This window comes from Schistocerca gregaria, chromosome 11 (genome assembly GCF_023897955.1).
Source record: "Schistocerca gregaria isolate iqSchGreg1 chromosome 11, iqSchGreg1.2, whole genome shotgun sequence".
NCBI classification, from domain to species: Eukaryota; Metazoa; Arthropoda; class Insecta; order Orthoptera; family Acrididae; genus Schistocerca; species Schistocerca gregaria.
In genome coordinates, this window is record NC_064930.1 from 96,443,985 (window position 1) to 96,546,044 (window position 102,060).

At 41.3% G+C, this 102,060-nt stretch overlaps 1 protein-coding gene across 6 annotated transcripts; it reads left to right on the top strand.

Moving 5' to 3' along the window:
- Positions 1 to 40,696: 40,696 nt before the first annotated feature.
- LOC126294978 (uncharacterized) lies at positions 40,697 to 100,105 on the top strand. 6 transcript variants are annotated; one of them, XM_049987208.1, is made up of 6 exons: positions 40,697 to 41,630; positions 46,144 to 46,799; positions 60,915 to 61,203; positions 78,771 to 78,961; positions 88,839 to 89,050; positions 99,636 to 100,105. In XM_049987208.1, exons 2-6 carry the CDS (start codon positions 46,152 to 46,154, stop codon positions 99,778 to 99,780), a joined length of 1,485 nt encoding a protein of 494 aa, XP_049843165.1. In that variant the 5' UTR covers positions 40,697 to 41,630; positions 46,144 to 46,151; the 3' UTR covers positions 99,781 to 100,105. The 6 variants fall into 6 exon arrangements, with proteins under 6 accessions (XP_049843165.1, XP_049843169.1, XP_049843170.1 ...); XM_049987212.1 differs by having other exon boundaries at positions 40,761 to 41,997; XM_049987213.1 differs by having other exon boundaries at positions 40,977 to 41,184.
- The last annotated feature ends 1,955 nt before the right edge of the window (positions 100,106 to 102,060 follow it).

The window sequence follows — 102,060 nt, forward strand, 5'->3', positions numbered from 1 at the left end:
AGTAGGAACTGTGCAGCAGTTGTAGCAAGTAGTTGCTAGCGAGCAGTCCGGTGTATCGTGTTGGCTGGGCCAGTCATATGGATCGATGGCGGTTCTTGAGCGTTGTAGTATAAGGTACAAGCAGCCTCGCACATTTGTAGTATTGTTATATTAAGTCCCATGTAAATGTTTAAGAAAAATCTCTTACTAATAATCTTTCTCATAAAAAGTAACTTTTGACAATCATTCATTTCAATTTAAAGAATTTACTAATTTCTCCAGGCCTTGGTCATCCCGATTATTGAAAGGAAAAATCAGTTGTTTCTTTTTATACATATCGGCGAGCATTGCACTGAGCTGCGCCAGAAAAATTTCTTATAGGAGCAGATATATACGCGTTATCCGGCGACCTAATTGAGGTAAGATTTTAAAATTTATTCAGAATGAATTTTCAGGGCCATCACGCAGCACTGCTTACGTCCAAAATTAACCAGTTTAAATTCACAGTCAATTATTGAAAGGTTATAAGTGAGTCGCAATTTTTTATTGACAAATTAGGTACATTTTTTATTATTGATAGGTTACGCAATTTTCCTGTTGGTAGGTTATACTGAATGTGAACGACATAATTATATGTAACCGTAGGCTTCCGCGGCCGTTGTCAACGTCAATAAAATTCTTCTGGGTTAGAGACCGCCTTGTCATTTATAAAATTCCAACGTTTCGGCGTCTGTTGCAAGACGCCTTCCTCAGGGTGTGTTGCTAACTGCTGAATGCGCGCAGGTGCGGGTACATATATACTATGGAAGAGTGTTGTGATTGGATGTGAGGATGAGGAGGAAGGGTACTAGGAGTTCATTTTATTGGCGTTTGCATTGCGTCTTGTTATTGGCGGAAATAGGCGTTTTCCATTGGAGTGTCCTTTTACTGCCTGCCATTGGTGGAAATCGGCGAATAGGAGACTTAGCGGCGACTGCAGCGTAGCGTTGTTTACTAAATGCGTAGTATCGACTAGGCCGCGTCAGCGCTCTGTGTACCATCCTCCGCTGTGGCCTACTGCACGCCTGTTGCTTTGCGCGAGCTGTCCTTCCGCAAAGCTGTCACAGCCGGCAGCCAAGACGCTGGAAGTCTGTACCCGTCTTCTCTGTTCATATTATCGGGTCGCTTGGCTATTTCTATAGCCTCTCTAATCTTCCTCCTCAAACTAAACGGCTGTTTCGCCAGTACTCGGGCCTCTCGAAATTCGATGTTCATCCTGCACTGCTCATGATGTTCTGACACCGCTGATTTGCTATATTGTTTGAGGCGGATACATCTCTCATGTTCAGTTAGCCTCGTGCTTATTGGACGCCCAGTCTCACCTACATACACCAGTCCACATTCACACTCGATTTCATAATCTCCGGCGGCATGAAACTTGTCAATTGTATCTTTTGTCGAGCCCAGAATGTCTTTTATTTTGTTGTTGCTACGAAAAATCGGCTTAATACCTGCCCGACGGAGAATTTTGCCCAGACGTTCAGTAACCCCTTGTACATACGGTAGCACGGCGGTGTTCTGTGCTTCATTCTGTATTTCCCTGTTGCCCTTCTCCTTCGGCGCCATGGTTTTGCGTATCAGCCTCATGTCGTAGCCATTAGCTCCAAAAATGGTCCTGAGGTTCTGCAGTTCAGCTTGCAGGTTGTATTCATCGCTGATCCTGTAGGCTCTCTTAGTTAAAGTTCGCAGGGCCGAATTCTTTTGCATAGGATGGTGGTGGGAGGATGCATGCAGGTACCTGTCCGTGTTGGTGGGCTTCCTGTAAACTCTGTGTCCAAGCTTCCCGTCTGGCTTACGATAAACTTCTACGTCGAGAAAAGGCAATACCCCGTTCTTTTCAATGTGCATGGTAAAATGAATTTTGCTGTGCTGCTGGTTAAGATGTTCGTGGAAGTTCTGAAGCTCTTCTTCTCCGTGTGGCCAGATAACAAAGGTGTCATTCACGTATCGTAGCCAGCATTCCGGGCGTAATGGCGCGGACAGGAGTGCTGTTTCTTCGAATGCTTGCATAAAAATGTCTGCTGCAGCTGGCGAAAGAGGGGAACCCATAGCAACACCGTCCGTCTGCTCGTAAAAATCCCCTTTCCACCTAAAATAGGTGGTCGTCAAACAGTGGCGCACTAGCTCGCTGATGTCAGGTGCCATGCGTTCCTCTATGATGTTCATGGTGTCCGTCACGGGTACATTCGTGAACAAAGATTTCACGTCAAAACTGACCATCAAATCCGTATCAGAGACCCGCTTCTCTTTCAAAAGTGCTATAAAATGGGTGGAGTCCTTGACGTATGCATCTGTATGTCTCACTAAACGTCTAAACTTCGGAGCCAATTCTTTCGCTAATTTGTAGGTCAGCGAGTTGATACTACTTACTATCGGGCGTAAAGGGAAGACTTCTTTGTGGATCTTTGGTACCCCATATATTCTTGGTGCCTGTGGCACCTGTGGAATGAGTCTACGGGTCGTGTCAAAATTCATCCTGGTTTGCTTCAGCAGCGCTTGCGTCGATTTCACTATCTTGACCGTCGGATCCCCCTTAAGTTTATGGTAAATGGGTTCCTTCAAAAGATCCTCCATCGTAATCTACTGTGTCCAACACTATGGTGGCAATTCCCTTGTCCGCCTGTATTATCACAATCTGAGAGTTGTTCTTCAGCTCCTTGATGGCCTGACGTTCCTCTTTACTGATGTTTTGCTTCGGAGGCTTTGCGTGAGCCAAGACTCGTACTGTTTCTTGTCGGATCTTTAGATGGCGTACCGAGGCCTCCACTGATTCGATGATGTCTTCTTTCGGTACTAGTTTTGGTGCGATTGCATAGTTCATCCCTTTCGCCAAAACTTTTGTGGCTGCATCGCTCAAGGTGTGGCTGGAGAGGTTCACCACTGGCACAAGGTCGACAGGTTAACCTTCCAGCAATCTGCCAGATCAAGTGAATGTACCACCAGTCGCCAGGTGACGAAGTTCGACAAATTGCAACAGAAAACAAGAGATGAAGGACCAGTTTTGGATACGCGACGAACAGATTAAAACTGTGTGCCCGACCGAGACTCGAACTCGGGACCTTTGCCTTTCGCGAGCAAGTGCTCTACCAACTGAGCTACCGAAGCACAACTCACACCCGGTACTCACAGCTTTACTTCTGCCAGTACCTCGTCTCCTACCTTCCAAACTTTACAGAAGCTCTCCTGCGAACCTTGCAGAACTAGCACTCCTGAAAGAAAGGATATTGCGGAGACATGGCTTAGCCACAGCCTGGGGGTTGTTTTTCTGTGGGGAGATTACAACCGCTATGGTGAAGAAACTCAATCTGTCGAAGACCACCCACTCTTACACGGCACAGTACAGTTTAACCGCTGCAAGGAAACTTTTACTCCTTGTGTTTTTATGTTTGCAAGAGCATGCGAATAAATTCGGTCCTCGGGTTGCTGCCACTGTCAAAAGATTAGAAGATGAGTACGAAAACGTTGTCGTTACTTCAAATGTTCAAATGTGTGTGAAATCGTATGGGACTTAGCTGCTAAGCTCATCAATCTCTAAGCTTACACACTATTAGCCTAAATTATCCTAAGGACAAACACACACACCCATGCCCGTGGGAGGTCTCGAACCTCCGCCGGGACCAGCCGCTGTCGTTACTTGTTGCACGTCTTCGAAACTAGCAAAAGAGCTTCATGGAACATTCTTGGAAACAACATTGAAGCCATACGTCGCAGACAATAAATTTCTTCTGTTAGTGGGTTCTTGGAACGGCCAAACAGATTCAACATTGTATGGTGAGACATTTACGAATGAGCTAGGCGAGGCAGTGTGTACCATGAAGGTTATCCCACCAAAATGTACACCGCTGGTTCAACCGTGTGATGTATATTTCTACTGCCAAGTCAAAATTCTAATTAAAAGATTACAAAGTACCCCTGAACTGCTCCAACAACAGCGAGAAATATCATCAAGAGAAGATGCAATTAAAATACATTAAATCGTGCAGCACAATTCAGTGCTCTTGTGTTCACCCCTATGATCCAGTACGCTTGGTTTGCGTCCAAACTGATAGCGGACAAGCCGTCGTTTCAAAACCTGAGTGAAGTGTCCTTTCCAATGACACTAGTTTCAGCAAAATTTAACTGCTCAAACAATGCCTTCATAAAATGTGCCTGGTGTGAAACATATATATGTTTCACATGTTTCTATGATATCTACATCCATACTCCTCAAGCCACCTGACGGTGTGTGGCGGAGGATACCTTGAGTACCTCTATCGGTTCTCCCTTCTATTCCACTCTCGTATTGTTCGTGGAAAGAAAGATTGTCGGCATGCCTCCGTGTGGGCTCTAATCTCTCTGATTTTATCCTCATGGTCTTTTCGCGAGATATACAGGGTGTCTGAAAAGACTTTCCCTGATTACATAAATTGATAATTCAGGCTAGAAGTAAGATACAAATATGAAACTTTTGTCGAATTGTTTACAACAAATGACAAGGCTATATTTAATTATCGTTTGAGTCGGGCAAGAAGAATATCCGAAAATGCATTCGGTATATTACAAGAGAAATTTCGAATATTTAGAAGAATCCTTCAGGGAGATCGTAATAACGTTACAATGATTGTGACGGCTGCGTGTGTACTGTAAAACTTTATTCGAAAAATTGGAGGTTATAAGGTGCCCGAACAGTGGATGGATCAAAAGGAAACTGCTGAGGGATCCGGAAGATCATCAAATCTTCGAAACCTACCTCGAATTCGTGGAAGATCAACAGGTGCTGCATTTGCTGTACAAGAACAACTAAAAAAATTCCTGAATTCTCCACAAGGGACTGTGAAATGGCAAGAACATGTCGCCTTGGCGATATAACGATGACATAAACCAAACATGTGTTTATAAAATAAAAAGTAAGTAAATATCTTTTGGGTATTAAAACTTGTATAGTTTTTATCTTACCTATGGCTTGTAGATTTGTTGCAATTGTCTTCCAAACTCTGTCTTTGTACTCGATATTCCTGTAGTTTTCACTTCCCTGATCGTAAAGAACAGGAAACTTACGAACTTCTTCTATTAGTCTTTCCACATCCGTGTTTTGTACACAGAACAGTCTTGCGCAGTTTCACAGCTCACAAGACAACTCTACCGTCAGGCCGTGTCCCTCACGTGAAAAAGTAAACACGGCGAATCCCGCCGGGCCCGTTGACGTTCCCCTTGCACGGCCCGGTTAAGTGGGGCCCGCTACGCTGCATTTGTTTTGATGACGTATTTCGTTGTCCGTTGTCCGGGTGACGGCCGATACTCGGACGTGTCTCGGCACTGGACACGGACCGGGCATGTGTGTCCCGACCTTAAACCTGATGTAAACAAAAACAAACGCCATGATTGGTCAGAAGCCGTAGCACACGTACACAACGCCATGATTGGTCAGAAGCCGTAGCACACGTACACTGGCGTTGTTACACTGTTGTAAGTAGGTCCCACTTATATTAGAAATCTTATTACTAAGTTACGTTAGATGAAACTTTAAGATATTCAAATGTATTAACAGCCATCAAAGTTTTTCCTAACTAATCGCCCTTTAGCTACGTAGTTTTTATTTCAAAAATCGTGTACAGTCGCAGCCTCTGCAGCGTTGTGCTCTCATTGTCACGCTGTGTGAAAAGTGGCTGGGCTGCTTTCTGTTCCGTAGTGAGACACGCGCATGGAACACAGTTAAAAAGTGCCGAGAAATGTTTTCCGTAAATTTACGGATATAATTGGGTTTTGAAGTCTTCCCAGCGTCAGATGTACATAATGAATGTGTAGTGCAGTCGATAGCGTAATGGAATGTGAACCCTCTGCGGTTATTTGGTGCATTGGTGCATATCTCCCCAGTGTCATTTTTTTCTCCGTTTAATTTGAAATACCTACATCTCGTAATTATAAAACTTATCATAAACTTTTATGAATAATGCACGTCTGCTTTCTTGTAATTACGTATTGGACGCGAAATTCCTGTTTGCATTTCAAATACAAATCCTTAATCACCGACGCCGTATGAAATACTGTTAATAAAAATTGATAAATTAAGAAAGCATAACAATTTAATTTTTTTGACAAAAATAAAAACTAAATCCTCTTTGTTTTGACTATGTCCATCGTTTTACACCACACAGGTAGGTAAGTATCGTAGAAACATGAAAAACAATCATTTTTACAGCATCGAGCACATCATACAAATGCTGCATTTTTACATTTGCTACTGTACCATTACCATATGAACCCTACAGAACTGATCTGCAACCAACTGCAGGGTTTGACCCGAGAAGTAACAAGACAAACTGCCAGCTGTACTAGAACTAACGCACTCAGCTTCTTCACGTGTCACTGCCCAATGCTGGCCGTACACAGGGTGTTACAAAAAGGTACGGCCAAACTTTCAGGAAACATTCCTCACACACAAAGAAAGAAAATATGTTATGTGGACATGTGTCCGGAAACGCTTACTTTCCATGTTAGAGCTCATTTTATTACTTCTCTTCGAATCACATTAATCATGGAATCGAAACACACAGCAACAGAACGTACCAGCGTGACTTCAAACACTTAGTTACAGGAAATGTTCAAAATTTCCTCCTTCAGCGAGGATACGTGCATCCACCCTCTATCGCACGGAATCCGTGACGCGCTGATGCAGCCCTGGAGAATGGCGTATTGTATCACAGCTGTCCACAATACGAGCACTAAGAGTCTCTACATTTGGTACCGGGGTTGCGTAGACAAGAGCTTTCAAATGCCCCATAAATGGAAGTCGAGAGGGTTGAGGTCAGGAGAGTGTGGAGGCCATGGAATTGGTCCGCCTCTACCAATCTATCGGTCACCGAATCTGTTGTTGAGAAGCGTGCGAACACTTCAACTGAAATGTGCAGGAGCTCCATCGTGCATGAACCGCATGTTGTGTCGTACTTGTAAAGGAACATGTTCTAGCAGCACAGGTAGAGTATCCTGTATGAAATCATGATAACTGGCGGTGAATCGAGGAAGCACAGTACATACTGATGAAACTAAAATGAGCCCTAACATAAAAATTAAGCGTTTCCGGACACATGTCCACATAACATATTTTCTTTCTTTTTGTGTGAGGAATGTTTCCTGAAAGTTTGGCCGTACCCTCTTGTAACACCCTGTATATAGAACGGCTCATCATAAAAGAAGAAGAGAAAATGCTGCGCCTGGTTGGCTTCGTGGATTCTGTTGTTGATAGGCTCGTCATCAATGTAGCAGGTGACACTTCCAGAACTGAAATGTATTTCTCTGATTAGGATAAGGAAGGAGCTAAGAGATTACCAGACGACTGACTGTATATAATTCCTTCAGTGGCTTCAATACTTAACTATAAGGTGAAATCCTTCAATATTCTCTTACGCTACACACCGCTTGTGCAGAAAAAGTCAGGAATTTTCATCATTCTTGTTTTTAATTACAATAGTACGTTAGCTAAAAACAATAACATGTTGCGGTTTTCGTCTAGTCGTCTAAGGAGCATATTGTAGGAGATTTGCATGTGTATTATCTCAGTCTGCTTTAACATTAAATGACATTCGAAGCTGTATTGCTTCTCTGCTCGTCTCTTTTTACGCGTGAATTGCAAATGTCCACGCCACACCAGGCTAGCTGTACCAGCTGACCGGCCAGTGCTGTCCAAGTTAAATGCGCCGCTAAAGCTGTTGTCCCGTATTACCGCTAAGTCGCTGCCATCACAAGTGAAATGGAAATCCAATGAGGATCCAGCAAACGTGGGAGAATACATAGTGCAATGTTTACGTCAGGTTTATTCTATGATGAACGGATTATAGAACAGCTAATGCAACTTTGTGAAAAAGTCCAGTACAATGTGTCCCAAAGGACGCAAACGCAAACCGAAATCATTATATTTTACCGATAGCTGCTTCTGCTCCACGCAATTTTTGAAATGTGTATAATGCGTAACGTAAAAACTGTTAGTATGTTAACATATTTTTCGCTATCAACTCATTCGAGAACAAAGTGAGAGACTACATTTATAATGCATTGAACAAGCAAACAATCACCCTCCCAGTCATTTTAAAGCATTTTTCAATCCGTGCCATGAAAATGAGAGGGGTATACTTGTCGAAATTTCGGAGCTTTTGATGAATTTACCCAACTGCATTCCCACGAATAATTAGAGCATACATACGCTGTCGTTGTTGTTGAGGTCTTCAGTCCGGAGACTGGTTTGATGCAGCTCTCCATGCTATTCTATCCTGTGCAAGCTTCTTCATCTCCCAGTACTTACTGCAACCTACATCCTTCTGAAACCGTTTAGTGTATTCATCTCTTGGTCTCCCTCTACTATTTTTACCCTCCACACTGCCCTCCAATGCTAAATTTGTGATCCTTGTGAAGCCTCAGACATGTCCTACCAACCGGTCCCTTCTTCTTATCAAGTTGTGCCAGAAACTCCTCCCCAATTCTATTCAATACTGCTGCCTTCACTACTTCATCCCTCAGAGCTATGCATTCTTCTTCTACTGTATTTCTTTCCCCCATTCCTGTCAATTGTTCCCTTATGCTCTCCCTGAATCTCTGTACAACCTCTGGTTCTTTCAGTTTATCCAGGTCCCATCTCCTTAAATTCCCACCTTTTTGCAGTTTCTTCAGTTTTAATCTACAGTTCATAACCAATAGACTGTGGTCAGAGTCCACATCTGCCCCTGGAAATGTCTTATAATTTAAAACCTGGTTCCTAAATCTGTGTCTTACCATCATATAATCTATCTGATACCTTCTGGTACCACCAGGATTCTTCCATGTATACAACCATCTTTTAGGATCCTTGAGCCAAGTGTTAGCTATGATATGCTCTGTGCAAAATTCTACCAGACGGCTTTTTCTTTCATTTCTTACCCCCAATTCATACTCACCTACAATGTTTCCTTCTCTCCCTTTTCCTACTCTCGAGTTCATCACCCATGACTATCAAATTTTCGTCTCCCTTCACTACCTGAATAAATTCTTTTATCTCATTATACATTTCATCAATTTCTTCATCATCTGCAGAGCTAGTGGGCATATAAACTTGTACTATTGTAGTAGGCATGGGCTTCGTGTCTATCTTGGCCACAATAATGCGTTCACCATGCTGCTTGTAGTAGCTTACCCACACTCCTATTTTTTTATTCATTATTAAACCTACTCCTGCATTACCCCTATTTGATTTTGTATTTATAACCCTGTATTCACCTGCCACCGAACTTCACTAATTCTCACTATATCTAACTTTAACCTATCCATTTCCCCTTTTAAATTTTCTAACCTACCTGCACGATTAAAGGATCTGACATTCCACGCTCCGATCCGTAGAACGCCAGTGTTCTTTCTCCTGAGAACGACGTCCTCCTGAGTATTCCACACCCAGAGATCCGAATGGGGGACTATTTTACCTCCAGAATATTTTACCCAAGAGGACGCCATCATCATTTAACCATACAGTAAAGCTGCATGCCCTCGGGAAATATTACGGCTGTAGTTTCCCCTGGTTTCAGGCGTTCGCAGTACCAGCACAGCAAGGCCGTTTTGGTTAGTGTTACAACACCAGATCAGTCAATCATCCAGACTGTTGCACCTGCAACTACTGAAATGGCTGTTGGCCCTCTTCAGGAACCACACGTTTGTCTGGCCTCTCAGCAGAAACTCCTCCGTTGTGCTTGCACCTATGGTACGGCTATCTGTATCGCTGAGGCACGCAAGCTTCACCACCAACAGCAAGGTCCATGGTTAATGGGGGGGAGGACAACACACTGGGAAACGCTTAACTTCTCCTTGGGCAATGAAGTTGAACATTGTAGTTTACATACACTATAGGGTACAAATACCTAATCAGTAAAGGATAGGAATTTATCATATAGTAGTAGCAGTTGATATGTCAACAACTTCATTTTTTAAACCAGGGGTCCTTCAAATGGTTGAAATGGCTCTGAGCACTATGGGACTCAACATCTTAGGTCATAAGTCCCCTAGAACTTAGAACTACTTAATCCTAACTAACCTAAGGACATCACACACACCCATGCCCGAGGCAGGATTCGAACCTGCGACCGTAGCAGCCCCGCGGTTCCGGACTGCAGCGCCAGAACCGCACGGTTATCGCGGCTGGCAGGGGGTTCTTAAAACCAAGAAGTATTGTTACTTTACTTTGTTACAAACTCTACATCCTTATACCATCGTCACTTCTATCTGACTCTGTGTCCGAAACATCTGACTATAAATTTGGAATGATAAGTTCAACATGTATATCCATCTTCACCTCGCTTTCAAAGACTTCTTTCTGAAGCTTTTCCGTGTGCCCGACACAGTGTGCCCTCGCTGAAGGGGAATGTCTATTTCTTCATGCTCGAGCAATTCAGTGACTGTTATTTTGAATCTTTTTTTTCCCCCACGCATCTTTAAGCTCTGCCCAACTTAATTCTAATAGATTATAGACACAGCAATATGTGAGTAAATGCAAAACGTGTGATCACATCCACGTGCAAGGTCAAATTTGTATGTTCTGTTGCGTCACTTGCGCAATTAATAAGCTGCCTGTACGACTCAAAAAGGTGCGGCCAAACTTTCAGGAAACATTCCTCACACACAAATAAAGAAAAGATGTTATGTGGACATGTGTCCGGAAACGCTTAATTTCCATGTTAGAGCTCATTTTAGTTTCGTCAGTATGTATTGTACTTCCACGATTCACCGCCAGTTGGCCCAATTGAAGGAAGGGAATGTTCACTTCAGTGCTTGTGTTGACATGCGACTCATTGCTCTACAGTACTAGCATCAAGCACATCAGTACGTAGCATCGACAGGTTAGTGTTCATCACGAACGTGGTTTTGAAGTCTGTGCAATGTTTACAAATGCGAAGTTGGTAGATGCCCATTTGATGTATGGATTAGCACGGGGTAATAGCCATGGCGCGGTACGTTTGTATCGAAACAGATTTCCAGAACGAAGACCTAGAACGACGAGGAGACCTACAACGGACGAGGCAATTCTTCGTGCAGTTGACAATAACCCTAATGTCAGCGTCAGAGAAGATGCTGCTGTACAAGGTAATGTCGACCACGTCACTGTATGGAGAGTGCTACGGGAGAACCAGTTGTTTCCGTACCGTGTACAGCGTGTGCAGGTACTATCAGCAGCTGATTGGCCTCCACGGGTACACTTCTGCGAATGGTTCATCCAACAATGTGTCAATCCTCATGGTCTCTTTCCGGATGAGGCTTCATTCCAACGTGATTAAATTGTGAATTTTCACAATCGACATGTGTGGGCTGACGAGAATCCGCACGCAATTATACAATCACGTCATCAACAAAGATTTCTGTGAACGTTTGGGCAGGCATTGTTGGTGATGTCTCGATTGGGCCCCACGTTCTTCCACCTACGCTCATTGGAGAACTTTATCGTGATTTCATACAGGATACTCTACCTGTGCTGCTAGAACATGTGTCTTTACAAGTACAACACAACATGTGGTTCATGCACGATGGAGCTCCTGCACATTTCAGTCGAAGTGTTCGTACGCTTCTCAACAACAGATTCAGTGGCCGATGGATTGGTAGAGGCGGACCAATTCCATGGACTCCACGCACTCCTGACCTCAACCCTCTTGACTTTCATTTATGGGGGCATTTGAAAGCTCTTGTCTACGCAACCCCGGTACCAAATGTAGAGACTCTTCGTGCTCGTATTGTGGACTGCTGTGATACCATACGCCATTCTCCAGGGCTGCATCAGCGCATCAGGGATTCCGTGCGACGGAAGGTGGATGCACGTATCCTCGCTAACGGACGACATTTTGAACATTTCCTGTAACGAAGTGTTTGAAGTCACGCTGGTACGTTCTTTTGCTGTTTGTTTCCATTCCATGATTAATGTGATTCGAAGAGAAGTGATAAAATGAGCTCTAACATGGAAAGTAAGCGTTTCCGGACACATATCCACATAAAGTATTTTATTTCTTTGTGTGAGGAATGTTTCCTGAAAGTTTGGCCGTACCTTTTCGTAACACCCTGTATATACATTTTAAATTAGAGCACAATATCCACATTCCTGGTGTCTGTACTTAGTGTTTCCTCTGTACAAGCCGAATGATAACTGGCATAGTAACTACATTGAACAATGTTTGGCAAGAATTGCTCAGTGAACCACTTCTCGAAACTGTCAGCATTCATTTTCGACCGGTAGTCACTGCAATTTTTCTTACACCTAAATACAAGTTTACTCTTTCGAACAAAGCCAGAAGAAGAGCCAGCGTGCAGAATAATTAGCCGATAACCTTTTCCTATAAGAACTTTAAAAACACCATTGCCATCAATCATTTTCGAGTAGGTATTTGTGGAATGATTCCGATTCATCCATGTTTCATGAAGGTAGTAGATGGTTGAACTACGCGCTCTTGTATCATGCATGGTTATTAAGGACGTGGTTCGTACTGTACATATGTCGCTTTTTGAAATTAAAACCTCTTATCTTAACATACTTGGAACCAATACCTTTTAAAATTCTTTGCTTCGACGAAGAGCTACCTTTGGAACTGATTACTTACATAACTTATATACTTATATAAATTTCAAACATGTAGAGCTTTAAAATATCGTTGTCAATACCATTCATTTCTGGTTCAGGGCTCTTAAGCCTAGTTTACACGACGACATTGGGTTGCGCCACTCGTTGCGTGGAATGAGTTGCATGCAAGTGGTTTCATATATGACTGTACACACTTACCGAGCGGGGTGGCGCAGTGGTTAGCACACTGGACTCGCATTCGGGAGGACGACGGTTCAATCCCGTCTCCGGCCATCCTGATTTAGGTTTTCCATGATTTCCCTAAATCGTTTCAGGCAAATGCCGGGATGGTTCCTTTGAAAGGGCACGGCCGATTTCCTTCCCAATCCTTCCCTAACCCGAGCTTGCGCCCCGTCTCTAATGACCTAGTTGTCGACGGGACGTTAAACACTAACCACCACCACACGCTTCAATTCCGTCATTTTGTGGGTTCCCGAGTTGCGTCTGCAATGAAAGTTTTGGCAGCTGCACGTCGCTCGAGTCGTGATGGAGTTAAAGCTTGTTGCGTGGAATCGCTGCATAAGAAAAAAATAAGAAACGTGTTTCGATTCGGGACGGAATGAAGAAAAGACGTCAGCTCGGTTGCTCAGCACCCTTGCCTAAATAATTTGTAATGAAGGCCCAAGAAGTTCTTTTAATTATCTTAGAATGTCACCAGAACTGTTCAAGTTTCTTCTAAATAGAGTTAATTATGCGATAAGGAATAAAGGTACTGTAATGCATGAAGCATTGTCGCCAGAGTTGAAATTACATATCACATTGCGTGCATTACAATCAAGAACACTCGGCATGCTGTAAGATACAGTTTAAGTTGGTGATGAGCCTTTTTCATTAAAACCAACAATAATTAACATTAACAGTAATAATTATTAACGTTAACAGCAGTAATTATTTGAAGTAAGCCGCATTAAGAAGAGGGTGGTTTGCAAACTACTCTCTTGAAGACAGATCAGTACAGTGGCAATATTTCACAATTCTAAAGTATGTGAATGGGGGGCACTACAGCGACATTTTAAACAGATGAATAAAGAATGCAGCTTCTAGAACTTGTACAGCCTTCCTTCCTGTCAACAATATTGCTTAACAAAGAGTTGGCCACCTCGAACGATGGGATTTTACTCTTGTAGCAGAGAGCATTACCACTGCTACATTACTGGCCATTAAAATTGTTCTCCAGCAAGAAATGCAGATGATAAACGGGTAATCATTGGAAAAATATATTATACCAGAACGGACATGTGATTATATTTTCAGACAATTTGGGTGCATAGATCGTGAGAAATCAGTACCCAGAACAACCGCCTCTGGCAGTAATAACGGCCTTCATACGCCGGGGCATTGAGCCAAACAGAGCTCGGATTGCATGTACAGGTACAGCTGCCCATGCAGCTTCAACACGATACCACAGTTCATCAAGAGTAGTGGCTGGCATATTTTGACGAACCAGTTGCTTGGCCACCATTGACCAGACGTTTTCAATTGGTGAGAGATCTGGAGAATGTGAAGGCCAGGGCAGCAGTCGAACATTTTCTGTGTCCAGAAAGGCCTGTAAAGGACACGCAACAAGCGGTCGTGCGTTATCCTGCTGAAATGTATGGTTTCGCAGGGATCTAATGAAGGGTAGAGCCACGGGTCGTAACACATCTGAAATGTAACGTCCACCGTTCAAAGTGCCGTCAATGCGAACAAGAGGTGACCGAGAGGTGTAAACAATCGCACCCCATACAATCACGCCAGGTGATACGCCGGTATGAAGATGACGAATACACGCTTCCAATGTGTATTCACCACGATGTCGCCAAACACGGATGTGAACTTCATGATGCTGTAAACTGAACCTGAATTCATCCGAAAAAATGACGTTTTGCCATTCGTACACCCAGGATCGTCGTCGAGTACACCATTGCAGAGGCTCCTGTCTGTGATGAAGCGTCAAGGGTAACCGCAGCCATGGTCTCCGAGCTGACAGTCCATTTGTGCAGATCGTTGTTGTCTTGCAAACGTCCCCATCTGTTGACTCAGGGATCGAGACGTGGCTGCACGATCCGTTACAGCCATGTGGATAAGATGCCTGTCATCTCGACTGCTATTGATATAAGGCTGTTGGGATCCAGCACGGCGTTCCGTATTAACCTCCTGAACCCACCGATTCCATATCCTGCAAACAGTCATTGGATCTCGACTGACGCGAGCAGCAATGTCGCGATACGATAAACCGCAATGGCGATAGGCTACCATCCGACCTTTACCAAAGTCGCAAACGTGATGGTAAGCATTTCTCCTCCTTACACGAGACATCACTACAACGTTTCACCAGGCAACGCCGGTTAACTGCTGTTTGGTTGGAAACTTTCCTCGTGGCAGCACGTTGTAGGTGTCGCCATAGGCGCCAACTTTGTGAGAATGCTCTGAAAACTGATCATTTGCACATCACAGCATCTTCTTCCTGGCGGTTAAATTTCGCGTCAGTGGTACGTCATCTTGGTGGTGTAGCAAATTTAATGGCCAGTAGTGTATAATCACATTTGCGGACTATCAGCTCGGAGACCGTGGCTGCGGTTACCCTTGACGCTGCATCACAGACAGGAGCACCTGCGATGGTGTACTCGACGACGAACCTGGGTACACACATGGCAAAACATCATTTTTTCGGATGTATGCAGGTTCTGTTTACAGCATCATGATGGTCGCATCCGTGTTTGGCGACAACCCAGTGAACGCACATTGGAAGCGTGTATTCGCCATCGCCGTACTGGCGTATCACCTGGCGTGATGGTATGGGGTGCCGTCGGTTACACGTCCCGGTCACCTCATGTTCGCACTGACGGCACTTTGAACAGTGGACGTTACATTTCAGATGTATTACGACCCGTGGCTCTAACCTTCATTCGATCGCTGCGAAACCCTACATTTCAGCAGGATAATGCGCGACCGCATGTTGCGTGTCCTGTACGGGCCTTTCTGGATACAGAAAATGTTCGACTGCTGCCCTGGCCAGCACATTCTCCGATCTCTCACCAACTGAAAACGTCTGGTCAATGGTGGCCGAGCAACTGGCTCGTCACAATACGCCAGTCACTACTCTTGATGAACTGTTGCTGCATGGGCAGCTGAACCTGTACACGCCATCGGGGCTCTTTTTGACTCAGTGACCAGACGTATCAAGGCTGTTATTACGCCCAGAGGTGGTTGTTCTGGGTACTGATCTCTCACGATCTATGCACCCAAATTGCGTGAAAATGTAATCACATGTCAGTTCTAGTATAATATATTGGTCCAATGAATACCTGGTTATCATCTGCATTTCTTCTTGGTGTAGCAATTTTAATGGCCAGTAGTGTACTGCACCTCAGTGCAATGGTCTCAGTTTGTATATTGTGACAATAAGGGGAACATAAAGCCCCTTTAACACAAACCTATTTTCTGTGTCCATGAAGGGCTTGTTGCAAGAGTGAGTCGACTAATTAGTCAGTGGTGTATTATTCCCTGTCCGTCATACAGTGACTGTTCTTAACCAAGGCATATGGTAAATCTCTCACACTGTTGAAATCAGAAAGAATAGGGCATGTGTAATTCAGATTTTACAAAATGTTTATTTGCTTAACAAGGTAAATACACACATGGTATGGTCAAAAAGTAGCGGGAATTTTTATTATTCTTACAGGGTCTTTATTTATTCAACACGAACTTTGCCCCTTTCAAAGTAATCACTCTCAGATGTAACGCACTTGTGCCAACTCTTTCTCCAGTCTTGGAAGCTCTTCTGGAACTCGCATTTCGTTACGGTGTTGAGGTCCTTCAGCGATTCTTCATTGGTTGCAAAATGACGTCCTTTCATGTTCCTCATTAGGCTCGGGAATGGAAAGAAGTCTCAGGGGCCTATGTCCGGCGAATATAACGGCTGAGGCAACATAACGTTTTTTTTTTTTTTTTTTTTTTTTTTTTTTTTTTTTTTTTTTTTTACGAAGATGTCAGGAACAAGCAGTCAAGAGTGAACAGGGGCGTTATCGTGATGTTATTTCCACTAGTGATTTTGTCACAATTTTGGTCGTTTTCTTTGGATTGCTTCATGCGAACGATGCATAACGTCCTTATTGTTTATGTGACCATAACACGGAAACGTGCGGTGCAAAACCCCACTGTAATTGAAGAAAACAGTGAGAAGTACCTTCGTGTGTCATCAAACTAGTGGAAATTTTTTTCGGTCTTGGCTCTTCAGGCAGTTTCCATTGGGACAATTGGGCGTCAGCTTCGACGTCACATGCACACTATGTTCTGTCACCTGTTATAACCTACTTTAGATGTTTTGGAGCGTTGTTGTCTTCATTCAGCGATTCCTGAGGGATGTTTACACGATGTCGGTTTTGATCGAAATTCAACGATTGTGAAACAAGCTTTCCTGCTACACGTTTCATACCCAGAAGTCCGAAAACATTACTTAGCGTATGCCAAAGGATATGCCAACATCATCAGCAACCTCTCTGATGGTGATTTTCCAGAACCATTTTCTTCACTTCTTCCACGTTGCCGTCAGTGCTAGGGTGTCCAGACCGGCCGACATTATCAATGTCTTCTCAAACCTCTCTGAAACATTTATACCACTGGTAAACACTTGTCTTACACATATTAAATTCACTAAAAGTCACAATCCACGTTTTTCCAAAGTAAAAATTCTCTGAGCACTCTAAAACGCACATAATCTTTTCGACTGTCAACAGTAAACTAAATATTCAAAAAAGGTGAAAATGCAAACATACATCAGGAACGTGTGCACCTATAAGACAAAAAAGATTTGAAAATCAGATGTATAAAGCCCGCAAGTTAAAAGACTCCTGTTACTTTTTGATTGCACCTCGTACAAACGCATGTTTAGGGAGTGGCACACAGCATCTCTGTAGTGTATCCTTTGCGTCTAGTTTTCCTTTCAAATGCCACAAAGCATCCAAAACCATTTTGCTGCTAGTACAGAGTTGACGATTTCACTGCTGAAACAATTTTCATCAAAAACTTTCATCTGATTTCATTCTTATCTGCCCACAGTGGAGCCATTTTCTTTGTTCTGGTATTGTAAAGCCTAAATAGATTTTTTGTCATCAGATATATGTTCTCTCTGGTCTTACAGTAATTTGCAGGTAAGAATCTCATCCTCATTGTAACGTCGCTTCCTTTTGACGAAAAATGGAGAATATAAAAACAGTACCCCAAAACCCAAAAGTCCCAAAAATCAAGTTCCAAATTTCATAAATGAAAAACAGAAAAGTCCCTTTGGGAATAATGTTGCTTGAATAATAGCACGTAGATAGAAAAGAAATTCAGTACCAAGTAGCTTAGTATTTTGAAAACGATAGAATACCATTAGTTTCAAAATAAAATCATAGTAGATCGCGAAGTACAGTCATTAGAGATCACGGAGTAGGACGAACAATCTCAAAGAATACTCCTTATGATTACTCTGAGAATCGCGTGTAATACCTAAGAAAGGACCGTGCACTGTTACAGCGTTACGAGAGTTTGCCGGAGCAAAAGCCGTCGGCACACTGACCGTGCTGTCGAACGTTAACGTTGAGCGTGCCAAGTTCAACGTGCTGCTGAACGCTCGGGAACGATGCGACTCGTGTACACGGTACGTGGGCCCCAACGTGGTATACGCGATCGCGACGCACTCCAGCGGCAGTTGAGGGATGTTTCTAGTTCGTAAATCACACTGTTTACTCAAGAGGCGCGCGTAAAATTCACACATTACCTCTATTAAAACGCACATTTCCTCCATCGTCCACGAAAAGGAAAGTACCATGTCCAATCAATAAGGACACAGATTTATGGAAGTTCCGGTACAAATATGGAATACTTCTCCGCATAAGAATAACATTATTTCATCATTCCCACATTTTAGTAAAACCCCAAGGCCAGTCTTACTTGATCACTATTCCTACCCAGTAGCAGAATCTTTGCAACATGTGAATTACGAAGCGTAAAAGAAAAAGGAGCAAAATATCTTTATACAAGTAGCGCAAGCTGTCCTGTAGATTAAACCAATCGAACAAAGTCACCCCTCAAAAATTGGTGAATTTATATTTACATACATTAAAATATTATAGTATATACTTATATTAAACTAATAATAAAGTACCAGAACCCAATAAAAACGCGAATGTTGGGGAAAAACATTTGGAAGCGGCACGACGCTAGCCAACGCCCAATTATACTCTGCTGTAGCGTGCAGAGACGTTAGTCATTACCCTACAGCAATTACTTACTTAACATGTCTAATCATAGTATCTTAGCTCTTGCAGAAGGCCTTAATCGTAGATATGTTACTAATTGAAGTTTAATTTTAACAAATTGTACCAAAACAATACGTTTTGGGTAGATCTTCAGTGTGTTGCTGGCTTCAAATAGGCTACTCTTATAATACGCAAGTTACAATAATTCTTTTGCCACGAATATGATGTTTTTCATTATTTTATTGGAACGAATCACACAGTTAATAACAAGTTTTCCAGAGATTCTCAATTTGTTGGTGCTCAGAAAAGGCATATATACATGTTGTTGTTGTTGTTGTTGTGGTCTTCAGTCCTGAGACTGGTTTGATGCAGCTCTCCATGCTACTCTATCTAATGGAAGCTTCTTCATCTCCCAGTACCTACTGCAACCTACATCCTTCTGAATCTGCTTAGTGTAGTCATCTCTTGGTCTCCCTCTACGATTTTTACCCTCCACACTGCCCTCCAATACTAAATTGGTGATCCCTTGATGCCTCAGAACATGTCCTACCAACCGATCCCTTCTTCTGGTGAAGTTGTGCCACAAACTTCTCTTCTCCCCAATCCTATTCAACACTTCCTCATTAGTTATGTGATCTACCCATCTAATATTCAGCATTCTTTTGTAGCACCACATTTCGAAAGCTTCTATTCTCTTCTTGTCCAAACTATTTATCATCCATACATGGCTACACTCCATACAAATACTTTCAGAAATGACTTCCTGACACTTAAATCTATACTCGATGTTAACAAATTTCTCTTCTTCAGAAACGCTTTCCTTGCCATTGCCATATATACATATGGGCTTGAAATGAATGCCAATATGGCGCCTCACAACTCTGTACTGCAGGGAGACGGCGTGCGTGTGACGTAGGTGGCGTTATGCCACCTCATTGGTCAACGCTCAGACGCACTCTCAGAATATCTGACATGCCAGATATTGCTCTGCACTTTCGGAAAGACTCCCAAGCGTGCTGTTCCACGCTATGACGTCAGAAACTCGCCACGCTGAACGTTCGGATGCACGGTCCGTGTGCCGACAGCTTCAGCATGTGCTCGTATACGTGGGCGCAACCAGATTTTCTTTTTTGAACCTTAAAGATTTGCGATGTACTGCGACACACTGAACTTGTAAGAAGTAAATCGGTAACTTCAAATAGGTTATCACGTAGAATCCAGATAGTGAAAGATTCGAAATGGTCGTAAATTGAATATTTGCAATAAAAGACTGGACATTACCCAAAGTTAGAAACTATTAATGATGGACCGATAGAGCGACTGAACTTTGAAACCGAATTATGAGACAAGAATTAACTTTCGTAAAATCAGTTAATGGACTCTGGAACTTTCTTAATATCTTGAACCAAAGTATATGTAATTAATTCCACCCAGATAGGAAAAACTACTTCCTTACAGCAGTGTTAGGATATCGAAATAGTGCAATAAACCAGCATTCAGTGTTATTACTGCGTTAATAACTTCTTTCAATCAATTCAGTATTGTGTTCACAGTAAATAATTATCCTTGCGACGACATCGATTGTCCAAGGAATGCGGCGTGCATAAGTACTCTTTGCCGCATTAACAAATTATCGCTCTGTTACGAACTATTAGGCTCCAGTAAACTGGAAAACTTTAGTGGAGATATTGGTGTTGTGCATGTAATGAAGCTATGATTAATACCGGAATAGGAACTGATATATCCCTATGTGTGGCTGTGTTTAATTGCGCCGAGGAGCACATACACTACCTCCCATTAAATGTGCTACACCAAGAAGAAATGCAGTTCATAAATGGGTATTCATTGGACAAATATATTATACTAGAACTGATATGTGATTACATTTTCACGCAATTTGGGTGCATAGATCCTGAGAAATCAGTACGCAGAACAACCACCTATGGCCGTATTAACGGAGTTGATACGCCTTGGTCTTTGAGTCAAACAGAGCTCGGATGGCGTGTACAGGTACAGCTGACCATGCAGCTTCAACACGATACCACAGTTCATCAAGAGTAGTGACTGGCGTATTGTGAGCCAGTTGCTTGGCCATCATTGACCACACGTTTCCAATTGGTGAGAGATCTGGAGAATGTGCTGGCCAGGGCAGCAGTCGAACATTTTCTGTGTCCAGAAAGGCCTGTAAAGGACACGCAACAAGCGGTCGTGCATTATGCTGCTGAAATGTATGGTTTCGCAGGGATCGAATGAAGGGTAGAGCCATGGTTCATAACACATCTGAAATGTAAAGTCCACTGTTCAAAGTGCCGTCAGTGCGAACAAGAGGTGACCGAGACGAGTAACTAATGGCACCCTATACCATCACGCCGGCTGATATGCCAGTACAGCGATGATGAATACACGCTTCCAATGTGCGTTCACCCTGATGTCGCCATACACAAATGCGAACATCATGATGCTGCAAACAGAACCTGGATTCATCCGAAAAAATGACTTTTTGCCATTTGTGCACCCAGATTCGTCGTCGAGGACACCATCACAGGCGCTCCACATGTCAGCACGTTGTAGGTGCCGCCACCGGTGCCAACCTTGTGTGAATGCTCTGAAAAGCTAATCATTTGCATATCACAGCATCTTCTTCCTGTCAGTTAAATTTCACGTCTGTAGCACGTCATCTTCGTGGTGTAGCAATTTTAATGGCCAGTAATGCATTATTGCTGTGTCAGAGCCACAGATGGCAACACTCTTCAACACATTTGCTTTTGAAGCGAAACTAATTACTTCTAAAAAGTATTTATGTATTAGAAAGTCGAGTGAAGCGTAAAACTGCGAAACATTACGCTCCCTACAAAGTTTTTTGTGTCAAGGTAAGTACCTGTCACAATAAGGACAACAAAAGAGCTAGATCCATCTTATGCACAAAATATGTGTTTACGTTCCCTTGTTTTCAGCGGAGTAAGCTGCAGTTATACACATATTCGAATGTATTTGTTCATCGTTAGGTTATAGCTAATGTCACTCAATCAGAGAGATTCGGTTGTTTTTACATGAATCTCATGATCATTCATGTCTTTTGATAACTTATTAACGCTTGCAGCGCAAAAACGTAATAACTATTTCGCGAATTAACTAGAAAAATATTGAAACTTTAATTCTACGGCTGCTTTCTCGCCACTTGGGGCGCTACTGTCGCACCAACTGTCAGACAGTAACAGTTTACACAGTAGTGAGTGTCGCGGCTGTATATGTTAGACTGTGCCACCAATATTACGTCTCCCGCCGTTTTCTTACAACAAAACATACCAATAACGATGCATTTTCGAGATATCCTTGCTGTACTAATGCTTTGAAATAGCATGTGTTTATAGGACATAGGTTACAACATAAAACCCACCAACTATGGGCTTCAAATAATTAGGACGAAATCGAATATGGCGTCGCCCAAGTTCCGCTTTTGATGTAGACCTGATGGAGGCTCTTAGGAGCTGTAATGTGCAGAAGCCACACCCCCGAACCTCTGCTAAATGGAACTAAGTAGCGTTTCAAAGTGTAGCCTGTTTGAAAAGCATCACATGATATACTAACGGTTCCCAAAACTTTGACTATCATTAACGAAATTTTTGCCAGAAATAATTTCAAAGCGATCTTATAATTTAACTTCCGTCGTCTATTAAAGAGAAATTTGTTTTAAGGTAGATTTTGGGGAGGCACAGCTACAGAGACTTTAACTCGGAGCCACACCTGATCTGTATGCAAATTTCAGACAACATCATGCAAAACCATATGTTATTACAAAATTTTTCAAACAGTTATGTAAAGGGAAGCTGTATTCACATTGTGCATTTTTCCTGAATTCTATAATTTTTGTGATTTTGTTTCGAGTAATTGCTTCTGGAAGTGTGCTGTTTGTCAAAACAGATATTTCACTATGTCTTACTATTTGCACTGAGGAAACTGATAGTGAAATTCCTTTGAATTAGGGGAATGTGCAACAACATTTGTAATAGTACAGAAATTCGGAATTTAGCTGAAATAAATTAGGAACTTTTCTGAAACGCTATAGGATTGAGGAATTTTCTGTATCCTTGTTGTTTATAAATAATAAAGTGTGCATACAACTAATTTTATTAGAATTTTAATAATACTTTAATAGAACAAGAGCACTTTAAAAAGCTGTTGTTTGCATGTCGTTTTCCAAAGCTGTTTCACAGAGGAAGACTGCACTGTAGTTCCTTCTCTAGATTGTCGCACAGGTGAGAAAATAGATGAGTGTGGGATAGAAAAACAATTAAAATCGCTCAAAAGAGGAAAGGCCTCTGGACGTGATGGGATACCAGTTCGAGTTTACACAGAGTACGCAAATGAACTTGCCCCCCCTTCTTGCAGTGGTGTAACGTAGGTCTATAGAAGAGTGTAGCGTTCCATAAGATTGGAAAACAGCACAGGTCATCCCCGTCTTCAAGAAGGGACGTCGAACAGATGTGCAGAACTATAGACCTATATCTCTAACGTCGATCAGTTGTACAATTTTGGAACACGTATTATGTTCGAGTATAAGTACTTTTCTGGAGACTAGAAATCTACTGTGTAGGAATCAGCATGGGTTTCGAAAAACACCATAGTGTGAAAGTCAGCTCGTGCTATTCATTCATGAGACTCAGAGGGCCATAGACACGGGTTCCCAGGTAGATGCCGTGTTTCTTCACTTCCGCAAGGCGTTTGACACAGTTCCCCACAGTCGTTTAATGAACAAAGTAAGAGCATGTGGACTATCAGATCAATTGTGTGATTGGATTGAGGAGTTCCTAGATAACAGAACGCAGCATGTCATTCTCAATGGAGAGAAGTCTTCCGAAGTAAGAGTGATTTCACGTCTGCCGCAGGGGAGTGTCGTAGGGCCGTCGCTATTCACAATATACATAAATGACCTTGTGGATAACATCGGAAGTTCACTGAGGCTTTTTGCGGATGATGCTGTAGTATATCGAGAGGTTGTAACAATGGAAAATTGTACTGAAATGCAGGAGGATCTGCAGCGAATTGTCGCATGGTGCAGGAATGGCAATTGGATCTCAATGTAGACAAGTGTAATGTGCTGCAGTACATAGAAAGAAAGATCCTTTATCATTTAGCTACAATATAGCAGGTCAGCAACTGGAATCATTTAATTCCATAAATTATCTGGGAGTAGGCATTCGGAGTGATTTAAAATGGAAGGACCATATAAAATTAATCGTCGTTAAAGCAGATGCCAGTCTGAGATTCATTGGAGGAATCCTAAGGATATGCAGTCTGAGAACAAAGGAAGTAGGTTACAGTACACTGCTTGAGCACTGCTCACTGGTGTGGGATCCATACCAGATAGGGTTGATAGAAGGGATAGAGAAGATCCAAGGAGAGCAGTGCGCTTCGTTACAGGATCATTTAGTAATCGCGAAAGCGTTACAGAAATGATAGATAAACTCCAGTGGAAGATTTCGCAAGTGAGACGCTCAGTAGCTCGGTACGGGCTTTTGTTGAAGTTTCGAGAGCATACCTTCACCGAGTATCTTGCTCTCTCCTAATTATATCTCTCGAAGAGACCATGAGGATAAAATTAGAGAGATCAGAGCCCACAGAGAGGCATACCGGCAATCTTTCTTTCCATGAACAATACAAGACTGGAATAGAAGAGAGAACTCATAGAGGTACTCAAGGTACCCTCCGCCACACACCGTGAGGTGGCTTGCGGAGTATCGATGTAGATGTATTTAGATGACAACCTTTTTTTTTATTCGCCAGTCTTTTGAGTGGTTTGATATGACCCACAATGAATTCCTCTCCTGCACCAACCTCTTCATCTTAAAATTGCACGTGCAACCTCCAGCTTCAATTGTTTACTATATGTATTTCAATATCTGTCGTCTGCTTCAATATTAACCCTCTATAGCGGCCCCTAGTAGCATAAAACTTATTCCCTGATGTCTTAACAGGTGTCCTGTCATCCTGTCCCTTCTTGTCAATGTTTTCCCTATATTCTTTTCCTTGCCAATTCTGAAGAGAACAACCTCATTCCTCACCTTATTAATCCACATAATTTTCAGCATTCTTCTATAGCCCCTCATCTCAAATTCTTCTATTCTCTTCTGTTACAGCTTTCCCACAGTCTCTGATTCATTACCATATAGTGTGGTGCTCTAAATGTACATTCCCAGAAATTTCTTCCTCAAATTAAGGAGCATGTTTGACACTAATAGATTTCTCTTGGGTATGAATGCCCTTCTCGTGATTACTAGTATGCTTCTGATGTGCTACATGCTTCATCCATCATGGGTTATTTTGCCACCTAGGTAGCAGCATTCCTTAACCTCATCTACTTTGCGATCACCAATCCTGACGTTAAATTTCTTGCTGTTTTCATTTATACAATTTCTCATTATCTTCGTCTTCCTTTGATTTACTCTCAATCCATATTCTGTATTCATCAGATTATTCATTCCTGTAATTCTTCTTCGGTTTCACTGAGAGCAGCAATGTCATCAGTGAATCTTGTCATTGATATGCTTCCACCTTGAATTTTAATTCTACTCTTGAACTTTTCTGTTGTTTCTGTTATTGGTTCTTCGATGTGTAAATTGAACAATAGGGATGAAAGATTACATCCTTGCCTTGAACAGGTTTTAATCCGAAAACTTCGGTCTTGGTCTTCCACTCTCATTGTTCTCTCTTGGTTTCTGCAGACATTGTATGTCACTCATCTTTTGCTATAGTTTACCCCAACTTTTCTCAGAATTTCGAACATCTTGCACCAATTTATTTTGATAACGCGTATTCCATGTTGAGAGATCTTATGGACATGTCTTGATTTTTCTTTAGTCTTGCTTCCATTATTAACTACAATATCAGAACTGCCTCTCTGGTGCCTTTACCTTTCCTACATCCAAACTGATCATCAGATAACACATGCTCAGTTTTCTTTTTTATTCTTATATATATTGCTCTGGTCAGAAACATGGATGTATGAGCTGTTAGGTTGATTCTGCTGTAATTTTCGTACTTGTCAGCTATTGCAGGCTTTCGGATTGCGTGGATGATGGTTTTCTGGAAATCAGGTGGTACATCGACAGACTCATACCTTCAACATACTTACACAAATTGTCGTATTCTTGCCACTTTCTCTAATGATTTAAAAATTCTAATGGAATGTTATCTGTTCCTTCGCCTTATTTCGTCTATGTCTTCCAACATTCTTTTAAATTCTGATTCTAATAGTGGATCTCCTATCTCTTCTATATTGAAACCTGTTTGTTCTTCGCTGGCCAGAGTGGCCATGCGGTTCTAGGTGCTGCAGTCTGGAACCGAGCGACCGCTACTGTCGCAGGTTCGATTCCTGCCTCGGGCATGGATGTGTGTGATGTCCTTAGGTTAGTTAGGTTTAATTAGTTCTAAGTTCTAGACGACTGATGACCTCAGAAGTTAAGTCGCATAGTGCTCAGAGCCATTTGAACCTCTTTTTTTGTTTGTTCCTATATCCCATCGTCAGACAGGTTCTCCCCCCCCCCCCCCCATAAAGGTCCAATATACTCTGTCCGCCCATCAGATCTCTCCTCTGCATTTAACGATGGAATTTCCATTGCACTCTTGATGTTAGGGCCCTTGAAGGTCGTTTTGACTTTTCTATATGCTGAGTCAGTCCTTCTGACAATCATTTGTTTTATGGTTTCTTCACAATTTTTTTATGTAGCCATTTCTCCCTAACTACCTTGCGTTTCCTATTTATCACATTCTTAAGTGATTTTTATTCCTGTATTTCACTGAAAAGTTTTGTTCTTCCTTCTTTCATCGATCAACTGAAGTATTTTTGTGTTACCCATGGTTTCCTCACACTTACCTTCTTTGTACCTATGTATTTCTTTCCAGCTTCTGTGATTGCCCTTTTTAGAGATGTTTCTTCCTCTTCAGCTGAAGTGCCTACTTAGCTATTCCTTATCACATTGTCTATAGCCTAACAGAACTCAAGTGTAGCTCTTCATTACTTAGTTCTTTCGTATCCCATTTCTTAGCGCAACGCCTGTACTGAACTAGTCTCCTAAACCTCAGCTACTCTTCATCACTACTAAATTGTGATCTGAATATGTATATGTTCATGGGTATGCCTTAAAATCCGACGTAATCCAACTGAAATCTTCCTGTATCTCCCGGCCTTTTCCAAATACACCTCTTCCTCTTGTGATTCTTGAACACAGTATTACTAGCTGAAATTTATAACAGAATTCATTAGTCTTTCTCCTCTGTCACTCCTAATACCAAGTTCATGTTGTCCAGTAACCCTATCTTCTACTCTTTCCCCTAAAACTGCATTCTATTGGATTTTCATTTCCTTTTACATACTGGCTAATTCTTCAATATCCTCATATACTCTCTGTATATCTTCATCGTGTGCTTGCAGTTTCAGCATGTATAACTAAACTATCATTGCTGGTGTTGGTTGGCTGTTGATTCTGATAAGAATCACTGAACTGTTCACAGTAACTCACTCTTTGCTCTATCTTGCTATTCACAACGAATCCTACTTCACTCATACCATTTTCTGCTGCTGTTGATAGTATGCTGTACTCATCTGTCCATAAATCCTTGTCTTCTTTCCATTTCACTTAACTAGCCCCAACAATAACTAGATTGGGCCTCTGCATTTCTCTTTTCAGATTTTCTATCTCCTCTACCATGTTCAAGCTTCTAACATTCCATGTCCCAATTAGTAGAATGTAATCCTTTCCTTGGTTATTCAATCATTTTTTTCATGGTCACCTACCCCTTGGCAATCCCCTCCCAGAGGTCTGAATGGGGGGACTATTCTGGAATCTTTTGTCAATGGAGAGATCATCATGACACGTTTTCAATTACAGGCCACATTCCTGTGGAAACGTATTATGTGTCTTTAATCCAGTGGTTTCCATTGCCTTCTGAATCCTCATACCACTAATCAATGCTAATTCTCTACCATTAGGGAAGTTTTCACCTCAAGCGCAAAAGAGTGCCCATCTCTCTGCTCTTCCACCTTTTTTGACAAGTCTGTTCGCTGGAAGGAAGTCTTTGGCCGCCATTGCTGATGATTTTCATTCCAAATTAAAGCAGTGGCAGAGTTCAAACCTGGGACCAAGGACCTTTTCATTACTAATCAATGGGTGCAATGATATCCTATGTATATTCAAATAGCTGCTTCATGTTTTTATTTGTTTGGTGTGCTTCTAAGATAGGAGATGGAGTGTGACAGCAGAAATCCTTAAATTCCAGCTAGAGCTACCACTGCTGTACTGAGTTCCAAGGAGGACCTCATTGTATATCGAACACATAATTCCAGGAGTGTGAAAAACCACAATACTAACGAAAAATATGATTTATGTAAAAATTTTCGTTTAGTACAAGTTTGGCTACTGCTCCATGCAGATATCTGTACCGCTTAAATTTAATAACAGTTCATCAACATTTAGAAATGGACAGATTATTTCAGTCAATGAATAACAGAAAAATAAGAAATTACTGCATCACTATTTGTGTGATCTGAATATTGAAAATGTTAAAAAGCGAAGCGGTATTAATTTGAGAAATAAATTAAACAAGATGCCTGATTTTGATGTGCTACACAGTTGTTGTTTTTGATAATGCAGAAAAGAGAAGAGATTTATTGAAAATCAAATGTTAAACCATTAACTCTGATGTTCACCTTCCACGTTACAAACCAATTGGCACATATTACATTTAATACAGAGTCATGAGACACAGTCCGAAAAGCTTGAAAGTGTGTTGCAGAGGATGTGCTGAGAAATAATTGTTAAGAAAAAATGGGTATGTTCCTTCTTTTCTAAGTTAACTAGCATTAAAGTTCACCAATCAGGCCGTTTTTCAGACAGATTCAAGTGGCCCAGCAGATACAATTTATGTCAGCAGTTCTCATATCATAGATTATAACACATGTGACGGTTCACAAGTTGGCACAGATTCCATCTTTCCTATCGCCTCATGTCCAATTTTTGTATCACTCTCTTGTTTGCTTTTAGGAAACCAAATGAAGAACACAGTCTCTGGCCTTACTGCTTGAATTAGTGTGCACAGTGGTCTGATTGGCTATCTTAATTCTAGTTGAATATAATTTTTTCTTAAGAGTTATTTCTCAGCACAATCTACCCTGCAACACCCTTACAAGCTCTCCAGAATGTTTCTGACCTCATGTCTATGTTGAAATTCAAATTCGAATGTGGTAGTTCAACCGTCTCTCTCACAGGTGTGCGATGTTTTCATATTGAAGGCTCAGAGCTCAAACTTGTGTAGAGCAGGCTATAACAGTGCAGACTTCGATTTTTGTTGACAGTAGTGAGCTTGTTGTGTAGAGTTATTTTAGTAGCTTCATTTTCGGTTTTTGTGGTGTGAGTGCGCCAGATTTTTATGCCCTTTCTGTGTGTGACCGTGTTCTATGACATTATAAAATTATATCTTTGTTTTTTTTTGTTTTGTTTTTACGGTTAAGGTGTAACTTTTTGTTGCAATAAAGAAAGGAGCAATGAATTATTTTTACTGAAATTTACCGTATTTTGCTCTGTGATATTCAGCCAAACATAACTAAAGACATCAGGTTATGGGCCCAGGCAAACGCATATATATGGCATCTGTATCTGTTCTGTGAATTCATTGCTTTTGATCGGAGTTTTATTCACATGAACCATGATGCTCAAGCTTTGGAACCATCATATTTCATTGATCTGTTGTGAAAAACCTTTGTTTTCGTTTTGAAATGGGTATTTTAAGTTGGCTTAAATTCAGCCTACACGAAGATGGGTAAATTGAAAACATACAGTATACAGAAATTTGATGGTAAAAATTTCCAACTGTGAAAATATCAGTTGCTGAAAAAGTGCTCGATATCGTCGAGGGGAAAGCGAGGCCAAATGAAGCAGATGAGAGTCAAACCACTTGGGACGACTTAAGGGCGAAAGCGATGCTCATTCTATCTATTGCGATGGAATTTGACCAATTGCAATCTGTTATGACGTGTGCAAATGCAGTGGAGATGTAGGCCAGATTAAAGACGATTCATGTACAGTGATTCGCAATTAATAAAATGGTCTTGAAGCAGAAATTTTTTGATTACAGAATGTCGCCAACAGGCACAACTGCATAACACATCAGTCCAGTGCTGTGGTACAAGCAGTAGCTGATATTGGGAAACCTGTTACAGAAGTTGACAAAATGGCTAAAATTTTGGGAAGTCTTCCACAAAAGTTGTGTGCTAAAGATCAACAAACGTTCGATAATTTGACTTTAAGGTTATTGAAAGAAGGACAAAAACTTTTACAATGTGATGAAAACTCAACAGCCTTCGTAGCTGTTAATGTGGACAAAACGCGCAAGTTCGGTTCAAATATCGTTAACAACTGTGCGTCTGACATGGTCAGTAGAAAAGACGTTGAATGTTATTACTGTCACAAAAAGGGACGTTTTAAATCTGACTACAGAAAACTTTTAGCCAAACTTAATACGAAAACTGATACGTCTGAGAACCAAGCTTCGATTGCAGAACATGTATATGTTTTTGCTGCAGGTTGCGTAAACATTTGGTTAGCTGGAAGGGCTGTGTCAAAACATATGACGTCACACAAACAGTGGTTCAACACACTTAAGCCATTTCAGTCGGATGACTCATTTGTTCAACTTGGAGACAATTCTATAGTCAAAGCAGAAGGCATTGGATCATTGAAGTATTGTCATTAGTTGAGGGCAAATGGAAATCTCACACTTTGAAAAACACTTTATATATTCCCAAGCTGAAGAAAAATTTATTTTCAGCGGGAGCAGTCACAAAAAGAAGAATGAAAGCTATTTTTTACGACAAGAGAGTGGAAGTTCGCGGTTGAGGTCTAACTGCAGCAGGAATTGAGATGGACAATCACACATGTTGTTTAAATGTCCAAAAGTGCTACAGGCAAATCCTGGGTCCCACCATGATCTGGCATGGGAGACTTCGGATCATTAATTTCGGTAGTCTCAAGAATACCGCTGACCTGAACTTAATACCTGGTTTCAGTATGAATAAAGTTGAAAATCTTCACTGTGAACCGAGTCAGTATGGCAAGAGGAAAATTTGCAGTCAAGATCGAAACTTCCTGGCGAATTTATTCATGTAGATTTGAGTGGATCGATGAGAAAACCGTCTCTTGGAGGTGCACATTTGTACATAGTTTTCAAGGGTGATTGCACTACATACAGGTTCGTGTATTTTCTTAAAAGTAAGCATGATACTTACGCTGTGTTTTTGGAATTTCAGAGACTGACTGAAAGACAAACTGGAAAAAAATCAAAGTTCTGAGAAGTAACATTGGAACCGAATTCATAAACAAGCAATTTGGAAATTACTTCAAGCAAAATGGTATAATACACGAGAAAACAATTCCCTATACACCACAGCAGAATGGCCTAATTGAACGAGAAAATAGGTCCATCGCTGAGTGTGTACACACTATGTTATTAAGTATGATGTGTCTCACGAATTGGGGGCACAGGCAGTGAATATATCTTGAATCGCCGACCATGTAAATCAAATGATAGTGTTACGCCATGTGAAAAATGGTTTGGAAAACCTCCTTCTTTAGGACATATGAGGAAGGTTGGATCAACAGAGTACGTACACGTTCCTGATAAGTTTATATTGAAATGGGATAACAATCAAAGAAATCGATCATGATTGACTATGTGGGTATAGAACCAATTATCGCCTCTACAATCCTGAGTCAAAGAAAATTACAATCTCCTGCAATGTATCTTTCAATGAAGAAGAAAGCTTAAACATAGCTTAAACATAGAACAAAGATATGCTGAATTTTACCTGGGAGACCATTCTGCAGAAGATGTCCAAGAGGAATCTCAAGAGGATGATACTGATGAACAAATGAAAAAAATCAAAAAGATGTTCGAGAGGAATCTAAAGAGGATGATACTGATGAACAAATGAAAGAAAATCAAAGGATGAATCTTAGAGGTCGGTCTAATCTGTGAGCATCTGCTCGTTTTCGGGACCAAGATATAGCTTCTTCTACCATTATCTTTGAACCTCAAACTTTTGAAGAAGTAATAGTGTTGAAAGAGTCATAGAAGTGAAAACAAGCAATGGAAGAGGAAATGACATAATTGAAAAAGAACGTAACTTGGGATCTTGTACCATTTCCACACAGCTGCAAGGCAGTTGGATGTAAGTGGGTCTATTGTGTGAAGCAGAATTCTGAGGTAAAAAAATGACAGCTTTAAAGTTAGATTATGTGCAAAAGATTATTCACAACAAGAAGGAATTGATTGTGAAGAGACATTCTTTCCTGAGTCCGGTATGATTGAATCAGAGTTTTATAAGCCATAGCAGCTTCATGAGGTATGTAAATTAGGCAGTTTGATGTTAAAACTGTATTCATGAAAGGGGATTTGAAAGAAGAAGTTTACATGGAACAACCGAAAGGTTTTGTTGTAGAAGGCTCATATTATGTTTGCAAACTGAAGAAGAATCTATGTGGACTCAAATGATCACCACGATGTCAGTCTGGGGTAGCCTGCGCCGGCTATCTGGCACTAAGGTCCACTCACCAGTTTCTGGCTTGACAGTCGCGAATGACGTCCTTGTGGCCCCTGAGGATACCGCCAACGCCTTCGGCCGATTTTTCGCACAGGTTTCGAGCTCTGCTCATTACCACCCTGCCTTACTCCCCCGAAAACAGGCAGAGGACGCAGGCCACCTAACTCCCACTCCTCGAATCATGAAAGTTATAATGCCCCAATCACCATGTGGGAACTCGAAATTGCACTTGCCCGCTCACGGTCCTCCGCTCCAGGGCCTGATTCTATGCATATTCAGATGCTGAAGAACCTTTCTCCTGCGGGTAACGGTTTTGTTCTTCGTACCTATAATCGTATCTGCATTGAGGGTCATGTTCCCACAAGCTGGCGCGAATCTGTTCTTGTCCCGATTCCTAAGCCGGGGTAGGACAAGCACTTGCCTTCCAGTTATCGACCCATTTCCCTTACCAGCTGTGTCTGTGAGGTGATGGAACGAATGGTTAAGTCTCGTTTGGTTTGGCTGCTCGAATCTCGACGCCTCCTGACCAATGTACAATGTGGATTTCGTAGGCGCCGCTTTGCTGTTGACCATCTGGTCACCTTGTCGACCTTCATATGAATAACTTCTTGTGGAAGCGCCAGACCGTGGCTGTGTTCTTTGATTTGGAGAAGGCTTACGACACATGTTGGCGGGCGGGCATTTTCCGCACCATGCATACATGGGGCCTTCGCGGTCGCCTCCCTCTTTTTATTCGTGCCTTTTTAATAGATCGACAGTTCAGGGTACGTGTGGGTTCTGTCCTGTCCGACGCCTTTCGCCAGGAGAATGGGGTGCCTCAGTGCTTAGTTTTGAGCGTCGCTCTTTTCGCCACAGTGATCAATCCAATTATGGATTGCCTCCCAGCTGATTATCAGGCTCCCTTCTCGTGGACGATTTTACCATCTATTGCAGTGTGCAGCGTACATGTTTCCTGGAGCGCTATCTTCAGCGTTGTCTTGACCATTTTTACTCCTGGACTGTCGCCAATGGCTTCTTTTTTTCTGCCGAGAAGACGGTCTGTATTAACTTCTGGCGCTACAGAGAGTTTCTCCCACCGACCTTACATCTCGGTCCCGTTGCTCTCCCATTTGTGGAGACAACAAAATTTTTAGGTCTTACATTTGACAGGAAACTTAGCTGGTCTCCACATGTGCCATATTTGGCTGCCCGTTCTCTAAATGTCCTCTGTGTTCTCAGCGGTACATCGTGGGGAGCGGATCGAACCATCCTACTCCGCCTATATCGGTCGATCGTCCGCTCCAAGCTGGATTATGGGAGCTTTGTGTACTCCTCTGCACGGCCGTCCATCTTACGCCACCTCAACTCTATACAACATCAGGGGTTACGTCTTGCGATCGGAGCTTTCTATACTAGTCCCGTCGAGAGTCTTCATGCTGAAGCTGGTGAATTGCCACTAACCTACCTGCGCGATATACTGCTTTGTCGTTATGCCTGTCGGCTACTGTCAATGCCCGACCATCCATCGTATCGTTCCTTTTTTGAAGACTGTCTAGACCGTCAATACGTGTTGTATGTATCTGCCCTGCTACCCCCTGGAGTTCGCTTTCGTCACCTCCTTCAGCAACTTGGTTTTTCACTCCCTGCAACCTTCCGAGTGGACGAGAGCCAAACACCACCTTGGCTCCAGGCTCAGGTTCGCGTTCACCTTCACCTCAACTCGCTCCCCAAGGGAGGTATACTGCTCCCGGTTTGTCAAACTTCATTCGAAGTTCATTAATACTATCTTCGTTTATACAGATGGCTCTAAGAGAAATGACGGTGTCGGGTGATCTTTTATTGTCGGGGCACACAGTTTCAAATACCATCTCCATGGCCATTGTTCAGTCTTCACAGCTGAGCCATTTGCCATCTACCAGGCTGTTCCTTACATCTGCCGCCGCCATCCAGAGCCTCAGTGATCCATATCCGGTTCACCCTTTCGTGCACCAGATCCAACGCTCTCTTCGGCAGCTGGCGGACGACGGTTCTCCGGTTACCTTTATGTGGGTTCCTGGCCATGTCAGTATCCCTGGGAACGAAACTGCAGATCCACAACCAAGGCTGCGGTCCTCCAGCCTCGGATAGCTTCTTGTTGTGTGCCTTCATCTGACTTTAGCAGAGTCATTCGTCAGCGCATTTTATCGCTGTGGCATGCCGATTGGGCTACACTTACTGAAAACAAGCTTCGCCTTGGATAACCTCTTCACGCCCTTTTCGGCGGGAGGAGGTCGTTTTGGCCCGGTTACGGATTGGACACTGCTGGTTCAGCCATCGCCATCTGCTGACGGCTGCGCCGGCGCCGTTCTAGCCATGTGGGCAATTGCTGATGGTACGCCACATTTTAACGTCCTGTCCGAATTTTAATACACTGCGCATTGATCTTGGCCTGCCATGTACTCTGGACGAAACTTTAGCTGATGACCCAGGAGCAGCTGCTCGTTCTTCGTTTTATCCACTTGACAAACCTGTCTAAGGACATTTGATTGTGCTGTTTTCTTTTAATCCCTTGCCTGTTAATGTGCCTTTTATAGTGTTGTCCTTTTTAGTTGCTGTTTCAACATTGTGCCTTGCAGTGCATTCATAACTTAGTCTCGGTGCTACTGACCACTGTAGTTGTGCGCCCTAAAACCACAAAAAAACCACGATGTCAAAATCAAAAATTTGTTCATTTTCTGACAATCTTTGGCTTTGTGCAACTGAATCAGACAAATGTGGCTTCGATGCTTTAACAGATGACACTGATGTTTACCTGATGCTTTATATGGATGATTGCTTGCTTATTTGTAAACCTCCAAAAATACTGAAAAATATTTTGACAGCACTGGGATCAATGTTTGAAATTACTGTGGGCAATAGAAAATAATTCTGTGGATTGGAAATTGAACAAAGCCCTTCTACAAAAGAAATCTACATAGTCCAGCAAAGATAGATCAATTGTTTATTTCACAAGTTCAATATGCATGAGTCAAAAATGGTTCAAATGGCTCTGAGCGCTGTGGGACTTAACATCTGAGGTCATCAGTGGCCTACAACTTAGAACTACTTAAACCTAACTAACCTAAAGACACCATACACATCCATGCCCGAGGTAGGATTCGAACCTGCGACTGTAGCTGTCGCGCGGTTCCGGACTGAAGCGCCTAGGACCGCTCGATCACAACGGCCGGCTCATGGATGATTCAAAACCGAACTCCACTACTTTTGATGTTGGAACAATGTTGCTCAGCGGACAATCTATCGCAAACCAACACGAGATAAAGGGGATGGAAAGCAAATCTTATCGTCAGGCAGTCGCCAGGTTAATGCTTGCAGCAACTGTCTCACAGCCAGGCACCATGTTCGCCGTCAGAATGGTGAGCAAGTTTTTACATAATCTGGGTCTCAATCATTGTCTACATCTACATCCATACTCCGCAAGCCACCTGACGGTGTGTGGCGGAGGGTACCCTGAGTACCTCTATCGGTTCTCCCTTCTATTCCAGTCTCGTATTGTACGTGGAAAGAAGGATTGTCGGTATGCTTCTGTGTGGGCTCTAATCTCTCTGATTTTATCCTCATGGTCTCTTCGCGAGATATACATAGGAGGGAGCAATATACTGCTTGACTCTTCAGTGAAGGTATGTTCTCGAAACTTTAACAAAAGCCCGTACCGAGCTACTGAGCGTCTCTCCTGCAGAGTCTTCCACTGGAGTTTATCTATCATCTCCGTAACGCTTTCGCAATTACTAAATGATCCTGTAACGAAGCGCGCTGCTCTCCGTTGGATCTTCTCTATCTCTTCTATCAACCTTACCTGGTGCGGATCCCACACTGCTGAGCAGTATTCAAGCATTGGGCGAACAAGCGTACTGTAACCTACTTCCTTTGTTGTCGGATTGAATTTCCTTAGGATTCTTCCAATGAATCTCAGTCTGGCATCTGCTTTACCGACGATCAACTTTATATGATCATTCCATTTTAAATCACTCCTAATGAGTACTCCCAGATAATTTATGGAATTAACTGCTTCCAGTTGCTGACCTGCTATTTTGTAGCTAAATGATAAGGGACCTATCTTTCTATGTATTCGCATCACATTACACTTGTCTACATTGAGATTCAATTGCCATTCCGTGCACCATGCGTCATTTCGCTGCAGATCCTCCTGCATTTCAGTACAATTTTCCATTGTTGCAACCTCTCGATACACCACAGCATCATCTGCAAAAAGCCTCAGTCAACTTCCGATGTCATCCACCAGGTCATTTATGTATATTGTGAATAGCAACGGTCCTATGACACTCCCCTGCGGCACACCTGAAATCACTCTTACTTCAGAAGACTTCTCTCCATTGAGAATGACATGCTGCGTTCTGTTATCTAGGAACTCCTCAATCCAATCACACAATTGATCTGATAGTCCGTATGCTCTTACTTTGTTCATTAAACGACTGTGGGGAACTGTGTCAAACGCCTTGCGGAAGTGAAGAAACACGGCATCTACCTGTGAACCCGTGTCTAAGGCCCTCTGAGTCTCGTGGACGAATAGCGCGAGCTGGGTTTCACACGACCGTCTTTTTCGAAACCCATGCTGATTCCTACAGAGTAGATTTCTAGTCTCCAGAAAAGACATTATACTCGAACATAATACGTGTTCCAAAATTCTACAACTGATCGACGTTAGAGATATAGGTCTATAGTTCTGCACATCTTTCGACGTCCCTTCTTGAAAACGGGGATGACCTGTGCCCTTTTCCAGTCCTTTGGAACGCTTCGCTCTTCTAGAGACCTACGGTACACCGCTGCAAGAAGGGGGGCAAGTTCCTTCGCGTACTCTGTGTAAAATCGAACTGGTATTCCATCAGGACCAGCGGCCTTTCCTCTTTTGAGCGATTTTAATTGTTTCTCTATCCCTCTGTCGTCTACTTCGATATCTACCATTTTGTCAACTGTGCGACAATCTAGAGAAGGAAGCACAGTGCAGTCTTCCTCTGTGAAACAGCTTTGGAAGAAGACATTTAGTATTTCGGCCTTTAGTGTGTCATCCTCTGTTTCAGTACTATTTTCGTCGCAGAATATCTGGACATTTTGTTTTGATCCACCTTTTGCGCTTGACGTAAGACCAAAATTTCTTACGATTTTCAGCCAAGTCAGTACATAGAACTTTACTTTCGAATTCATTGAAAGCCTCTCGCATAGCCCTCCTCACACTGCATTTCGCTTCACGTAATTTTTGTTTGTCTGCAAGGCTTTGGCTATGTTTATGTTTGCTGTGAAGTTCCCTTTGCTTCCGCAGCAGTTTTCTAACTCGGTTGTTGAACCACGGTGACTCTTTCCCATCTCTTACGATCTTGCTTGGCACATACTCATCTAACGCATATTGTACCATGGTTTTGAACTTTGTCCACTGATCCTCAACACTGTCTGTACTTGAGACAAAACTTTTGTGTTGAGCCACCAAGTACTCTGAAATCTGCTTTTTGTCACTTTTGCTAAACAGAAAAATCTTCCTACCTTTTTTAATATTTCTATTTACGGCTGATATCATCGATGCAGTAACCGCTTTATGATCGCTGATTCCCTGTTCTGCATTAACTGATTCAAATAGTTCGGGTCTGTTTGTCACCAGAAGGTCTAATATGTTATCGCCACGAGTCGCTTTTCTGTTTAACTGCTCTAGGTAGTTTTCAGATAAAGCACTTAAAAATATTTCACTGGATTCTTTGTCCCTGCCACCCATTATGAACGTTTGAGTCTCCCAGTCTATATCCGGCAAATTAAAATCTCCACCCAGAACTATAACATGGTGGGGAAATCTACTCGAAATATTTTCCAAATTATTCTTCAGGTGCTGAGCCACAACAGCTGCCGAGCCCGGGGGCCTATAGAGACATCCAATTACCATGTCTGATCCTGCTTTAACCGTGACCTTCACCCAAATCATTTCACAATTCGAATCTCCGTCAATTTCCTTCGATACTATTGCACTTCTTATCGCTATAAACACGCTCCCCCTTCACTGTCCAGCCTCTCTCTGCGGTATACATTCCAATCTGAGTTTAGGATTTCATTACTGTTTACATGTGGTTTCAGCCAACTTTCTGTCCCTAGTACTATATGGGCGTTGTGACCGTTTATTAATGAGAGCAGTTCTGGGACCTTTCTATAGACGCTCCTGCAGTTTACTATTAGCACATTAATATTGTTATTCCTTGTTGCATTTTGCCTACTCCTGCCTTGTCGCGTCTGAGGAGGCGTCTTGTCGGGCCTAGGGAGGGAATTCTCTAACCTAAAAAAACCCCATGTGCACTCCACACGTACTCCGCTACCCTCGTAGCCGCTTCCGGCGTGTAGTGCACGCCTGACCTATTCAGGGGGACCCTACATTTCTCCACCCGATAGCGGAGGTCGAGAAATTTGCACCCCAGCTCTCCGCAGAATCGTCTGAGCCTCTGGTTTAAGCCTTCCACTCGGCTCCAAACCAGAGGACCGCGATCGGTTCTGGGAACGATACTACAAATAGTTAGCTCTGATTCCACCCCGTGAGCTAGGCTTTCCGCCTTCACCAACTCCACCAACCGCCTGTACGAACTGAGGATGACCTCTGAACCCAGACGGCAGGAGTCATTGGTGCCGACATGAGCAACAATTTGCAGTCGGGTGCACCCAGTGCTCTCTATCGCCGCCGGTAGGGCCTCCTCCACATCTCGGATGAGACCCCCCGGCAAGCAGACAGAGTGAACACTGGCCTTCTTCCCCGACCTTTCCGCTATTTCCCTAAGGGGCTCCATCACCCGCCTAACGTTGGAGCTCCCAATAACTAATAAACCACTCCCCCCGTGTGCCTGCTCGGACCTTGCTGAAGGAGCAGCCACATGTCCACTCACAGGCAGAGCGGACGATGCCACACGGCCAGCCTCCACATTGACCCTCCGCCTCGTGCGCCGCGAACGCCGCTGAACCCGCCACTCCCCTTGGGGAGAGGGTGGCCCAACCGCGCCCGGTACCCGCGAAGATGTCTCGACAGCAGGGACAGTGGGTGAAGCATGTAACACCTGGGGTGTACCTTGCGACGCACCAGACTCCCCACTGTCGCTGCACTCCGAGGCAGCAGCCTGAAGACGGCTGACCGCGGCCATCAACACGCTCAGCTGTTTGCGAAGAGTGGCCAGCTCCTCCTGCGTCCGTACACAGCAGCCACACATCCTATCCATCCTAAGAAATCAATTTACTATAGAGTGTTAATAAACTTTTAAATAGACTGCTAATTCACTAAAGGCGGTTGATTATTGACTAAACTGTGATTGCTAACCACTTCTTGTAGAAAACAAGGAAAATAGCACTACCTGTCTCTGGACTGTATTCAAAACAAACACTAGCACTACTAGCACTATGGCTGACTAAAGGGACTCTCTGACTGTATTCAAAACAAACACGAGATCTATTGAACACTTAATAGCACTCGACTATTAAAGCTTCCTAAAAGCAAAAACACGCAGAAGAAGAAGTGACAAGTAAGAAAAATACAGTTAATACTTAAATTAAGGTAGCACGCTGCACAGCACACGTGAAGCAGACGGCGGTTAGGGCGACACTGTCACTACTGGCACTATGGCTGACTAAAGGGACTCTCTCTGACTGTTAGAGGATTATGAAGTACCTATAGCCGTCCAGGGACGTGACCATAAGATGCAAAGCTGACTCTACTGGACTGGTGGTCTACTCAGTTGCCGACTTTGCTGGTCTACTCAGATGCCGACTTCGCTGGTGACCTTGACACTCGTCGGTCAACGACAGGCAATGTGAATTTGTTAGCAGGCGAGCCTGTGACATGGTGTTCACGTCGACAGAAATGTGTAAGCAGATCAACATAGGAGGCCGAGTGCATAGTAGCTTCAGATGCTGCTGCTGAAGATATTTGGTTGCGTGGTTTTCTCAATGAACTCGGTTTTCAGTTAGACAAACCAACAACATCCATGCTAACAATCAAAGTGCTATTCACCCGATTAAAAACAAAGAAGATCACAAAGATACCGAGGACATTGACATTAAATACCTTTGTACACGTGATCATGTTAAAAATAATGAGACTGAAGTTTATTATATTTATTCTAATAAACAGTCGGCAGACTTATCACAAAACCTTTAACTAGAGACAAATTCATATTAAACAGTTCTGTTAATGATCTCAAAACAAACTCAATAAAACAAGACTGGGAGTGTTGACAGCAAGTTTTTTTCTTCTTTTTTTTAATTGGTTTCATTTTCACTTTTCGCGGTGTGAGTGCGCCAGATACTTATTTTCATCCAGTATGCGGCTGTGTTCCGTGACATTATAAAATTATATCTTTGTTTTAACTTTTGGTTGCAGTAAAGAAAGGACCAATAACTTATTTGTACTCCAATCTACAGTATTTCGCTCTGTGATTTTCTGTCCAACATAATTAAAGACATCAATTTTCGAATTGAGTAACACTTCGAGAAGATCGTCGAGATTTACTATAGATCTAGTTTCTGATCGACATTGAAATGACAAGATGTCAGAGGCAAACTAGATTGGGATCTTTGGCCAAATTTAGGAGGGAAGTCAAATGGGGATTGTTGTGAAGTGCCGCAAGTGTAATTGTAAAAAGTGCGCGAGAGAGTTATAGTTGTGAGAGGTTAACAAATCGATGTTTCTTTATGGTATTGCGATCTGTGATATGTTATAAAATACCACGCTTTCTAGTACGCAGAAGACAAGATAAATCCACACGGCGAGTATAATTGTAATTTGTGAATAGCGTCTTATAAGTGTATGGTAGGGAAAGTTTCATAATTTTGATTATGGATCCGCTTTTTGTCTACGTTTCAGTGTGGTGGATATGAAGCTAATATATGCCAATAACTTAAATCGCTTGTGAACTTCTCTAGTGTTTCATCCTTTTGCTTAGTAATACGAATAAAAATGTTCAGTTCATAACTACGATATGCTTGTGTTGTCCACGTTTTATTTATGTTTTTTGAACCCACCCTCAAACGCGTTGACAGATTTACGTTTAGGATTAGATTAGGTTGGAAGGGGAACATTTGTGACATAGGGACGCCAACGATTGTGAATATCAAGTAATGATTGTGAATGTCAAGTAACTGTCGTGGCACAAACATTAACTGGAGCATTCCATTTATTAGTCCATCAGCGACGAAGCTGTTTGAGTTACAGGTAATGACGTTAATGTAAACGTGCAAGTATAGGTTATAGTATATTTGCAGTTTGAAACCGGTACTCGTTCCCTTCTAAATCGTATTAGAGAACGTCATGAAGGATTTTTTTTTTTTTGCATCCTTGTATTTCTAAATTTCAGTTTTCTACCGTGGATAGTGATATCTTACTGAACAAATTCATAGTATTTCTGAGTAAGATTGTTAGCGGTAATAATGTTTGGTAGATTGTTAATGTTGAGTGCATAGAAATGGACTGAAAAGTATTGCCTTCCGTTCGTACTAGTTGCCAAGTCCTTGGTGACATTGTTCGTATGTATTGTGGATGTAGAGTGGAGTTCTGTTAAGTGTCACACTGTCATAGAGCGGTACGTATAGGCTATAATGTGACTGAATGTTTTATTTCATTCATAGTTGTAAAACGTCTGAATCGGCGCTTCAGTAGTGGATCATTTTGTGCTTATGGCTGCACATGTGGACGCGTTTGGAGCGATACATTTAGAATAAATCACATAAATGTTTAATGTCGATAATGGATGATCCCTGAACTTACAATTGAAGAAGCCACAACCACAAACGTGTCATGTACATAGTGGTAATTGGATTACCAGTACGCCTCTTTGTTATGGGTGTAACAAATGCACATTACTCTGCCAATTCGGTGTTGAACTGTGAAAATGTAGGTAGTATATTAAGTTTGTAACACACTAGAAACTTCACACATCTTGTATAAATAATACAGGAACTGCATTTTTTCAGAATAAGTGACATTACGTCATTATAATCCTGTTGGTGTGGCAACACACTAAAATTGAATAGTTTTGCGAACTATTTGTTTTAGACTAACATAAGGTATATTCATGCAGTTAAAATGTTGTGGCTTCTTGCTGACCACAGTTCTGGCATATCATGTTATTTCCCCACCTTAGTCACCACCGTGACATAGGCTGCTCTCCAGTATAAAACTTACCAGCACACATGTGCCTTGATAAACATAACTTTTTTTTTGTAGCTGGAGATGCCTTCTTGATAAACGAATGTTGAAGATTGATTGTGTCACTTAAAGGCATTTTTTGTTCTGGTGAATGAAATTAACCTGAATACTTTGTTTTGTATGGAGACCTTTAATTGCTTGTATAGTCTCCCATAGTTCAGAGGCGGCATAAATAAGTGCTGTTACGGTTGTGACTCCTTGAATGTTTGTTTGCACACTGAAGTTAATGTGTACGTAGGTTAAACTACCTCATTCTGTACAGATGAAACATTGTATTCAAAATGTGGAGGCTTCTAAGTCACTTTGCATGTCTTGCACAGTTCAGCTGCATGAAGGTGCTGGAAGAGATTATTTTATGTCATTCCCAATACAATCATGAAATTTGTTTGAATTTATCTTAGAAACGAGTTACAATGTAGGTGTAATCAGTATACTTTAGTTAACACGTCTTACATAAGTAATATACAGTGCTGTTTTAATGTTAGTGTGGCACAAAGCTAGTGACAAACATTTACATCACTTGCTTTACAGAAGTATTGTCACAATTGACACAGACAAATGTGGTAGGGGAAGCTGCAGTTGTTGATCCACCTGTCTTATACATGTTCACTTACTAACCCTTTGTTTTCTTGGGACCTGATAAAATTTGGTTGCTTACTATTAGGAGAGACCTCTCTAGAATGCTTCTGATAGTATTAAGCATGCCACTGAATTTCTGTATGGTGTTGTGCGTTCTACCTCAGCTAATTCATAGTTAGATTTGGATTTAAAATTTGTAGGGTACAGAAGCCTTAATTAACATCATTACTTGTAGAAAGCACATTGATTTAACTAGCACAAAACTCGTGTTTTATGATCAAATCCATAAGGAATGTTTAAGCATTAGTACAGTGTTAAGTATTATGATCTTTTCCACTCAATACTTTTTTTGTGTGAGGGTCTTAGTTTGCTAAGTTAGTGAAACTTCAAAAGAAAGTAGTCAGAACAATTTTATTCGAACACCAAAGAGAATGTGCGAGCCACTATTTAAGAAGCCACATATATTACCCCTTCCATGCCAATACATACTAGAAATAAATTCCACTAAGGAAAGCATTAACAAACTTCAGAGGTATAGTTCACCACCTCATGACAAAAGTTCAAAAACCTCTTTAAGACTAATTCGCCCATCCAACAAACAGTAATGGTGTTAAATGTATGGGAATAGAATTATGCTATCACCTGGCAGTATCAATAAAAGGAATTTGAGAAGTGAAAAAATTTAAAATGCATGTAAAATCTCTGAATAAAATACTGTTTTTATGCCATCCAGGAATTTTTGGAATCTGACTTGTCTTAGTAAACAAAAGTAAATCAAAACAGTCACCACTTAGGATAATTTCATGCATGTCTTATGCCTTCTGTAGAAATTAAAGTAAACAAGTTAGAAACTGTTACTGTTTGAGCATATGTCATTTTGTCCACTCCTGCAGCACATAAGCTGATAAACTACATGAAGTTGTGTAATTAAAACCTTTGTTATCCAAGTAAAAATAATACAATCTGCATTATAGTGTTAATGCCTGCTGTTTTAAAGACCTCTTAGCTAATTTTTTTGGAAATGCGGTATATTCCTTGTGTATATGTTGTAATATGCATTTTTGTATTGACTTAACGCGTCAGTTGTACAAGCTACTGTACAGATTTTATCCACAGGACTAATAATAGAAATAGTAATAATAATAATAAAAAATAAAAAGATTGTCATATGATCACATGAGATCCTTTTTGACTTACTCATGTGCCATGATTATTCTTGATGTTGACGTCTCCATTGACTGAAATCTTGAGGCTGAAAACTTAAGTTCAAACTCTCTCTCGAATACACCGAATAAAGATATATCTTTTTTATGAAATTTTATATATTAACTCAAACAGTGAAAAATCTGTGATGGAATATTGACACTGTTATGAAAAGGATAGACAGCTGTTGCTTGCAGCCAGATGCAGTGGTCATGCATGTGGTAGAGGTGTTTTTGTGTGAATGTGTGTTTATGTTGTCTATTTCAGAAGAAGGCCTTCTGTCTGAAAGCTAACATGTTTGTTAGTCTTTTCGTTGTGCCTGGCTGCGACTCAGCATCTCCGTATATGGGGAGTAGCCGTGTATCCTTTTCATGATATTGTATGTATTAATTCAAAATAACTTTGTAATACATTTGTCATTAAATGGAACGTCAAAGACACTGAGCTGTTCTCGTGATTTCATCCCTTTATCAACACCAGTGTCTGGAGTGCTGTGTGTCTCCGGGAAAGGGCCTACCTCCATGGAGCTACTGCTGACCCAGCAAGTGACGACCGGGGATGAACTATTATCGGATGCCTTGTCTTGTAGAAATGCAGTGTCCAGCCTCCCCGTTTCACATATACACAAATGAATTTTCGCACAATGTGCATGTTCACATTTATTAGCCACTTGACGAAATTTGTATGTGGAGATGATGATTGTAGTTTGTCATCAACAGATACAGGTAGTAACTTATTTCTTGAAACTTGCCCATGAAAGGCAAAGGTTCAGAGTTCGAGTCTCAGTCTGGCACACAGTTTTAATGTGCCAGGAAGTTCCATATCAGCACACACTCCGCTGCAGAGTGAAAGTTTCATTCTGGAACTTATTGCTTGTATGAAGTCGTTACTTACACTTCAATGGGACTATGTTTTTAAGTTGGAATTTTATAATTCTCACTTTGTTCATTCCAGAGGCACTCGTCTTTCTTCTAAGGGTGTAGAAAGTTCAAAAATTACTGGAGTCTGCTACTCAAAGTTTGTCAGAACATATACTGGCATCATATAGTGGCATTTTAATGGTTACCAGCCATAAACAATGTTTTCTTAGATCTGTGCTGAACTTGTTGCCAAATGTTTCACACTAGATGAGATTGTGACGTAACAGTTCCAAAAGTGCTTGTTGTGTTCGTGAAATAGAAATATTTCTTCTATTTGTGCTTAACAGAAATGAGTTACTGCTATAGTAATTTAATTCTTTTTGAACACTATTGAAAGATTTTCTTTTTAGAAAATAATCATGTGTCTTACTGGAGCTTTCAGGTCCTTTTTTCTTTTAAACGCGAAATGTGCGATTAGACAGGTTCAGGAAGCTTTCTCAACATCTGAGTGACTGTGTGTCACTACGCACCCTTTGATGGTCTGTCTGTATGTCATCGGTTTGAAATTATAAATGAACATGCGAGGCCACCTCTATAACCGTCGTAGGGTAATACAGTAAAATTTTCGAATCTCACATTTGGAATTTCAGTTAAGGCTCTTATGTAAAGAAAATGTAATAAAAAGGTACAAAATAGTATACATTCCAAAATACGTGCCCTTAGACTTTCTCAGTATATTTCCATTACAATACTGATCTTCATCTTGGCTCGGTACATGCAATATTTCAGGCGTGGGTGTTAAAAAATTGGTTGTAATGAGTTTTTGGCAAAACAGTTTTAGTAACATTACTCCTGAATGAAACATTTTTCTGTTTTAGCTACCAGTATGTATTCAGATGTCGAGGACATCGAAGTAGAGGACACCTCGACAATCCTTGCGAGGAGACAGAGGGAAGACGAGCTTTCTGCCAAGATGCAGGAGCTGATCGCCAATTTCGACAAATATTTGGAGGAAAAAGAAAAGCGCGTCACCGAAGATGATAAAAAGGAAGTGGATTCGCTGGTGGAGAGTATCTGCAAGAGTGGGCCGAGTGACATTCAGGAGAGCTGCACAATCGATGCCGCCTCCTGGAAGCCACCGGAAGAGGTCGTGTGCGCGCGAGACTGCTTCCGTGTCTTCTCTGCGGACACCCTGTCGCTGTCATGCTTCCCTGAGGTGGGGGCGGCGCACTGCAAGTACTGCGAGCATCTGACCGGCCCGGGCACCTGGCAGCAGGTCTTACCACACGTCGAGGTCTTCGCCCAGCAGACCCACGTGCATCGGTGTGCTGTTGCAGACACCTTCCCCAAGTTCCTCTTCTACCAGATGTCAGTCTGCGATGACGCAGTCGCAGTCAGGCGCTTCTACCACGCCCTGTGTGCGTGCCGATTTGAGCCGCCCTTGATGCTGGACGATATTTTGACAGTGTTCTACAACTGGGGGTTCAATAAGAATCTAGTGGATTACAGTTTTGAAACCAACGCAGATGTGCAGGTTAGTTATTTTCATATTCTGTAAGATGTAATCAGTTTTTTAAAATATATTGCTACTTCGCATTGTAGACCTACCCATAAGTTGAATCTTCCTGGCAGATTAAAACTATGTGCAGGACCGAGACTGGAACTCGGGACCTTTGCCTTTCGCGGGCAAGTGCTCTACCGACTGAGCTGCCCAAGCACGACTCTCGCCCCGTCCTCACAGTTTTAATTCCGCGAGTAGAGCACTTGCCCGAGAAAGGCAAAGGTCCCGAGTTCGAGTCTCGCTCCGGCACACAGTTTTAATCTGCCAGGAAGTTTCATATTAGCGAACACTCCGGTGTAGAGTGAAAATTTCATTCTACCCATGAGTTGTCCATTCCATGCCTTTTTTTTCTGTTCCAATATGCGTGTATGCCCAAGTTTCCAATAGCACAACTACGATTGTGTGTTTCTGTGTGCATGCTTACCTAGAAATGGGGGCTGTGCATGCACATTCCTTCCCACCTTTGTTTTAGTAGGAATCTTTGTGCTTATTCAGCAGATGACTGGCAGGTGGGGCCTGTGTGTTTCATTGTGTAATGTGTTAAGGTTATGCTGAGAGGCAATTTCTCTGCGTTGGTACCTGTTGAATCAAAAGGAAGCCCGTTTAATTTTGTAGATGCTTACAGACAAAAAAAAACAGCCACATAGAATGCAGTCACCAAAGAAGATTTGAATAAAAATTTGGAATTTGGTGGTCTGGGTATCAGTTGTCAGGTAGAAGGCTCCAATCATAAAAAGTTACTGTAAGTTTCAAAATGCAAAAAAAAGGGAATTAGAAGCCAGAAATTTATGAAAAGTGTGTATGACAACTGTGGATGAATATTTGAGCTTTGGTGGCTTAACAACACAAGTCTGAAGAAAAGAAATGATAGGGTCTGTGTTGCTCTGCAACAAACTATTAGATATTTAAATGAAAGATACGAAATTCGAGCACAGAACCTTGGTTCTAATGGGTTTTGGCACCTAAGCAATTCCTAAATGTAATCTTTCATGATTAAAGTGGAGTAAACATATTTTATAAAATAAAATACAAATGAGACACTGAAAGTTAGTTAAGCTTCTCATGAGTAAGACTCTTTGTTAAATATTTCTCAGTTTCAGAAATAATTACTGAAATGCTTTGTTTTGAAATTTGAAATAAAGGGTACTAGCTAATGAAAAATTGCCAGACTTAGTGCTACAGCTTCCACAGCAGAAAAGACTAAAATCTTGCTGTGACCACCTCATGAAATTTGCAAACAAAATATAATCACTTTTTATTTCTTGTCCCTCTGTTATTTAGCTACTTCTTGACCTGCAGTAGCTTTTGCAATTTTTTTCCTCATCTTAGCAGACCCAGCAGAAGCTCCCAAGAAAAGAAGGGGATCCACAGTAGACGGCTTGGGTAATGAGGCAGTGTATGTTCATGGGAATGTCCATGCTTACATGTGTTCTTTGCAGAACCTTTTGTGCCTGTCCTTCCATTCCCAGATATCTGTGATTGCACATGAGGAAAGTGACCTTGTATGGATATACCATTAACTTATGTAAGTTTGCAGGCTTTTGTGGCTGTTGTCACTGAAGTTAAAATGTTCTGGGTTATTAGGCCGCGTCATGTTTCATCTAAAACGATCGACATTTCGGCCCCTCTGCTGGGATCTTCCTTAGGATCTTCTGGTGTCCACTACTGTGTTCTAGCAGATACTGTTACCATGCAGCCAAATCTGCAGTCATTGATGTAATCTTTTAATTAGTAGAATAAGGCTTACTTCTCTGTTGAAACTTGATTGTATGAATAGTAGTTTTACCTTCCATTTAAATATGAAGATCAGAAGTTTGCAAAGTGAACAGTTAATCATACTTATAACCTTCCCAAAGGTGGGACAGCGAATGGATATAACATTGAACCAACATTTTACAAGAACTCTGTGAATTTTGCACTTCCTTTCTTTAGAAAACACTAAATTCGCTATATTGAAGCAATACTCTGTGATGAAACATCAATAAAAGCAAAAGGACCTATAAAAGTAGCAGTCAAATACCGTCATGGATGGGATGAGGACTTGGTATGGGTGGGATAACGCAAAGTAGAATCTGGTTTTGTAAGTTAAAATTAAATATATTATATTGACTTATAGATGAATTAATAGTTAACATATATATATATATATAATGCAATTCATATTCAAATAACCTTGTAGGGAAGTTTTGTTACCTATGGATAAGATAAATTTCAGTACAGTAGTTATGAGTAGCTAATTATTTTAATTTTAAAAAAGGAGTTCACCATTTAAAAAAAGATACAGATTACTACTCATCCACTTTCGGAAATGTCTAAATTCCGATTTTCTTGTGAGGGAGCTCCTTGATTGACACAATGTACACCAAGCAGCAGAATGGTCCAGTATTTGTGCCGGGAACTAGCAGAGACTGCGTTTGTGTACGGCCAGGTGGATGGAGACAGTAGAGGGGCAGCATGGCTATACAAAAACAGGTACCTCTTTTTAGGCATTTGTGTGATCATGGGCTGTTTGAGAAAGACGAATGTGCAGGGAGTCAGTGAACTGTGCCTGCACTGGACTTGAAAGACTAAGTTCTACAGGATGTAGAGAAGAAACCTAGTACAAGCTCCATGAGTGGCCTGCCAGTGTGGTGTAAGCAAAGTACAATTATTTGTGTCCTGCATGACTACTACTACTATCCCCATCACATGCAGTGACTGCAACTGGCGCGGGCGCGGATTCTTGTGACCTCCTAATTGAGCCACTTCTGCGCTGCACAACAGAGGAACGTAAATGGAATAGTCTACCTTTGCCTTTGGCAATATGACAGGTTATGATGTTTCTGCATGATAGAGCACCACCCTACTTCTGCATTAGTCGTAGACATGTCAGCATCAACTTTCCTGGGTGTTAAATGGGATGTAGAGGTGGTGTAGCATGGCCTTCTAGATCACTGGACTTACTTTAAACCCCCTGGATTTTTACCCTGGAGAGCATCTGAAAAGCGTAATGTATGCTAAACCAGTTCTTGATGTACGGATCCTTCAACAGTGTGTTCACAACACCTGTGACACTGTTTGGAGAGTGGCTGGAATGTGCAAAAGAGTGTGGCACTCCATGATGTAACGTGTGAATGTGTGAATTGCATCCTGTGAAAGCACTTTGAACATCTGTTAAGATTTAGATGGGTCACAGCTCTGTATATTGTTCCAGGATGATTTGTTGTTGTTGCACGCACACATTTCCAGACTCTTGTTCTTAGGACCTTCTTTCTTCTATTGCCACTCAAGAATCTGCCTGAGCGGTTTGTTGGTTTTATTAATGTTCATCCTGTGTACATAGAGGGCGGACCTCAACAACACAGACAGTTTATCTGAGTTTGTTCATGGATATTTTCTATTTGCATATGGGATACCTGGGGTCTCAAGTGGCTCACAGCTGGCTAACGACATACTTGTGATTTATTTAGCTTATTGCACAAGTTTCCTGTGTTTCAGTGTAATTACCTGCACAACAGTGATCCTGCCCTGAAATTTAGCACTCCATGACATAATATTCTGTAGCATAACCCAAGGTCTAGGTCAAATTGGTAGGTGGTATTTCAGATTAGTTGGTAACACCAACAAATGTAAATGTGAAATAAAGGTTGTGGGAACAGATTGATCTGTACTGTAACCTGATATCTACATTCATTCCATACTCAACACACTGTCCCATACTTGACACATTTTCACTATAAAAGTTAAAACAGATTAATTCAGGTAACTTACCTAATATTAACAGATGTTGCCAGCTGGGATGGCCGAGCAGTTCTAGGCGCTACAGTCTGGGATTGCACGACCGCTACGGTCGCAGGTTCGAATCCTGCCTCGGGCATGGATGCATGTGATGTCCTTAGGTTTAAGTAGTTCTAGGGGACTGATGACCTCAGAAGTTAAGTTCCATAGTGCTCAGAGCCATTTGAACCATTTATAACAGATGTTGACAAGTATGTTGATGCTTATGTACATACATCATACATAAACTAAGATGAATTCTGGGGAAAATGAACACACAACAATGATAAAACAACTATGATATAGTTATTATCACTGTGGGAATAACCCCATATTGCGTTGTCTTGCTGCTCTTATATTGCATTAGGTGAACTTGTGTATGAGGTACAGTTTGGCCAACACTTCATTTGTAAATGTATCGGTCTTGCAGGACTCGCTGTTGACATATAGCTGATCTTGTAGTGGAAAACAATCCCCATACACATCCAAGCAGTACTGAATGCAAGTTTAAGAGCAAAGTGGGCATTACTATTGTCAACAGTAAGTACAATGAGTGTTTGTCTCCAAACAAAACCTACATTGCATACTCTCAGCATTTGAATTATTGTTCCAGGTGTTTTAAGTTCATTACAGACACAAAGATCAATGTGGTAAGAAATCAAACGATATGAAATTACATAATGAGCCATTGGAGACCACGGGTTGCGTATAATATTTTGTTGTAGTGCTCTTCAGTCTGAAGACTGATTTGGTGCCGTTCTCTGCCCTGCCCCATCCTGTGCAGACTTCATCTCCCAATAACTGCTGCAACCTACATCCATCTGAATCTGCTTCCTGGATTGATCTTTCGGACTTCATCTATGATTTTTAACCCCCTCCCCCCTCTCCCCCAATGCTTTCCTCCAGTACTATGGTGAGCCTGTGATGTCTCAAAATGTATCTTATCAACTGATTCCTTTTTCTAGTTGGGTTGTCACAAGTTTCATTTCTTCCCAGTTCTCCTCCGTACCTCCTCATTAGTTAAGTGTTCTACCGATCTGATATTCAGTATGCTCCAGTAACACCACATTTAAAAGCTTCTTGTTTCAGCTTAAACTTTGGCTATCACATCTATTTTGCTGCCCAAATAGCAAACCTCATCTACTACTTAGTGTCTTGTTTCCTAATCGAATTCACACTATCAGCTCTGTTCAACTGCTCCTAGGTCCTTTGCTGTCTTTGACCGAATTAAAATGTCATCGGGAAACCTCAAAGTTTTCATTTCTTATCCCTGAACTTTAATTCCTACTCCAAATTTGTCGTTTTCCTTATTGCTTGCTCAATGTACAGATTGAATAACATCAGGGATAGGCTACAACCCCCGTATCACTTCCTTCTCAACCATTGCTTTTCTTTCATACCCCTCAGCTAACTGTTGTCTGGTTTATGTGCAAGTTGTCTACAGCCTTTTGCTCCTAGTACTTTATCTCTGTTACCTTTAGAACTTAAAAACATGTACTAGTCAACATTGTCAAAATCTCTTCTAAGGTCAGTAGTAGGGTCGCTATTGCCTCCTGTGTTCCTACATTTCTCTTTAATCCAAACTGATCTTACCTGAAATTGGCTTCTACTAGTTTTTTCTTACTTCTGTAAGGAATTTGTCAGTATTTTGCAACTATGACTTATTAAACTGATAGTTTGGTAGTATCAACACCTGTTGCCACCTGCTCTCTTTGGAATTGGAATTATTACATGTCTTGAAGTCTGAGTACATTTAACCTGTCTCGTGCATCTTGCACACCAGATGGAATAGTTTCATCGTGGCTGGTTATCCTGAGGCTATGTCGGAATGTCATCTACTGTTCAGTCGTCTGTAGACTGTGTGTCTGGAGACAACTGTTCCAGTGACTGCAGTGAGGTCCTGAGCGAGGCTACCTGCAGTATTCTGTGGACTGTCTGTGGGCACTGATGGTAAGATATTGGTGTTCTTGTGATGTACACTGTGGACGTCCCGTACTGTAGCACCTGGACACCTTTCCTGTCTGCTGGAATCGTTGCCATAATCTTGAGATCACACTTTGTGGCACACGGAGGGCCCGTGCTATGACCTGTGTCTGACCAGCCTCCAGTCGCCCTACTATTCTGCCCCCCTCATAACGTCATCAATATGTGTTCTTTGAGCCATTTTCAACACACAGTCACCATTAGTACATCTGAAAATGTCTGCACACTTACTCGTTGCACAGTACTCTGACATGCACCAACACACCTCTGCGTATGTGGACTGCTGCCATTGCCACTGTGCAATGACTGCAGGTCAAATGCACTGCACAGTCATACCCCGAGATGATTTAAACCCGCAAGCTGCCCACTAGAGAAACTTCCTGGCAGATTAAAACTGTGTGCCGGACCGAGACTCGAACTCGGGACCTTTGCCTTTCGCGGGCAAGTGCTCTACCATCTGAGCTACCCAAGCATGACTCACGCCCCATCCTCACAGCTTTACTTCTGCCAGTACCTTGTCTCCTACCTTCCAAACTTAAACAGAAGCTGAGGATGGGGCGGGAGTTATGCTTGGGTAGCTCAGGTGGTAGAGCACTTGCCCGCGAAAGGCAAAGGTCCCGAGTTCGAATCTCGGTCCGGCACACAGTTTTAATCTGCCAGGAAGTTTCATAGCAGTGCACACTCTGCTGCAGAGTGAAAATCTCATTCTGCCCACCAGAGCATTGTTTCACCATGTATCAGCATTATCCGTAATTTAATTTAGTTAAGTGTTAATCGCACATAGAACAGTTTGTTGCACAGCCATCTAACTATCAGTTTTAAATGGTGGAAAGAATAATTAATCTTTTAATACATAATGAAATGCATGTGTCTATTGCTTGTCTTCGCAGGCATCTGTGGATATGTGTATCCCAGTTCGTATTACATACCAGTGCTTTGCGTCACCTGATAAAAGTGCCAATAGATTGGTTTCACGCAGAAGAATAGATGGATAACTCGCTCAGCAAAAGCACCAATCAAGCTTTCATCTGAATGAAACAAAAAATGCAAGCTCTGACCAACGGAAAACTAAGGACTGCTTTCACTTCAAAACAAAAAAAAAATGAATAACGCATTTCGGTTGCTGCCTCAGACTGGTTTCACATGAAAGAAATGAAGAAAAATCGCATTGATGCGTAAAACCTACAACCAATTGACTGGTTTCACTCGAAAGAATGAATGAATAATTCAACAGATATGTAAAGTCAATTGACTTCAACAACATATTTAGAAAAAAAAAAATTTTTTGGCACAGATGATGATGATGATGATGAAGAGCAAAATGATGTTCCTAGAAAAATTAATACGCTTGAAGTAGTCATTGCATGCATAAACGATATATGCAATTTACAGCACACACAAATTCTCCCAACTTGTTGGAAACAGGAAATTAAAAAAAGTGTCCCTCCTTGATATGTGGCGAAAAAAGGGAAATGTAAAGCAAATAAACATGGGAATAATATGTATGTACCTTACAATAATAAACAAATTTAAACTTTGAGCATAAAAATAGAGAAATGCTGTGTTATTTATCAATTAGTGTAACAGTCCAGTGTTCTGTTGTCCAATGCACAGTAAATGAACATCGACTGTGCTGGAGTGAAGGTACGTAAATACAATATATGCCTAATTAAAAAAATTTATTGCACTTTTGTGCACGATACCTGACAAATTTTACGTAGCCCAGTCAGATTTGTGTAATCCGAAAACTTGTCCAATTTGGAAAATTATTTTAGTCCCAGGCGATTCTGTTTTGAGCAAGTTTTACTGTACGATGATTACACTGATGTGACATCAATAAGAAATTAAACAAATTAATTGAATAAAAATGATAGTCATTTCGATAACTATTTAAAAATACAAAGTTTTCACATCTCGTGAGATTTGGATCCACAGTCTTCTGCACATCAGGCTTGTATGTGAACCACTACACCATAATGTAACCACTACACCATTATGTATCTGAAATAGAGCTGACTATTTTAAGGTTCTAGAACATTACACAAAATAAGACTTTTTTTTTTCGTCAATTACTCGAAAATGAGTGCCCACCAGAGTGAATGGCTGCAGAATGAAATACCTGGGACCGTACCTAACGTACATGAGCTTATAGACAGTTTCTAACAGTCTGTCCCACCCATGGACGTCTCTCTTTTTAAGTTTCCATATTTACTTACATTATCTTAAGTTTTTTCAGTTCCCATTTAACTACTGCGTACTACATTTTTTTTTTATTTCAATCTAGCACATATTTTCATGGTGAACATGTTAATTGCTTTCAAAGTGAGTAATTATTAAAATGTTGGACATATCACTAGGCTGCAATGAAATGTCATGTCCAATGCAATTTGAACGACTTTTCATGAATTTGAAACTACATCCAGTTCCATTGAACACACTTTGTGAACCACAAAATGTAGCAAGTTATTTTCTATTCACTAAATCACATTTAAGAAAAGTGAAAACAAAATTGTTTGGTATCCTGATCACTACTTTAGTATACACAGTTTTTCTTGTTAGATCATGAATTCATATTAAGAGAGATTATTAACTTTCCCATGGTACTCTGCATTTTCCAGCGGTAAAGAACTGAGGTTGAGGCTGCAGCGAGCGATGAGAACAACTGAATGAAAACAGTTGATTGAGTTGGTTGTTGGAAAAAAATTTGAAAGAAAGTCTTCACTTCAAATGCAATCATCTGCACTACATGAAATGTTTCACATTTTCATTAATTCAGCAATTGCTGCTGCATTTTCTTGAACTTTGATAGCCACAGAAGTGTCTTGTTCTTGACCCCCAAACCCCACTTTGTTGTTGTGTTTGGCTACAGTTTCCTTTATTGCCAAGCCAATCCAATTTACTGCAGAAACTGACTGTGGAAGAGCACACACCTTTGGCTTCTTCAACACTAAGAATAAGAGGCAGCATCAGTCATCATCTATAATGGGTCTCGAATGTGTAAATAACCCCTTCGGTCCATGGGTTGTGTGAAGCTGGCTGAATCTGGAGGGAAGCAAGACAATTTCACATTTGACAATATTACTTTCAGATGGCAGGTTGCATTGTCTAGGAAAAGGTGAACTTGGTGAATTCCTCTTTATTTTGGCATTGAAAGAAACCAGCCTTTCTTCCATAAGGCCACTCACCACCCACGCCATTTTGTTGCTTCGTCATGTGACTGGAAGCTTACTGACATATTTGTTTTTGAAACAATGTGGTTTTGCCACCTTTCCAATCACCAGTGGCTTCTCAATTTCACCTAACATGTTTCCACACAGCAGTACATTGAGTCTTTTCTTGGACATTTTTCTGCCAGTGCACTTTTCACCTTGAATTGCTAGCGATTTTGAAGGCAGCGCACAATAAAATAGTCCCGTTTCATCGGCATTGAACATGTTTTTCAGGTCAGAATTCAGAGTTAAGTTGGACTGTATTGTTTACCATTCTGTTGCTACACTTTCGTGCACATCCTTAGCTTCTCCAAACACTTCATTCCACACGACTTTGTGCCTAGCTTTGAAACTGTCCAGCCATCCTGTGGATGCCTTAAACTCGATAATTTCAAGCTCTTTAGTGACTTTCAGGGCCTCACTCTGCAATGTGGATCTAGATAAAGGTAAGTTTTTTGTCCGCACACAATGAACCATTCCCGCACTGTTTCGTTAATTTCTTCATTTCCGGCCATCTTCGCCTTTCTTTTCATCAGCCCATTCCATTTCATTCATTCGCCCTGAATCTTATCCTTGTTTCTTTATCTTATAAATTTGTGACTTGCCACGTTTGAAACGCACAGAGAGCTTATCTTTCTCTCGCCTCGATTACATTAAACTTTTTGTTAAGTGTTAACAACATATACCATTTTCTTTGACATCATGTTACTGTATCTCTTAAAGTGCTACCAGTAAACTGAAACTGGCAGAAAATAATGACCTCGCCGGGTAAAACCAATGTTTAATGGAAAAATACCCATCTCTTTCACTGCGCACATTGCAGCAGTGTGTTGGTAGATGCGCAACAATGATTCGGTATGCAACGGCGTGCGTCAGAAATCAGGAAAACTTGAAAGTTGATAGTGTGTTGATGAATGAGATGTTTCCTTTGATGTATGGTCGTCGTTGCATAGAGTGGCACGGTTTTAGGTCCACACCAGCAGCGCAACACTGCGCTGGACCTCTTATCTTTGTTTTGTGCCTCTTTTAACAGAGGTGATAAAAGTAACATCCTTGAAGAGTCGTGAATAACTAACAAACCACAATACAGTAGTACTGTATAGGCTCTTTTCCGCAATACTCAATGAATTATTAAGTATGTTCTAAGATTTGCTTTCCATTTCCATGTTTGGCACATTCCACTTTATACGAAATATTGGCATTTAAAAGTGCACTGAATGTGTTGACTGAAATACTTGTACGGTTTGGGCAGATTGCCAAATTATACACGTGCCAATTTTAGCAAGTTTTACCGTATTCTCTTTATTTGCTCATATTTTTTCTCCCAAACATTGTTTTCATTTAGAACTTCGTGCATGTGATTTTAATTACTTTTTACCTATCACAATATTCAGGCATTTAAATATGCTTATCTACTGGTTAAAAAACAAGACAAAATAATCAGTTTATATTGACTGTGCAATGATATCAAAAAATATTTTTTGTTATGTACAAAGTGTACATTTTTTATACATTAATCGTACAAGAATTTTCCTGTTGACATTGTGGACAAAATAATGCAGTTGCAGATTTAAATGAAACTTGGGATTATAAATAAATGTGCAAAATAGTAAATGCAGTAATATGGCTGAAAATGTATTTAACACAATGGTTAAAATAACATGACAAAGGGTTAGAAATTTAAAGACATTTAAGACAATTAATTGAATAAAAACAGTGATAAGTCATTTCAGTAAAAATTTAAAAATTAAAAAGATTTAGACCAACTGAAAAGATTTGAACCTGTAAATCTTTAGAATGTCATGCTAGTATGCTAATCACTACATTACCTTTGTCAGTAAAATTGTATGCCCTAGATCATCCCACAAAACTGACTCCCCCCCTTCCTCCACAAATGAGACACCACCATGATGAATGTTAATAGGATGTGATACGTGGGATCCTAACCTACATCATAGTTTAAAAAATCTGATTTCTCTCCTGGGACCTACCCTTGTTAACTACAATGGGTACATTTATTCTGTAGTGAAATTTGTGCTCAAGAACATAACCAGTTTAAAAACAACAGTGACATTCATGATTATAGTACCAGAAGACCGACAGACTTAAACTATGTTTAACCCATCGTTGGCACAGAAGGTGGAAAATATACTGTTGTAAAACTTTTCGATAAATTAACAGATGAAATAAAATGTCTGACAGCAGTAATAGTTTCAAAAATAAATTGAAATCATATTTTCTTGACAACTCCTTCTGTACTACAACAGATCAGTTAGTGAATAGGAATAAATAAATCTTTAGGTATAATATATGCATTTTATGCCATTTAATGGAATGGGGTGGGTGATGAAGCTTTTAAGCACAAAAAGACCATGATTAATGTGTGCATTTCTTACACACTTGACACACTCCACATCATAATTGTTACTGTGTGATTGATCAATGGAACACATAACTAAGTTCATCTTGTTTGACAGTTCCTCAGAGAATCATCATCTTATTAGGCTGTTGCCTGTTCTGAACTCTCGAACAAAATCATGCCCATCTTTTGTGAGAGGTTTTCCAATGTCTCTTTTTTCCCATTGAATGACCTGGCATTCTTGTGAAATCGTGTCTACAATTCTCATGATACTGTTGAACTTTTTCATTCATGTTGAAAATATTAATTCTGTTATAATATTGTCATTTCCAATTGTTTCTCTTCTTGTGCAGATTGATCTTTGGAAGTCACCTCCATTCTTTTGAAAAATATCATCCCCAAACAAAAGCATGTTCAGTTCTCATCATTCACTACCTTAAATTCCTTGGTTTACTTTAGATTTCCATTTGCGAAGAACGAAATTGATGTAAATATTAAAGACTAAGTGATAATCCACACCATGGTTTTACGGATCGGTTAATAACCATTTCTTCTAACTGATTGCTACTTGTGTTTATTACAGTGCATGTGCTTTTTTTTTAATATATATAAAGACTTCCCTCTTTCTCTATTTGATGATACAGGTATCCACATTCAGATGTAACCTTCTACTGGCTGTAAAGGCTCATTTGGTTGAAAATCTTCTCAGGGTCAGTAAAGAACACTTGGTTCTAAATTAAATTCTCAGAGAATGAATGCATCGTGTAACTTGAATGTCAAATCTACATAGGATGCAAGTACTATCTGGCTTATGAGCTGTATTCACAAAGTTTTAATTTTTATTTTAAAAAATAATTAATTTTAACTAGGTGATTATTAGAACTTGACTTTCCCTCATAGTTCTAGAAGGAAATGTGTGTCCTTAAGGTGGGGGTAGTTTGTGAAACTAACAAAAAAATCTGAATTATAAGAAGTGTCACTGAAGAAACCATCCACGCAATTCTAAAATGTACATAATGTCAAGGTGGCGATGTGGATAGACTGTTGCTGCGAAGTATTGTAATTTTAATAATTAACAGTATTCTGAGTCTCTCTTTAGTGGTGTTGAACTACACTTTTTGCACTATGGTTATTGCCAACTCTAAGCAAGGTAGTTCGCATAATCGTACCTTGCATTGATATCAGTAAGAAAGAACCGAAACTTGAAAATTTTGATGTGTAATCCTGTGTTGGCCTCTGACGAATGACTCGCAAACAATACGATGGTATAATGAATTGCTATATAGTAGAGTACAATTACTGCACAAACTTGTCATTTACTTGTTGTGTGACAAGTTGTGTTGAGGGATGAAGTGTGCCTTCAAGACAGTGTTGAGTGCAGTAGCTTTGTGAGCTCTGCACGCACTGTGTGTATGCTCCGTGTAGAGCTCTCCTATGATGGGGTAGTGCATCAGCCTAGGACTAAATGCCAAAAGTATTGAGTTTCAAAGACTTACAAAGATTGTCCTGTACATTTAGTCTTAATCCCAATTTTGAATCCTGATGTTCTTGTAATGTTCTCAGTTTTGTTGTGAGACTGATAACATTTTTAATGTGTGGATGAAAACCTTACATCAAAATTGCAAATTTTCTTGATTGATTATCAGTTCCAGCTCAATGACGAACAGTCTTCAGATCAGTCTAAAACGATGTCCAGTGTGTTCAATTATTACTCATCATAATATTCTCAGAGCGAAGTACACCTGCAAAGGTGAAGGGAGATTGTAGAAAACTGCTTGAGCGTGACTTAGCTCTAAGCATGCAATGTACATGACAAGAAATAAGTTTGCACAGTAATTGTACTCTTCTACATAATAATTCATTATACCATTGTATAGTTTGCGAATATCATTTGTCAGGGAGGCCAACCCGGGGTTACACATCACAATATTCGGGCTTCTGTTCTCTTTTACTGATTTCAGCGCAAGGTACTACTATGCCAACTACCTTACTTAGTGTTGACAATGACCATGGTGTGAACAGTGTCTACTTTGAAACTGATACATTGCTGCTATCAAAACCTGTTGGTACTACAGTCCATTGACAACAGTTGAAAGAATGTTCCTGTGATTATTTCTCGTATGTGCTCGAGGTTGTCCCGCAGTGACTTAATGTGGTGACTGACTACTGAACAAAGGAATGTCTTATACTTTAGAGTGCAGGTTCTCAAACTTTTCCTTTGACACTATGAGAATCCCGATACTTTGATGGAACACCTTGTTTATTTTGAAGGTTACTGAAACTAATAATTAAAAAAAAGAGAGAATTTGTTTTATTCACGATACTTCTATTTTAGATCGTAACTGATGACACAGAAATCATAAAAATTTTAAAAACTTAGAAAAACTTGGAAAAAACACCATGTTAGTAATAGTTTTTTGTGAAGCACTTATTCACTTTCCTTGGGAAACCCTGCCTTACAGAGGTGCTGATAAAACTGTAAATCCTAACTGAACTCTAAATAATCACTAAAAAGTGATGCAGCAACTAAAAGAGAGAGAGAAAGAAAGAAAAAGAGGTAATGGTATAATCATTGATCTTACATACAATAAACATTGGGTTAGGGAAATCTAGAATTTCAACCTGTAAGTCTCGGGGACATTTTTTCACAGTCACCAACTTGTAGGTTCTATGTCTCACCTGTGCTTTTGCCAAATTATAATCATTTTTTTTTTTTTGACACAGAGAAATTAAACTAATAGAAGTTGTACAAATCTTAGTATTAACTAATTAATGGCGCAGGTACTGAAATCGAAATGCGGACACGAAGCTGACAGCGTAGCAGCTGCGAGTGCCTCGGAAATGGATCCTGGTGGCAGTGTGTCGGGCTTCCCAGTCAGCTCCCACACTGTGAATGACACATTGAAGTTCGTCCTGCTCAAACTGCCTCATCTTGGCGTATCATCGCAGGACGAGGGCAAGGTGCTTGCGGTCCTGCGGGTGTTCGCTGCCTCTCTGGCAGACAGTTCGCTCGTCTTTGCCGGCATCTACCTTCGCCCGTTGATGTACAAGATGTTGGACTGCTTGCACAGTAAGTGTCAGTACAGTGTTGTGTTAGCAGCACTAGTAGGCAGTGTAGTAAGCCCTGGATGGGAAATACTAACACAAATTATTTACTGAGGAACGGAAAAATGTATGGAAACAGACCTCGGGGAAGGGTACTTTGCGTTCTTGAAACTGACTACTGGATAGAAGACAGGTCTATAATCTGTCTGTAATTTTATTCAGTCTGTACACTGAGCAATCAATCAGTCTAGGAAACATAGGAGAAATATCAGAAGGGATTAAGGTTCACTGAGGAAACGGGAAAAAAGCTTTGATGTTTGATGACAGTACTGTCCTTGTGTCAGACTGCAAAGGACATGAAAGGGCATTTAATAGTGGTGTCTTGGAAAACAGGATATGAAATGAATATCAACAAAGGTAAAGGATACTGGAATGTAGTAAGGTAAAAGTAAATGATGCTGACGGAGTTAGATTAGGAAATGAGATAATAAAAATAGGTGAGTTTTGCTTTTGGGGCAGAAAAAACTGATAATGGCTTAAATGAAGACTGGCTATAACAAGAAACAAACTTCTTTTAAATAAAAATTTGTTAGCATGTAATGTAAATTTAAATGTTGGGAAGCCTATTCTGAAGGAATTTTTCAGGTGTGTAGCCACGTACAGAAGTGAAACGTGGAAAAAAACAGTTCAAATGAGAAGAGAAGGTTTTGAAATACAGTCCTACCAAAGAATTTAGAGACTGGATGTGTAGATCAAATAATTGAGTAAGAGGTACTGAATCAAATTTGTGAGAACATAAATTTGTGTCAAAATCTGAGTAAAAGAAGGGATTAGTTGATGAGAGACACCCTGAGGCATGTTGAGGAATTGTCAGTTTGGTAACCGTAGGAAATGTGGCTCGATAGAAATTGTAGAAAGAGACCTAAGACATAAACTCAGTATGCAGGTTTAATTGGGTGTACATTGCAGTAGTAATCCAGAAGATAGACTAATGTGGAGATCTGCACTGACCAGGTATTTGTATTGAAGACTACCACAAGTGGACAGTTACAGTCCAGGGAATAGTACGTCCTTGAGCTGTTGTACTTAGCTCTAAAATCATATTGTGAATTCTGAAAGTGAGTTTATTTATGCTATTAGGTTGGTGCATAAGTTTGTAGCGGTTTTCTTCTGCATGTTGGTATCCTGATTGCTGTGGGTTTGTTTATAATCATTTTTTTTAAATTTGTAGTTCACTGTTTATGTAGTCATTTTGTCATGTAGAGATAGTGAGTGGAGCTGTGGATGCGAAAAAATGGAATGTCAAGTGGAGAAATATGAATGTGTCCAACATGTTGTTCTGTTTGATTTCAGTAGAGGGATGACAGCAGTGGAGGCAACCAGAAACATTTGCTCCATGTTGGGGGGGGGGGGGGGGGGGGAGGGGGGGGGGGTAGTGCCATCATACCATCATGCAGCATAGGGAAAGAAAATAGTTTTATCGGTTTAAGGAAGACAGTTTTTGATATTAGTGCACTCCACGTCCAGGAAGACCTTCAGGATTTGAGGAAAATCATTTAAATGCATTAATCCACAGTGATCCATTTCACTGTACTCAAGAACTGGCGCACCTGATGAACTGTGATCCTTCCACCATTGTGACATTTGCTTGCAATGGGGAAGGTTCAAGAATCAAATATATTAGTACTACATTCTCTCTGACAAACTCGCAGAAATTAGCATGTGGCCGTATGTGCATGTCTGCTTGATCAGTTGGCTCGTGAAAAACACCAACCATTCCTGTGCCGCATCATTACTGGTGTCTTTCTGCTAACATAAAGAAAAGGGAGGAATAGTTGAGCCCAAACTGTTCTTGCTTGATGACTCTTATAAGTAATTCACTTTACCTGTTTTGTTGCTCTCGGTAGCTGGCGCCTCTTCTCTCGATCTTTATAACCGACTGAAATGTGATGGTGACAGGTGGATAGTTTGAATAATGTGGCCCACACAGTATGTAATGTTAGATATTAGTCACTTCTAATGCCACTTTTGAAGTTGTTGTTGTTGTTGTTGTTGTTGTTGTTGTTGTTGTTGTTGTTGTCTTCAGTCCTGAGACTGGTTTGATGCAGCTCTCCATGCTACTCTATCCTGTGCAAGCTGCTTCATCTCCCAGTACCTATTGCAACCTACATCCTTCTGAATGTGCTTAGTGTACTCATCTCTCGGTCTCCCTCTACGATTTTTACACTCCACGCTGCCCTCCAATGCTAAATTTGTGATCCCTTGATGCCTCAAAACATGTCCTACCAACCGATCCCTTCTTCTAGTCAAGTTGTGCCACAAACTTCTCTTCTCCCCAATCCTATTCAATACCTCCTCATTAGTTACGTGATCTATCCACCTTATCTTCAGTATTCTTCTGTAGCACCACATTTCGAAAGCTTCTATTCTCTTCTTGTCCAAACTAGTTATCGTCCATGTTTCACTTCCATACATGGCTACACTCCAAACAAATACTTTCAGAAACGACTTCCTGATACATAAATCTATATTCGATGTTAACAAATTTCTCTTCTTCAGAAATGCTTTCCTTGCCATTGCCAGTCTACATTTTATATCCTCTCTACTTCGACCATCATCAGTTATTTTACTTCCTAAATAGCAAAACTCCTTTACTACTTTAAGTGTCTCATTTCCTAATCTAATTCCCTCAGCATCACCCGATTTAATTTGACTACATTCCATTATCCTCGTTTTGCTTTTGTTGATGTTCATCTTATATCCTCCTTTCAAGACACTGTCCATTCCGTTCAACTGCTCTTCCAAGTCCTTTGCCGTCTCTGACAGAATTACAATGTCATCGGCGAACCTCAAAGTTTTTACTTCGTCTCCATGAATTTTAATACCTACTCCAAATTTTTCTTTTGTTTCCTTTACTGCTTGCTCAATATACAGATTGAACAACATCGGGGAGAGGCTACAACCCTGTCTCACTCCTTTCCCAACCACTGCTTCCCTTTCATGCCCCTCGACTCTTATTACTGCCATCTGGTTTCTGTACAAATTGTAAATAGCCTTTCGCTCCTGAAGTATTAATGGTTAATAGTCAGTTCAGATTTTATAGTTCTTTTGTGAATGCAGATAAAGGAAATTGACACACTATGATTGGTTACAATTCTTTCTATACAGGTTTAGTGCAGAAGACCTACTCTTGATTAAATAATTAGCAATTGTTTATAGTGTGGTGAAAGGATAATCAACATAAGTCACAAGATTAACCACAGTGTTGAGGTGAAGAATAATTTCATTGAGGAAGGGGGGGGGGGGGGAATTAAATATTAAATGAGGCTGCCCAGGTATATACGTTTGCACTAGTTAGCATTGCCTATTGCTTCATTAAATTGTTATTGCAGCAGTATACATTGACAAAATTAATCACAGTCATCTAAGGTGAATGCAAATTTACAGTGCAAAGTAATTATAAGATATTTTCATTGAGTTTATAAATGACACACAACAGGACACAGAATGCTACTCAAAAACAGAACATTTTGTGAGCTGTTAAAATTGTGGTGAACTTTCCTGTAATGACCAACATAATAGTAGCTTCTGTGATTTCTGGCTCCAGACTACAGATTCCAAGGCCCATATGGCCTTGTGAAGACTAGCATTAGAACAATTTATTTTGTTAACTGCATGATAATTTGAAAGTGGGTAGGTTAAATTTGGCTGTCTTAGGTGAACTGCAATGTTTTGCTAAAATCTAGCTTACAAAAAATGTTACTGGTTAGAAGTTTAGAAAAAATGTGGATACTGTTGTACTTCTGTGCATAGTAAATTACATGAATCTAATAATGAGTGCTGTACATCACATCCTTATATATAAAATTCTTGTGTCACAGTGTTAGTTGCCATACTCCTCGGCTTGATAGATTCTGATGGAGATTTTACATGTACATTCGGTAGGTCTGAGAATCGGTCTTAATCTATTTTTCATACCCATAAGTGAGAAGAGTGGTCCACCCTAAAAAAATATAATTTTTTGGACAGAACTTTTTTATTTTACTTTTTCAGGAAGTGGCATTAAAAATACACACAACCCTAAATTTTCGCCCTTCTACCACCAATGCCTATTTTTAGTAGTGGTTTTAGTAATTTTTAGTAATTTAATAATTTTCAACCCTGATTGATAACTGATCAATTATCACTTGATCAGTTATTCCCACCAGGTGTCTACCAGTGATAGTCTTTCACTATTCAATAGATAGGTAACTGAAGAAAACCCACCAAAAGCAGCGACTTGAATATTCCTCTTTGAAGACCAAGAAGTTTAACTAGGTAGCATGTGCCATTCGCCAAACCGACATTTAGGCCTAGAGTACACACATCAATTTTTATCGTATGGAAATATATTGTACGATCAAATTCTTTTAGTGGAACAGAGAAGTTCCTATGCTCTCCTTTGTTCCTCTAAAATAATTTAATTTTACAATATTTTTACATATGATTAAAAATCGATGCATGTGCTCTTGGCCTTATTCGTAATGCTGGCAAACACGTTTGGACATGAACATGTTTGTATGTTCATGGACAAGCTGTGTATCGGCTGCAGTTGTTAAATCTATGCGATCTACTGTAGAAATGCTAGAACTAATAGTGGCAGATACTGCAGGACTTCCCCCTAAGCCTTTCCTCGCTCCCTACAGTTTTCGGCCATTATTATTGTTCGTATCACGAGCTTCCGCCAACAGCAGCTATTGTGTTACACGTATAAATTATTCTTATAGACTAGAGATAATTTATAGGGCAAAACAATGTTTGAAGGGTCAGCTATAACAAATAAAGATTTTCAGAGGCAGAATGAAGTTTGCCGGGTGTAGCTAGTAGTACAGACAAATTAAGGTAGTAAAAGATCAAAAATCTAACAGTGGTTAGGGCAAAATCTGCAATAAAAATTGGTAATAGGTCAGAATTTAATTATAACAGAATATATTTAGTTTCAGGTAATTTGAAATATGTTACTGGAAAGTTGGAATGCTTACTTTTTGAATGGTGTTGGCCATTATTAGATTCTGTCAATTAGCTTTTCTTCTTCTTCTTCTTCTTCTTCCTCCCCCCCCCCCCCCTGCCCCACTTACTGGACTGTGGTATAATCTTTAATTAACTACACACATCAAAAACGTTTTGCATTACCCTGGTTCCCAGAACTCCTGAAAATAGATGTTGACTGCAGATATTGTATCACACACACAGTCCCTTGACTGTTCAGAAATGTCACTAAACCCGTACAAAGATGTAAACAGCCATGGATGAGGAGCAATGCCTATTAGATGGAGGAGGTCCGACAGCCGATCAGTTCCAGTCATTCCACGTGGAGGGAGGTACACGGCTCATATTGTCTGTAGTTCAACCATGCCTAGATAGTCAATACCCTGGTTCGATCACGTCCGCATTGTTACTTTGTGCCAGACAGGACTCTCAACAAGGGAAATGTCCACACGGCGTGAACCAAAGGGATATTGATCGGATGTGGAGGAGATACAGAGAGACAGGAACTGTGGATGACATGCCTCGCTTAGGCTGCCCGAGGGCTACTACTGCACAGGATGACTGCTACCTACAGATTATGGCTCAGAGGAACCCTGACAGCAATGCACAGGACATCATGTTAAGGCTCAAATTGTGCACAATAGGCTGCAGTGATGCGCAACTTCACTCCCGACGTCCATGGTGAGATTCATCTTCGTAACCACAACACCATGCAGCACGGTACACATGGGCCCAACAACATGCTGAGTGGACCGCTCAGGATTGACGTCACGTTCTCTTCACCACCGAGTGTCGCATATGCCTTCAACCAGAACAATCGTTGGAGCCGTGTTTGGGGGCAACCTGGTCAGGCTGAACGCCTTAGACACTGTCCAGTGAGTGCAGCAAGGTGGAGGTTTCCCGCTGTTTTGGGGCGGCATTATGTGGGGCTGACGTTGGCTGCTGGTGGTCATGGAAGGCGCCGTAACAGCTGCATGATATGTGAATGCCATCCTCTGACCGATAGTGCAAGCATATCGGCAGCATATTGGTGAGGCATTCATCTTCATGGATGACAATTCACACCCCCATCGTGCACATCTTGTGAATGACTTCCTTCAGGATAACAACATCGCTCGACTAGAGTGGCTGCATGTTCTCCAGACATTAACCCTATTTAACATGCCTGGGATACATTGAAAAGTACTTTTAGTGGACGTGACCCACCAACCACTCTGAGGGATCTACACTGAATCGCTGTTGAGGGTGGAACAATCTGGGCCAACAGTGCCTTGATGAACGTGTGGAAAATATGCCGCGACGAATACAGGGATGCATCAGCCACAATGAATACAGGGCAATGCAGGAGGATGCACTATTGGGTATTAGAGGTACCGGTGTGTACAGCAATCTGGACCACGAGCTCTGAAGGTTTCGCTCTATGGTGGTAAAACATGCAATGTGTGGTTTTCATGAGCAATAAAAAGGGCAGAAATGATGATTATGTTGATCTCTCTTCCAATTTTCGGAACAGGTTCCGGAACTCTTGTAACAGAGGTGATGCAAAACTTTCTTTGACGTATGTATAACTTTTGATTAACATAATCTACAGCCAAATCAATGACATCAATGGAATCAGTGCAGTAAGAATAAATTTAAAGATGATTACAAATTTTTCATGTACCTGTCACACACGTTACAACTATTTTGGAGGTATTATAAATTTGGAAAAAAAAAATTAAATTTTAGGAGGCCGATGACGAGAGAGTACCCACTTGTTACACCGGACTGATGATCCTGTATTGTATGGATTTACTGTGATTAAATCAGGACTATGAAATTGCAGTCATTAAGAGTTGTATGTAAAGGTTTAAAGTATTATGATGCCTGGATGGTCAGTGTGTTGTTGCTGTAGAATGCCAGTACGACATCAGCATATTAGGGTGGGCAGCTGATGTGAGAAACCAGATTCCTCACTGCTGTGGAATCGTAAATGCAGTGGTTATTCAGCAGAGTTCATACAGCCAATGTGGGTGGATTCCCTATCATGGTAAACTCCAGGCAGCAGTGTCGGTCCCAGTGGCTGTCTGGCTCACAGTGGGATGTTTCTCTTTCGAGTGTATACATATGATGAGTTGACTGCCACACCATGAGTAGGGAACATTCGTATCTCAGAAAATGTCACAAGGTTATTAGGAGTAAATATTCTCTTTAAATCACTTTGTTATTAGACATTGACAGAAAACAACCGTGGAACTAAGCTAAGTAGTGAATATAGACGAAACTCCTCATGAGCCAAGTAACAGAACTGTTGCCATGAAACGTGCTAAATCTGTAACTATAAAAATAAATGGACAAGAAATTCATTACACAGTTGTCCTATCATGTTGTGCTGATGGTATTAAACGTAATCCAGTGATCATTTTCGAGGGATAAATGATGCCAAAACCTTCTGAAATGCCGCCAGTTTTTGGTAACATACATGACAAATGTTGGATGGACGAGGCTGGTATGACAAAATTATGGTTCAACAGAATGCGGGATACAAGGAAAGGTGCTTTATTGAAGAAGAGTCCTCTTCTTGTGCTAGATCAGTTTGGTAGTTATTTGAAAAATTCTGTGAAAGAGAAATTGAGACAGGGAAATACAGAGCTTGCTGGTTATTCTTCACAATTGCAACCCCTAGATGTCTTGATAAATAAATCATTTAGAGTGTACAAGATGTGATTCAGAAGTTTCTAGGCTGATTCATTTCTCAGTACAGGAGCACGAGCGGACCTGTTCTGCCGGGTGGGAGAAGTAGTGGGGGGGCCTCAGGGAATGAACTGACACTGTGGCAGTTGCCTCCAGAACTGTGAAGAGAGCGTATCGCTTGTAACGTGAGTGTCTGTCATTGATCTCGGCTGAAAAGTGGGAGAAGTGTAAATGGAGCAGCACTCAGAGCAGCGTTATGCGCTTAAGCTTTGCATACAACTCAACAAAACTGCCACGGACACTCCCGGTATGATTCAAGAGGCCTCTAAAGAAGATAGTTCGCCACGTCCGCCCGGCAATCGAGGGCGATTGGATTCTCCACCACGACAACGTGCCCGCTCATATGTCGCGCGCCGCGACCGAAATTTTGGTCAAGTTCAACATGACAACACTACTGCAGCTACCCTACAACCTTTTGAATCACACCCCGTGTATGTCAGAGGAGTGGAATAAATGGATGACGGATGAAACCAACATCAATTCACACTAAAGGGAGCTTTAAAACAACCTCCAAACAGTGTGTCGGTGTATGAAACAGTCATGGTCTAAAGCGAGAGAAGACATTATTGTTAAATCTTTCGAGAAGTACGGCATAAGTAAGGTTCTCGATGGCAATGATGATCAGCTTATTTATGAAAAAGACAACAGTGAGGGAGGAGGAGGAGGAGGAGGAGGAGGAGGAGGAGATGATTTGAAGGGTCAGTGGTCAGTTCAGTTGTATAAACTAAGACTTCTTTAGTCTGACTTTGCAGTTTAATAATAAAAATGGAAAAGGTTATTTTTTCAAAAAAAATTCCTTCAAAATTAAGGTACATCTTATAGTCTGTAGCATCTTATAGTCCGTAAAATACAGTATGTTTTTCAAATTACATAAAATGTTTATAAAAGACACGACTTTTTTTTGCTGGCATGAACATCTTCAGTGGAACATTGATAACACTCTCGAATAACCCATGTTACATTAAAATGGAAGGCACAGATAGCAGATTACTGTCACAGCAGAGCTGCGTCAGTCGTCAGTCTCGGCGATGGCAGGATGGCAGTGACAACAGGCTCGTCTGTAGGCTGGCTGTGCCGTGCCCATGTGTGAATGCAGCCATTGGCCAGTGCCTTGCTCTAGGGTCTGAGGCTAGAAGTGTGCAGGTGTGGACTGCAAACCCGGACCTCTCGGTGGTGGCCCACAGTCTGTCGAAGGCAGTTTGTAGCAGGCCACAGCTGGAGCCTGCCAGTCCGGGCCCCGGTAGTATCAGGTCTGGGCGTTGTCTGTAGACTGTTAGCTAATTGAGGTGGGCGGCTAGTTGGAGACTTCGTGTCGCTTTGGCACTTTTTGGGTGCACACGTCAGAACTGTATGTGCAGCAGGCTGGCCTGCCCAGCTAGAGGTTGTGAAGTCTACTAGGGAAGGTGTTGGCATAACAGAAGATTCTGTAGCCCCACATGGGTGCCTGTTTTCATATAAGGGCTGAGTGGATTTGGTAGACTCTGAATGAACCGTTCATTGAAGTCTTTTTGCAAAGGTTTACAGATATTTAAATTAAATTGTTCTCAGTTCTTGTAAATTAGGTTTATAAATAGTGATACCGATCATTTTTAGTCTTGTTTATTTGTAAGTGCAGTGTGAATGAATTTTACTATTTGATGTCAAGTTCTTTAATATTATGGACTTGCAGCCTCAATGAGTGTATTAAAATAGGTCACTGTACATCAGATATAGCACACATTCCATTTTCCAGTGCTGCTGGCTGGTAGGCACTTAACATATATGCTGTCAATAGCAGACAGATTTCAGTAAAGTGTTTGTACAAAACACACACACACACACACACACACACACACACACACACACACACACACACACACACACACACAGTGTGAAACAGCGCAAGATGGATAGGTTGTATAAGATAAATTGTTGGAAAGGCGAATTGCCGACTAAGGTTTACTCTGGGAGTTCTGGGTAGCTGTAGTGGGCCTGTGATGGAGACCATGTATAGAATGCTTTCCAGTCCATTTCTTGTGTCAATGTGATTTCTTTGTCTACTTTGCCATTCTTATTCCCAAATTTTATAGCATACATTTTGTCCTCCATATCAGCACTGTAACTGTTACTTGTTACTAAGTGTCTTAGTACACACAACTCTACGATGATTTCATTTTGTTGTAAATGGAGGTTAACAGTTCTGTTTAGTGCGGAGCAAGAAAGAGCACACACAGTTACCGATTCTACCATTAGTGATTCTTTTAACTGTTTTGTTTTACTATTTTGATGAATATGTCCTGTATGATAGCTCTTCATTTTTAATCTCACATTATGTGTGTTATATGGTTTATAAGCTATCATTATTTACCACAGTTTAGTTGTTCAGCATAATGTTATCCACACGGGTGGTGTGCAGTTTGAGTGCCGAGTGTGCTGTTGACCAAATATAAAGTGCCGTTGACTGATCAGTCTTTGATGCGTATACCTCTAACATTACATTTGTTGCGCGTTGACTTATTTTGTACAGCTGCAGCTGTATTTCAACCTGAGTGTGAATAACATGTGTTCGTACACACACTATTCATGTCAGTGATAATGGCCATTAATTTCATTGTAAGTACTCTGTGCTCACAAGCAGTTTCAGTCCATGGCACTATATGTGATGTATCTGTCTTCTATTTATTTACGGATTGCCAAAGGACACACAGCTCCACAAGGCCATTGTTATTATTAAACTGTTTGTATGGTGTAACATCGCATTAAATTTTTCAAGTAAATGAATGTTGGCAAATTGCAGATTTTGTAATTGGGTTGTTTTCAAAATCAACCTTATGCAAACACAATTAGTTTTTCTGTTTTAACCCAGGCATGTTTCGACACCTGTGTCATCTTCTGTGGGTCAGATTATTTGTTTCTGTCAAGTATGATAGGTAATTCAAATAATTTAACTGGCATAGGCCTAAGAATTAAAATATGTGCAATTTGTTTTGTTTTGTTTAGACACTCACCTTAAAATTACATCGCTAAATGAACTGCATTATTATACACTGGTGTCTGTGCACCTTTTCCGTCTCTCTCTCTCTCTCTCTCTCTCTCTCTCTCTCTCTCTCTCTCTCTCTCTCTCTCTCTCTCTCTCTCTCCAGCATGTGCAAACTAACCATGAAGAAAATTAATGCGTATTTATCAAGAACTGTTTCATTGGTAGGGGTTATGTGCGTTTCTGTACGTACAAAACAAAAAAAATCCGAAGAGCACAACGCAATCATCACCAGAGCAGACAAAGGGGATACACTTGTACGTATGACTGGGGCAGAGTATATAAATAAAACAGAAGAATTTATAGAAAAGAACATCATTGTCAAATTATTCAAGATTGTACCATGAGGTACCAAAGAAACATACAAAACTCTGAGTCACCGTCACAAAACTTGAGCCAAATACATGACACAAGAATCTCAAAACACCCAGATTCAGTAGTTTACAAAAAAAAAAAAAAAAAAAAAAAAAAAAACTGTCCAATTAGGCCCATAATCCAGTTTCAAAAATGCTCCATCTTACCACCTAGCTAGACACCAACGTACATTATCACAGAACTTATACACTTTCACAAATGACAGAAACCTAAAAAATGCTAGTGAACTGCAGATTGCAAAATTAGATTGCTTTCACAGTAAAGACATTTTGACTGTTAAAATTTTATCAGCAAATTGTCGAAGTTCCACAATTTACTGTCCTGCAGGAAATTTGTCATAGTCAGATTGATTTCAGGATGGAGAGTTGTCTGAAACCAAAGTAGAAAGCTCTGAAATATTTAGTGAGACACAGAACGAATAGCCAAAGACAGATTAGATGCTGTAGATGGGGGTTGTGTTCATTGCAATCTATAAAAACATTATCTCTGAGGTCAATTTTTAGTCTCAATGTGAAGTTACTTGGGCACGTATAACAAGTCTAGGTGAAATAAAGTTAATCGTTTGATATTTTTACCAACCATCCAATTCTGCCGTGACAATTTCATTCATTCGAAGAAAGTCATGCAATATTAGGTGGAGGCTACTGTAACCTACCTATTACAGTCTGTGATGTCTATGGATTTGTTGCAGGGGGTACAGACAGGCAGTCTTGAAAAGTTCTTTTTGAGACAATTTTCCTAAAAAATTCTTAAGCAGCTACTTAACAACCCACATGCAATGGAAATATTATAGACTATATAGGAACAAATAGGCCCGGTATTATCAATTATCAATATAGGAAAAGGGATTAGTGATAATGATGTCTAATGATGTCATCATAGTGCCAATGCTGGAGGGATATCATTTAGTTTCAGTATGGTGGATGTAGAGGAAGTGTGGGCAAAGTTTAAATGGATTCTAAATCGTGCTCTGGAGAAGTATGTGCCGAGTAATGGATTAGGGATGGAAAAGACCCATTGTGGTTTAATAACAAAGTTCAGAAAATTCTGAGGAAGCAAAGGCTGTTGCACTGTCGGTTTAAAAGAGAAGACACAAATGGTGACAGGCAAGTCACTAGAGATTGTGCATCTGTAGAAACTACCACAATCATACCTTACAGGGGAGAACATTAAAAAATTCTGGTCCTACATAAAATCGTTAAGTGGGTCTGAGGCTCCCATTCAGTCTGGTGTGGCAGTAGAAGACAGAAAAACGAAGCAATTGAGTGGTGATCTGAAACTGGAGAGTGCATTCTGTCAGATATTCAAAATGACCTTAAACCTCTGTTGCCATTGATATTCACTCTGCTGCATGCACTGCACCACACACAAACACAGTATATGGAATGCTGCTCCTGGGATAGGAGGGAGAGGATTTACATCCTCCACATGTCACAGTCGGCGTCTCCCTTCTGGTCACCCTGACTTTTCATTGTTTGCTCGAGATTATTTACAGCAGACATCAGAGTTATCTGGGTTAATGTGTCATCGAGCTGCACTGGTAACTTATAAAAGCAGACTCCAAAATACTTTTTTATTTATATATTTATACTGTATTTACAAAACATCATTCTACTGCCACATTTGATAGCCCACAGCATCACTTCAGTATTACATGCTGGTAACTCAAGACTTTGCGATGTTACACTTGATACACACTTTTTCGTACGATTTGCTTTCAGTTCAATTTTGAGAAGTATATTTTTTTCCACTTTTTCCTAATGACTGTTCTTATTTTCCAGAGTAAAATACAATTTAGTGAAACAAATTTTGTCGTGCATACTTTAATAACGGAACAAAGCATTTCAGTCTGTCGGTGTGTGCGATAAGGGATTCCTCGATCACATAGCCTTTTCTCTCTCCCTCTGCCAAGGACTCCAGTAGGTGACTTATATGCTTATATACGGCATGCTCATTATCAGGGTGTAGATTGAAGCCTGCACCATTTCTGATCGTTCTAAATGAAAATACAGAGTATACTTCAGGCTCCAGTTCTTATTTTTTCAAAATGTGGCCAAATTATGCACTGATAATCCACAAAACTATAGACTTACTGGATGAGATTAAGATAAGTGAACACAAAATAAGCAGTCTCGCATATGCGAATGATGGCAGAATCGATTGAAAGTTTGCAAAGTAATATTTCAGAGCTAGATCAGAAATGTAAGGACTACGGTATGAAGATTAGCATCTCCAAAACGAAAGTAATGTCAGTGGGAAAGAAATATAAACGGATTGAGTGCCAAATAGGAGGAACAAAGTTAGAACAGGTGGACGGTTTCAAGTACTTAGAATGCATATTCTCACAGGGTGGCAACATAGTGAAAGAACTGGAAGCGAGGTGTAGCAAAGCTAATGCAGGAGCGCTCAGCTACGATCTACTATCTTCTGCAAGAAGGAAGTCAGTACCGAGACTAAGTTATCTGTGCACCGTTCAATCTTTCGACCAACTTTGTTGTATGGGAGTGAAAGCTGGGTGGATTCAGGTTACCTTATCAACAAGGTTGGGGGTTACGGATATGAAAGTAGCTAGGATGATTGCAGGTACTAGTAGATGGGAACAATGGCAGGAGGGTGTCCACAATGAGGAAATAAAAGAAAAACTGGGAATGAACTCTATAGATGTAGCAGTCAAGGCAAACAGGCTTAGATGGTGGGGTCATGTTACACGCATGAGAGAAGCAAGGTTACCCAAGAGACTCGTGGGTTCAGCAGTAGAGGGTAGGAGGAGTCGGGGTAGACCAAGGAGAAGGTACCTGGATTCGGTTAAGAATGATTTTGAGGTAATAGGCTTAACATCAGAAGAGTCACCAATGTTAGCACTGAATAGGGGATCATGGAGGAATTTTATAAGGGGGGACTCTGCTGCAGACTGAATGCTGAAAGGCATAATCAGTCTTAAATGATGATGATGATGATGATGATGATGATGATGATGATGATGATGATGATGATGAATCCACAAACCACATAATTGCCACACAAGTAATATGGAGCTTGCTGTACTTAAATATATTTTTATGTAGCATTTGTGCTTCATATCATAAGGATGTAGCAAGTTTACAGAATATTTTACATAGCTGCATTTAAATAACGGCTGCATGCTGACCACTCACCGGTTAGTTTATATAACAATAAAAACATTTAGTTTAGAAAAAAGCAGTGCATATTTTTTTGTGCTGTAGTAGCTAAAAGACTTGAAACAAAAATTCTATGCAATAGGAAGAGATGATTTTGAGAAACTTTTAGCTTAATTCTGTCAGGCATTTTGTATAACTGCTTAAACAATCAGTTTTTAGCCCCTTCTGAGCAAGTCATTTATAATCGTATGAATTTTTTCGTACAGAACCGTAATGTAAACTGTTTACTATGTTCTGAATAACAGTAAATTATTGCATAATAGAATTGCGAAAGCAAGTTGATTGTATTCAGGATTCCAATACACGATATTATTCCCCATTCTTATAGCTAAAAAACCCTATTCTTCTACACAATCTCCATTCGGCGTGACAGCATTACGCCGCCTTACTGCAAGGGCCCGTACGTCCGCACGGTACCAGGTCAGAGCTGACGTCTTGCTGCATCGGTAATCTCCCTGTTGTCAACAAACTGCTTCCTGTGGAGTGCATCCATCATTGGGCCAGTCGGCAGTGCGTGATCCGGGCTGTAAGATGGATGAAGAACAGTCAAGTGAAGTTTTGTGTGCTGCTCTCAGGTGCGCAGATTCTGGGGAGGTCTTGCATTGTAATGGAGGAGGAGGAACTAGTTTACACTTTGGTGTGACAAAAACACTGAAGTCATTTTTTCAATTTCCTTTGGGTAGCACAGTACAATTCAGAGTTGATCGTTGCACTACGAGGGAGAACATCAAACAGAACAATCTCTTCAGATCCTAAAAGACCGTTGCCGTGACTTAACTGGCTGAAGGTGTGGCTAATTTCCAATTTGAAGTGACAAACTTACGTTTCTTTGCCTGTTATAATGATCAACAAAAAATTATTACAATCGGACTCTTAATAAATGTGTGAGCAATTCTGCGCAAATAGTCCTTCATTGTTCTTTACGGTCTTCTTTTAGGCGGCGAGGAAGCCAGTGGGCTCTCACCTTCGTGTACCTAGACTGGTGGATCAGTGTGAGCACTACCAGTAGATGTGCAGCAAAGCTTTTGACTGTGATTTTTTTGTCAATCGTGTGAAATGAAAGTGTCCACAAATTCCGACATTACAGCAGTCACAGCTGTGTGTCGACGGACGGCACATGGGTGATCGGATAGGTTTGTGTGTCCTTGTTGCAGTGATGGCCGATAGCTTGTCCGACGACTTGCTGTGCTTTCATTCACTTACGTGTCTCACTAGACTCACTGCGAGAGTCTACAAATATCCGGAAAGCCCTGGTTTTCCGTGAAAAGAAACTTGATGATAGCTTTCGGCTCGGAATGCACCTCCGTAACGGACAGCATTTTTAATGCTGCATATAACGCCGCCTGTAGTGGAACTGTAGGGGCCAAAGTGCGTATTTTCCACCATGTCCCACAACAAATTCTGTATTTTATCAACTGAAATTGGCCGAGGAAAATAAATGTTGCATTACTTGTTGAGTGCCCTTGGTATTTACTCTGGAGCTGTGGTTAAGATGTGTAACTTGTTAAGTAGGGTTAAAGTTGACTGTAGGAGACTGTATTTAATTCTTACTGTGCACATATTTTTTAATAGTGGCTAAGCTCAGAATATAATTCTGTGTATTACCAATTGAAAATGAGCAAAATATGATAACTTTCCAATTTGCGACATGCATTGATGCACAGTTTATAAGTGGTTTTGACATGACAATGTAAGGCTAGCATGAATCTGCACTGGGCGGAGTGGCCGAGCGGTTCTAGGCGCTACAGTCTGGAACCACCCGACCGCTACGGTCGCAGGTTCGAATCCTGCCTCGGGCATGGATGTGTGTGATGTTAGTTAGGTTTAAGTAGTTCTAAGTTCTAGGGGACTGATGACCTCAGAAGTCAAGTCCCATAGTGCTCAGACCCATTCGAACCATGAATGTGCTTGCTGTGTTGTTTTGCCTACATTTTGGGTACACACAAGAACCGGCATATTTTATCTTACAATAGTATTACTGATAATGTAATTCAAATTAATGATGAATATGATAGAGGGAAACATTCCACGGGGGAAAAATGTCTAAAAACAAAGTTGATGTGCCTTACCAAACAAAAGCGCTGGCAGGTCGATAGATACACAAAAAAACACAAACATACACACAAAATTGAAGCTTTCGCAACCGAAGGTTGCTTCTTCAGGAAAGAGGGAAGGAGAGGAAAAGATGAAAGGATGTGGGTTTTAAGGGAGAGGGTAAGGAGTCATTCCAGTTCCGGAAACGGAAAGACTTACCTTAAGGGGAAAAAAGGACAGGTATACATTCGCGCACACACATACACAGACACAAGCAGACATTTGTAAAGGCAAAGAGTTTGGCTCCAGGGATTGGAATGACTCCTTACCCTCCCCTTAAAACCCACATCCTTTTGTCTTTCCCTCTCCTTCCCTCTTTCCTGAAGAAGCAACCGCTGGTTGTGAAAGCTTGAATTTTGTGTGTGTGTTTGTGTATCTATCGACCTGCCAGCGCTTTTGTTTGATAAGTCACATCAACTTTGTTTTTAGATATATGATAATGTAATTCCATTGATTGTAACTGACATTTTTGGAAACCTGCATTGGTGTTCATTTTTAAAATAAAGAACAGTGCATCAGTTTCATTGTTTAAATCACAAAGGGCTACAGATTTTCAGTGTTATTATATGTCTGTGTAATTTCAAACTCAATCTTGTGAATTAAGTACAATCAATAAAACATTTGAATTGATTCTCCAGTAGCAGTATGCTAAAAAATTACTGCTGAAGGCATTTCAGGTTTCATTCACATGGGGGAACAGCAAGAAAACTTGGTCAGCTATTTTCAGATTAGGTGTATCATAAAATTCCTGCATGTTTGCTTGAATGATTGCAGTCGGTATATGAAATACTTTGTCACGAGTTTATCTTTGTTAGTGGGAGAGCTCTGTGGTTGTTTAGAATATCTCAATAGCCTATGTGTTGTACAGATGACATTTAGTACAATTTTAGAAAATATATTCTTTCTAAGTATGAAGAGTAGTACATATAAGTATTGAGACATGGAAATAATTACAGTTAAATAACTAATTTGGTGTGCATTATTGTCATAATCATAACTGTAAATCTAAATGCGGGCAAGAGCAGCCTGTGATGGAACATTTCCTGTAGCCATAGATTGTCGATACATTTTTTGGAATACAATTTAACTTTAAGCAGACTGCATCTCTTCCTATAGATTGGATGTTCTGTGGTGCCGTCTGAACCATTTGCTCGTATCTTTTTACAGTCGAGACGTGGCCCGACGAGAAGTACCTGAAGCTGGTAAAGACGCTGCACATTCGTGAGTTCAGCGTGTTCGGGCAGTACGCGTCTGTGAGGGCGCTGGTGGACCGGCCTGTGCGAGATGACAGGAGTGCCCTCAAAGGGTGTGTGGCCTGGGCTATACTGCAAGTGCTCCACGGTGTCGCGCCTGACAAGGTTTGTCGTTCTTTGGCTTCTCCCGCTGTACAGCAGTCGTAAGGCGAATCTCGGGTACTCGGTGTCGGATGTGCACAGTATTTCGACGAGCGATCCTGTCGCCACCACAGTGTGTGCAGACTCGTTGATCTGCTTGTTGTGGGCAGGTGATTTATATCCCCTTCCCACATCTCCAAAATTGTTCCGTACACTGATGTGACTACAGTTATGTTCTTGGTGAAGTTTCGGCCTTGTGCTCAGTATAATAGAGGAGGAAAATGAGGTACTCGGCTGACACGACCAGATGGGGGCAGTGGCGGGTGGAGTGCCGTTGGCCGTTGCCATCGGTGTTGCCTCTGCCACGAACACTGCACTGAACGTGACCACAGCATACGGAACCACTCCAGAGTCCGGAGGGAGAGGATTTCTAACCTGTATGCCCCCGTAGGTGATTTCAGCAGTGCACCTCGTAACTGAACGTTTTTGGTACCTGATGACGCTACATACTCCCTCTGCCATTTCTTAATTCCCTGCCTGTTTATAGTACCGATTTTGTTGTTCTTCACTGGCCAATGCCTGGAACAGTTTCAGCATTGTGTGTGTTGTCCTAAGTACGTGTGGACACTTTCCACTGAAGCAGCTTCGTTGGACAGCTTCTGGTCATCTATTATCCAATATTTGTCCTGTGGTTCTGTGAGCCGTTGTGACTTACACAGTTTGCATGTGAATGATTGTGGTCAGGTAATCAGTATTCTACCATCCTTCATTCAGAGTCCTGTTTTGTATTACGTTTTTATTCAGCCTTGCAGCTTGTCCTGAAGGAGTTCAGTACCGACGAATGATCACGAGGTACGCAGAATTGGCGTCATTACAACACGAAAAGAGCATAGAAAATTCACCTGACTTTATTTGCACATATCTTAAAGACTGAACTATTAACAGTTCAACAGTTAGATTATTACTTTTGCTACTTGTGGGCCCCTACATTGATTTTCTTGCATCTTTGTAAACACTAGTGGGTGATCAGTTTGACAACAGTGTGCCCATTTTCTATTATTAAATTGTATACATTATGAATTCTTATACCATTATGGTATCTGTTTAATGATTACTGTGGTGAACGTTTTTAAATACGATAATATTCGTGTCATTAGCTGTTGGGAGGCTGAGGCTACTGCATATGTTACAATCGGCATTCTCTTCTCTCAGTGTGTTCTCAGGCAGACTGCCTCTTGCCTCAGCCACTGCTGGTGGCATCAGTAGTCTTGTAACCGGAATCTGACACGATCGAGAGACACAGGCCGACTGGCAGGGCATTGACGGTGAGTCACAAAAACCCACAGAAAGACAGCCCCTGCTCTGCCAGTTTTATAGGGCTCTAGTGAGTGCCGAGAGGCTGTCACGGCGGGCGTGGTGTGCGCACAGCGGAGTGGCAGCAACAGCAGCACTCTCGGCAGCTGTTGTCTACGTCCGTTTTCTGGTGGGCTGTCCAAACTGTCGGACCGGTATACCTGATAACCTACTCCTGAAATGGGCGCACAGAGCCTGAAGTGTGCTGGCCGATGTTTAGGGAGGTGAACAGGTGGTGTCACGTCAGTGGAAGTGCCAACTGGGAGAAGGAACACAGGATGTCAGGCACTGCGGTTGGGGAACTGCAGTGTGGTGGATGACTGCGGACCGACCAGAGGCAGTGGCGATGTCTCGGCATCCGTACCTGTACCTACGGGAGCTGCCGACAGTGACCTGGAGTGCAAATGGTACTCGTGAGGTGGAGGGTCATGTTAGGGCGGGGACTCCAACTCAGAGTGATCCACTGCTGGAGGTGGGGACGGAGTTGGTTCATGTGCCGATGTTCTGAACTTCTCGGGCTATCAACTATAATAAGGCACCACCCATGAGTGGCAACCACTGTAGCTGGCATCTGAGAGGCTTTTGCCCCATAGGAACAGGCTCAAACAGCCGGACTAGTAGGGCATCATCCTGCATGTTGGGTCTGGGGTTACTTGGGTTGGGGTGCTAGGAGATGGAGGAGGGTACATGGCTCATGACCATGAAGGAGTTCTGCCGGGTTGTGGTCATGGACAGGGGTGGACCTGTAGGTGCTCAGGAACACAGTGAGTGCTGCTGTCGCCGCGTTTAACATTTATTGCTTGTATGTGCACACCATCAGCTTGCTTCACCATTGGAGGAGGGGTGAAATGGAGGGTTTTTGATGCCATTAGAGGTGCAGAGCTGTTCGAAGACTGTAGGAGTCAGTTGAAGCCCGTTGTGCTTGGCAATGGTACGGGGAATCCCTTCATTGGCAAGAATCTCGAAGGCCATTCAGCTTAGCCGCTCTGGTGGTAGATATTGTGCTGGCCACCGAGGGGTAGTTTGAATGAGTGTCCTCAACAATAAGCCACATTGAGCTGAGGAAGGGGCCAACAAAATCTAGATGAATGCAGTCCCAAGGGTGACGGTGAGTAGGCCAGGGGGCCAAACATGGGTGGAGCGAGGACTTTCATCCGAGACATGCCCCAGTGCTCGTGATGGAAGAGTTTCGAGGCTTGAGTGCATGAAGTATACGGGTGACAAGATGGTGGGTACCGGCCTCTGCATCAAGCAGGAGCACATTGGAGATGGACATACAAACAATGAGAGAGGCAAACGCAGGCCTAGACCTTGGGACCAGATGACTTTTTAAAAAAAAGTGGTCGACCCACGGAGGACACAGTGTGACATGCTGCAAGATAGTCGCAGCATTTGTCTGCCATTACACGAGTAGCAGTGATGGGAAACCCATCGATGTTAAAAGCAGGAGAGCTCCAGTTTTTTAAACACTGTGTGTGGTCCTGAGAGTAAGTGTAAGAGTGCATCTGCAATTGCATGTTGTACCGTAGGTTTGCACGTGATAGTGTAATTCTAGGAGCTAAGGAAAAGGGCCCAACACTGTAGCCTCTGGGCCGTCCACTCTGGAAGCAGAGATTGTGACCCAAAGAATGCTACGTGCAGTTTATGGTCTGTAATGAGTGTATACTGCGACCCAATTACATACACCTGACATTTCTTCAAGGCAAAGATGATTGCCAATACCTCTTTCTCGATCTGGGAATAATTGTTGGGCAGGCATCAGTGTTCTGGGTCACAGGTGATAGATTGCTCTGTACCATCATCATTACGATGTGCCAGCTCTGCACCAATGCCATAGGGAGAAGCATACGCAACCAAAACGAGGGGGCGTGATGAGGGAAAGAGGGGTTAAGGCTGTGTGCAGAACGTAACATGCGCTTCAGCTGTGTGAAGGCCTGCTCACTGGCCACTGACCACTGAAACGAAATGTCTTTCTTTCACATGTTTGAGGGGCTGCATAATGTTTGCTGCCTGCAGGAGGAACTTAGAATAATAATTTACTCTTCCAAAATAGCCTGCAACTCCTAGAGGTTTTGGGTATGTGGGAGAGAGTCAGTAACAGAAACGTTATGGCCAGTGGGCTGACTCCCGTCTATGGGGAGCAAGTGGGCCAGGTAGACCACGTGTTCCTGGAAAAACTGGCATTTGTGCAGATGGTACTTGAGCCCTGCATCCCACAGTGTAGTAAAGAGGGTATGTAGGTTACACAGGTGGTCTTGGCACCTCGTACGTGTAACAGTTAAGTCATCCAGGTAATTGGTACAAGCTGGGATGGACGTGGTTAACTGTTCCAGGTATCTTGGGAAGTTCATTGAAGCAGAAGGGATCCCAAAAGGCAAATGCTTGTATTTGTATAAGCCAAAAGGCATATTGAGGACGACAGCGTGTTGTGATTTCCCATCTAGTGGTATCTGTAAGTAAGCTTCAGCAAGGTCTATTTTAGAAAAACATTAATCTCAAGAGGAGATCCTCTTCATGTGGTATGGGATAGGTTCTACTAGAGCTTGGACATTGATCGTTGACATAAAATCTCCATAAAGCCAGAGGGAACCATTTGGCTTTAGACTATGACGAGGGGTGTGGCCCGAGCACTAGTTTTGGCCAGTTCTGTCCCATGCTTCGAGAAGGCAGCAGAATTAGACCTTAAATGGCTGTCTGTAAGGAGAATGGAAGAGTATGTACGTGACAGAAACGGGCACCGCATCTAAATGTAAAGAAATATGTGCCTCAGGATAGGTGGTGCACCTCAAGCCAGGCTCAGAGAGGTGGAAGAGGCACAACAGTCACAAAGTTTCTGGACGGGGTCTGTCTGAGATGACCTGAACTTTCTGTGATGGAGAACCCAAACAGTGAGACAGCATCCAGGTCGAAAATGGTGCCAGAGGAATGACTGTTGACAACACACAGCATTAGCAGCTGTGTAACCCTCTTGTAGGTGGCTGTGGTGCTGAATTGACCTCTGAGGAGAATAGTGCAGTCACCATATGTGACCAACTTGCGAGAGGGCAGGCCCGACACTGAGTAATGTCGGGAGATTGACCGGGGAAACCGGTGCTCCCGTGTCTACATGGAAATGAACGTCCTGACGAGTAGTTGTGAAATTAGTAAACGAGCTGTGGGTGCAAGGATTGTCCTGGTCAGCGGTGGCCTGAAGCTCGTGCACCATCCGCTGACACAAGTGAGGAGTAGGGTTAGACTGATCTTATGGCAGACAGTTCAGAGATGTCAATCCTTGATACACAAATGGAGTATACCCAACAATTGGGGTAATCTGCCGTTGGTGCCTCACAAAACAGTCAGGACAAGAAGGCAGACCCGGGGGGTGTGCCGACACAGCTGCACTAGCTGCTCAGAGGTCATTGGCACATCCAAAAGTAATTAATCACGCTGCCACCGTCGGGATGATGGCTGGCGAGATTTCTGTCCCCGTGGGTACAGGTCTTAAGATGTTCATTTGCTGCCTGCACCATCTCGAAAGAAAGTGTGATTTTCAGTATGTCATCAAAGAAAACTTGAGGGCTTCGGTGCAAACTTCTGGATTGGAAGCCAATTGAACCACTTTGTCATGGATCAGGGAATCGCCATATGACGTTTTGCAGGACGGGTTGGCACAGGTAAAATCGCAGTGAAGACTTGAACTTTGCATATCAGTCACCCATGATCGATAAGACTGGTTCGCTTGTTTCTGGTACTGATGTAATGCAATGAAATCACGTACAACAGTTGTGAATTATAGGTCAACAATAATGAACATATTTTCTCAAACGTTAGGGCAACAGGGTTTGAGAGGGGAGTCAATTTCTTAAGTAAGAAAAAGGTCTCTGAGGAAGCCCAAGAAAGGAAGAGCAATTGTTGGAGATGGTCATCAGAAAGCTGAAAAGCGGCGCAGTGGCTGGAACACTGTAAATACATTTCCCAGTACTCCTCGGTATTGTTAAATAGTGGAAATAAGGGTGGGCACGACTGTCTGGGATGTGACCACAGTTGCAACCAGCCAAGGGCATCGACGGTGAGTTGCAAAAACCAACAGGATGACAGCTATGGACAACAACAACAACAAAGACAAAAACCACGAACATATACGGCGGTGTAAAAGTCCGAAGAGTAAACCAGATCGAGAGTCTAGACTTGGTGAGATCAGGAACCGACAACAGTGCATACGATGAACAACACAAGGGTGCAGCCAAAACAGGACTGGCTTCTGAGCCGCTGCGCTGCCGGCTTTATAGTGCCCCCGTGAGTGCCCGTAGGTTGGCGCGGAAGTCGTGGCCCACATGTAGAGCAGTGACGGCGATAGCAGCACTCGCATGTTATAGGGGCACCACCTAGCAGCTGTTGTCTATGTCCGTGTTTTCGGGCGGGCTGTCAAAATTATCGGGCTGGGATACCAGTTGTAGTTAATCTTATGCTCAACCTTTGACTCTCTCACTTGCGCTGAAGGTGACTTGACCAGTCGCAGTAACTTTTTAATTAAAATGATTGGAAAGGAACATACTGTTTCTGAAGGAGACATCAGAACCTGATGATAACAGGGTCACTTAAGGAAATACTGTGCGTATCCGAAACAGCACCGACAGTACACGTGTGGACTTCTGTTGTGTAAGGTTTGTTTCTCGACTGTCTGCAGTCAGCAGTTGCTATGCTTTATGGCAGGTCCAGATGTGGTAATTAAGTCTCTCCCTGCCTCATATTCAGATGGTGACTTATCTGGGAAATCTGGTAAACTGAGAATTCTTGGGGAAATTTGACAAACTGCCTATTGGCTTCTGTCTCGAGTTCTTCAGCTGGCATTCGTCTGATGATTTTACTGACATTTCGCCGGCAGGAATGGCTGGCATTGTCAAAGCTTCACCCTCCATTGCCGGTGGTGAACTGGAGCCGAGCTCGCAGCCGCAGACTATATGTACCTGACGCACCGACGTCTGAAGGCTTCTCCGCGGTCATTTCCGGTGCGGTTCTCCTCTCGCTACCTGCGACAGTCCTCGCTGCAATATGGGAAGCCAGGATCCGTTTACTTTAAGGCTTTTCGCTTTCTCGTTGAAGCTATTACTGTGTTTTGTATTTCTACAGCTTCTCTGAACAAGCGGGAACGATAGTGCTTCTCTGCAGCCAGAACTTCGGTGTCGGCGAATTTTATTACGTGGTCGGTCTCGCCCAGCGCATGCTCTGCCATAGCCGATTTCTCCACCTGCCCCAACCTGCAGTGTCGCTTATGTTCTTTGATCCTGGTGTTGCTTGATTGTCCAGTCATTCTGACATAAACTGTTCCGCACGTGCGTGGTATGCAGTTTATTCCCGACAATGCGAGTGGGTCACTTTTCTCCTATGCCTATGTAACACTCTCTTCGAGCTTCCTTGTCGGTTTGAAATTTGTCTTTTTCCATGTTTGCACAATATACGGCGGATTCTGTCCGTCACTCTGGGAATGTGTGGCAAAAAGCCCATTTCAGACATCTATTTTTCTGATTTCCTACTTCGCCAAGTGTTTGGCTCTGTTACAGTTCTAATATAATTTGTGGAATGCCTATTGCTCCTCAGAACACTTTCCAAGTGTTGCATTTCACGTCTTGAGGTGCAGTGGCTCACATATTTGTCCTGCTCCTATTAAGAGTATATTAAATCATACCTCTTTCCTGGCTCTGGTTGTGGTTTGATAGTTTCTGCAGGTACCAGTCCGTGGATGTCAGTTTTTGATACATGTTGTGTTGCAGGTTTTTGCCACCCCTTGTGACCAGAACATCTAGAAATGGCAGTTTTTTTGTCCTTTCCTACTTCCATGGTAAATTTTAGCTAGCCACATTACCTCCTTAAGTAGGGAAAAGTGTAACTATTTAAGTCTTCAGAAAAATGAGTAGTTCTTGTATTTTATTTTCCTTTTCACTAAAAAATATGTAGTGTTATATGTAATATGCAGATTCAAAATTTGTACATGGCAAGCTATTAGTTATCATGGTGTGGTGAACTTCAATTTTCCTTTGAGTGGCCACTTCACCCCAGTTTAAAGGTAGAATTCTTCTCTGTTCACTGGCATATTATAATTTTCAGGTTAGCCCTTATATTGCAACACTTACAGTAGTAGTTTGTTAGTAAGTTGCCTTGTGGTGAAAGATATGAGCAAGACCAAGATGGAAAGTTGAAATGACTACACTCCTATTTTTCATTTTAAAGTTATTGTTTTGTGGACATAATTCTGATACCTCAGGCTGTTGCTATTTTGTTAATTTGGTTAAAACTGTGCTGTATTCAAACACAATGTAATCCTGTTTTCCTGAACACATTTAGACACACCATATTCAGTAGGTCTCATTTTATGTCTTACAACTACATTAATTGTAAAGATTGAATAGTTCACTTTGGCTTTTTTTATCTGTTCATAGCCTGGGAGCTTGCAATTTCTTTTGCCTTTGTAGCTTTTTTTTTCGCTTTGCCCTCACTTGGAATCACACAAATGAGAAATATAGCGTTTAGTGAGTGCAGCAACATAGGCTTTTCCTGCTGCTGCTGCTGCTGCTGCTGCTGCTGCATGTCCACAAGTTCCAAGTGATCTTGGCAAATGGTGTGTGGGAAAACTGATATCCACTTTAGTGTCTGCAGTATGTGAAACTTTTGTCATCTGTAGTTTGCTTGGTTGAAAGGCAAGACATAGCTAGAAGAAAAGCTGCATCAAGCAAAAGATTGGGAGTGACACTGCAGTTTCTCACGATCTGAAGAAGCTACGAAGACCTAAAAGATCAGCTACTTAATTTTGTGTGTTGGATTGTGTAATCCCTGAAACATGTCATGCCAGCTACAGTCTCTTACATGAACAGTGACTGTGCCATTGTAGTGGTCGTATGACGAGTGGTTTGATGCAGCTCTCCGTGTTAGGATATCCTGTGGAAGCTGCCTCGTATTTGTGTAACTATTGCACCCTACATCCACGTGAACCTGCTTTCTGTAGTCAAGCCCTGGCCTCCTTCCCCCTTCCTCACATTACCAAACTGGTGATTCTTTAATGCCTCAGGATGTACCCTACCAACTGACCCCCTTCTTTTAAGTCAAATTGTGCCACATTGTTCTTAAAGGGGACATTCATCATGGGCTGTTAAAGTGTCTTCAAGTTGGCCTCTTTTCAATTGGTGAAAGTTAGTAGAGTTCATGCCACTGCAGAATGTTTATGCTCGTGCCCAAGCTTGGGTACTTAATAGTATAGTGCACTATAGCAGTGTGTAGCCATTGTAAAGCTAGTGTCAATTTTAGTGGGGTGTTGTATTGTGCATAGTCTTGTTGATATGATTCACAAAAATAAGCAAAAAGGTAGTACTGTATCCCAATGATTTGTCAACAACGTTTGTGCATTTCTGTGATGCATTAATTCATTAAAAGTTTTTTCTTTTATAAGCCTTAAGTGGGCTGCTCTGGGAGGAGGTGGTGGGGTTGTCTCAGCAGCCAGTGTCTTATGAGCTGATCACATGCTTCCTCTCCCAGCAGCCTCTGCTCAGTTGCCAAGTTAGATATGCCATTGTTAGCCTCATTAACAAGTACTTAAATCCATGTGCTTGTACATCGTCTGCACCAGGTTTGTTTGTTTGTGTGTGTGTGTGTGTGTGTGTGTGTGTGTGTGTGTGTGTGTGTGTTCACATTTGGGGTGGGGGGCACACCTGGCAGGGTGAATAAGGAGAAGGAAGGGGAAGAGTAAGGAAGGTGCAAGAAGTGATGGAAAATAAAAACGAGCTGTGGTCTGTGATGAAACAAACAGTCTAGATGCGGCAGTCCTCTTTCCAGGTAGAAAAATTGGATGAAGTGGCATTCATCCAACTCTGTGCTGGTAATTCTACTCTGACTGACTTTGGCAATGGGATCATGCAGTGTGTGTAGAATGTTATTTCAGTACACTAAATTGCAGCTGAGAACTGATGAGGGAACAGTTTTCTGATTTGGCCAGACTCCAGCTTAAGCTCTTGGGTTGGTTTTAGTGCAGTGCAGAGTGGCTGGCTCATTAATTTTTAGCTTAGTGAACAGCCAACTATGTGGCTATACTGGAGTGTTTTAATACATGCTTCTTTGAGGTCGGTCTGCTTCTTTAAGAATAGACACGTTTTTTTTTCCAGGTTTTGTGTGTGCTTGCGTGCGTGCCATGTAAGACGTTTTAGCACAATATTTTATGTTTTATTTTAGTACAATTTTTCATTTCTCTAATGCTTCAAAACACACACACACACACACACACACACACACACACACACACACACACACACGCACCAGACTTCAGAATGGGCCCTATACACCACAGATTTGTACATCTGAACAGTTGTCACCACTGCTGTGTGTGTGTGTGTGTGTGTGTGTGTGTGTGTGTGTGTGTGTGTGTGTGTGTGAGAGAGAGAGAGAGAGAGAGAGAGAGAGAGAGAGAGAGAGAGAGCGCGCGCACTACGTGTTGCTGACTGTACGCAGTGCAGCCGTCTGGATGTGAGAGGTGACGTACAGATGGCAAGACTTGATTCATACATATTGTAACATTACATTGCAGGTGAAGTACATGACGCGTCTATGGCCGGAGTGCTTCAACAAGTTACCGCCGGGCCCCGTGCTGTACTCGGAGCTGCCTCCCAGGCAGCTGTACCTGTCACTTCAAATGCTGGGAGACTGCGCGTCCTCCGCAGCTCGGGCCGACGCCGAAGACCCGGCCTTCTACGGCAGGCTGCTGCGTCACATCTACTGTCTGCAGCAGGAGCTTCCCCGGTACGTAGGCTGCCGCCTGTCTCCACGCTGTCTTCGGGAGGCTCTGCACCTGCCACAGACAGAGATCGGTCAGGTGTAAAATGTAAAACGTGGTGGAAGCGGTCACTGTCTACAGCGATCAGAGTGAATGACAGTCAGACTCATTCAAATGTGAGAGCAAACGTGGTTACTTGCACATTCAGTGTAGTCGTCATCTTAAATGCCTTGTTATATTGAGCTCACTTTAGGGCATTGTAACCTGCTAGCTTCAGACTTTATAATGTTTCACATGTAGAAACAATGATAATTGTGACGGTTAACCATCTGAAAGTGTCAAGTAACTTCACACCTGAGGAGGCATAGCTATATGCCGTGGTGTAGCCAGGAAATGGCAGCTGGGATGAGTGTTTTGGGCACTGTAATTTTTGTGCCATGGAGAAAATGAGGTGGGAAAATAAAATAAAAAGGGGAAGAAGTTGGAGAAAAAGAGAGGGAGAGGAGGAGGAGGAATTGGAAAGGATTAAATTGGAAAGGATTAAATTGGAAAGGATTAAATTGGAAAGGATTAAATTGGAAAGGATTAAATTGGAAAGGATTAAATTGGAAAGGATTAAATTGGAAAGGATTAAATTGGAAAGGATTAAATTGGAAAGGATTAAATTGGAAAGGATTAAATTGGAAAGGATTGGAAAGGATTAAATTGGAAAGGATTAAAATGGAAAGGCTGCAGGGATGTAGGAAACAAAATGACGGGGATATTCCGATTGGAGTGAGTTGATCAGCAGTTCTGAGAAACCTCCCTCTCCTTAACTTGGTATGTAGTCCCCCCCCCCCCCCCCCCCCTACCCCCCTTTCTTCTTCAAGCTACTCAGTAAAGCCTCTTGCCATTACGCTCAGTGAAGTGATGCAATCAAAGTCCTGATAGTATATTTTGTGCCAGTTGCAGCTTTGTATTCATTAGGTGATGAGCAATGTAAAAGGAATTGTGTAGAAGCAGTGCAGCTTTAGATTGTGGTTTTTTCCATGTTTTGTACTGAATCTCACACAAATTTACTGAAATATGTATTTTATACTGCATTTCAAAAGATATTGATCTCAGTAAATGAGCAAAGAGGTTCAGTAACAGGTTTAAAAAGAGGGGGCATCCTTACAAAGTTGGTTTCCCTAGGCACCAGTTATTTTACTGGGGCTGTATAACAGTGTTGAACTGAACAAAAGGCATGAGTGAACTAATTGTGATCAGTTGTGGCTTTGATGGAAACCCCGTTAACAACTAGAAGTCTGTCACTTTGTGATCCAGATGGCTGTTATTACTAAGTCACGTGTCTGTTTTATGTACTTTCATGTGCTAAGCAAGTGTTTCATTTGTAGTGACTTAAGCATTAGTAAGCTGTTCCACTGAAGTGAGCTGTGGTAACACTCAGTACATGACAGAGGGGGGGGGGGGGGGAACTTGGAGTAACTGAACAAAAAGTCAGAGCAGGAAGTGTGTTTGTAGATGAAGAGACTAATCGAGGGGACAAATTAGACCACCTTGAAATAGGGTCCGTACTTACAGCAAAACTTAGTGATTGTAGAGGGACTTACACAAGAGGGGGGTCAAAAAGAAACACATTATTCTATAGATTAACACATCTTGTGGTACTGGGGCTGGCTGTATGGGTGATGTCAAAAGCTATTAAAAAAGCTTCCACCTCAAACTACACTCAGTTCAGGCTGTTGCCACAATCTATGCTCCAAAAATTAATACAGACAAAGAAGAAATATTTGTGTTCTGTTCTCTTACGGTGTGTGTACGCGTGACATCACACACAGCATTGCCATTAGATTGAGAGGTGAAGCCGACATCCCGTATCGATAAAAGCTCAGTATTTGTGAGTTAAACACCTGGAGGATTACACTTGAGGTTCTGTCCAGATGTAGGTCAGTAATTCTTCTGAACACACCCTCATCAGACTGATAAGTCGAATTAATTGAACCTTATTTCTGATTTAGTGCCAGTGATCTGCCTCACTCCTTAGATACCCTCTTTCTGCAACCTCTATGTGCACCTCTGCATATAATGATTATATTGACAGTGTACATTCCCAGAATTATTGATAATGTTTCTACTGGTGGAACCAAGTAGTCCTGTTAATGTGGGAAGTACACGTCACAGTTTTCATTTGTGTTTTGCTTTCACACACTGGAGGTGCAACTGCTGGGCTTGTACACTCTGCAAATCGTACAAAGGTAATGAAAATGGCACTATGGTGTAAACTAACTGCTGTCAGTGGTACCATATGTCAGTAGGATCGTTTGAAAACAGAAGATGATTTAGGTGATTTATAATGATCTTGATGTTACAAGTTTAACTTTTGAAGGCTTTTATATAAACAAACTCTTAGGTGTGTAAGTGTAGTTGAGCTGTAATTATTGTTCTTTTTTCTACACCTTTCCATCTCGATTTTCCTTAAATAATACCACAAAATTCCAGAATAGACTTGACAAAAGGCTGTAGTTGTAATTTAAGACTTTCCAATCCGACAGCAAGTGGTGCTCGGCATAGCAAATTTTGTTTTTTCACTTCGATGCTCAGCCATATTAGAAAAGATTTTTTTGTAGCCCTCATGTGCTCCATTCTCAAATCTGACTGTGCTAGGCATGAATGCTGCATGGTACTGCCATATAAGGAAGTCTGTTTTAAGTCTCTGTCGAACTGTAGCAGTTGTGTTGAGGTAAAGGTTGTAATTAGTACATTCAAGTTGCTAGGTGTGAAATGGCTAGATCTTCACACATAGCCTTTTATGAGGAAGAGATGTAGAGGTATTAGAGGAATGTTTGAGTGAAAATGAGAATGACAGTGATGTTGATGATGGCAGTGATCCTTTTGTAAACAACTTGAGTGAAATGGCATTGGAAACAGTCTGCCCTGAAGAGTTCCAGAAAATATCACACAATGATAGGTTTTGTATTGAAATGATTAATGTGTAGCCTAATTGTTGGTCAGCAACCTCACTGTTTCCTCAAAGAGACTCAACAAATTCTGAGGCATGCTTACCACGCTGGTGGTGGTGATTTAAATAAGAGCACACGGAAATGCCCCATGTCTGCACTACAGAGTGCAAAATATGCTCTGGCAATTGGCCTCAGAGGTCAGGGGAAATGAAAGAGCAAAGGGGTAGAGTACTCCAGCATGACTAAGGAATATATATACTGGAGAGTAAGTACACTATCTGATAAAAAGTATCTGGACAGCAGATTCGCCAATGTAAAAGGAGGTGGGAGGTATTGTGTTGTCAGTAGAGAAGTAGTAACAGCAGAAATGGCCAGTCAGGAAGCTCAGGACCTCAGTTGGATGTCATCTCAGCAATAAATCCATTAGGGCATTTCAACCCTTCTGAAACTACCCAAGTCGACTGTTACCAACTAACACAATGACTGTGTGTAGTGAATTAAAAGAACAGAGTAAAATTGTTGAGCAGATTTCTGTCTGAAGCTGAGTAAGGCTAGAGATGGTGCAGAGATTGATGCCATTGGACAGTGAATGACTGGAAATGAGTGATTTGGAGTGACAGATCGTGCTCTGTGGCAATACAGTGAAAGGGTTAGGATTTGAATGCCTGGAAAAAGTTGCCCCTTATGGTGTATAGTACAGAGGTGGAGGGTGTGTGTGTGATTTTGTGGGTAGGGTGTGATCCCCTTATTGCACTTATGGAAACACTAAAATATGGGTGATATGAACACAATTTACCTCATTGTGTACAGTAGAGGAATGGTTCGGGACTATTGTATCAGCATGACACTACACTCGGTCATGAAACAGCTTCTTCTAAGGCAGTGGTTTGTGGACAGTAACATTGTTGCAATGGACTAGCCTGCCCAGTGTCTTGACTTGAATCCAGTGGAACTCCTTTGGAGCAAGTTAGAATTTCGACTTTGCTCCTGATGCTGACATCCAACATCACACGTCTTTGCTCCAGACCCTAACATCTGACATAACTCAATATCTTTTCAAGTTTTTAGCTCTTTAGAAAGAACGGGCTGCCATTCCACCACAGACATGTTGAGGTCTCATTGAAAGTGTCCCTGGTAGAGTTCAAGCAGACATAAAGGCAAAGTATGGGTGTACCCCTTATTAAATGTCCACCAACATGTGGGTAGATCATATAACTAATGAGGAGGTATTGAATAGGATTGGGGAGAAGAGAAGTTTGCTGCACAACTTGACTAGAAGAAGGGATTGGTTGGTAGGACATGTTCTGAGGCATCAAGGGATCACCAATTTAGTATTGGAGGGCAGTGTGAAGGGTAAAAATAGTAGAGAGAGACCAAGAGATGAATACACTAAACAGATTCAGGATGATGTAGGTTGCAGTAGGTACTGGGAGATGAAGAAGCTTGCACAGGATAGAATAGCATGGAGAGCTGCATCAAACCAGTCTCAGGACTGAAGACCACCACCACCACCACCACAACAACAACAACATGTGTTCACATGCTTTCGGTTGGGTTGTATATAAGAAATCAAATATCCTTGCGTCGTGTCGGCAAGATATGTGGCTATCTCATTTACACAAACTTAATTTTTAATGCTGGTATGTGGTATCTCAAAAGAGCCTTTTCAGTATTTGCAGAGGCATGTCATGATTGCCCAATCTTTACTTGTAGCATTAGCCAGGGTAGTCTTGCTATGTTTGTACTGTGAATGACTTAAGGGAAGGGGAAACTACAGCCATGATGACATGCAGCTCCACTGTACAGCTTAATGATGATGATATCCCACTGGATAAAATATCCAGGAAGTAAAGGAGTCCCCCATTTGGATTTCCAGGCAGGTACTGCTATGAAGAAGAATGTTGTCATTTGGGGGAAGGGGTTATGTGGGCTATACTGTGGATATTAGAGACTTTGATCATTTAAGTAGGTTAGAGAATGTAAAAAGATAATAAAAATTGAAGTTGGTAATAACAAGAATTGAAGTGTGGTGGCAGGAAGAACATGATTTCTAGTCAGGTGCGTACAGAGTTGTCAACAAAATGTCAAATAATGAACATGAAAATAGCAATATAATTGAACTATTGCAAACAGCACGGTGAATGGATCATCATAGCCAAGATAAGCATTTAATCAATACCCACCACAGCAGGGAAAGTAAAATGTTTTACTTTACATAGAGTAATACCTTTTGGGTTGTCCAACATTTATTTGTGGCTTTGTCTTTCTGCCTATTTCATCCTCTTCTGCTTTAACTATTTCAGGTCCCAAAGATACATAATAACTTCTGTTTCTTTCAGTTTATTCAGGTGTATCTCCTTAATTTCGTACTTTTCTCCAATTTCTTCACTTTTATTCTCCAGTCATAACCAGTAAATTATCATCAGTCCACATCTACTCATCAAAATGTTTTGCAGTGTAAAGTTTGATTTCTGAACATATGCAATGATTAAATTTTGCCCTGTACCGAATTCTGTCTGGTGGCTTCCTGTTTTTTGTCTGTGTTCCGTTTTTCCTTCTTTGTTGTCCTCCTATCAAATTTCTACTGTATCTAACTGTGACCTACCTATTACCCTGTAAATTCACAAATCAACCTACCTAATTAGGGGTCCTTATATTTCAAGCTCCAACCCATGGAATACCATATCTGTTTTTCTTGATAACGTCCTCTTGAAAGATCTAAATGGGAAAATATTTTACCTCTGGAATACCCGGGATATGAGCTGCTATGGACTAAATTTATTTTAATTGTTTCTTCTTTGTTTTCTTGCACATTTCTCTCATTATTTCTTGATATTTCTCTCATACCTTTTCTGTCCAAGTGGCTCCAATCTTCTCTTGTGTTTTTCATGGCAACCTTTGGAATCTTGCAGTTTCTTTCTGAGTGGCAGTCATGGAGGGAAACGGGGTTTCCTTATGTATCTTCCAATGTCTTTGCACCATGTGTTATCCATCTTTAATTTACCAAAATAAGTGAAATCTTATTGTCAATCTGTTGGGATTCATACTTTTGATGTGGCCATAGAAAACCATTCTTCTTTTCCTAATCATGTCTGTAATTTTTTTCACTGTGTTTATGAAGTTCACTTATGACATCCTTTGTGTGGTTAAAAACTCCCAAAATTTTATATATTATTTTCTTTCAGTGGTTTCTAGTGCTTCCATTGTCACCTTTTTGTTCAGAGTTAAATATTCTGCTGCATAAAGTGTGTCTGGGCGAATCATTAAAGTGTTAACACATTCTGGTCACTGCCCTCAAACTATGAGCGCACATTTATTGCTGTAACAGTCGGCGCTCGGAGAATTTCCGAGTGCCGCCTCCTTGCGTTTTATTGCAGGATGCTGCACATTATATCTGTGCGGTGACTTCTGGAATTGAGTTTTTTGTACTTTCAGTACATCGGACAACTGCTAGATAGTGTTCCTGCCTCCTCTAAGCACTATGTGACTCAAAAAAGTCACCAAAACAATTCCCGCTCATTCTTTCTTTCAGTGTGCTTCTGTAGTTCTCTTTATCACAAACGTTAGTTGCAAAATGAAGGACAGTTTGACTGAAGAGGGATTTCTGAGGCTGATCGAAGAATCTGGATCTGAAATTGACGGTGATGGGTTTGAAACTCAAAATAGTTCTTCTGGAATAGATGGTAATTATAATGGTCAGTCATTGTGTTTAAGAATCACAATTACATTACTGGCAGTTTCACTGACTCATATCATTTAGTTTGAAGGTAATGAGTGCTACAAAATTGAAAATGGGCCATCATATGCATGAGAAGAGTGTGAAGCTCCCATTCAACGAGGCAGAGGCAGAATAAAACAGCAGCAGGAGTCACAAAAAAATGTTGTTGTGTGGGTAAATGATGATGATCAACATCAGTTAACGCTATTTGGAGGCGTAAGTGATGTCTCTGCACCTTTGAACACTAAAAACACTGAATTTGACTGTTGGAGTGTCTTAATTGGCGCAAATGTCATAAACCGAAACAGAAACAAACCACTACGCAGCAGCGACAATTTCCAAATTGTGGAGGCAAAATAGATAACTTCCAGACAGACCAGATGGCGGTGTGAAGAATGTAGTGTAGGATTGTGTCTACCTAACCGTTTCAAGCAGTACCACACAGACAAATTTTGTCACTGAAAATAATTGTGTAAATTCAATGAAATAGTTTTCTACATTTAATTTATAATAAATTCTGATTGATTGCAATTACAAACTTTTTTCCTACTTCTGAATTTTCCAGTTTTCAAAATATGATTCTGTAATTATGTGATATCTTTCAAAAATACAAACATTATCTTTCGCTCAGCAGCCATGCAAAAAGGTGCAAAAGTGTAAGACGTATAACGGTTTGCAGCAGTCCCTGTGGCCCGACTACAATGTGTTAAGTTTAGCATTAAGGTACACTGATTTCTTGTTACACACAAGTGTACTGAGGTAGTACGCTGTTTCCCTCTTATGAAATTTTGCTTCAATGGATTCTTTCTTCGAAATCTCTTGTTCAGTTACTTCTCCCAGTTTTTCCATATTTAGCTTTCACCATCGTGGAGGCAGCCTTAATGTTTGTCATAAATCAGGTTTTCTCAAAGTAGCTCCGTAAGCTTACTTTTTCAGCAGTTCTATCTGTCTAATGGTTGTTTCCATTAAGTTTGGAAAATATCTAGGTCATCTGCGAATGATAGATAGTTAATTTGTAGGCTGTTTCTTTCGTAACCATTAATTTGGCTTCCTCTTAATGACATTCTCCATTCTCTTATACTTTTTCCGGAAAATAGTTTCAGAACAGTGAGGAGAGACCATCCGCCCGTCAGTCCAATTTCAATCTCAAAACTTCTAGAAGTTTCACCTTTAAATTTTACTTTAGAATGGGTGTCTGTTAGCGTTTGCTTAATTAGAGCAGTGGTTACACTGTCTAAAACCAATACAGCAGCTTCATACTGACTGGAGTCACAGGCTTTTCTGAAGTGAGTAAAAGTGATTTAAATATTTTTAGAGTTTCTTTTCAGATACATTATGTTGACTTAAGTTGAGAATCTGCTCTGAATGTAATCTGTGTCTTCTAAAATCATATCAATGCTCATTAATTGGAGAGTTGTCATTCTGCCGAAATAAATAGTGCTTTTGATGAGATTTTATAGGTAACCGGTATAGTTGTCGTGGTTGTTTTGTTGTATGAGGCCATTTCAGAAAGTAACTGTCATTCTAGCGTGGCACTAGTATTTGTGCGGGAGTGCTGCCATAATCACATCTGCATGTTCTTTGATTCAGGAAGTGTCCAGCTGTGGAACTATGAACCTCTCTTACGTGGGTTAGCTTGTTGTAACCTCAAAATACAAGTACTGTAATAATAAATCCTGCGCAGTATGAACAGTAATCAGATTTGTTCCAGTGCAAGATGTTACAGCAGCAGACCTTCATCAGCCGTGAACTGTATATGGTCCAGATGAATGAGTGAAGGTGCTGAGTGGCAGTGGGACAGACCTTTTTTTTTTTATTATTATTATTTTGTGGTAGAACAAACTTAGCGGATGAAGAGGAGAGGTAGGTCTTCTGTTGTGAGAAAGAAATGATCTTTTCAAGAAAATTTATGAACAATTCGTGAAAATCAAAGATTCACTATCTCTGAATTGTATGAACAATTCCTGCAAATTTATCATATTGTTTGTACGGGGTTGTCCCCAGTAACTTTGGCTATCGAAAGTTCTGTACTCGGTGGCTACTGAAATTTCTCACAGAAGTTCGCAGAACCAAATGAATGGGTTTTGTCTTGGGCTTCCTTTCATGGTACAACACAGGAGGAGTTGTTTTTTTTTTTTTTCATTTTTTTTAATAGAGAATTGAAAATGATGACTGGGAGGCATACTTAAGTGCCGGAACAGAACAGTAGTTGATGACATGGGGGATACAAATTCTCCGCGCAAGCCAAAGCAAGTTTTCCAAGCTTTGTCATTGAGGTATACTATGGCTATGCTTTTTGAGATGCTGAGGGTGTGTGGAATGATGATTGCTTCAGCTGCATACTGTGAAACTTTGAAGACACTTCAGCAAGCCATTCAGAATAAAAGTCACTGTACACTGACATACGGTGTTGCGTTTTTGAAATGACAATGATTGTCCCCAAAGTGCTCAAAGAACTCCATAGGGATTTTGAAACAATTCAAATGGGACATTTTTGATCATTGCCTCACAGCCCAGACTATGTGCCAAATGATTTAATCTCTTCAGTCACATGATGTGGCACGCTTCACAGAACTTCGACGATGACAGCAAACTTGGAAAGGCACCCAGGTGGCAACAAAGATTCCAAGACTTACCAAGCGGGAAAGCGCCGGCAGACAGGCACATGAACAAAACACACACACACACACACACACACAAAATTACTAGCTTTCGCAACCGATGGTTGCTTCTTCAGGAAGGAGAGGGAAAGACGAAAGGATGTGGGTTCTAAGGGAGAGGGTAAGGAGTCATTCCAATCCCGGGAGCGGAAAGACTTCCCTTAGGGGAAAAAAAGGACAGGTGTACACTCGCACACACATACACACACATATCCATCCGCACATACACAGACACAAGCAGACATATTTAAAGGCAATATGCCTTTAAATATGTGTATGTGTATTAGTAGAACTGCCAATATGAAGTTGACACTATAGTGCTTTTATAAATGTTGTCATATTGCCTTCTTTCGCTCTCCGAGCTGACTTTCCAGCTAGTCGAGGGGGCTCTACAGTTTAATGTGGACTCCAAATTATGGCAGAACTCATATTAACCCTCAAGCACGTGCACCTGTATAAAGTGTGCCATCCACATACAACATTCTCTTGTATCATTCCATTGTTATTTTACAGTTGCAAGCCAATACCTATTCTTTCATTATTGCTTCAGTTAAGAAAGGTCTAAGTTGTGCTGTCGTATGTCCAAGTGCGCAGCAGTAATATACAATAAACAGTGAGCTAGGTGAGAAACATGCTCCTGTGAGAAAATGACCAAGACTCCCACCTAGCAGAAAATCTTACAATGAGGCAGTTGTCTACCAGATAATTAGTAATCAAATAAGTGGATGGCTGGAATCTGGTGCAACTGCACTGTTAAATCCTTCAAATGGGTCACTGTTGAGAGGTAACACTTGTACATGGCAACAGAGTGAGATAATGAAAGTTTATTTTATTGTTGTTTAAGTAAACAGTGACTTAGCTCATGTGAGTTATTCACTGTTTAACTAAACTAAGATTAAACTGTGATTTTTTTCGTACGTGTTTAACTTGGTAACATTAAGATAGCTAAAGTTAGTGTGTGTATGTGTACAAAGTATGCCCTTTGCCTGCTCAAGGGTTAACAAACACTGGTACAGGTGAAAGAAACAAGTGACAGAAAAAAATCCTAGGAATGGCTTAGGACGGACACACAGAACTTTGTATTTGTAGCCCCCACTCAGCAATCACGCTATTATTATATGAACTGACAAAGGTAATCAATCTTTAAATATACTAAAGGTTTCACATTGTGTATACAGAAAAAGTGTTATTACCTGGTACAGGCAAATAGGGAAAAGATCATGTAAATTGATAGCTTCAATAGATTTTTAGAAAAAGTCTCAGATAACACATGCAAATTTTTCATTTTCAGGATGTCAGTAATGGACAGCAACATCATCAAGTGTCAGCTCGTCCACCTGGATTTCTTCTGGAAGTCAATAACAAATGACTTGCTGGAGAGGCAGGGGCGCCCCAACGCATTGCTCTCCTACATGCGGGACCTCTTGCAGCAGTGAGGGCCTGCACTCACTTATGGCATCAAATGCAATAAATAAATAAATAAATATTAAAAATGGCAAAGTCTTCGGCTGACTACAGCTAAAACAATGAACAACCTCTTAATTCCCATGCAACAAATAGTAATGCACTGCAAATCAATGCCCCCTTTTATTTTTATTATTTCCCACCCTTCCTTCAAAGAGCAATTAACTTATCTGAGTGCCCTTCCGATCACTGGAAACTCCATAAGAATTAGTTCATATCTCTCTCCTCACTGTGTATTGTACAGTGATATAATTTTGTAGGAACATCGAGTAGTATATGTGGACACAGTCTGCTAAATGTGTTGTGAACAGAGTTGGCTGTAAAGAAGTAATAAATTTAAATGTCATGAATTTCTACAGTTTCACTGCATAAACAGCAAAAATGTAGTGAGTGATAAACCTTTTTCTTTGTATTAATGTTTAATATTGTGTGGGAAGTTTGTTGCAAGTCACTAAAAGCTCTTGTTCTCAAATACTGGATAGAGTGCATAGTAGCTGTACATTTTGTAACAAATAATGTCAGTATGGGTTAAACACATTAAAAGATTTTATAAGCTTTGTATTCATTACTTTGTACTGTATCATATAGTATCAACTAATAAAAGCATTTTCACAAGTATGATAAAGTTTGGACATAACATTCCTCGAACATACTTCTTCAGGTTTCAAACTGTCTCACTACCAGATTTTATAGAAATTAGTCCAGCTGGTTAGTTATAATGAACTGAAATGCCATACATGTTGCTGCAGTTATTCACACATCTCATTGTTTTACGTGCTATCTCCTGAGCTACAACAGGTAGCGATTGTTGCCTGACAGTAAGGGACATGTGTGGTAAGTTTCGTTGAAATCGGTCAAATGATTTAGGAGTTGTGGAAAAAACCATACACAATTTTTACAGTATGTATTAATTCCATTGTTACATGGAGAGGGTGAAACAGAAGATGGGAAACTCATTATCTCAGTTACGTGTCAAAACAATCAAAGCTGTTAGTGGTGCCGTTATCTGCTTCAGCTTCTGTTTTAAGACATAGAATGATTATGAAATTCTCTGTCTGCTGCTGTAGAGCATTAATGCAAAATTTCACCACACTGAATGTGTATGTTCGTCGTTTGTGCCACACTGATTTCCGCTGTTATTTCATGCAGTGTTGCTTGTCATTCAGCACTGGCAACTCTAAGCAAACACTGCTGCTCTGCGTTGTTAAGTGAAGGCCGTCACTATTGAACTGTCTTTAGTGAGAGGTGTGAGTAGGGTCTCCTGTCAGGTAGACTATTCGCCGGGTGCAAGTGTTTAGATTTGATGCCACTTTGGCGCTTGCGTCTCGATGGGGATGAAATGATGATGACTAGGATAATACAACACCCAGTCCCTGAGCGGAGAAAATCTCCGAATCAGCAGGGAATCGAACCTGGGCCCTTAGGATTCACATCCTATTGATCTGACCACTCAGCTACCAGGGGTGGAACAGTGAGAGGTACTGCCTGAAATGTGGTATTTCTGGCACACTCTTGACACTGTGGATCTTGGAATACTGAATTCCCTAACAATTTCTGAAATGAAATGTCCCATATGTCTAGCTCGTCACAGTCACCATTCCATGTTTAAAGTCTTAATTCCTATCATGCAGCCACAATCGTGTCAGAAACCTTTTACATGACTCACATGAGTAGTACAGCTCGAGCACTCTTATCTGCTGGGGAGGGGGAATCTGCATACCTTTAATATTAAATTAAATGTACAGCTCTAAATCCCACACTCAGACTTGCACAATGTGAAAACCAGCTTCGGATGACCACAGAGCAAGAAGTCCATCAGCTTCAAGAGAAAGTAAAAACGTAAAAGGACTTGCATCCAAAAAAGTTGAAGGCTAAGTACACTTCACATGAGAAGGCAAGGCAAGAACTCTTAGTGGTTTGTCTGGAAAAATTTACTAAATTTTTGCAGTTTCTTCAATTTAAATCTACAGGTCATAACCAATAGATTGTGGTCAGAGTCCACATCTGCCCCTGGAAATGTCTTACAATTTAAAACCTGGTTCCTAAATCTGTGTCTTACCATTATATAATATGATACCTCCGGAATATTTTACCCAAGAGGACGCATCATCATTTTACCATACAGTAAAGCTGCATGCCCTCGGGGAAAAATACGGCTTTAGTTTCCCCTTGCTTTCAGCCATTCGCAGTACCAGCACAGCAAGGCCGTTTTGGTTAGTGTTACAAGGCCGAATCAGTCAATCATTCAGACT

Excerpts from the sequence above, each read along its gene's own strand:
- LOC126294978 (XM_049987208.1), top strand. The coding sequence starts at position 46,152 with ATGTATTCAGATGTCGAGGACATCGAAGTAGAGGACACCTCGACAATC. Across the intron at positions 78,962-88,838 it reads ACGGTGTCGCGCCTGACAAG|GTGAAGTACATGACGCGTCT; the intron begins GTTTGTCGTTCT and ends ATTACATTGCAG. Across the intron at positions 89,051-99,635 it reads CTGCAGCAGGAGCTTCCCCG|GATGTCAGTAATGGACAGCA; the intron begins GTACGTAGGCTG and ends TTTCATTTTCAG.